At 37.0% G+C, this 139,601-nt stretch overlaps 14 protein-coding genes and 1 long non-coding RNA gene across 31 annotated transcripts; 4 read left to right on the plus strand and 11 right to left on the minus strand.

Moving 5' to 3' along the window:
• Positions 1–566: 566 nt before the first annotated feature.
• LOC111799181 (uncharacterized) lies at positions 567–5,608 on the minus strand. Its single transcript, XR_002815782.2, has 3 exons — positions 5,362–5,608; positions 5,109–5,176; positions 567–985 (listed from the first exon to the last, which is right to left on the minus strand). It is a non-coding gene; the product is annotated as an uncharacterized LOC111799181 (long non-coding RNA).
• A 1,171-nt stretch (positions 5,609–6,779) lies between these two features.
• Positions 6,780–12,628, minus strand: LOC111799033 (vesicle-associated protein 2-2). Of its 3 annotated transcripts, none has more exons than XM_023682418.2 (9): positions 12,339–12,628; positions 11,521–11,611; positions 11,370–11,440; positions 11,190–11,271; positions 10,530–10,645; positions 9,850–10,467; positions 9,386–9,577; positions 8,312–8,389; positions 6,780–7,207 (listed from the first exon to the last, which is right to left on the minus strand). In XM_023682418.2, exons 2-9 carry the CDS (start codon positions 11,567–11,569, stop codon positions 7,097–7,099), a joined length of 1,317 nt encoding a protein of 438 aa, XP_023538186.2. In that variant the 5' UTR covers positions 11,570–11,611; positions 12,339–12,628; the 3' UTR covers positions 6,780–7,096. The 3 variants fall into 3 exon arrangements, with proteins under 3 accessions (XP_023538186.2, XP_023538184.2, XP_086981841.1); XM_023682416.2 differs by having other exon boundaries at positions 11,521–11,640; XM_087125715.1 differs by lacking the exon at positions 12,339–12,628 and adding an exon at positions 11,935–12,313 and having other exon boundaries at positions 11,521–11,640.
• A 3,582-nt stretch (positions 12,629–16,210) lies between these two features.
• Positions 16,211–18,439, plus strand: LOC111798824 (acyl carrier protein 1, chloroplastic). The gene is made up of 4 exons (XM_023682158.2): positions 16,211–16,370; positions 17,087–17,188; positions 17,271–17,393; positions 18,157–18,439. The coding sequence occupies exons 1-4, from the start codon at positions 16,305–16,307 to the stop codon at positions 18,283–18,285; spliced, it is 420 nt and encodes a 139-aa protein (XP_023537926.2). The 5' UTR covers positions 16,211–16,304; the 3' UTR covers positions 18,286–18,439.
• Positions 18,440–20,798: 2,359 nt separating this feature from the next.
• LOC111798825 (coiled-coil domain-containing protein SCD2) lies at positions 20,799–35,167 on the plus strand. Of its 8 annotated transcripts, none has more exons than XM_023682162.2 (19): positions 20,818–21,061; positions 21,303–21,613; positions 22,524–23,113; positions 23,611–23,686; positions 24,145–24,186; positions 24,522–24,584; positions 25,234–25,283; positions 25,373–25,400; positions 27,874–27,951; positions 28,069–28,179; positions 28,264–28,324; positions 29,163–29,270; positions 29,379–29,494; positions 30,895–30,955; positions 31,345–31,386; positions 32,514–32,554; positions 32,839–32,962; positions 34,116–34,320; positions 34,924–35,167. In XM_023682162.2, the coding sequence occupies exons 2-18, from the start codon at positions 21,308–21,310 to the stop codon at positions 34,229–34,231; spliced, it is 2,013 nt and encodes a 670-aa protein (XP_023537930.1). In that variant the 5' UTR covers positions 20,818–21,061; positions 21,303–21,307; the 3' UTR covers positions 34,232–34,320; positions 34,924–35,167. The 8 variants fall into 8 exon arrangements, with proteins under 8 accessions (XP_086981288.1, XP_086981287.1, XP_086981286.1 ...); XM_023682159.2 differs by having other exon boundaries at positions 20,821–21,061; positions 29,376–29,494; XM_087125158.1 differs by lacking the exons at positions 34,116–34,320; positions 34,924–35,167 and having other exon boundaries at positions 20,805–21,061; positions 30,899–30,955; positions 32,839–32,894.
• A 952-nt stretch (positions 35,168–36,119) lies between these two features.
• Positions 36,120–41,408, minus strand: LOC111798826 (putative pre-mRNA-splicing factor ATP-dependent RNA helicase DEAH5). The gene is made up of 2 exons (XM_023682164.2): positions 37,902–41,408; positions 36,120–36,743 (listed from the first exon to the last, which is right to left on the minus strand). The coding sequence occupies exons 1-2, from the start codon at positions 41,201–41,203 to the stop codon at positions 36,350–36,352; spliced, it is 3,696 nt and encodes a 1,231-aa protein (XP_023537932.2). The 5' UTR covers positions 41,204–41,408; the 3' UTR covers positions 36,120–36,349.
• Positions 41,409–42,579: 1,171 nt separating this feature from the next.
• LOC111798827 (uncharacterized) lies at positions 42,580–53,572 on the plus strand. Its single transcript, XM_023682165.2, has 15 exons — positions 42,580–42,930; positions 43,378–43,608; positions 44,366–44,680; positions 45,176–45,283; positions 46,221–46,410; positions 47,239–47,501; positions 48,689–48,812; positions 49,411–49,484; positions 50,080–50,331; positions 50,411–50,487; positions 51,273–51,364; positions 52,518–52,600; positions 52,735–52,806; positions 53,017–53,142; positions 53,220–53,572. Exons 1-15 carry the CDS (start codon positions 42,796–42,798, stop codon positions 53,271–53,273), a joined length of 2,196 nt encoding a protein of 731 aa, XP_023537933.1. The 5' UTR covers positions 42,580–42,795; the 3' UTR covers positions 53,274–53,572.
• A 564-nt stretch (positions 53,573–54,136) lies between these two features.
• On the minus strand, positions 54,137–65,338 carry HST (ARM repeat superfamily protein). The gene is made up of 22 exons (XM_023681847.2): positions 65,047–65,338; positions 64,320–64,421; positions 63,498–63,641; positions 63,019–63,099; positions 62,799–62,868; positions 62,557–62,627; positions 62,320–62,483; positions 62,170–62,241; positions 61,848–62,088; positions 60,909–60,971; positions 60,511–60,801; positions 59,208–59,321; positions 58,985–59,111; positions 58,731–58,900; positions 58,554–58,655; positions 58,166–58,269; positions 57,515–57,803; positions 57,006–57,253; positions 55,374–55,877; positions 54,993–55,287; positions 54,727–54,910; positions 54,137–54,585 (listed from the first exon to the last, which is right to left on the minus strand). Exons 1-22 carry the CDS (start codon positions 65,149–65,151, stop codon positions 54,506–54,508), a joined length of 3,621 nt encoding a protein of 1,206 aa, XP_023537615.2. The 5' UTR covers positions 65,152–65,338; the 3' UTR covers positions 54,137–54,505.
• A 3,581-nt stretch (positions 65,339–68,919) lies between these two features.
• Positions 68,920–75,093, minus strand: LOC111798366 (putative serine/threonine-protein kinase At1g54610). Its single transcript, XM_087125410.1, has 8 exons — positions 74,946–75,093; positions 74,324–74,732; positions 73,453–73,737; positions 73,051–73,368; positions 72,303–72,530; positions 72,036–72,136; positions 71,074–71,191; positions 68,920–69,780 (listed from the first exon to the last, which is right to left on the minus strand). The coding sequence occupies exons 2-8, from the start codon at positions 74,663–74,665 to the stop codon at positions 69,478–69,480; spliced, it is 1,695 nt and encodes a 564-aa protein (XP_086981536.1). The 5' UTR covers positions 74,666–74,732; positions 74,946–75,093; the 3' UTR covers positions 68,920–69,477.
• Positions 75,094–76,991: 1,898 nt separating this feature from the next.
• Positions 76,992–80,605, minus strand: LOC111798365 (putative nucleolar protein 5-2). Its single transcript, XM_023681456.2, has 9 exons — positions 80,456–80,605; positions 79,967–80,066; positions 79,708–79,749; positions 79,322–79,501; positions 79,067–79,231; positions 78,745–78,945; positions 77,968–78,465; positions 77,755–77,889; positions 76,992–77,675 (listed from the first exon to the last, which is right to left on the minus strand). The coding sequence occupies exons 2-9, from the start codon at positions 80,042–80,044 to the stop codon at positions 77,241–77,243; spliced, it is 1,734 nt and encodes a 577-aa protein (XP_023537224.2). The 5' UTR covers positions 80,045–80,066; positions 80,456–80,605; the 3' UTR covers positions 76,992–77,240.
• A 1,817-nt stretch (positions 80,606–82,422) lies between these two features.
• Positions 82,423–95,662, minus strand: LOC111798315 (phytyl ester synthase 1, chloroplastic). 6 transcript variants are annotated; one of them, XM_087125740.1, is made up of 15 exons: positions 95,039–95,658; positions 94,338–94,722; positions 94,117–94,168; positions 93,335–93,390; positions 92,687–92,845; positions 92,479–92,583; positions 90,428–90,534; positions 90,136–90,257; positions 88,869–88,977; positions 88,586–88,719; positions 86,974–87,343; positions 85,687–85,800; positions 85,232–85,317; positions 83,181–85,087; positions 82,423–83,013 (listed from the first exon to the last, which is right to left on the minus strand). In XM_087125740.1, exons 2-14 carry the CDS (start codon positions 94,678–94,680, stop codon positions 84,787–84,789), a joined length of 2,058 nt encoding a protein of 685 aa, XP_086981866.1. In that variant the 5' UTR covers positions 94,681–94,722; positions 95,039–95,658; the 3' UTR covers positions 82,423–83,013; positions 83,181–84,786. The 6 variants fall into 6 exon arrangements, with proteins under 6 accessions (XP_086981866.1, XP_086981864.1, XP_086981865.1 ...); XM_087125738.1 differs by having other exon boundaries at positions 94,338–94,863; positions 95,039–95,657; XM_087125739.1 differs by lacking the exon at positions 95,039–95,658 and having other exon boundaries at positions 94,338–94,987.
• A 1,314-nt stretch (positions 95,663–96,976) lies between these two features.
• On the minus strand, positions 96,977–110,715 carry LOC111798694 (uncharacterized). 2 transcript variants are annotated; one of them, XM_023681999.2, is made up of 19 exons: positions 110,536–110,715; positions 109,829–109,938; positions 108,867–109,022; positions 108,529–108,594; positions 108,304–108,393; positions 107,829–108,134; positions 107,582–107,679; positions 106,895–106,930; positions 106,648–106,768; positions 106,315–106,551; positions 105,605–105,700; positions 105,418–105,483; positions 105,151–105,189; positions 104,933–105,067; positions 103,882–104,246; positions 102,275–102,368; positions 98,488–98,661; positions 98,278–98,389; positions 96,977–97,361 (listed from the first exon to the last, which is right to left on the minus strand). In XM_023681999.2, exons 2-18 carry the CDS (start codon positions 109,925–109,927, stop codon positions 98,291–98,293), a joined length of 2,277 nt encoding a protein of 758 aa, XP_023537767.2. In that variant the 5' UTR covers positions 109,928–109,938; positions 110,536–110,715; the 3' UTR covers positions 96,977–97,361; positions 98,278–98,290. The 2 variants fall into 2 exon arrangements, with proteins under 2 accessions (XP_023537767.2, XP_023537766.2); XM_023681998.2 differs by having other exon boundaries at positions 96,977–97,534.
• Positions 110,716–112,562: 1,847 nt separating this feature from the next.
• LOC111799105 (cysteine synthase) lies at positions 112,563–117,396 on the minus strand. Of its 2 annotated transcripts, none has more exons than XM_023682508.2 (11): positions 117,302–117,396; positions 116,601–116,656; positions 116,395–116,504; positions 115,880–115,937; positions 115,528–115,791; positions 115,313–115,450; positions 115,164–115,215; positions 114,701–114,780; positions 113,933–113,992; positions 113,687–113,767; positions 112,563–112,861 (listed from the first exon to the last, which is right to left on the minus strand). In XM_023682508.2, exons 2-11 carry the CDS (start codon positions 116,640–116,642, stop codon positions 112,769–112,771), a joined length of 978 nt encoding a protein of 325 aa, XP_023538276.1. In that variant the 5' UTR covers positions 116,643–116,656; positions 117,302–117,396; the 3' UTR covers positions 112,563–112,768. The 2 variants fall into 2 exon arrangements, with proteins under 2 accessions (XP_023538276.1, XP_023538275.1); XM_023682507.2 differs by lacking the exon at positions 117,302–117,396 and adding an exon at positions 117,138–117,295.
• Positions 117,397–119,688: 2,292 nt separating this feature from the next.
• LOC111798185 (putative transcription factor At3g04930) lies at positions 119,689–121,159 on the plus strand. The gene has a single exon (XM_023681191.2). The coding sequence runs from the start codon at positions 119,841–119,843 to the stop codon at positions 121,005–121,007; it is 1,167 nt and encodes a 388-aa protein (XP_023536959.2). The 5' UTR covers positions 119,689–119,840; the 3' UTR covers positions 121,008–121,159.
• A 918-nt stretch (positions 121,160–122,077) lies between these two features.
• Positions 122,078–123,763, minus strand: LOC111798000 (small ribosomal subunit protein eS24z). The gene is made up of 5 exons (XM_023680932.2): positions 123,584–123,763; positions 123,110–123,151; positions 122,576–122,746; positions 122,408–122,494; positions 122,078–122,322 (listed from the first exon to the last, which is right to left on the minus strand). The coding sequence occupies exons 1-5, from the start codon at positions 123,653–123,655 to the stop codon at positions 122,281–122,283; spliced, it is 414 nt and encodes a 137-aa protein (XP_023536700.1). The 5' UTR covers positions 123,656–123,763; the 3' UTR covers positions 122,078–122,280.
• Positions 123,764–129,589: 5,826 nt separating this feature from the next.
• Positions 129,590–133,503, minus strand: LOC111798577 (putative serine/threonine-protein kinase WNK9). The gene is made up of 7 exons (XM_023681817.2): positions 133,260–133,503; positions 133,142–133,179; positions 132,792–133,019; positions 132,459–132,679; positions 131,204–131,361; positions 130,697–131,111; positions 129,590–130,629 (listed from the first exon to the last, which is right to left on the minus strand). Exons 1-7 carry the CDS (start codon positions 133,332–133,334, stop codon positions 129,668–129,670), a joined length of 2,097 nt encoding a protein of 698 aa, XP_023537585.2. The 5' UTR covers positions 133,335–133,503; the 3' UTR covers positions 129,590–129,667.
• Positions 133,504–139,601: the final 6,098 nt, after the last annotated feature.

Genomic DNA, 139,601 nt, shown 5'->3' on the forward strand with positions numbered 1-139,601 from the left:
CGAAGGCATAGTCAAAAAGTGACTAAAGTATTGAACAAATGGTGTACTTTGTTCGAAGACTCCAAAACAAGAAGAAAAAAAGGAGTTTAGCCTTGATTAAGGAGAGATGTTGGATGAAAGTTTCACATCGACCAATTTCGGAATGATCATGGGTTTATAATCAAGGAATACTATCTTCATTGGTACGAGGCCTTTTGTGAAGCCCAAAGCAAAGCTATGAGAGCTTATGCTCAAAGTTGATATCATATCATTGTAGAGAGTCGTGTTCATCTAACATGGTATCAAAGTTATGCCCTAAACTTAGTCATGTCAATAGAATCCTCAAATGTCAAATAAAAGTATTGTAAGCCTCAAAGACATAGCATCTAACATGGTATTAAAGTTATGCCCTAAACTTAGTCATGCCAATAGAATCCTAAAATGTTGAACAAAAGTATTGTAAGCCTCAAAGACATAGTAAAAAATGACTAAGATTCCAGAAAAAAACAGAGTTGAGCCTCGATTAATGAGAGGCATGCTTTGTTCGAGGGGGAGGTGTTGGATGAAAATCCCACATCGATCATGGATTTATAATCAAATAATACTATCTTCATTGATATGAAGCTATGCTAAAAGTAAAGCTAAGAGAACTTAATACTCAGTGTAAAATATCATACAATCACCGAAAGTCGTGGTTCGTAACATTTCGATGGTTCGTGGTCAATTATTTTAATCAAAATGATCCCAAAGTGGCCGGCCACTATTTCAAAAGTGATGGCCATTATCAAAAGGAAATAAAAGCTTCATGAGAGTTGGAAGTGGAAGTAAAGCCTTGAAATCGGCGTGGCATTTCATTAAAGTGAAGGAAATGGAGTGGACCTTGGCAGAGAAACGGCGGAGAACGGAGGCGGAGCCGACATTTACCGGCGGCAGAGTAACGGAATGGAGTGTTGGACGAGCTGGGTTGCCCGGCTAAGATTGGAGACGCCGTCCGGCACCTGCTAGACTGAAATGAAGAAATTAAATTAAATTATCCATTATACCACAAATCTTTTAATTCAAAAAGATCTAAAATTTTATTTGGACATAGATCTAAAAATTAAATATACAAGTAAATAAAATTATAATAAATATATGTATGTGTAATTGTATTGTAAGCACAAAATATATATATATATATATATATATATGCCGACCATTACGTAAGCTAAAAGATAAGGACTACAAGCAAAACCGGAAGCCACTCACTTCTATTCTGGTTGGGATTGTCCATCGATGGGAATCTATAGATCGTAGTAATTCGCCAACCTCTCTAAACTGAAATACGATACAATTTCACTTCACGCCACGAAAAAAAACCAAAAGAGTGAAGCTCGCTGGGCCTTCTTACGATGACGAATGCCTCTTCAGTCTACGACAAACAAGTGGGAGAGGCAGGATTCGAACCTACGTAGAAAAACTTCAACAGATTTACAATATGTCGCTTTTGATCGCTCGGCCTTATTATATATATATTTTTATTTTTTTTTTTTTTATTTTTTTTATTTTTTTTTTTGGGTTCAGGGTACAATAAGGAAAGAAAGAAACACGAATTTCTGTGCTCTGGTGAAGAAACTGGAAAGAACAAGTTCCTTATTTATTGGGAGATGGAGCAAAAGCTTGGTTGAGATGAGAAATTTTATATTGTGAAATCCTACCTCGGGTAACGAAACATTCTTCGTAAGGGTGTGAAAACCTCTCCTTGGTCGACGTGTTTTAAAACCTTGAAAGAAAGCTTGGAAGAGAAAGCTTAAAGAGAACAATATCGGCTAGCGGTGGGCTTAAGCTGTTATAAATGGTATCAGAGTTCGACACCGGGTTGTGTGCCAGCGAAGATGTTGGGTCCCTGGGGGTGGATTGTGAAATCTCACATCAGTTGGAGAGGGAAACGAAACATTCCTCATAAGGGTGTGGAAACTTCTTCCCAGTGGACGCGTTTTAAAACTTTGAAGGGAAGTTCGGAAGGGAAAGCTCAAAGAGGACAATATCCGCTAACGGTGGGTTTGGGTTGTTACAAATGGATCAGAGCTAGACACCAGGAAGTGTGCTAACGAGGACGTTGGGCCCTCAAAGGGGTGGATTATAAGATCCCACATTGGTTGGAGAGGGAAACGAAGTATTTCTCATAAGCGTGTGGAAACCTCTCCCTAGTCGACGTGATTTAAAACCTCGAAGGAAGGCTCGGAAGAGAATGCTCAAAGAGGACAAAATAAGCAATCAGTGGGCTTCGGCCGTTACAAATGGTATCAGAGCCAACCATCGAGTGGTGTGCCAGTGAGGACACTTGGCCCCAAGAGGATCCCACATCAATTGGAGAGGGAAACGAACCATTCCTCGTAAGGGTGTAGAAACCTTTCACTAGTAGACGCATTTTAAAACCTTGAGAGGAAGCCCTCAAATGAAAAGCCTAAAAATGACAATATATGCTTACACTTCTACTATTACCTGGATAAAACAAATTTTCCACGTTAATGTCATAATCTTCAAGAAACACTGCTTCTTCATCTTCTACACGTTTGTAACTTAATTCAACAGAGGTATAAGCTCCTTTGCCCACCCCCCTTCGGTACTGCAGCAGGATTTTGTAGTTGTTTTAAGGCATCTCATGTAACAGCTCACTGCTAGCAGATATTATCCTCTTTAGGCCTTTAGACACTTCTTTTATAAAGAATGTTTCGTTCCCTCTCCAACCAATGTGGGATCTCACAATTCACCCCCTTCAGGGTCCAACGTCCTTGTTAGTACTCGTTCCCCTCTCCAATCATTATGGGACCCCCCAATTCACTCCCTTCAGGGCTCAGCCTTCTCGCTGGCACACCGCCCCGTGTCTGGCTCTGATACCATTTGTAACAGCTCAAGCCCACCGCTAGCAGATATTGTCTTCTCTGGGCTTTCCTTTCCGAGCTTCCCCTCAAGATTTTTAAAACGCGTCTTGGTTCGCCATTCCTAGGAATCAACTTCTATATCTTTAGCATTTCTAGAACTTTAAGATGGTATTCAATATCCTTCCTATTACTTTGGTTCAAATCAGAATGGTGCAACGAAAGCACGGTGGGCCAGTAACTCATAGGTCCTAGAATTAAAATGAGGGGTACAGTGGAAGTGTGTGGCCTTATAACCGACAAATCCTAGGATCAAAATTTGGCTCTAATTATATACAATGTCTTGTTTACTTGATATCCATCATTTTCTTCTTTTGAGCGTTTACGAAAGATTCATACAAAGCAAAATATTATCCACATTCAAATTAGAGTGGCGCCCTTATAACCCACAAGCCCTAGGATCGAAACGTGGCTCTAAGATATACAATGTCTTGTTTACTTGAAGTCCTTCCTTATTTTCTTTTCCGTTTTTACTAAAGATTCATAACAAGTAAAATATTATCACCAAAAATTAGAAAAGTGTAGTAGAAGCGTGGTGGACCCATAACCCATAACAGTGTCTTTGTTTATTTGATGTCCTTCATTTTTAGCTTCTAGCTTCTACGAAAGATACATAACAAGCAAAATACTATCACTATTTAAATCAGAGTTGTGTATCGTGAAAGGCTCATAACCCAGAAGTCTTTGGATTGAAATATACGTCTTGTTGACTTTAAAGTCTCTCATTTTCTTCGGTTAATCTTTTGTGAAAGATTCATACCAAGCAAAATATTATTGTCAATCAAATTAAAGTGGTATAGAGGAAGCATGGTGGACTCCGTAACCCGCAGGTCCCAAGATTGAAACTTGGTTTTGATATCCTTCATTTTTCTTTTTTCAACTTTTATGAAAGATTCATACCAAGTAAAATTTATCATCATTCATATTAGAGTGGCGTAGTGGAAGCATGGTACGTCTATAACCCACTAGTTACAGGATTGAAACCTGACTCTCTAACATAGACAATGTCCTATTTACTTGATAAATCGGACCCATAACCCATAGGTCCTAAGATTGAAACCTTATTTTGCTTGATGTCCTTCATTTTCTTCTTTATAGTCTTTTATCGAAGGATCCATACCAAGTCAAATATTATCTCCTTTCAAATCAGAGTGGCGCAGCGGAAGCGTGGTGGGCCCATAACCCACAGGTCCCAAGATCGAAACTTGGCTCTGATATATAATATTTTGTTTGCTTGATGTCCTTCATTTTCTTCTTTTTAATCTTTTATTGAAAGATTCATACAAATTAAATATTATTGCCATTCAAATCAGAGTGGCGCAGCGGAAGCGTGGTGGGCCCATAACCCACAGGTCCCAGGATCGAAACCTGGCTCTAATATCAAGTCTGGGATTGAAACTTTGCTTCAAATATTCTTTTTGGTCTTTTAGTGAAAGATTCATATCAATTCAAATCAGTGTGGTGCTATCTTGTTTGCTTGATGTCTTTCGGGTCAAAACGTTGCCCACAACCCATAGGTCCCAGGATTGAAACTAATTCATATCAATTCAAATCAGTGTGGTGCTATCTTGTTTGCTTGATGTCTTTCGGGTCAAAACGTTGCCCACAACCCATAGGTCCCAGGATTGAAACTAATACAATGGCTCGATGTCCCTCATTTTCTTCTTTTAATCCAAAATATTGTCACAAATAAGAGTAGTGCACCGTGGTGAGCATAAGCTTTCATGGATTTGCTTTGGGCTTCCCCAAAAAGTTTTGGTACGATATTGTCCACTTTGAGCTTACTCTCAATGGTACGATATTGTCCGCTTTGAACATAAGCTCTCATGACTTTGCTTTCGGCTTCCCCAAAAGGCCTCAAACCAATGGAGTTAGTATTCCTCACTTATAAACCCACTTAGGTGGGACTTCTATCATCCAACATATACTATACTGTCTAGCCCAACTAAACTACAGATTTTGTTGACTTACTGTTGTGCTTTATAGCCAATGACAGAAATAGCAGAAAATATGAAAAGAAATAAATTATCAATGAGCAAGTTCGTCCCCGTAGGCAACCAAAAGGCACAACCAGGAAAGAAATAAACACGAATTTCAATGATCTATGGATGAAATAGGATCAAATAGGATCAAATCATCCATCGTGCATAGAAATCGAAGCACAATGTAGCCTGAAACAGGATCAAATAACGGACAAGTTATGTGTACCTGGATTCAGAACACCGAAACTCGGGCAAAGAAATGATTCGTCGAGGATCATCTGAAAGTGAATCCTTCTGGAGTGATTAACGGAAATTATCAATGAACAAGTACGTCCTCGTAGGCAACCAAAAGGCACAACCAGGAAAGAAATAAACATGAATTTCAATGATCTATGGATGAAACAGGATCAAATTGTCTATCGTGCATACAAATCAAAGCACAATGTAGTCTGAAACAGTAACGGATAAGTTATGTGTACCTGGATTCAGACATCGCCGAAACTCGGGCAAAGAAATGATTCGTCAAGTATCATCTGAAAATGAATCCTTCTGGAGTGATTAATCTGCTGCAAATGGAAGAAGACGAAGAATCTGAGTTGAAGCAAAGAAAATGAAGAGGCTGCCATAGCTTTTGCAGAACACCGATCGGAGAGACAGATTTCAGAGTGAAAGCAAATCTGTAACTCGCTAGCAAGATGAAGAAGTTGAATGATAGAACAAACTTAAGGAAAAGTAGACGGTATTTTTCGAGCGAAAAATTAAAATTATTTTACTAGCAAACTTTTACTAATTTATTATCACATTTAAAAAAATATAAACTATTTTAAACTAATTAAAATTACTTATTAATTAATTTCTTATTTTTAAAGAAGAAAATATAAATAAACCCGATAAGCCTTGAAGCAAGAAAAACATCACGAAAAGGAAATGGTGGCGGGAAACGACGTTCCATTTGTCATCCCTCAAGATTTAACATCTAGAAGTTAGACGTTCCCTTTATCGTCATTTAGGATTTAACATCTAGAAGCTATCGAACTTTTTTATTCTTTCACCCACGGTAAACAAGGTGGCTTCGCTCCTCGCTTTAATCTGTTTATTCCCATTCTTTTTCATCAGGCCTAAGACATTCGACGAAAAAGAACTCGATGAAAAAAGAGGACTCGATGTTATGTCCTTTATCCTAAAAAAATAAAAATAAAACTCAAATCAAATGAATTTCCTACTCAAAAGTAGAATCAAATGAGAAAGAAAAGCACTTCTAATTTTTCTTTATTAAAAAAAAGTTAACATATATTTTTATTTATTTGGCAATAACTTCTAAAATCTTAAAACAATTTTTTAATATATATATATAGCAATATGGAGAGACTAAATTGTTTCAAGCATCAACACAACCGGAAAGCTAAAACAATTTTTTAATATATATATATATAGTAATATGGAAAGACTAAATTGTTTCAAGCACCAACACAACCTGAAGCGTCCCTTGTTTCAAAGAGTTCAAAGAGAAGACCGAGGAGGACGGGTTATTCACATTTCATTTGATGGTCCAAATTGAAAGTTAAATAGGGGTAATTATAAGGATTTCCGAAGGGAAAATTGAGATGTCTCCTACGTTACCCGTAATATGTAGAAGTCTCGAAGTAATTTCATAGAGTCATTCGGTTTGAATGCTACGTGAAGAACATAAGCCAGATGAAGGAACGGGAAGACCTAGGATGTAGAAGATTATAACACGAGTGATTCTTCGAATTTGGATTCCTATATATTATATATATTCAACATAATTTATTTTTAATAATAAATAAGATAAATTAAAAAAAAAAAACCGAGGTCAATAATAAAAATGTAAAGTTCGAGAATATATTTGTGAAGTTTAAAAACTCAAGGACCGAAATGCAACCGAACCGAGACTATTTCTTTTCCCTTAAAAAAAGAGTAATCTCACTTAGAAGACATCATCACCACTTATGTTACATTTATACCCAAAATCTGAAATGCATACTAAAAGCAGTAAACTTTAAGAAGCCATAATGAAAATGTGCATTCATTTGGTGTGTGTGTGTTGTGAACGAGGGGCTTTATTCTTATTGACAACACACAACAGCCCTATACCTACCATTCTATCTACATAAAGTAAGATAATTCCTTTACATGTTTTCTCCAATCTTTGTCGCTCTCTCTTCACCGCTCCCGATCAGCGCATTCGGTTCTTCAATAGCGCAAAAGGTATCCGAACACAATGCAAATAAGCGCCACCATACAGAGAAACAAAGGAGGAAAACCGACGCGGTTGCTCGCCCTGCCTCTCCTACTCATTCCCATCTGAGAAGATACAATATGAAACATCGAGTCACGAAATCTTGAATGCAAGTATGAAATTCGATCGTAGTACACAAAAACTGAGTATAATTCAATGGGCAGGATGAATGAGTTTCTAATAGTGCTTTTCTTTTTGGCTCCACTAAAAAGCTACCCCTATGAGGAGGAGAATGAAGTATTCTTTATAAGGGTGTGGAAACCTCTCTAGCAGACACCCCTCTGGATTGGAGAACGAAGCATTCTTTATAAGGGTGTGGAAACCTCTCTAGCAGACGCCCCTCTAGGGAGGAGAACGAAGCATTCTTTATAAGGGTGTGGAAACCTCTCTAGCAGACACCCCTTTGGGGAGGAGAATGAAGCATTCTTTATAAAAGTGTGGAAACTTCTCTAGCAAACACCTTTGAGAAAGGCTCGAAGGGAAGGCCGAAAGGAAAATCCCAAAGAGGACAATATCTGTTAGAGGTGGGCTTGGACTGTTACACCTTCCCTATATTTTGTGTTAAACAACAGGATTCAAACCTCTAACTTCTCAAACGAAACATTCTTTATAAGGGTGTGGAAACTTCTCTAGCAAACACCTTTGAAAAAGGCTCGAAGGGAAAGCCCAAAGAGGACAATATTTGCTAGCGGTGGACTTGGACTGTTACACCTTCCATATATTTTGTGTTAAACAACAGGATTCAAACCTCTAACTTCTCGAACGAGTGTATATATCCTAATCCTTTTGTTGTGTTCATAGCACACCACCAACAAATCTAGAAGACAACTTGATCCAAACTCCTATTATAATCATAGGAGACCTCAAAATCTTTAAGAAGACTTCATCGTCTCTGAAGTCGGTTTCACGAGACAACGGGGATTTTAAGAATTTCAAATTTTCAAACAAGGATCTCAGAGGCACCATTACAAACCTCTCAAATGCATACCACCAAGATAACATTGGGAACCTAAGGTAAATCTATCCTTCCCTTTGGAATCTAGCAAAAAGTCCCTAATCAAATGACCATGATTTGATTATTGTTTCATATACAGTTACAGGACAGTGACGAAACTCTAAACATGCAACAAGAACATCCACTAGCAGAATAATATGGTCGAAGAAGTTACCAAGTTCTCCTTCAAGTTTTTTACTTCTTGAGCACTAAATCTCCTCTCCTCGGACAGCCTTGAAATGGTATGTTGAGCCTATTAAACGATGTTACAAAAGATCATCATTACAATTGTATTGGACAGTCCATGAAAAGTAAGATAGAACAGCAAAATGAAGAAAGGAATACAGGAAAGTAGTTATTTCCATTTCCATCAACATTTTTATTCCTGGGTACTGAGATTATTGTAAAATGAAGTTTTACCTCTCTCTTCCTCTAATTATTACAAAAAAATTGAACTTTGAAGGAGTAATAATAAACACAGATCGATAACCAGCAACCGAAACCCAAGTTTTTATAAGAATCGATCTGTAGCACAAGACCGAGTTTCTATAAATGCAGTGAATAATCAAAACCGACCACAAAATTTGCATAATCGAATATCCAATCCAATAAGTCTTATAACCAACCTATGTCTGAAAGATAAAATGGAGTGATTTTCTTAATAGTTGTAATGCCCCAGATCCACCGCTAGCAAATATTGTCCTATTTGGGCTTTCCCTTTCGGGCTTCCCCTCAAGGCTTTAAAACGCGTCTGCTAGGGAAAGGTTTCCACACCCTTATAAAGGGTGATTTGTTCTCCTCCCCAACCAATGTGGGACATCACAATCCACCCCCCCTTTAGGGCCTAGCATCCTCGCTGGCGCTCGTTCCTTTCTCCAATCGATGTGGGTCTGCTAGCGGTAGATCTGGGTCGTTACAATATTCTACTTGGCTTTTGAGATTCTCCCTCTCTTCTGTATCTCTTGACTACAGAACGATATTCAGTTTTTTTTATCTCAAAACTGTTTGAGATCTTATTGTTGAATTACATACTCAGTACATAATTTCATAGAAAATAACTTGAATACATATCAACAAAGTAAATTTCAAACAGAGCCGTAATTCTTGATTGATTTGATGAGGACAAGCAATCTCAATGACCAGATTCTTAATTATAGCTTAAGACTCTTCGGTTTGTTATATTCATACGTGTAAAAGCTGCAAAAAAAAAAAAAAAGAAAAAAAATCGAGAAAGGCAATCGAAACTAACCTCTCCAAGCTTTAATTCAATTTCATTTAGCTTTGACTTCATCTCATCAATGTCCTTAACTAACTTGAGCTGTTTCGATTTTTTCACTTTCATTGGCTCCAATTCTGCTGCTTGCTTCATCTCAGCCGTCTTTCGTAATCTCAACGGGCTATTGTTTAGCTGCTTTAGGTTTTCATCCAGACCCTTAGGAATCTGATGCAACAGAGCAAAACTTCAATTTTCAAGAAGCTGAAAATCACAGAACGTATCAATTGGAGGAAAACAAAGGAAGATATAGCACCCTCCCTAGGAATGTGGAAGAGGTTAGAAATAGACATCCAACAAGTTCTTAGATCAACAGTAATTATAAGTAATAACATCAAATTTATTAAGAAAAATGTGGATCTGATCCCTCAGAAGCATTTTCAAAGAGAGAGAGAGTGAGTGAACTTTTAAGCTCTATAGATAAGAATGTTTTTCCTTACTTTTACTCCCACCGGTGAAGGTTGAATTACAACAATTTCTTGATCCTCCAGATGTGAAGTTCCAAAGGCGCGCCCCTCTGCTCCATTCTGAACTCTTCTTTTTGGAGCTTCAACACTAAACTCCTGCTCCATTAATGCTCCATTTTGATCTCTCGGTTTTAATGCTTCACGAGATAGTTCTTCCTTTGATGCTCCATTTTGATCCTTGTGTTCTGAAGTCCTATGAAGCAGAACCTCCTCCCTCAAAACTCCATTTTGATTAGATGGTTTTAAAGCTTCAATTGTCCGCCCCTCCTTCAATGATGCAAAAAAATCATTCTTTAACCCTGAAACGTCGTGGGCCGTCCTCCCATTTGATGGTCTAATTTGTTCTCTTAGTGTTGAAAACCCAGAAGGAAGCAGTTCATCTGATGCACCATTTCGATCTTTCAGCTTTGTAGTTTCATTGGTGGCCAGCCCATCACTTAGCGGTCCACTTTTCTCGTTCAGTTTCATAACTTCATCCATGATTTCGTCAATTGTTCCATCAACAGGTGAGGGTATTGGGGAATTCAGCGGACTAATGAGCGCTACTTTGAGCTTATCTTCTTCAATATATTTACCTCCATCTTTTGAAAACTGGAAAAAAGAACCAATTGAGAACTCGAGAATGAAAGCTGATTATATCCACAAAAACTTACCATACTAGCAGTGATGTCCTCTTCTGTTGTCCCTGATGGAACAATTGTGCTTTGAATTAAGAACTTGTCTTTACACAACATATCGGGAGGGACAATCCGTTGAGCTTGCATTATAACTACATTAAAATTAAGAAGAAATTAATTCTTAAAAAAAAAAAAAAAAACAATACGCAGTTCCAGGTTTAAAATTTAAAAAATAAACACAGGTATTGCAGGAATACAGTTAACCTTATTGCACTGTGCAGTGTGATGATCTCATGATATCTCATAAGTCGTCATTTCAACGGCACAAAAAAATCTTTAAGACTAAATACGGGCTTGATAAACAAATGCAGAACTGAATCATCTCATGATATTAGACATTCTTTGAGTTTTCAATTCTCAAAACAATGAATACTATGCTTTCAAATTTCCTTTTTAGAGTTTTCTAGGTAGCTCGATTGCCCTCACAATCGATTCAACACAAGAAAATACATTAAGCAGATCAGACATTGAAAATGTAAAGTAATACACAGAAGAAGTAATTCGCCAAAACTTAGAATTGTTAAAATTGAATGGCGACAGCAGTAACTTCATTACCAAGATCCCCAAACACTCTTTCTTGCTCGGGGTTGGGGACAGATGCCTGAATATGTTAGATGAAAATCGTACAGAACATACCTGAAAATTCACATGCTGATTTTGGAAAAACTATCCCAACATTGGGTCGAACACAGTATTTCTTAGGAGACGTGGTTTTAATCTGCCAAACGTTATAATATTATTACATATATCACATGAAAATTCACAAATTTTCCAAGAAATATAAGATAAACAAAACAAAACGAAGGCTGTTCATACTTTAAAGGCAACATGATGGTTGGTGTTATTGGCTAGCTGAACCGTGCACGTACTTTGTTTCCTCAATTCAACTGAAAGCAGCAAGGTAATCAATCACTTCAATTCTTTTTCAAGGACAAGCAATAAATAGTATTACTGATGAGGCACTTACATACGAATTGTAGTTCCTTGGGCTGGATATGCAAGAGTTTAGTACTCATGTCTCTTCGTCACAATACACCAAATTCAAAAGTAATAGCTCTCTGCATTCAAAGCTTAGGCAACGATTATTCTGCACCCAGAAAAGTAATCTTCTTATAATCGTTAAAAAACGATTCGAATTTGATTAAGAAGCAACTGAAGGAAAGAAAAGAAAAGAAAGAAACACAAAATCTCATCATATAGTTACAGATCAAAGAAGCTTAGAACCATGTGCATCCATCCACCCTGTTCTTAGCTAAAAGAATATAGTAATAATGTCCCCATGCCGCAATTTAAAAAGAAGAAAAGGGTTCCGGCTTGTATCAGTCGGTCAACCGCAAGAAAGTCAAACTAAACCCCTTTTCGGTGAGGATCATGAACTCACCGCTGAGCTAATTCCAAAACAGATCGTTCGAAACAAACTCGTCCCGAACTGTAAATCGTTAATCAACGAACAGAGTCGCTCTAACCATGAATCCGATTTCAAATCTCAATTCATTTCCCGACACGAACAAACCAAAAAGATAAACAAGATCAATCACCAATCAAACAAACAAACACCAAAATCACACTGAATTCCAAAACCAAAAAAACTCCAACAGCCAAGAAACCAGCAAAAATTCATCTAACACACACACGCACAGACTACGTTCTCAACATGCTAACTGAAATTTCGAACAGCAAGCACAACAAAACATTCAAACAAGACGATTCTTCCATTCTTCCGTTCTTCCATTCTTCCATTCTTCAACTCTTCAAACAAATGCACAAAAGAATTCAACAACTCACCTGTTCCGGAAGACAGAGAACAAAGAGCGAGTGGAGATGAATGAAAACTTCGCCGTGAAACTTCCGCTTTGAATAAATAAAACGCACCGGAGAATTGAAATTGAAAGAACGTCCAATGATTTGGTGGAATTTACAATCCCACAAGAAGAGAAAACCCCTGGAAATTTCTAGAGAGAGAGAGAGGAAGGTGTGATTGAATGATCTGTTTGGTGGTCTGATGAACTGATCAGTGAAAGCAGAGTAGAGAGAGAGAGAGAGAGACGTGTTCGTTGTACCGGCTGTGCGGTGATCGTGGCTTTGAGCCGGTGCCGCGGAATCCAATTCCCGGTTCAACTTTTTTTTCAAATAATTCTTTTTAATTTTATTTTATGTAATTCCACGTAATTTTCTAATTTTAAATATTTTTAAATACTTTTTTTTTTATAAATAAAATATATTTCTAATTTAAATAATGAATAAACAAGACTCTTATCTGTCCCACATTTCAAAGTCAACAAACTAATTATATATTTTATAAAAATGGATACTTAATTTTTCATAATTATTAATGTTTTAATTTTATATAATATTAAAATTATATTTAAATTAAGTTTATTTATTATTTTCCCTAAATCATTTGAGAATATTCAAATAATGAAATATTTTAAAATAGGAATAAATTTTTAGGTAATTAAGGTGTGATAAATGATATTTGATCGGGTCAACCTCACCAAAAATATTTATATTTAATATGCTTTTTTCCAGCTACCCGACAAATTTTGATATAAACTATGGTGGTCAACGGCAAAATGTACTTTTGCTCTAAAATAAAAACCAACAAAACATGTTCTATGGAATTGAGTCGGGTTGAAATATTTTTTAAATTTAATTAAATTGTTCCGATTCTAAATTTTTGTTAATAAAATAATCCTTATTAAAAGATATGTATCAACTCGTCCCACGAAATTGAGCTGAATTGATCGGTTCATTTATTTAAATTTTTATTAAAAAATAAAATAAAATACTAATATACAAAATATTTATTTAATTATTTTTAAATATTAAATTATAGTTTAAACTTAATTTCAATATATCTTTAAAAATATATTTAACCATGTTGGAGAATAAATAGTTAAATAGGTAATTATGAATTATATATATTAATTTATATATATATATATATAAATTTATATCGTAAAAAGTTTAAAAACATATGGTTGGAGAGTAAATAATTGAATTTATATATATAGAAAATTATATGGTAAAAAGTTTTAAAATATATTTAAGTAGGGTTGGAGAGTAAATAATTGAATCTATATATATATATAGAAAATTATATCGTAAAAATTTTAAAAACATATTTAACTATTATCGGAGAGTAAATAATTGAATATATATATATAGAAAATTATATCCTAAAAATTTTAAAAACATATTTAACCATTGTTGGAGAGTAAATAATTTAATAGATAATTATGAATTAAATAACGTATAATTGCATCATAAGTAAAAAAAAATATTTTTTAAATTAAAAATAAATTTTGGTGTTCGAGTCAGATAATTTTTTATTTATTTGAATCAAATTGAGATCGTATGAATTGAATTTTTTAGACAGTAAATTATAATTTTTTTATCTAAACATTAGAAAAGGACAATTTTTAGTAACACTATGCAATATTACTAAAAGTCCATTTCAAAGATACCGTAAAGGAAACCAAACTATTCAAATTATTAAAAGTAAGCATTTAATGCCAAAAAGAAATATTATTATACATTATTTTCGAGATAATTACAAAATTATAAATAAGTATAATTTTTTCTTTTATAATTTATGAGAAAATATCTATTTTATGAAGGAAAAAATAATAATTTTTAATTATCTAAATATTTATTTGAAGATAAATAATTATTCTTTTATGATACAACAAAGTAACTCACCTTTTGAATTAAACAAAGTAATTCTCACCACATTTTATTCCTTTTTTTAAATTTATTTCCATAGAAAAAAGTTTCTTTAAATAAATAAATAAATATATATATATATATATATATATATATATATATATATATATATATATATATATGTAAATAAGTGGTAACGCCGAGATCCATCCCTAATAGATATTGTTTTCTTTGGGCTTTCCTTTCCCCGCTTACTCTTAAAGCTTTAATACGAGTTTGCTAGGGGTGAGGTCCACACCCTTATAAAGGGGTGTTTTGTTCTCCTTCCCAACCCATACGGGACATCAATATCGGCTAGCGGTGGATCTGAGGCGTTACAAATGGTATCAGAGCCAGACATCGGGCGATGTGCCAGCAACGAGGCTGTTCCCTGAAGGGGGTAGACACGAGACGATGTGTCAGTAAGGACGCTGGGCCCCGAAGGGAGGTGGATGTGGTGGTGGTCCCACATCAATTGGAGAAAGAAACGAATGACAGCGAAGACGCTAGGTCTCGAAGGGGGTGGATTGTGATGTCCCACATTGGTTGGGGAGGAGAATAAAACACCCTTTACAAGGGTGTGAAAACCTTCCCCTAGTAGACACGTTTTAAAGCTTTGAGGGGAAGCTCCTCTTTGCCTAGAGTTCACCAAAAAGTTAGTTGAGAATTAAAAGAAACTTGCAAAAAAGGGAAGCTTTAGTATATAGAGGTAGAGAGAGGTGGTTGAGACTAATAAAAACCACTTTATTTATTATAAATTTGACGAAAGTGATGCACATCTAAATCTAATATCATTACTCTTATTACGACGTTCAAATTATCGAATTTCGAGTTTATCTAGAAATGTAACGCCTCGTAGTCAAGATTCAATACCTTTAAGACCCTGATATTTTATGCATCATCTACGACATTAAGAGTGAAGACTATCCTCAGAGACCAACACGAGTCATTCTAGCATGTTTTGTCCTCACTCACATGCATTCTAATAAAATTCATAGGGATGATCTACAGACCAACACGAGTCCTTCTAGCATGTTTAGTCCTCACTCGCATGCATCCGAATAAGATTTATAGGGATGACTCACAGACCGACACGAGTCCTTCTAGCATGTTTCGTCCTCACTCACATGCATCCCAATAAAATCTATAGAGATGACGCATAGACCAACACGAGTCCTTCTAGCATGTTTTGTCCTCACTCAGATGTATCCGAATAAAATTCATTGGGATGACCCACAGACCAACACGAGTCCTTCCAACATGTTTTGTCCTCACTTAGATGCATCCCAATAAGATCCATAGGGATGACTCACAGACCAACATGAATCATTCCAGCATGTTTCGTCTTTACTCACATGCATTCCAATAAGATTCATAGGGATGACCCACATACCAACACGAGTCCTTCCAGCATGTTTCGTCCTCACTCACATGCATCCCAATAAAATTCATAGGAGGTCACCCCAGCATAGAATTGCTCCAAATAAAGCACGTTTAATCGTGACGTTCTTATAATTGAGCCACCAAATAGAAAGGTGCACCTTGTTGATATATGTAGTAATTTTTATTTCCTTTTAACTCTTTCTTAGCCGTCATATTTTCAAGATGGGTCTGTACATGGGTCAAATTAAACAAAGTAGCAAGCCAGTCCAGTGCCGGAAGGTCAAGGAAGTTGGTGACCTGATGACAGGGGAGTCGGCGACCAAAGCTCCGGTGAACGGCGGCCGTAACTATAACGGTCCTAAGGTAGCGGAATTCTTTGTCGAGTAAGTTCCGACCCACACGAAAGGCCGTATGGGCCACTTTCAAAAAAAGCCCAAAACCTCAGCAGGCCCAAAAAACAAGGCCCAAAAGAGAACTTCATTGGATCATCCGATTGCGCATTTTGTCCGTATTGTTCCTTCATTTTTTCCTCCAAAAAATAAATAAAAAGAGCCCCAATCAAACCACCTATTTAAGCTCTTCAACGACTACCAACTTGCTCGCATTGATTTCTCCGTTCCATTTCCACTCTTCGCCACTCCAAATTCTCTCTATTTTTCATCGATGGCTTCTGTCTCAGCTTCATCATTCTGCGTGCGATCTGCAGCTCCTCGATCGCGCCAAATCTCTGTAAATTTTCGATTCCTCTTCTGTTTGTCACTTTATGTTTAAGGAACTGTTGAACGATTTCATTTTTGCTCTGTTCTCGTTCTTTCTGTATGATCAACTGCTTTGGAACTTGTTTTCTTGATTCCAATCCTTTTTATTCGATTTTTGCGTTGATTAGTGTCGTTAATTACGAAGTTTGAAGCATTTGTTTGAATCGGTGCTGTGGTTGTATTGCATGGCTGTGAAATGCATGGATGATGGACTTAGCGTTCCCTCTTTGTTTCGAAATGTTTTATATCTATTTCTTTTGGTGTTTTACCTTCATTTGTGTTATTTCAATACTGATTTGAATTTCTTGCCTAATTTTTCCGGCTATTTGGGACCTGTATGCTGAAGGGAATCGTTCTGAACCATGTTCAGAGAAATTAGCATTTTCTGTTAGAAAATTGAGTCCAGCTGACCTTAATTCTCTCTCGTTAATTGTGTCCTCAAAAATTTGAAGCGCAAAAGAAAACCATTAGTTACAAGCTGATCTTGAAATCCTTGCATGTATTTTGTTTACGGCTCTAGTTATGAGTCAACTTGAAGTCATTATGTCCTGAAATTCTGTGTGCGTCTATTAATTATAATTCTTCTATTGTTCTTTTTGAACTCTCTCTGTTAAGAACTTGTGTTATACTATCATATATGCTCTGCTGATCATTTTGGTGATGATCATGTTGTTTCTTGGTAAGCAGGAAACATCCAAGCTTTCTAGTTTGAAGAGGGTCTCGTTTTCTCACCATGGGAGAACTACATTCTCTTCCAGAAGATTACAGTCGCTTCAAATTTCATGTGCTGTAAGGCTATACTTCTTTTTACTGAGGCTGTCAGTGCAAACGCAAATTGCTGTTGTTTTATGATGTTAACTGTTTGGAACAGGCCAAACCAGAGACAGTTGAAAAGGTCAGCAAAATAGTGAAGAAGCAATTGGCATTGCCAGATGACTCCACTGTTAATGGAGAGTCCAAATTTTCAACGCTTGGAGCTGATTCTCTTGACACGGTAAACTCATACAATACCTTGCTCACCATGTTTCATAGAAGTTTTCCTTTGAACATCTTTACCATAATTAATTTGAAACTTTTTGAAATTCTAATTAAGACCCTCGATTAATTTGATTATGGGATATCTTATGGGATCATCTCCAACGTGTCTGTTCTTGTCTTCTTGCTTGTGAGCAATTTTGGTAAAACACGACCGCCATTTTTAACATTTGGGAAGATATGTATGAATAGCTGTTCTTGAAGTTGGTTTTTTCTTCCATTAATTTATTTTTACATATAACCCATATAAAAAGAAAATGATTGATAGTCATTTTACTTATGAATACTGATTTTTCTACCATCGTCATGTGTTGTCCTAATGATTAACAAAAACAAATGAACTTAGGGAATGGATTTAAACCATAGTGACTAATTACCTAAAACTTCTTTTTCATCTCTATCTTTGAGAAAAGAAAGATTCTCCCTTTTGTGATTCTTATTCTTTTGTTCTTCCCTTCATTACAAAAATGCCCATGATTTGATTATTGTTTCATATACTCAATTTTCCATGAAAAATAATTTAGGATGAGTAAAATCATGAAAATTTTAGTTCGAGCTAGATCTTAAATGTGATGTCCCACATTGGTTGGGGAGGAGGAGAACAAAACACCCCGTTTTAAAGCTTTGATGGGAAGCCGTTGCTAGCTACATTAAAGTTTTGAATACTGTATTTGACATGCAATGCAATGTATAACATATATGTGTATATATGTGAGATTCAGGTTGAAATCGTGATGGGACTCGAGGAAGAATTTGGGATAAGCGTGGAAGAAGAGAGCGCACAGAGCATCACAACCGTTCAAGAGGCTGCAGACATGATCGAGGATCTCATCCTCAAAAAGAGTGGTTAAAAATCTGATTGCCACGAGGGAGGGAGGGTGAGCAAAAAACTCAGTCTCCTTTTTGCTCCCAAGTCTTCTCTTTTTTGTCTAGATTTTAACGCTAATCAATGTATTAGGTCTTAAAATAATGATAATAATAAATTCACTACACTTTGTTTCCTAATCTTCTCTTTTCCAAAAATTTTCCGTTCCATACTTGGTAATTCTTTTGTTATCTATCACAGGGTCGTAGCGATGCCGAAGCTAGCTTTCGCGCGACGCCGAACGCTAGCTTCTAGCTTTCGCGCGACGCCGAACGCTAGCTTCTAGCTTTCGCGCGACGCCGAACGCTAGCTTTTGATTCTTTTGTTATCTATCACAGGGTCATAGCTAGCTTTTGCGCGAAGCTAGCTTCTAGCTTTCGCGCGACGCCGAACGCTAGCTTCTAGCTTTCGCGCGACGCCGAACGCTAGCTTTTGATTCTTTTGTTATCTATCACAGGGTCGTAGCTAGCTTTCGCGCGAAGCTAGCTTTTAGCTTTCGTGTGACGCCGAAGCTAGCTTTTAGCTTTCGTGTGACGCCGAACGCTAGCTTTTAGCTTTCGTGTGACGCCGAACGCTAGCTTTTAGCTTTCGTGTGACGCCGAATGCTAGCTTTTAGCTTTCGTGTGACGCCGAACGCTAGCTTTTAGCTTTCGTGTGACGCCGAACGCTAGCTTTTAGCTTTCGTGTGACGCCGAACGCTAGCTTTTAGCTTTCGTGTGACGCCGAACGCTAGCTTTTAGCTTTCGTGTGACGCCGAACGCTAGCTTTGGGCTTTATGAGGAGAAAAAATATTTTCCCTATTTGCAAATATAGCTTCATTTATATTTTTTAAAAAAAATATATGAAAAAAAAAAATTAACAAAAAATGTTTATTTATCTATTCCAATTTTGCCCTCCTTTTTTCTATTTACCTATGATAAGTATTAAGAATATCAGTAATATAATATAAATCAAGTGTATTTTCTGTAAACCAATAGTATAGACAAACATTCATGTTAGTATATATAGTAATGTAATATTCTATCGTGTTATGGTTCGTAATCTTTTGGTATATCGTTTAAAAGTTATAACCCGGTCTTTTATTGTATTGCCAATTTTCACTTTTGTTCCTTAATGTATGTGGTATACTGATTGATGATAATTAGTTATATGATTCAACAGGCACGTAATCGGTAACATAATTTTTCGGGTATCAATAATTTGTCATTTTAGGTAGAATTGAGCCTATGTCAACTATATATTAGATATGGGTTAATATAAGAATTAAATAGAGGTATACATGGTCCGAATTGGGTCGGAAGATTTTTTTTTACCCAATCCAGAAGTTGGGTTGGTAATCTAACCCAACCCGAAACTTTCACAACCCCAACTCAACCCAAAACTTTCACAACCCCAACTTTACCCAAAACTTTCACAACCCCAACTCAACCCGAAACTTTCACAATCCAACTCAACTTTCTATTCTCGGTTTGGATTGTCAAAAATCACAATCCAACCCAACTCTCTATCCTCGGATTGGATTGTCAACAAAATTTTCGGGTTGGGTTGTCAAATTTTTTTTTAAGTTTTATTTATCTACCCTCTAATTATTTCACAATCCAACCCAACTCTCTATTCTCGGATTGGATTGTCAAAAAAAATTTCGGGTTGGATTGTCAATTTTTTTTTAAAGTTCTATTTATCTACCTTTAATTATTTGGATACATAAAATATATTAAGAGTTCAGAAACAAACTCAAATCAATCTATAATTATTGACCAAAAATAAAAATAAAAAAATAAATTAATAAAAAAACAAATCCAAATCAATCTATAATTATTGACCAAAAATAAAAATAAAAAAATAAATTAATAAAAAATAAGGAGCAAAAATGGTAACATATTAACCTATTGTGATATAATAATGTTGCAATCAAGATTAGTAGAGAAAAAATTGTAACATATTAACATACATTTTTTATGATATAATAATGTTGCAACAAAAGACGGAAAGGAATTTAGAGTATAAGAAATTCAGAATAATGTTGCAACATTGTCAAAAAATTCGTGCGTGAGTGTTCCTGAACCGGTCTCATTACCACCGGCAAACTCATTAAAATGAAATGATTCTTAATATATTTTATATATTTTTATTTGGCTCGGGTCAACCCGAAAGTTTTGCTCATGAATCCGAAACCGAACCGTTCGAGTTCAAAAAAATGAATCCAACCCTACCCGAAATGTTAATCCAACCCAACCCTTATAGTTCGGGTTGAGTTGGTCCGGGTTGTCAGGTTGAATGTACACCCCCTAGAATTAAATTGACAATTTAATCACAAAATTTTGAAGGGAGGGGGAGGGACCTAAATGAAAATTGAGGAAGATGAGGGACTAAATGAAAATTGAGGAAAAGGGTTGGCGGGTGAAAATAAAATAGGGTGAGGGACCGAAATGAAAATTATGAAAAATTAACGAACTAACCGTTCCCAACCAAAAACCGCGGCACGCCCAAAAGAACAAACAGATTCGCATTGCGTTACTTGCTTCCGTCGTTTTCTCAACCTCCTCCGTGTTCGTGTTGGACTCTTTCCATTTCGTAACTTGCTTCGATTTCCAGCAACGACATTCGCAATCCATTTTCGTAATCATGGAGGTTTAATCCGGAGGAAGTTTTGTTTTTCCAATCTGTACGTCGAGATTCAATGTCGCTGAATATGAATTAGTTCGTGAGTCGATTGCAACGGACGATCTGATTTTCGAATCCACTGCTCAAAGATCACAAAGGTGAGCGAACTTGCGCGTTCTTTTTTCATTTTTTGATTGTTCGATTGTTCGGCTTTTCTCTGAAATTTGTGAAATCCTATTTCGATTTGGATTTTACAAATAATTTTCATCCGTATTGATTTGTGTTGGAATTTGGCTCAATATATGTAGCAGGTGTGTTTCTAATCGTATACTGCATGTATGTATAAACTTTTTCTTTAATCATAATCTCGTTGAGTACTTCGATTGTGGTGGATAACAGGAGCTATGGATCGGATTAAACCAGTATACACTCGACAGAAAAGTAACGCTGGCACTCCACTGGGACCAGCGTCGCCATTGGTACAACCGTATGGCCACCATGCGCGATCAGGTTCGGCTGGCGTGGCAAATTCGAAGAGAGGACAGAACAATGCAACGAAAGCTGCAGCGCAAAGGCTTGCAAAAGTGATGGCAAGTTCAGCTGACGACGAGGATGAAGAAGATGATCTTTCTTATGATTTGAGTTTGGCGAGTGGCACAGGGGGCATTGGATTAGCAGGTGGAAGATCAGTCAGATCCCGCTCTCCTATGGTAAAAATCGGTTTTAGTTACAATATATTTGTTCAGGTTTGCATGACATTCTGTTTCTTCATATAATTCATGCGTGTGATAGTTCATGCATGAAGGTTAGTGCTGTTTCTACTCGCTTCTTACTATTTGAATTTCTAGGTTACAGCTTATCGTTAAACATCCATTTTCTTAATCTTGACTGAGAACATGTTAGCTATTTAGCTTCGGCTTTCTCCTTTTCAAATAGAAGCTATTTTCCCTTGCCTTGCAATGGTGAAAGCACAGATATAGAGATCTTTTAGCTTGATAACATAGCCGTGAGAACGAAAAAGTGTCATCCGTTAGGAATCACGACTCTCCACAATGGTATGATATTGTCCACTTTGAGCATAAGCTCTCATGGCTTTGCTTTGGGCTTCCCTAAAAGGCCTCATACCAATGGAGATAGTATTCCTCGCTTATACACCTATGATCTTCCACTAAATTAACCAATGTGGGACTCACACCCAATAATACTCGACGCTATCTAATTCTTTATGCAAATTAGTATGCGATTCTTTTCGTCCAAATTGGAGCATATGAGACAATTAAATGTTAAATGGACATGTATTAGTTGAACTAAAAGAATCACCAAACTCCAAATTGATAAAGATGGATTGTGTCTCATCTTAATATGATCTCATTCTTGTTTTGTAGCATTTTGATTAGTCATAAACCCCATTATGAATTAATATTTTAGTTTTAAACGTCAACACAATCTAGAGATCTTCTTGAGCAGTTAGATTGTGCAGTTAGCCTTTGATTTTCTTTTACGTTAATTTCTCATTTGCATCATTATATAATCATTATAGCCATCTGTGTTATACTACTAATAAATGTTATTTTCATGTTTTACTTGCAAGTCTAATACGTGATTAAACTTTAAATATAGCCGTCTGCTCGTACTACTCAAGAACCTACTTCTGGACATGTGGGATTGGGGGGTCGAGCATCTCAAACTGTAAATCATATGGAGCAACCAATGTCGGCTCGTACAGCACTAGGACAACGACCATCTCGTTCTGATACTAATGCTGAACAAGCACCCATTACTCGCACTTCAACAGTTAGTCGACCATCCCAGCTTCCCAACTCCGTAGAGCAACCTACATCTACTCGTACAGCATCAGTTAGTCGTCCCAATTTAGGAGTCAAGACAGTTCCATTGGTACCCTCTTCTGTATCTATATCACTTAAACCAACATTGCCAGTAACTCCGAAGGAGAGTCAATCTGATTCTAGAACATCACTTAGACCAGCCTTGCCTGTAACTCCAAAAGAGAGTCAATCTGATACTAGAGCATCACTTAGATCAACCTTGCCTGTAACACCAAAGGATAGTCAATTTGATACCAAAATGTCACTTAGACCAACGTTGCCCGTAACTCCGAAAGAAGGTCAGTTTGATCCTAAAATATCACTTAGACCAAGCTTTCCAATAACTCCAAAAGAGGGCCAGTTTGACGCCAAAAGAGATAAGAGGTATTAGCCAATGTATTTCTTATATCATTATCATCAATATGTCCCTTTTGGCTACTATGCTAATTTTTCAGACAGAGAAACACCATTCTTATGTATAGCTATGTAATTACAACTTAATGTTAGATCACTGACCAAAACAGTTATCTTCTTGAAGGCTTGATAGTGCGAACATTTTGTGTTGATAGTATTTGTACTTAGAAAATCCTATGTTGATAACAGTCTGGGCATGGTGGTTCGGATACCATAAAATGCAGTCTTTGTTAGCAGTGTTTAGGATTTTATAGCTTTGTTAACGTGTTTTTTTTATTTTTTTTATTTTTTGTTATTTAAAAGAACTCTTATTTGGGAGTAAAGGCAATGCATCTTGTTGTTATCAAAGAACTTTGATTTCCACTACCTTTTCATAGCTTGCTAAATTTTCATATTGAGGTTTAATTCTTGTCGCTAATATTTGCTGCTCGAATGTCTATTCCATGATTGTGTTGGTCCTTGAACAGGCTGTCTTTGGATATGGGAAGCATAAACTTCAGAGACAATAACAACCAGCCTTCCAGTTCTGCTTTACAAGATGAGGTATAGGGTACCCTTACAGCCAATTAATAGTCAGAGTCGAGTCCCTTAAATTCATTAAAGATTAACACGTCAATTTACTGTCACTCACACAAATATCATCTCCATCTTCATTTTCTTTTCTTTCTTTTATTTTGCAACATCCATTCAGAAATAATGTCTTCATCTCACCCACAGTCATATATTTCTGCTGACCCAGCTAGCTGGCTTGAAGAATCCAAATAATGGACGATTTATCACACGAAATGTATCTGGCCATTTTAGAGGTCTACTGGTCTAGTCTTTCCAGAAAGGAATTACAACTTTATGTGCTTCTTGTGCTGAGTTTTTCTTTTTGTTATTTAAGATCAAGTTAACGTGCTTCGTTTCTACTTCCTTGTCTGAACTGAGATATTTAGAAGCATGTATAAAGATATTGGTCTTTCCAGATTCTGCTAATGATAATTATGATATTTGTGCAGCTTGATATGGTACAGGAGGAAAATGAAAGTTTAGTTGAAAAGGTGATGCCAACAACTTTTCCGGTTCTTCTTATGCGAGTGTTATTGGCTGTTTCTTGTATAATTAGTGTCATCAGTTCAACACGAACAATTTATACCTGAATGGAACAATCCTGTTTTCAAAATCACTGATTTAATTAAGAAAAAAAGGCTCTGTAATTGAAGAGCTCATTTGTTTTTTATATGAAAACTAGTTCAATGCCCAGACTTCTCCTAAACTACTTGGCTCAGTCTGACTAATCTAGTGCAAGCACAATACGTAACTCTAGATAATGTCCTAACATTGATAGGATTTTCATTTATTTCATTTGGCATGTATCTAATATGTGCCTCCCCAGCTTCGACTTGCAGAAGAAAGATGTGAGGAAGCAGAAGCTAGAGCCCGACAGCTTGAGAATCAGGTAAAAAAAAAAGCTGGCTTGTATCTTCTCCACTATTTGGAAGCATTATTTTCACTTAAAATACTCTGCTCATGCTATGGGAAAATACTAATTTTATATCTACAAAAACAACCTTTAAAATATCGTCCATTTATCCCTACCAGTTCACTGAATTATTCGCGTTGCCACTGGACAATCTATAGATTAATTCATGCCATCCCGTGAACGCAGTTCTCTTTTTCCTCTTCTTCTTCTGGTTTGTCTTCGTTAGTATTTATGGTGTTAGTCATTGGAATTATATTTGCATTCCATCTGATTTTGCTTCCCACTATTAGAGTGGAATTTTTTTTTTTTTTTTTAAATGATTTCTGGAACAAACAAGTCGTCTATCTAAATGTTTTTAACGAGTTTCTTTCTTCCAAGGCCCAGAAAGAAAATTCTTGGGTAGGGTATCTTTCTGATGAACTAACCCGCTTGGTTCCTTTTGTAACAACTCTGTTGCATACGTGTGGTATAGTCCATGTTGTGTTACACTTCATAGTTGTTGCATAACCGTTCGTTTACTGGTACAGAACTTAATCTATGGTATAATGATTGGAACATCCCAACATCGTCAAATAAATAATCTCATCCAATGTACACATTTTGAGTATTTAAATGTGATTTTTAGGTTTCTATGCTTGGAGAAGGTGTAACACTGGAAGCCCGTCTTTTGAGCAGGCTAGCTCCCGACCTTTCTATCCACTTCCAACTTGCAAGCCACTTCAGTTTTCATAATATCTAATAATTCATTACTGTTTTGCTTCCAGGAAGGAGGCAGCTCTGCAGCAGAGAGAGGTTTGTCCTACTAAAACTGGCAATATTATCAATTTCTTTTCTTCTGAATAATTTTGCACTGTATGAGTTAATATTCAGCTGCCTCCATGGAAAAGGACCATCAGGTTGAACTTTCCCAATATCCTTTAAAAGGACAGTGGAACCGGGAGATAAGTGTGTATTTACTATGCCAGTGTGATTCCTAAATTCCATGCTACACACTAAAAGTTGGATGTCCTAAAAGTCAAGGAATCATAATAGATCAAGGATCAATGACAATTGACAGTGTGGATGCATGCTTGTTTGCTGCTAATGCAGCGTATCCTTGAAACTGTTCGATAACTTCTTAAACTAGAAGATACCATTCATCTTCATGATTTTTTTTTTTTTTTTTTTTTTTTTTTTTGAATTTAACAATTGTGGGTGTGTGAGATCTAACAATTGACCTTCATAATTGTAATAGGTGTCCTTTCTATAGCTTATACAATGGAGAAGTATGTTAATAAGTGTCTCGCATAAAGTAACCACTCCACTGGCCCTCTGTTCAACCTAGTTTTGAAATCTAAAGATTTCTTCCGTGTACTTTTGAGAGCCTTCCCATCACCTAGAAACCAAATGCCCAGATTTTGAAGGAATCGTTGGAGGAATTTGAAACAAGTGCTACTACTTGAAACGACGTCGGTAATATAAACTGAAACAGCCATTCTATGTTATTAATGTCAACAGTTGAAAATATAAAAGAACAATTAAAAAATGGAAGTAATAAGAGCAATAACTTTAAAAAATAGTGCTCGTATTTAGTGTTCTTAATTGTGTGGATGAACCTTATTGTTTTTCTTGCTTGAAATGAGGACAAACGTTATAGAATTTGAGTAACTGTCTTACTTGTGGTAGTGTGTAACATGTGCTTGAATTCAGTTTCCTTATTATTCTACTTTTATAATCATGATGCAAATGACTTCTTAGGTTAAATTAAGTTTGCTTCTTGTATTAATAGGTACTTTCGAATTATTTCAATGTGTCTTTAGATATTGGGTCTATTTGATCTCTTTACTTTAGGAAGTGTGCACTCTTTAAATTTGAATGATGAGTTTAACAAGCCATCCATTGGCTCTCATGGTTGTGACCTCAAAAAAGTGGAAGTTCAATCTGAGCGAGCCCAAGGCACTTTTTGAACTTTGAACCACTTTGCTAATTGTGAATCCCTCTGGAACATTCAGTGTCTTGGCTTTCTGTTTGTTCCGTGACGGTCTTTTTCGGGGCGACCACGCCAGTGTTGTTAGATTGTCTTCAAACATCTTCTCGACTCCAGAAAGCTCTCGTTCTTTCGTCACTGCCTCGTAATTTAGGGGCTCCACTTCTTGAAAACAAATCATGAATCTTTCTAGGATATCCGCTTCCACTTGCTGTTGGCTGGATCAGACTCACTTCAGTTTGGATAAAACCACAATAATTATTCCCGACTTCAACACCCACATCAACCCAATCAAGAAGTAAGGAGCTTTTTTCCCCATACCCTTCAAAGCCACCAATTGCCTCAATCGCCTTCAGATTCTATAAATGCAGGGGAATGTTTTGAACTTTCTCCCAAACACCATAACAGGCGGCCACATTAATTCTATTGTGTTTGTTAGCAGATTATTTTGATTCTGTTGTGACCACCATAACAGGAGGCCACCAAACACCAAACACCATGCACAACCAGATTCTGCTATCCTCCCGAGTTAACCAATTTCGTGATTTCCAGAAAACTTGTTAGCAGATTATTTGGATTATTTGGATTCTATTGTTGCCACCATAGCAGGGGGACACCAAACACCATGCACAACCAGATTGTGCTTTCCTCCCGAGTTAACCACTTTTGTGATTGCCAGAAAACTCTCTTTTATTCCAGATTTTCTGAATCCATATAAAGCCATTCATGCAATCAGTTTTGTGGAAGAGTTTTTGGGAATTTGGGGAGAGGAAAAGGTCCCGAAGAGAAACAAGACTTAATTATACTTAATCCCTCGTCGGGGATGAAGGTTTATTTTGTTGTTTATTGAAGATTCTGTCAGATTGTTCTCCACCCAAGAAAAAAATGTAAGTCCCCCCACAATCTCTGTCCCCCCGACCTTTCTCCCTTCAGACGAAGATGCCGACGACAGCTCATCCCCTCTTTTTCCGAATGTGCCTGAATCTACTCTTTGTACACTTATAATGGCATCCTCTCTCTCGTGCACGGTTAAGATAGAATATAATTCCTCCTCGTGTAGATTTGATAAGACATTTAAAGGAACGGTCGTAAAAATCACAGAATCTCGTCTCAAGAAAAAGTTAGCCCATTCAGCTGACGAAGTCGCTTTAGTTTGGTTAACAGGCTCGAGATAGAAGAGTCTGGAACTATAATAATCTATCCTTCTCTTTTAATGTTTGGTCTATTTATATTTAACAAAGGATTATGTCCTTGATACGTGTGTTGTGTAAGTAAGGTGAATCCACCCCCTCCTTGCAGGCTGCTTTGAGAGTTGCATCACAATCTCAAGGGGGCAGAGGTACTCAGCATATTGCTGCACTTAAAACTGAAGCAGAGGTATGCAGAAGTTGAAATCTGTATAAAAGAAATTATTTCCTACTAGTATTGGCATTATTGGATGGGCATAAAATATGAATGATCTATTAACTTTCACTCATTGGTACTTTGACTCAGACTGCAAGGGATGAGGCAACATCTGCTTTGGAGCATTTGCACGAAGCCGAGGCTGAGTTGCAGTCGCTTAGGATTATGACCCATAGAATGAAACTGACTAAGGAAGAAATGGTCTGCAGTTCACGTTTCAGAGTACTTACTTCCTTTCTGGTCCTATCTTAGGCATACTTGTCTGAAATACTTCTTTAATGCTAGGAAGAGGTTGTTTTGAAGAGGTGTTGGCTTGCTCGATACTGGAGCTTATGCGTCCGTTACGGTGATTTTTTTTTCTTCTATGGAACTTGCATGGCGTACTCTTGTGTTCTTTCAAATTTCCCAGAATTACAATATCCAGATACCCTATTCTCTGCTGCAACAAACAGTCTGGTCCCAAGAGTGAGATCCGCACCATAGAATCCTTTGTCCACTTTGCTTTGAACTAGAGCTGCAAATGAAAAGATAGATATTGGGCCATTTTCCTTATCTTGGGACCTAGACAAAAAAATCTCATTTTTTTAATGTTCATTCTTAACTTGAATAGCAATGAAACAATAATATTAGCGAGTTGTAAATTTAAAATCAACGTGAAAATAGTGGAACATAACTAATATTTTGACGTAAAATGAATATCAGGCAGTTAATAAAGTTTAGAAGTCTTTACCAGGATCTTGTCTAAAAAACCTGTTATGATCTTGATTTGCATGACTATTAACAAATTCAGACGTTAATGGGCATTATGGGATGGTTATTCACAGGACATGCGTTATTCCCAGTTGGAATAAGCAGCTTCTATCCAATAAACTTGAAATAGTCCTTTGGGCATGTTGAAGTTTTGGATGTAGTCCACGCCATTGTATGTCAAAATTGTTTTTTCATTTTTCAAACACACTGGTTCCCATTCTTGTAGATCAAGTATAACTGTTAGCTTTTCTAACTATTCTTTCTGACTCGTACAATCATTGATAGAGTCATGGAGACAATTTCTCAGTTTTCTATGGAACAATGAATATCTTCTGTCATATGCCCTATGGTGGATTTCAACTACCTCTGGACTAACTCAGAGATACATAGGCTGATAATTTTTTTTTTTCTTTTTTTAACTAAATACTTGGCAGGTATTCATGCTGAGGTTGCTGGAGCAAGATCTGAATACTGGTCATCTTTTACTTCAAGTCCTGTTGATGATGTCTTGGAAGCTGGAAAGAAAGCAAAAGAGGAGACAGGTAAAAGAAACTCTTTGTCAAGTGATGGAAATGTTTAAGATCTCTCTCTCATTTTTCCTATGGTTCTTATTCATTGACGTTGTTACACTTTTCTATTACAATCAGAAGCCAATAATTTGGAGGGCAGAGAAAATCAACGAGACTTGAATGAACATTCTAGTGAGGCAAATGTCGAGAGCATGCTTGTAGTGGAGAGAGGTTTACGGGAGCTGGCTACATTGAAGGTTCCAGCTATATTTATACACTTGAAAGTCTTGCAAATTCACTGCTTTTTTTTAATATTTTAATTTAATCTTCTAGATTAATAGAACAAAGAAAAAATTTCCACGACAGGGAGTCTTCACTATTCAATGGACACCAGGAACTCATCCTTTTAGAAAAAGAAATAAAAAATAATTATCTATGGTACTTCAATAAATAAGCAACACGAGAGAATGTACCATTGAAGCTAAGCAAAAGAGAGAGAGAGGGGAGACTAAAAAAGGACACGCGGTGAGAACCTGGCCCACTAACAACCCTTGAAAAAACCCAGGAAGAGAGGGGGTAGGTTACAATAACTTGATGGTTACTCAGTACGAACGGCAAATAAAAATTGGAAAGGAGAGAGGAATGAAATACAAGACTCGAGGCAACAACAGAGTTTCTGTTTTGAGCTCCAGCAGCATCTATTTTTCTCTATTTTGCAAGGGATGAAATATAATATGCTTTTTCAAATTTGCATCTTCATTAAATTGAATGTTGCATGGCAGCATCTATTTTTCTCTATTTTGCAAGGGATGAAATATAATATGCTTTTTCAAATTTGCATCTTCATTAAATTTAATGTTGCATGAAATTCATTTATCTCTAAATCTTCACACCTGGAAGTAATGAAACATATTAGATTATACAAATATATTTTACGAAAATGTATTAACAGCAATGGAACATATTAAAAGATATTAGTATTTTTTTCGGAAAATGTATTAATTAGCGCATCCCTGTCACTTGTATTCAGGTTCTTAGATAATGGTGTTACTTTCCGCATATCATGCCTATAATTATATGCTTCTTCATTTAGTATAGCAAAAATGATATCTTGTGGAAAACGTTAAGGGAGAGATGCAATTCTCTTGGTTAGTATGTTTGTACCATGAAACTTACCATAATACAAGAATATCTGTTCAGTGAAATAGAGTTTCATATACTATCAAGGCTCTTTCATGACCAATCAGTTCAGTGAAAACGTTAAGGGAGAGATGCAATTCTCTTGGTTAGTATGTTTGTACCATGAAACTTACCATAATACAAGAATATCTGTTCAGTGAAATAGAGTTTCATATACTATCAAGGCTCTTTCATGACCAATCCATATCAGTAAACTGATCAGTCATATAATTATATCATATCTGGTCTTGAGCTATCTTTAAGTATTCACCTCTGCACTCACGTTTTTTAACTCTAAATATTTTACTATTTCAATTCAATTTTACATGAATATGAGTGGTAAAGATGTTTCCATGTCAAGTTGGAGTGTTTCAAAATCTAATCATGAATTTTTTCACTTCAACTTGTAGCTCAGTTATTAATATTTATTTTTTATTTATTTATGTGACTATAAGTTTCTAATGAAATTATTTTGAAGGTAGAGGACGCAGTGGCTCTTGCAATGGCTCGTGAGCGACGTGCAAATTTGCTAAAACCAGGTGAGAAATCATATAAAAGAAGTTCTATTGACTGTACCGATTGTCAAATTATGCATGAGATAAACATTGGAAGACAACAAAATATACCTTCTCCACTGGAATTTGAACTGCATTTTGGTTTACACGTTTGATATTGAACTTCCAATCCCATTTAGTTCTAGAATATTTTTGCCGAAGTTCTACACACTAACTTATTTTGTCCACGCTTAGTCTTTATTGGTACTGATTAGGAGCATCGGGAGTCTTCACTGATGCTGTTAGTTCCAATATAAATGAGACTACATAATTGTCCGATTTTCCATTAATTCTAGCTGTCATAGATTCAGGTAAGGGACGTGAGGGTTAATACGAGCATTCTAACTGTGTTTTCCGTTCTTGCTATTGCGTAGATGAGGCGAAGCTGCCAATAGAAGGACAATTCGAAGCCTTTGGTATGTTATCTGAAAACACTAAATACTCTTTTCGTTTCTACTTTTATGTGGTCTAAATTTGGTATTTATGTAAGACATGAGAAAGGTTTGTAGTATGACTTGAAGTACAACACATTTACTTGGGAGTAATTTATGATATACATGAGGTTTTAAAAATGGAAATCAATATATTAAGAGTCGTGCTAATAAGTTTTGCTCATTTCTTTTGCATACTACACTAGTTTTTGGACTGATGTTGAGGCCTCCAATTATTCGTACTTATTCTAGAAAAGGGTAAAGAGGGGATAGAGTGATGGAAACGGTTAGGGACGGGACCCTTTTGGATCGTGCGCAAACAGTAAAGAAGGAGTGTGGAAGTTATGTAGGGGTTTTTGGTTTACAGTGAGAAGGAATTTTTTGTGGACAACTATCTAGGAGAGAACCAAACTCTCTCGAAAAGCTGGGAGAAAAGCACTAATAACCCCACTCCCTGTTGAAGTACTCCCAATAGAGGGGTGTTGGTTTTCTATTGTTATCTTTATTGTGTTTGTTTTTATGTGATTAACACATTTATCTTAGTTGGATGCCTAACACGATATTTCTAAAAATAACTTTCCACTTGTGACCAAATCGAAGTTATTGATAACGTAATTCATTATGAGAAGTGTCTATCAATTGCCAACTAATAGAATCTTTCTATCCGTTACATGATTCATAATCATCGCAATCTTGAAAAGTAGTTGTTCAGAGCTTGCGTAGACGAATGAGAACATTTCTGTTATCTGTAAGGAGTCCAATGGTGAGGATTATTGAGAGTAGTCCCACGTTAGTTAATTAAGAGGAAGTTCATGGGTTTATAAGTAAGGAACACTTGGTATGAGGCCTTTTGGAAAAACCGAAAGTAAAGCCATGAGAGCTTATGCTCAAAATGGACAATATCATTAGTGGTTTTAGGCTCTCTGGTTTAGTTTTAGATCATAAACAGTGAGAGGCTAACGTTTAACTATTATTACTGAGTCTTGTGCATGCTATAAATTTATTATTGTTTTTCAAGTTTTTACTTTTAACTACCGAATTACAAATTAAGCGGACTCTCTTCAGTTCTTGTGAACCTTATACTAATTGTTTTAAATGAAATGCCCTTGCAGAATTAAGCCACGAGGAGGCAGAGGATGTATCTTTTAAGCAGGTATTTTGACTTCCTCTATTTAGTCAACTTGTTTATCCATGTGTGTGTGTGTTTACATGGATTGCGTTTGAAATCTATTTTTAAAAAACTCTCTTGAGCACTTATAATTTATAAATTGAAAGCTGAATCAAAAAATTAATAAGTCAAACGTTTTCAAACAGGATCTATAAAAAAATATTTTAATTGATTATCAAATTATCAAAATTAGAAAATCAATTGTATATACTATTTTATGGGCTTGTTTCCTTAGAGCCGCATAAAGATAATTTTTATTTATGATATAGGCTTGGCTCACTTATTTCTGGAGGAGAGCAAAAAATGAAGAACTCGAACCAGACATCGTTGGTGAACGCTTGGAGTTCTGGATCAACCACAGTAACAAACACTCTTCTCATGATGCCGTTGATGGTTCGTTCTCTTTCTCTTTCACGCCGCATTCTCTAAATCAATTTTGTGAGGAGAGAAATTTTCATCTCAATTCTTGGATGGATTTTACCCACCTGATAGTTAGCTACTTACTTTAGTCTAGAATCTAAATTTAGAATCGAAGAAAACTGCCTACATTTGTCAAGAGAGCCTCCAGTGAAGGCTGCTGATGAAAACCTTGAATGGGCTACCCATAGATAGTTTGCTTCTTATGAGTTATGACCAACCTAAAAGCGTATGGATATATTATAATTGAGCACGTTTGGTGTCATTGTGCCTTACCAAGATCAAGATCAAAATTAGCCTCCTCCCTCTTCTCCGTTGTTAATGTTTGCGAAAGGTTAGAAGTTTAACAAGTTTTTAAAAACTTGATTCTTGATTTTGGGAATGACCAACCTTCCTCCCTCATAGGATCAGGTCATTTCCATTTTTCATTCCCAAATTTTTTTACCTATTTTCTTTTCCAAAGACTTCCTTTTCACCTCGATCTTGCGACAAGTGGAAGTAAGATCGATCGAATTCACACAACCACAAACAGAAATTAAACAAAGAGACACAAAGATTTACATGGTTTGGAGAGAAGAAATTTCCCTACATCCACGGATAGGAACCAAACTCAATAATCCAAGTGTTTACAAAGTGTATATCTCACACTCTCACACTACAAAAACTCTCAACAAAGTTCCTCCCAAATGTCACTCAACAAATACAAGATCATACACAAACTCAAACTCTATACATCTCAACCATCTTAAACAACCCTTTATATAGGCATAGAAGCATTAATGTCATATGAATCAAGATGATTCATGTGTCAAAATGGAAGATGAATCAAATAAATGAGAGTTATGAACCAAATAAATGAGAGTTATGAACCAAAAAAATAAGAATATGAACCAAAAATAAATGAACTAAAGGAGAGTTATGAACCAAAATAAATGAAAATACATTAGGAGATACATACAAACTTTGTTTTCCTTTGATTTCGGATTTAATCTTCAAAAACACAATATTATAAATTGGATTCACACCTCATAATATATCTCGTTTCAAGTGATTTTCGGTATAAAAAATTTGTTTGATTGGCATATGGAGAGGTGTACAGCACCGATTATTTTAATGATATATGGAACAGTTGAGCGAGGGCTGATAGAGCTGAGGAAGCTAGGCATTGAAAACCAGCTATGGGAAATATCTCGCAGAGGGCTAGAGATGAACACTAACCGCAAACCTCGTCAATCTGACTTCTGAAGTTACGGTGAACTTCATTTCCATGAGAGTATTCATTCATATTCATCTCCTGAAGGCCTCCCTCTGCATCCACCTGCCAATTTAATAAGGTACAATTTATTTAATCATCAGGTCTATTACGCAACTAGCTAGACAGGAATGAACTAAGTTTAAACCCTAATTTCATAAATGTTAAGAATACAGTTTAAGAACTTTTAATAAAGCTTAAAATTGGTCTCTATTGTTGATTTTTCCAAGGAAAAAAAAAAAAAAAGACTAGTCTTGAAAAAAATTTGAAAATATGTTCATAGAGTGTCTTTTTCTAATGGAAATTATTATAGGGGTTAATTTTAGGATTTATTGAAGGCTTTACCGGGTGTTTGAAGGTGAAGGAAAAAACAGATTCGAGACTGGCCATTGTCCTGTTCAGTCGAATTATTAATTTTTCTTTACTCTTTATAGGAGAGTAAAAGAGTGAAAGAAAGGAGAAGATCAAGAAGTCAAGATTCAGTCGAATTAATCTTTCTTCTTTTACAGTAAAATCAGGGAGAGTAAATTCATTAGCGGTTTTCCCTAAAGTTAAAATAGTAATGTTTAAAGTTTAAGAACAAAAATCGAATGAAACTCAAACTAGGATCGGAGGTCTAAGTTTATTATTATTATTGTCGGGAAATAAATCTTTTTTTTTTTTTATTTTATGGTTTCTGGTGCAGATGGAAGATTCTCAGAGTTCATATTACACACTCGATTCCTCTATATTTCTCATCTGTTTCGTCATGAGAAGGTTGGTGTTCTTGAGGATCATCAGCTAATACTCTTCAATTTCTCATTTGTTTTATTTTTTAAGCTTACATGTGGTCTTGATTGTGACCCTAAGAACTATGTAATTTAATTATGATGCTCCTAAATTAAGTAATAAACGGCCTGCTCTTCCACTAGAGTTTCAATTTTGACTTATTTCAGAGCCTTTAGTCTAATTTATAAGATTAGGAATGTCATGTAATTATTAAATTTTTTAGAAAGTTGAAATTGTTAGAATCATGTTTTATAGTTTAATAGAACTCTAAGAAACAGCCCCTTTTATAGAATTGTATTAAAGATATGGATTATTTAAAGGATTTTATCAAATTACAAGTAGAAAATAATTTATTATTATTATTTTTTTAAATTATCAGAACCAAATTTATAATTTAAAGTTAAAAATTATTATTAATGAAACAGTCACTCTAGATTCCCGATTATATAGTGGTTAAATAGGATCATTTTCTGCTCGAGACCTTTTACTATTTTTTATCATGTGGGAGTTAGAATTAATTAGCTACCAAGTTTATTTTGTACACTCACATTCTTTACAAAGTCTTATTCATCTTATTATTATTGATTAAAAATATAAAGAAAAAAAAATACAATCAAATTTTTAAGATACTTATTTTAGATGAGCCGAGTTAATAGGATGAACTAAACGAGTTCTACATGTATCACACATATCAATTAGATGTGCTTTAGGAAAATGAAGAAATCTAATATGAAAAGAAGAAAAATCAAAATACATGAAAAGAGAATCGAATTCTATTCATATTGTATCGGAGATAAGTCTTGGCCATTCCCGCCTCCATTTCAGTTCAACGAGCTTAATTCTAATTATTTTGTTCCAAAGCAAACCACGGGACGGTTCGTCCTATTCAGATATTCACGACCAAGAAACACTAAATTCTCTTTCGAGTAGGCCCTGAAAGGAGAAGGAATGCTGAAATGTCACCATGCGTCTATTATTGAATTTACCCGACCCGATAGTACCCCATTTTTGGAACGTCCAATGCCAAAGTCACTAAATGGGTATGGACGACGGTATCTTTCCTCGTCCTTTCCAAAGAAAAAAGAAAAAAGCTTGTATCAAAGATTTCTTGCATAGGGGCAAAAGAATGATGAAATTAATAAAACTCAACGCTTCAGTGATAGCGGAAGATTTGACACCCAAGTTCCCTCTCCCACTCTCTCTTCAATTACCTCTAACTACAGCTAAAAGACCTCTCCCACTAATGGGAAGACCTCTTCTAATGCCTTTTTACCCTCAACAGCTTATACAACAGGATTTCTATATACAGTCAGTCAAATTCGGCATAGAACGAACCATGTTAATTAAGCTCGTCTCTTACTCAATCGCCAAGAGTTAGGTTCGTGATATCTGTCGTAGAGCGGTTCGATACGCTCTTGCCTCTTTCGCTTGCTCATCTTTGTTGGATCTGCAACTTTGAAGTATCTTGGAGCTAATTCAACGAGCCATTTGGGATCTATGACTGTTACTTCGCGCATGTATTCTTTTGTCGTCATGACCAGCTCGTGGTATATGACCCAGTCGGGCTGTCTTTGGAATAACGCACTGCTCGGATGGATATAAACTGGTTGGTTCTCGACTAGAGTCCGATAACCCTCTTGAGGATCCTTTCTGGCTGCATGGAAAAAGAATCCGGCTGTGATGGCCTTCCTTATCTGAGTGAAATTCTTGCCTGCACTCACTACGTCCAATTTATACCTGAAATTAGGAACAACGTGTTGGAGTTAGAAAGGGAAGGAAGAGACTCATAGGAACAGTAAGATGTTAGTATCTGGAGAATACAAGACAGTAAACCACCTACGCCTCAAAACCATTTTAACTCGAACTTTCATACAAACATTATTATGCATCTCGCCGAAACTTCATTCAGATGCCTTTTCCAAATTCTTCAACGTTTTGCTAGTATTCTTGTAACAACCCAAGCCTACCGCTAGCAAATATTGTCCTTTATGGGCTTTCCCTTTCGGGTTTCTCCTCAAGGTTTTAAAACGCGTCTACTAGGGAGAGGTTTCCACACCCTTATAAGGAATGCTTCGTTCCCCTCTCCTATCAATGTGGGATCTCACAATCCACCCCCCTTAGGTGCCAGCATCCTCGCTAGCTAGCACATCGTCTGGTGACTGGCTCTGATACCATTTGTAACAGCACATCGTCCGGTGACTGGCTCTGATACCATTTGTAACAGCCCAAGCCCACCACTAGCCGATATTGTCCGCTTTGGCTCGTTACATGTTGCCGTCAGCCTCACGGTTTTAAAACGCATCTACTAGGAAGAGGTTTCCACACCCTTATAAGAAATGTTTCGTTCCTCTCCAATCAATGTGAGATCTCACAATTCTTAACAGAATACATAGTTTGCTGGTTCAGCCTGAATCTATTCAGACCAAATATATTTATACTAGATAACATACCAGCGTGTAAACTACATGGTTTCTTTTGTGAAAGAAGCTAGAGAAAAATGAAGGAATATACACTATAAGCCCAACAAAAAGAGATCCCAACCTAAACTCCTGAAAGGAAAGGACTCCACTCCAATTTATATGACCTGTCTCATAATTACAAAAAGATCATATAACCAATGCCCACAAAGAGATGTTAAGCCTAACAACCTCTCAAACCTCTTCACACGATCTCCACCTCTTTAAAGCTCATGTTATTCCTTTCCCATAAAATAGAAATTTTAGAAGCACTCCCCCCCACAGAGCAGCCATCTCTACTCCGCACATGTAAACTTTATGTTCAAACAAAATAGTTAAAAGGCAAATGCATGCATGCAAGACAAGACAACAATAGACAATCGTAACTGAAGACAACAGTTCAACAAAGATGATATCATGAGGAGACAGAAGATCATACTTGTCCATAATCGAAAGAAGTTGTTTCCTCACGTCCTGCGCTCTCCTCAAGGACCGAGATTGAACAAAGTTCTCAAAACACCAGGGGCCTGAAAAGTTTTTGGCTTTCCACGCCTCATAAACTGCAAGCAAAGTCAGATGATCTCCCTCTGGCTGGAAAAATTTGGCCCTTTTCTGATCAGCCTGGGCTTGTTTTTCCCTTGGCCTGTAAAAGATATTTCCAGTCTGAATCATAGCAATTATTGTCAAGATCTCATCACTGCATCCAAGATCCACACTAGCTAGCAGCATTTTAGACAAAGGTGGATCTAACGGAAACTCGGCCATTTTTCTACCCAACTTAGTCAGAAGTCCTTCTTCGTCAAGTGCTCCTAGACTGTAAAGTTGTTCCATTGCTGAAATTAGAGCTTGGGGTGAAGGTGGATCCATAAAATCAAATGACAGAAGATCATTTATCCCCATTGCTTTCATAGTAAGAGTAGTATGACCAAGATTAATCCTCTGGATTTCTGGTATTGATGTAGGAGACATCTCATTGCGATAAGCACTCTCAGTATAGAGGCGGTAGCATTTTCCAGGTCCTGTTCGCCCTGCACGACCTGCACGCTGTTTGGCTGATGCTTGTGAGATTGGTGTAATAACAAGAGAATCAAGCCCTTGCTTTGGGTTATATACATTCTGTTTAGCGAATCCAGGATCAATAACATAAAAAATTCCATCTATTGTCAACGAGGCCTCGGCAATGTTCGTAGCCACTACAACTTTCCTTTTACCTGGAGGAGCCGGTTCAAATATCCTGGACTGCATTTCACTGGGTAAGGCACTGTAGACTGGTAGAATAATTAACTCGGGAACGTTTTTACCAAGTCCTTTCATTCTCTCGTAGAGCGACTGACATGCAAAATCAATCTCCTCCTGACCAGTCAAGAAAAGAAGTACGTCTCCTTCAGGTTCTGTCAAGTGGATCTGCAAGACAGTGATTAAGGCAGCATCAAGATAATCAGTTTCTGGCTGCTTGGTATAGAGGATCTCCACAGGGAAAGTTCTCCCAGGAATTGTAAAAATATTACAATTGAAGAAATATCCTGAAAATTTTTCAGCATCTAACGTAGCGGATGTGACGATCAGACGAAGATCGGGTCTCCTTTTCACAAGTTTCTTCAGCAACCCAAAAAGAACATCAGTGAAGATCGTTCTCTCGTGAGCTTCATCAAGCATAATTACGGAGTACTGAGACAAATTATCATCAATCAAAATCTCCCTAAGAAGCATACCATCAGTCATATACTTGATCACAGTATCAGGTCCAGTACAATCCTCGAAACGAATAGCATATCCAACTTCCTCTCCCAAGCGACATCCGAACTCTTCAGCAACCCTCTTTGCGACGGACATTGCAGCCACCCTACGTGGTTGAGTACATCCAATTTTACCAGATGTTGTGTACCCAGCTTCAGCAAGATACTGAGTTACTTGTGTTGTCTTACCTGAACCAGTCTCGCCAATGACAACAAGTACCTGATTATCATGAACAGCCTGAACAAGTTCTTTCTTCAGCTTGTAAATGGGTAAGCTCTGCCTCTGTTCCTGGATAGACAGCTTTGACTTCTGCCCAAAACTGATATCTTTTCCATAAGCATCCTTCTTCCACTCTGGCATATCATAGGCCGACAAGCCAACACCCCTGAGCTCCTGTGCAAGATGTCTCTCACCAGTCTCTGGCATAGGGTCTTCCCAAGGTCGATTAAGATCCTTTGGAATTGAATCGAGCATGGTCCTCTGCTGCTGCTCACGAACTTCTCTACGCTCCTTAATGAGTGCAGATTGAAGTGCAGCTGCTCGACTCAGTGACCCTTCCGGATTTTTAAAGATCTTAACTGGCGACATATCAATTGAGTATCTGCTCTGGCCTTGCAGAAATTCAGGCTCGTCCTCATTCAACTCAATCTCAAGCTCTTCTTCGGCAGCACCCTCTTCTTGGTATAATAACCCGTCTCCCTCGTCATCATAAGAAGGATACTCGCTTACACTTAAAACCCCAGAAGCCATCAGCTGCTTGGCTTCCCATCTCTCAGGTGAGCTCATGCGCTTCAAAGGTCTGCGTGAAGGGACAGTAACATCATCTTCCACAATTTTAATCCCAGAAAGGCCAGTCCTAACCACCGGCCCTTCATCCTTCAAATCTGAAGGATTCATTCTAGGACCATCGTCAGCATCTTTTTTCTTTAGCGGTAGTAAATCCTTACCAGAATGCTGATCGACATCCCTCATAGAAAGGCTCAACTTTTGCCCTGAAAATGAAATGACCTTGACATAGACCTCTTGATCGCGCTTTACAACATCCTTGGCATTGCTAATCCTTCGGGTGGCAATCTGAGAAACATGAACCAGACCCTCCTTGCCTCTAAAATCGCTCAGTTGGACAAAGCAACCCGTGTCCATCACTCTGGAAACTCTACCCTTGTAGACCTTGTACAATTCAGGTTCTTGGTCGACAGGGTGGTGTCGCCCATTTTGTGTATGCTTGTCCCTATCACCTCTCCAATTGCCATTACCAGCTTCTGCATCACCCCCATAACGCTCATCTTCTTCATATCCATTTTTCCTATTCCGATCCCTGGGCCTTCCGCTTCTCCGGTGATCATCATCACCATCATCGTCACGATCCCTGCCACCATGTCTCTCATCCCTTTCATATCTATCCCTGCGCCTATCTCTATCCCGATCCCGATCCCGGTAACTATCCCTATCCCTATCCCTATTTCTATCTCTATCTCTATCTCTATCCCTATCCCTATCCCTATCCCTATCCCTACCTCTGTCTCTGTCTCTGTCCCTCTCTCTGTCTTTTCCTCTGTCCCCGGCCCTCCCCTTGTATCGATCATCTTCTTCATCTCTGTCCCCACGCTTCTGGCGAAGCTCCAACTCAATTTCCTTCTCGAGCTCCTTCGCTCTCTCCCGATCATCATCGATCACCAATGCCCGAAACTTGCTCTTCTTCCCATCTGATTCCTTATCCTTCTTCAACTCCTTTTCGTTGTTCTTCTGCGGAGGAAGAATAAGGTGAATGATCCTCAGAAGCGAGCGAACAAAGTAATCAGGCATTTCCGCGCCATTCTCTTTCAATTTGGCATCGAACTCATCCACCGTCTCACAGCTCCGCCCCATCTCCGTTATGAACTCAGCAAGAACTTTATCTCCGAAACCTAAATGAGTTTCAAGCTCAGAACATACCTTGGAGACAAGGGATAAGTACTCGAGTTTCTTCAATCCATCGTCGCCATTAGCCGTGGAAACAACCATCGTGGAATTGGAGAGAAACAGCAAAATCAAACGAATGAAAACAATCTGAAGATGAAGAGATCGAGAGATTTTTAGGGTTTATCGTAGATAAAACTGATCATAGGATGAAATCGACTAAGCCCAATGTGCACATGTAGGCTTCCCTGATATTCCCTCTCCCGTCATTGCTCAATATATTTACACGCCTTTTCTTTTTATACGGTCTATTATACGTTCAATCTTCCCTCTATATATATATATATATATATATATAAACCCTAAAAAATAAATCAATTTTTTAAGACAAAAAAATATAATAAATTGTTCGATTTTTATTTTTATTTTTTTTAGTTTAAATTAATTATTTAACAGTTCTCTTATTTATTTTCGAAATCATGAGTTTATAATAAAAGAATACTAGTTCATTGGTACGAGGCATTTTGGGTAAGCCGAAAGCAAAGCCATGAGAGCTTATGCTCAAAGTGGACAATATTATATCATTGTGAAGAGTCATGTTCAACTAATATGGTATTAGAGTCATGCCCTAAAATTTAGCCATGTCAATAGAATCCTCAAATGTCGAACAAAGGACTCCAAGAGAAAAGGAGTCAGACCTCGATTAAGGGGAGGCGTACTTTGTTCGAGGGGAGGTGTTGGATGATAAAAGTCCCACATCGGCTAATTTAGGGAATGATCATGAGTTTATAATCAAGGAATACTATTTCTATTGGTTTGAGGCCTTCTAAGGAAGCTCAAAGCAAAACCATGAGAGCTTATGCTTAAAGAGGACAATATCATACCATTGTGGAGAGTCGTGTTCAACTAACATGGTATGAGTCATGCCCTAAAACTTAGTCATGTCAATAGAATACTCGAGTCGTGTTCAACTAACATGGTATCAGAGTCATGCCTTAAAACTTAGCCATGTCAATAGAATACTCAAATGTCAAACAAAGGAGTCGAGCCTCAATTAAGGGGAGACGTACTTTGTTCGAGGAGAGGTGTTGGTTGAAAGTCCCACATTGGCTAATTTAGGGAATGATAATCAGTTTATAATCAAATAATACTATCTCCATTGGTTGAGGCTTTTTAGGGACCACTTATGATCATACCATTGTGGAGAGTCGTGTTAATATAGTTTTTTTTTCAAATTGTTTTTATAAGATATTATTTTATAATTCATTAAAAGCACATAATAATTTTTTTCTCTAAATTTTTAATTTTTGTGTGTAATAAATTTAAGATATTTCATTAATAAATTATTAATGCATTCATTATTTTAAAAATTAATGAATTTGAATTTTTACTTAAAAAAAGAAAATTGTTTTTATTTTATTTTTATAATTCATATTATATATTTTATTGGAAAGTCATTACCTTTTTTAATTTATCAGAATATTTGCGAAGACGCCATTTGATACCATCTTCAAGGTCCGAGCTGAGATTCTCAGACTTTCGTCTTCTTCGTTCATTCCTTGAGGTTTTAATTAGGGTTTTTCCTGTTCATCAAATCGCCTCTCAATTCCATTCAATCGCCCATTCGAAGCTGCTATTGCTCTGCACATTAAACGTATTGAACAGTTGTTTTTCTTCTTCAACAAAGTGAAGAAGGAATGGTTGCTCAAAGGAAGGGAGCATCGCGGGTTTCCGAGGACCCCGAGGAGCTGGCAAGAGTTTCGTTGCAGGCTGTTCTTCTTGCTGATAGCTTTACCACTAAGTTTCATCCCATAACGCTTGAACGCCCGAAGGTAGCTTCCAAACAGTCTCATGATGTACATTTCTTACGGTGTGTTCATAATTGAGTCAGTAGTTTGATATTAGTTTGGAAATGTACAACCATTCATTCGAGGGCTGGTAAAAAAAAACCTCCTGTTGTAAGCTTTTTATTGGTAATAATAACAAGTCCTGTGCAATTCAAGTTGCTGCTTAGCTATCTATTTACTTGCTGCACAAGTTTTTGTATGCGAATTTCGTTACAACGTAAACTTAGAATCTTAGCTGTGAGAACTTTTGGGGTGTTTTCTGTGCAAATTATGTATACCATTGTCCCGTTTCATTTTTCACAAGCAATCTGCAGCAAGCAAGTTGCATAGGGATCATGTACGAAGGCCTTAATTGAGCTACAACGTTTTGAGGCATTAAAGTTTCTTATGGTGCTTGTTATTTATATTGCTTCTGTTTTTTAATCTCTGTAGGTATTATTGCCGTTGGTAAATGTCCCGATGATTAACTATACTTTATCTTGGCTCGAATCGGCTGGTGTTGAGGAGGTGTTTGTATTTTGCTGTGCTAATTCGAAGCAAGTAATTGATTATTTGGAGAACTCTGAGTGGGTATCCCTACCAGACTTTGCAGTCACAACCATAGAGTCGCACAACTCTGTTAGTGCTGGAGATGCTTTGCGTTTGATCTATGAAAGAAATGTGGTACGCATGTCTGAAACTGATATATGAGACTTATTTTAACTTATTTTTAATACAGGAATTCTTTATAAGAACTAAAATTTGACAAATGAAATAGATGTTGAGCTATTGATTCATTTTTATCCATTCTCAAATCCAAAATACCCACACATTTATGTAGTTATAGATTTTGAGCATTTGATGCATTTTGATACACTCTCAGATCCAAAATCATCACATTTATGTATTTGCTTGAGTAACTCAAATCCAAAGTTGTTAATATGGTTTTGTATAAAGTGATATACTCATCTTATTAGTGAATAGCAATTGTTACCCTTGAAACTTATTCCACTGAGCTATTTTGGTTATGGTATATTTCCTTAGATATCTGTATCATGAGGAGTGGTCCATTCAGTTTATGCTTGAACAGCATATGGCTTCAATTTGAAGTTTAAACTGACATTTTTAATGTACTCAAAGAAAGTTTTTGTGGGTGTATATAATGTTACGAAAGTGATGTGTATATGGTGGCACCTCTACTTTGATGCTGTGAAGATAATCAAGACGGCCTGTTTCTAAAGAGAAAAATCACCTTTCTACAGTCACTATTTCATTTACCACACTACTTTTGAAATTTTATTTTACAGTGTTTGCCATAAGAATTGTCATATTGAGACTTTGCACTTTCATAACCTTTGTGAACGATTCATTGTGCCATCCAGTTTTTATAGGCCACATCACTCAGGTGTCTTATAATACCTCTAAATTTCCCCTTTTGAAGATACATGGTGATTTTGTTCTTATCACTGGGGACACAATAAGCAACATGTCACTTAGGCGAGCTCTTCAAGAACACAAGGAAAGAAAGAAGAAAGATAGTAATGCTGTAATGACTATGGTTGTCAAACGTTCAAAGCCTTCTCCTATCACACACCAATCTCGGCTTGGCACTGATGAGCTATTTATGGCAATTGATCCTAATACTAAGCAGCTCGTGTACTATGAGGATAAGGCTGACAATTCAAAAGGAATTATACATCTTGACAAGTCACTGCTAATGGATAATCCTTCCATGTCACTTCGTAACGATATGCAGGTTATTGATTTAAGCTACAAGTGCCTTTCTTGTTTATTTTCAGTGTTAACATTACATCTTGATTAATAACTTTTTTTATTTTATTTTATTTTTTATAAGAAGCAAATTCATTGCAAACATGAAATGAATCATGAAGAGGACATGAGCTGGGGATGGGAAAATTACAAATTCTCAAATTAGTATTTTCTCGTGGACCTTTTGTTGTATTTTCTATTGAAAATTTTCAAGTGGGATTTCAATCCTGTGAGAGTTTTACAAGCATAGGGAAATTCGTGAGACTGTGTTGAAATCCCACTTGAAAAATCTGACACACATGGGACAGTGTCAAGACACTTATTTTCACGTTTGAGACAATGTTGGACAACCGACAGTCTACTAGAAATTGGAATAGTTGTGCAGCTGACTCCTACTTCTGTACATCTGTTAGTAAGGATAGATGCAGGGAGTGGCACCATGTCATTAAAAAAAAGACTAAATCATGTTTATGTATTGCAGGATTGTTACATAGACATATGCTCCCCAGAAGTACTCAGTCTGTTTACTGACAATTTTGATTACCAACATCTTCGTCGTCATTTTGTCAAGGGTTTGCTCTTAGACGATGTACGTATTTCTTATTATGGACCTCTTACCCTTTTCCTCTTTAGATCTCTTAAACTAAGCTTCTTTTATGTCACGACCAATGACAGCTTTGATGTATATGCTTGAATTTCGACTCTAACTACATAATGAAATAATTCAGTTTCTTTGTTTGCGTTTTTGTTAATTATTTATTTTATATTTATTTTTAAAATTATGTTGGTTGAAAAGCTTCTTAGCTGAAAACCTTATCCAAGAATGAGTAAGGTGGTTACTTCTATTACTATTGAAACACCTCATCTCACTTTAGATGGTAGGAATGAGGACTGCATTTAATTTTTTTTCTTGGGGGGGGATATCCATAATTCCCAGGGAAGATTGTGATTTTGTGATAGGAAGGTAGAGCAACAACAACGATAAATTCAAGAAACTATTAGAAGGCTTCCTATTTTGTTAAAAGTTCTCCCTCTAACTGCAAGCCCAATTAGGTTGCTAGAAAAAGCTAAATGCTAATTGAGATGGTAGATTTTCTTTTATTATTATTATTATTTTTTATAAGAAACAATTTCATTGATAAAAAGAAGGAGAAGTGCCGCAATCCTAATGAGTTAAAGTAAAAAGATAGAATTTAGGGCCAGTATATTTCAACGAAGGGATAGTTGAGGGATAAGTGTCCTTGAGTTCTGCCCCTTTCTTTTTGTACCTTATATGCTGATATTTCTTAGAAAATATATAATACTATTTTAGGGACAATGTCAATGAATATTTTGTCCAGTGTTCAACGTCTGTTCCTGGTGGTGTAATTTACTTGGCAGTTTGTGCATTTTATTTTTGGATGGTTAAAAAAACGAATTGACAAATTCTAAAATTTGAACATCTAATAAATACCGGTGTCATGTATTCTTAATGTTTAGTATTGTAAATGTCTACTGCTAATATAATTATGGACAATGTTTTTCAGATCATGGGTTACAAGATTTACACACATGAAATTTGCTCAAGCTATGCAGCTAGAATTGATAATTATCGAAGCTATGACACCGTTAGTAAGGACATAATACAGAGGTGGACATATCCACTAGTACCAGATGTTAAATTCTTTGGGAATTCTGCTTACAAACTTGAAAGGCAGGGAATGTATAGAGCATCAGGTAATGATTAAATGATTCATCATGTTGCTTAAGCGTAGGCAAGACTTACTGATGGTTCTCTTCGTGTTACTTAACGTCGTTACTGGAAAACAGTTTTTTTTTTTTTCTTACCCTGATACTATATTCATCAAGTTGCATTGCTTTATGACACTTGTATTATCTTATTTTTCCAGTGGCACTGATGTCCTTTTTGATTTTGTTCACATAATTGTTTGTCCATGGAAAAAAATTTAGCTTCCAACTATCTCGGACGAGCTTCTCTTGACCAGCTTACTGAATGATGTCATTGGTTTCTTTTGTATGGAGGATCATGTTATAAATATACAGTTTATTATTATCATTATTATTAGTTTAAGTGAAAACCAAGGAACGATATATTAAACAACAACTCGAGAACAACGTAGCGGCCTTAGGATGAGGAATCTCTAAGCTAAAAAGGAGAAATCAAAGAAATGGCTTTCAATCTAAGTTGACCAACGGTATAGGTATATTACAAAAGAATTTGTTAAGTACAAATAGATTAATATGTCCTCACTTCATGGGTCAAGATCAAGTTATGCACAAGTGATATTGTGTAGCTTATGAAGTTTTCGGCCTGTCTCGTGTGATTTCATCAATCCAAGATTATGGCGAGGATCACTGGCTCATTATTTATTCTGTTTCAGATCATTCTTCATTTTTGTGACATTTGGTTTGCTATATTACTTTCAATTTGGTCAATTGTTTTTATGGAACTCCTTTGCAGTTGGAGCTCTCCCCTTATGTAATCTATTTTTAAGAGATGACATTTCTTGAAAAAAAAAATTGTTGACGTTGGTTCTTCTTCAGAAATATTGCAGGCACGTTCTGCACAGGTTGGTCCGTTTACTGTTATTGGAGATAACAGCAAAATTGGTGGCAACACCAAAATTACAAATTCAATTATTGGGCAAGGTTGTAGTATTGGATCAAATGTTACAATTGAAGGCTCTTATATATGGGACAACGTCACCATTGAAGATGGCTGTAAACTTAGTCATGCTATCGTATGTGATGGAGTTATTATAAAATCAGGAGCAGAACTTGAACCTGGTGTAATTTTGTCTTTCAAGGTATTGTTCCTTCTTTTTTATGTTATCAATGCAGCCAATATATTTATTGACCGAAATCAATTAATCTCTAGCATTCACGCATAGAGAATACATATCTATTAGAGTTGGCCTCAGGAGTGTCAAATGGCTTTCAATAACGACAAATGCGTTCCTTAGTTTGAAATTTGACCTATAGCTGTTAAATACTGATGTCCTTGATGCTGGATTGTGCTATCCACTTCTACCTTATGTGCCCTTTTCTTTCCCCCTTTCCCTAATAGATTGAAGATTGCCTTCAAATTTTCATTTTGCTTTATCTCCCTAGCTTCACATTGATGGATGCCTTTTTGTGGCTTGGTTTCTATGCTTTCATTTTCTTAGTAAGAGATGAGTTTTTACAAAAAAAGGAACATTTTAGATGTTTCAACCTGCATTTCTTACCTGTCTAATAAATTAAAATCTTGTTTTTAAATTTTGTAATTATAAACTGACACCAACAGATTGTTTAGTCTTTAATGGTGTCTGCTACGTATTTGTGGGAAAAGTCCACTTTATAAGTTCAGAATTTCACACGTGCCCTCCATTTTTCTACTTGGTTCTTTGATGGTCAATGTGCGAATGACATGAATTATATGCCAAAAAGTCCTTACAGAATGCATTATTGGATTGACTTGCAGTTTATAAATTATTTTCATTTGAATGGGTTATTTAAAACGGATTGATGAAATCATATCTCGTATGTTTTCATCAACTCAGTATATAATGTTGGCTCTACCAGTCTAGAGTATCAAGGTGTTTTATAGCTATCCCCGTCCTTTGATTTTTTACTTAGTTTTTGGACAAGGACAATAAATTTCTGTGCATATGATAAAGGCTATATGAAATTGATTATTTTAAACATGGCTAGGATTGATCAAGTTTACAACTATGAACAAATATGTAATGTTGTTTAGGATAAAATGGATGTTGCATTGCTATCCGTATGGAGAATAAAGATAAAGAAACCATTTTGATAGAAGATTAAAAAAATCATTGGTTTTATGAGACAATTTGAACACGTGTATTCAATTAAATCGTAAAATAAGAAAGATCATGTTAATGTATGCTGTTTATGGGCTACTCTTAATGTATGAACTTATTAACGTCTCTTAATCCTTGTTTATTGTAGCTTTGAGGATTATTTATTTATTTATTTTGATATTACACAGGTTATTGTCGGGGATCAGTTTGTTGTTCCATCATATTCAAAGGTATCTTTGTTTCAGCAGCCGACCAATCAAGATAGCGATGAGGAGCTGGAATATGCAGACAATAGCAGTGGCATTGTAGAATGTAATATCTCAAGTACTTTAAGGCAAATATTTGCTATCTATTATAAACAAAATTTACTTTATTTAATGTTGTCTTGATGATAAGAAGCCATTCATTGGAAGTAATGAAATTGTGAAAGAGAGAGTAGGACTATGGAGAGGGTTATTAGGGGTTTGCCGAGTGGCAAGAGATTGAGAATGGATGAATGGATTTGAGGGTGGGTGGGAAGGTGAGACCAGAACTTTAGATATATAACAATGTAGTCCTTAAAACTATAGTTTATAACAATTTAGTTTTTGTACTTCAAAATTTGTTACATCTCACAAAACTAAGTGTCAAAAAATGCTATGTGGGCAAATCATTATGATTTGACAAAAAATTTCTTGATTCTTGGTGTAGTCTCTCAAAGAATTTATAAACTATTCTGCTATGGATATTTGGGGTGGAATGCCTTTGTGAATAAATTACTCTAAAATTGCTTGTGGATTGATATTTTGACTGAAAAATAATATTTTTGATCGTCTTGTTTCTCCTTTTGATTACAAACAAAACCATTTTGATTTAAGGCGCTCTCTCCGAAGAACTGTGGCTACTTCTTACATGGCTTTGGCACATGCAGTTGCAGGTACAACGGACAAGTCAAGTAGTGAACAGTCCAAATCGCTGGAAATGCAAGGCTGGCCTGCATCTGAGGTGGGCACTTTTTCAGATCATCTAACCTGATAAACAATTTAGCAAATATGTCAACAAACTCAAGTTGGTATGGAGAAGAAAATTTAATTTGTCACTCTTTGCATAGACGTGTCTATGATGTTACAAGTAATGAATGATCTATGGAATGTCAACCTAGAATTCTAGGTGATTACAGGGTCATGTTTTAAAGAGAGGAATTCGAAAGCCATCTTTAGGGGGTCATGTTTTAAAGAGAAGATGAAGGTGGATTGTGTTGTTAAGGCTGTAACTCGGTAGGTGTGGCTTAAGAAAATGGAAGATAGTAGAATTTAGACCAATTGTGTAATTATTATGATTTTTTTTCTGTAACAATGGTTATGCATGTTTAAACTTCTCTGTGATCTCTTTTTTAAGAACTAACACGAACAGGATAAATTTTTATTGGGTCAATAGTAATGCCTCCGGAATTTCTAGTCTAATATTGTCCTTAACTTTTTTTTTCTCCTTTAGAGGTATCATCCATAACTTTATTAACAAATAGGATAAAAAACTTTACCTTTTGGGTTTTGGTAGAAGATGTGCCTTCGACTCTGACATTCTCAACTATTATTCTCAGCTAGGTAATGGAGGTATAGGATATGTTTGGTCAATTTGTGAAGGAAGCGTTGAAGAAGAATGGAGGCACTCAGTTGCACCCATTCCTTCCAATAAACTTGAGAAGGCTCTGCAAGCGGCAGATGATGAGTTGGAGTTAACTCAAGATTCGAATGTTCTACCAACTTCAGGGGAGTTAAAGTCCGACTCAAATTTCTCAGATGGTGATGACAACGAAGACTCTAGAGATGACTCCATCCACTTTGAGAAAGAGGTTAGCAGTTATTGTATTTCTGATGTCTGGTGGCAGGGACATTCTTCTTGCTTAACTTCCACTATTTTCTTATTTGCAGGTCGAAGCAACGTTTCTGAGGGCTGTGCATGAAAACATTAAAGTAGACAATGTAATTTTGGAAGTGAATTCATTGCGGTATGCTTTCATCTTATCTGCTTTGATGGTGAATTCACGTCTTTTCTCCTTTTCCTTTTAAGTTTACTTTATATTGCTGTGTTCTGCCCTATTTCATTGTTGTTTTTTGTTTAATTGATTTTATTGTATATACAGTCACTGCTGTTGGAGTTATTTTTTCAATCTCATTTTTTTTTACTGAAAAGTGTTCTAAAACCTCCAATGGCCCGTTCTGGACTTCTAGATTTAGACATTTTGTTGAAAGCCTACATATGCAAGATATTTGCAAGGTTGTGTCATGTAAAAGAAAAAATGGTCTCCTTTTCTGGATAAACAAGGTTTTCTCTGTTGAAATAATTTACATGTGAAAGTGGATCACATTTACAAAATGTCTGCAATTTGTGTGTTCCGTGCAAGGCGCAAAAGAGATTAATGTTCTTTAAAGAGAAAAGGAGAGAGATTTTCTGTTGAGAACTTTTAGACATGTAAGCGACATTCTGGAGACTTGTTTCATATTTTGCAGAATATAATTTCTGGATGCTAGCTGTTCTCTTTCCCTCATTTTCACTTTCCTTATTGTTTGCTATGGCCGGCCTTCTTTTGGTTAAGCTTATTCATTAGAGAGGAAATACTAATACTATAAGAATATTTACCTTTTTTCTTTGTTTCATCTTTATTACAGTTAACTAATCTAATATAAGTTTGTTTTTCTTCTGCTTTTGTGATAATTCCTGGGATGCTTTAAGGATTTAAACTTGGGCTCAGGGTTGGTCTGCTGCTTGCTTAAATTAACTTTCTTGCGACAGGTTGTCATATAATAAGGTGGCTGCAGATTGTGCAGGAGCAATATTTTATTCATTGATGAAATTTGCCTACGATTCTCCACATGGTTCATCTAGTAAGTATTTTGAGCCATCCTGAGCTGTCTTTCTTTTTTGTTTGCTATTTTTTTTATATTTAATCAATATTTTTACCGGTGTAATGGAAAATTGCTGTTGAATTCAAGGAAACGTCTAACATGTTGGATGAAAATTTAGTACTCGGATCATAATTTTAAGTCTAGTAATACCGAACTCTTTAATATTCTTGTAATCCCGAGTGTATGAGTGCTGCATTAATACCATCCAGAGTGTTTGGTTCAGAATAGGGACTATTCTACTATGATTGAGGAGGTTCTCTCGGTTTTCCTTTTTGCAAAAAATTTGTGGTTTGCTAGCTTCTTTGCGATTTTTGGCGCATTTGGATGAAGAAAAATAATAGAAATTTTAGGGAGGTCGAGGGGCCTTGTGATGGAGTTTGGGAGTTGGCGAGGTTTAATGTCTCTTTGTGAGCGTTTGTCACTGGACCATTTTGTAATTACGAGCTTAGTTTGATTTCACAGGACTGGAGTTCCTTCGTGTAGTTCTTGGGATTTCCTTTGCATTGGGGTTGTTTTTGTATGACTTGTAGTTTCTTTCATTTTTCTCAAGGAAAACTTGGTTTCTTACCCAAGTTACTTGGATTAGAACTTGCCATACCATGCCACTCATTATCAATGTCTTGCTACCAACATTCATCTTGAAGCTGGGTTTGAACATTACCTATGTGATTTGAGAAAGGTGCCAAACTCTTTCCGAGGAATAACCTTGTGAAATTCATTGATTTAATGAACTTTTCATGTAAGAAATTCATTGGTTTAAATTCAATTTTTCATTCCTCCCCTAAATAATTTGTGATAATCCTACAACTTCCAAATATTATTTCCATCGGTATACCATGCGTCAAAAACTATTATACTTGAAAGTTCAGATGCCAAAATAGAAGAGTAAATTTGAAAGTTTTGGATAAGTTTTCTGCTTATATTGTAGAATCCTCTAGTGTTCTTATATTTAAAACTTGAGCATATTGTTATTTCTGGTTGTCACTATGATCAAGCCGTAAGGATATAACTTACTGTTTTGATAGGAAAACTTTCTTAGTAGCACCATGGTTGAGTTCCTTTCTTGTACTCTTATTTCCTTTCCTTTCCTTTTTTTTGTTTGAAACTGCCAAACTAATTCCATCGGTTTCAGGTGAATTACTGCAAAATACTACCAATATAATTACGAAATGGAAAAAGCTTTTGAAGTACTACCTTGCTGACATGGATGAAGAGGTACGGAAACTTTTTAACACTTTTAGCTGATGAACTTAATAAACATATTGTAGTTAGTGCTACATAACCGATCTGTTTCCTATGTGTTTACGTAACTGTAGTGAATAGTTAAACAAATCCTATATTCTCTGCAGATTGAAGTGATATTAAAATTCGAAGAGATATGCTTGGAATCTGCCAAGGAATTTACTCCACATTTTACCAAGGTATTTTTATTTTTTTCTAGGAAAATGCTAGTGGCAAGATGTTTGTTGGAGAACATGCATTCCTTGTCCTCAGAGTTATTACAATCAATATATTTCAACTTCTAGATGATATTAGAGAGTGAAAAATGATGGCGTATCGGAATGAGCATGCTTTCATAATCTTTTTTGCTAAAATGAGGCGATTTTTCATACGCTTTTCGTGTTTTATAGATCTTATGTCATCTATATGACCAAGAAATCATTCAAGAAGATGCTATTCTGAGGTGGGACGATGAGAAAAAAGAAGCAGATGATTCGGATAAACTCTTCGTCAAGCAGGCAGAGAAATTCATTGAAGTAAGAACACTTTATATTTTCTATTTTCGGTTTCATTTTCAGATAGAAAGAAACTTATATGCATGTTTGGTACACAGTGGTTAAGAGTTGCATCAGAAGAGGAAGAAGAAGAGGAAGAAGAGGAAGAATAGAAATAGTTGAATAACATCTGTAGATTAGCAAAGACCAACTGGGGAAGTCCTTTTTTGCTGAGTGTTTCATTTTTTAAACGTCAAATCTTCACAGTAGCTACCTGGTTTCCCAAATGTGAAAGGGAACTTGGTTTGTTCTTTTTCCCATCAATTTCTATGATTGTTCATTGTCCATGTCCTATCATAGAAACAACAATTTTGGAGGAAATGTTAAAATCTTATTTTGTTCATGAATTTTTGCCTCTTATGTATTTGAGTTATTGTATTTTTATACAATAAAGTCTTAGCCCTTGGCTTTATACTTTAAAGTTTGATATTAGGCTGTAGTTTAGTACACTCGTTTTCGTACAACTATGCAAAAGTTTGGTAGAGGTGTAGCCAACCCACCCTAATATGTCACCTTTTAACTCGACTTCTTTCGTCATTTTAAGTTTATAAGTTTAGTCTCTCTAAAATAGTCATAAAGAAGAAAAATGTTAGTTTGATCGTTAGATTTTAACTAATCTAGTTCAAGACCGTGCTTTGCCTTTTGTCTTTTCGATCATTTTATTTCTACAACCATGCTTATAGTACATACCAAATAGTGATGGTTTACTTTTCATTCTATAACGACTTTTTCGATCAACCCTGATATTATACTTAATATGACAATAACTTGCTTCAATTAAAGCTACAATAATTGAAAAAGATGACATTAAATTTCTCATAGGTTGTATTTACCTTCTAATTGATATTTGGGTCAGGAATATTAACCTCAAGGTATTGAATATCTTGTCAAAAAACCAATACTTAGTTCAAGAATATGTAAATCCGACACAAAAGGAACGAGAAATAATAATAGAGAGATAATTTTAAGGTCAAGATTCTATGAAAGCTCATCTCTTTAGTTTAAAAAATAGTATTTGCAGAATTTTTTTTTTTCAAATAACTCTAAAGCTAATATCTGTGGCTTCATAATTACCTTGATCTACCTATTTAAGTTATATTACAGGTAAACCCTGTGAGCAATGGGAACTCTTCAGATCTCATAAACATCTTCATCTTCAAACAGCAGCCAACGACAAACTTTCCGAGTACCAGAAAAGCGTAATGCGAATTCAGAATATGAACGGATACTTAGCAGAACTCCGGCGAAAACGACGCTGTTTTTGCTTACGATATGTCGGTTAGACTTGCGGTGAGTAAAAGCTCAATTTCCTGTACAACAGGTCTGCAAGGATGAATGGAGTGCATCACAATATTGCTGCCAAGCCAATAGAATCTCCTTCATCCAATCTGGTCTCTGGAGCACTGACTGAACCACGGGACTTAGCTGAAGGTAGGAAAAAGAATTTCAGTAGAGCTACAACGGAATTCGAAACGACGACGCAGAGTAAAATTTGGAGCAGTTGCTTCGTTTTTTGGAACAAGAAAGGAAAATTTTCATATCCCAAATGAGGTTTAGAGCAGTTACCTGATACATTTGTAATGGTATTTACACTTTTCTGAGCTGCTAATGCCTTTAATTGGTTTCCAGTTGCTAATATAAGCAAACTCTTCATATGCTGCTTTTGTTCTTTTGGACTAGATGTCTTTGCCAAAGCATCCTCAAAAGCAACCAAATCATGATGTTTAATGCAGGGGAGTGAGAGTAAGATCTAAGAATTTGTAAGAAACAGATGTTGTATTAGCACATTAATAATTAGAACTGGAATATGTTTCGTAGCGAATCAACCGAACCTGTCTAGGAGCTGGGTTACTGTCGGAGAGATAGAGAAATATTTCGCGACAAAGACCGACAAGATCAGAACTAATGAATGCATTTGACTCGAGAGTTAATCCTTGGATGATTGCTGAGAAAAGATCCCGGGAAACGAACTCATGAAGCTCCCCGTCTTTTGTTGAGATAGCTAAAAGAACTAATGTAGAACAGAAGGATGAAATTTTGGTCATGGCTTCACCATCTGTCCATGTAAACGCATCCAAGCATATCCGTAGTGCCGAAATGGCTAAGCCTTTGTGCTTTAATAAGAAGCTGAAGGGAAATGGAACAGAAAGAAAAAATATTAACAATCACATCAGAGATAAAAACTTCAATATGAGACAGGATACCATACTTACCCAACCATGCAGCTTGATGAGAACTCGTCCAAGTGTTTGGTAGACGATATAGCGACACGGTTCACGTGTCCAGATTGCTCCAGGGAAGGAAGGCCAGGATTAAGTGGTGATGAAGCCATAACCGCAAGGAGTAGACATACTTCTCGGGTTAAATCTCGAAGTAGCTTTTCTTCCATAACTTCGACTTTCAAATCAGTTTTCGGATGGATTCCAAGGACATCAGGGACGTTTGCTCTTCCTTCGTGTAGGAGACTGGACCACGAGGAGTTAAGACATTGCTGGGAATGTTGAATTAATGGCGTCAGGAGCTTCTCCAGCCAGACATCCCACAAATGTGGAGGACAAAACTTAACCAGGGGAATAATGACTGCATGAACTAGCTGCCTTAAGTGTCTGAATTCCATTGAGTGGATATTCTCCATTAGAGCAAGAGAGACAGAATCAATATCCAAGCAATTGAAAAATGAATCTCCAACAGTTGCTGATAAACCCAAGATGTTATACCTAAAATTATGCAAGACAAGTTAGCAGTTGGCACTAAATAAATAAAGTTATCAAATGACCTTGAATACATACTGTAGCAACATTTTTATATAGAAAACGAGAAATGAAGTGTACACAGGGCAAGCAATTAAAAGCCGAAGGATTGGGAGAAACTGCCCAAATGATTTCAATAAACGAAAAGGGATTATCACACATACTGTACGTTAAATCGTAATTACCAGATTATGTACGTGTTACTTTCTAAAACAGCCATTTGTCTAAAACTACAATTGTGAGATCCCATGTCAATTGGAGAGAGGAACGAGTGTCAGCGAGGACGCTGGGCCCCAAAGGGGAAGTGGATTTTGAGATCTCACATCAGTTGGAGAGGGGAACGAAACATTCCTTATAAGGATACAAAAACCTTGAGAGGAAGCCCGAAAGGGAAAGCTCAAAGAGGACAATATCTGCTAGCGGTGGGCTTGGGCTGTTACAAATGATATCAGAGCCAAACACCGGGCGGTGTGCCGACGCTAGGCCCTGAAGCGGGGTCGATTTTGAGATCCCACATCGATTGGAGAGAGGAACGAGTGCTAGCGAGGACGCTGGGTTCCGAAGGTGGGTGGATTGTGAGATCCCACATCGATTGGAGAGAGGAACGAGTGCCAGCGAGGACGCTGGATCTCGAAAGGGGGTGGATTGTGAGATCCCAAATTGGTTGGGGAGGAGAACGAAGTATTCTTTATAAGGGTGTGGAAACTTTCCCCTAGCAAACGCGTTTTAAAAACTTTGAGAGAAAGCCTAAAGAGGATAATATCTGCTAGCGGGAGCCTAGAGCTATTATAACAATACAGGTGTCTTTCATCAAAAACCCACCTTTCAATAAATCTAAATGAAAGTAAACAATCAAGTGTACTCAAAAGGCGAGAGAGAGTTCAAGAAGAAACCGAATATCAAAAAAAAAAAAAAAAGAAGCTCTCTTCTCTCTCCTCACAAATCGAGAGTGTTATGCTTGAAATGGTACACAAGTTTCTTATATGTTATCAAGACAAAACAAGACATAGGAAATCAGGAACCATAAGGAGTATGGAAAAACAATTACCAATTTCATAGCGAAGAACAGACCAAAGACAACGTATAGTTACTTACCCGCTATCTCTTATGCATTTAAACCAATTACGAATATCAGTTTCACTAGGTTCCGCATGCCCCCCTCCTTTGTTCATGTCAGAGTGAGGATCATCGGCGAAACTTAATGCACCTTTTGAAAGTTTAGGGTTCGCTTCACCGAGAAGACTGAATTTCTCAGTATCACTCAAAGTCATTGCAGCCTTGACCTCTCCAGGTAATGTCTGGGATACAGCAGGACACCATAGAGAGTGTAAAGAACGGAGCAACTGCATATCAAAGAGATGGTGATGGTTACCATTCCATGCATGCAGAAATGAAACAGAAATGAAAAGACAGGAATTGTTGATATCCATGTAGCCCCACCCCACTACTACGCGATGAGACTTCACACACCGAACACTAGCTCTCGGAGCCATCAAAAGTTTTTACTTGTTCATGTGTTGAGATCTTAGCGAACTTTTATCCGAACATAGAATTTCAAAATAAAAGGTAATATGGTAAGAAGTAATCATAGAATTGTACTTTACTTTTAACAGGGGCGGTAGCATCCATGACAAATGAGAAGCCATGGGGTGAGGAGAACTTGTGGTTGAGTAGTTCTGCAAATTTGGATTGGATTTTTTTGTTCCACTTCTCTTGAGTGCTCTTTCAAAAAATGTTATAGAGTGGAAAATTGACCACATTGTAGACGTCTCCGAACAAAGACGAACCAAACCCAGGGGTTCAGACAAGTAATTGTTTTGCCACTCGGGACGCGTCCACTGTTGGCTTAAAGGTTCTAGCAACCAAGCTAAGATTTCATGCTGCTGTTGAATTCTGCAACAGGTTTATAGAAGTGGAGTAATAGGTATGATGTTAGACAAAAATTATATAAAAGCAACCAGGCTACACTATTTCAATTGTTAAATAAATTTCCAGGATCATTTCCTAATAGTGAGTGTTAATTAACTTATAAAATAAGTGACTGAAATACTTTCAGAATAAAATGAAAAAAAATCTTATCCCTAACAGAAACCAAGCACATTTATGGATATCATAGATACAATGGATATGAAACATAAAACACGAGTATTTAGAACAGTCAGACGAGGTGAAACCTCTGAAATTCGACTCTATGACAGATCTGCACATGAACATATTATCAACCATAAGGTACAGTCAGTTCAGTTGCTAATTACCCAGCAGTAGAAGCCATAACAAGGAATGCTTCACCAAGAAGATTATGCTCACCACGAAGCAAACGTCCTTCTCCTTGTAAATATCCCATAGTGTCGGCGATACTCTACACAAGAAAAAAATGATACATGAATGATGATAATTCTATTTCGCATTATAAACAAAGCCTCTTGGTCATTTCAATTGATGCAGGTAAAAGTTGTCAACATTTTTTAACATAAACCATGTTCAGAGCATGCGGCAAGAAGATGAAGAGAAAACAAGGGTAGAAAAGAATACGGGGAAGGTAAATTCACTCTCATCAATGCAGTGAAATGCATGTATGCCTGTCCATAATTGTGTGCATATGAGCACATAAGTGATAAATAAGACAACAGAGGGTAAGGAAACCTTCATATGGGGCAGAATACTTCTATCAGCAGCTTTTGCTATACGAATAAAAGATGTACAAATCTGTAACCTTGCATATCGTGCACTACTTGTAGAAGGATCCTGCCAAAAAGACGTGTATTAAACAACTATCCAAGCATGCCCCTTTACACGTTCGAAGTATATGTTAATAAGAACCTTGATAGCAATGGGGAGCGATGTTAGGAGCTCAAATAACTTATTGATGACACTTGCAACAGCATCAGGAAAGTATTTCAGAAAGGGACCCAAAGCATCTAGATAGTGCCCAAGGACTACCACCAAGGCTGGCTCACTCCATTTTAATGAAAGAAGTTGCTGAATTAAACCTGGGGGGCAGGGATCCAGTCAACTCAGAAGTCCAAAATTATTCAAACGTGATGTGTTAATAGAATACCAGGTTAATGACAAACCTTCAAAAATTCCACGCAATTGCAATTGAATTTCGGAACTGCCTGTGCCAATTTCATTTGAACCGTCAAAAATAGTACACACAACATTTTCAAGAGTTAACTGCATGCTTTCCATCATAGATATGTCCTGCATCAGAACAAATCTAAACTTAGCAAAAGGGCAGTTGTAACACATATAAATGGCGCACTACAGAGGAACTAACTCCAAGTGATGTAATCAAACCTGACAAGGCATTTGTAAAGGCGAAAGGCTTGTGACGATTGTGATAATTCTTTCCGAAACTTTACCACTGACTATGATAGGCTTGTATGAAGCTAAAAACTTGATCAACTCCAACTGCATCGAGAATTTTTGCATCAATACAAGAAATAATATTGGAATATTCCAACAAGAAACTGAATCCAAATCCGAATGGATGAATTGTGAGCCATGAAAATAAATTCTAATCCATAAAATAGAAAATATCAACTTCGTTAAGTAAGCCCACCTCCTTGCATATATACAATTGGAAAGGGTCTAACATGCACAAATAAAATTGTTTGTGGTACGTGATGTAAGAGCGTATTTAGCCATTATAAGATTTCTCCACATGGCGATGCCATCATGGTAATATCTTCATATCCATTTGGCGAGGAGGGCTCTGTTCTTCTCCATCATCGAATATAGACAAAAACCTCCCTTGTCTAACGGAAGATTTATGGTATTCAATTAATAAATCTAAATCATAATCCCTAAATATTAGGTAACTAAATCTTAATAAATCCAAGATAAATTAGGGAGGTCAACTACTTCCTTTCAGATTATTTGGACTACACAAATATCATTTGACAATCAAGGATCTGCCGTCCCTTCACAAAAGCTATCTGCTACCTAGTGATCAGGAAAGGGAGAACCCTTTTGAGGCATTCCAATAAAGCACCTTTGCTATAATTTTGTATAGTCCGGTGATAAGGCCTATGGGACGAAAGTCAGCAACAAAACGGACATCCATCCATTTTCCATTTTCTTTGAGATCAAGCAAATATATGTTTCATTTAAGTTTCCATTGATAATTTCAATCTGAAAGAATCCTGGAATACTCTCATGATATCGGCTCTCAAAATGTTCCAACATTTTTTAAAGAACTCGGAGGTAAAACCATCTGGTCCCAGGGGTTAAAAGAACTATAACAAAAGAGAAAAGGTCCAAATGCTATTGAAGCCAAATGTGATTGTCCCTAATGGACGGGTTTAATCCCACTCTTTGAATGAAAAGACCAAAGAGAATATGGCTCTGAGTAGCTCATAATCAGACAGCCCTAGAATTAGAAGTATCGGTACTCAGTCCCCCAAAACGTAGGATGAAATCTTAAAAAATGGGAAAATTCTTTGAAAAGAAGTTGTTGAGAGTACAAAAGAGTTCACAGAGAGGCATATCTCCAGAACATAATACCAGATCCCATTTCCCAATAAAAGGGTAAAAAAGTCGAGAAAGGATCTTATAAAATACCACAATTATCATTAGAAACATTAAATCAAATACGTACCAGCTTAGCCCGATATTGGCTGAAATCACCTTTTCCATCAAAATCATCACTCCACAACTCCAATCCCCCCAGTAAGGGTGCTATGACAGGGGAAACCTTTTCTTTCTTGAGCAGTCGCTTGAAAGATATATCAAGAATTACAGTGCATACATCATCATTCATAAAACTTAAGATCGTTCTCCTGTCATTATCAGACGATGCAGAACTTGAGCCTTGATAACTAGATTTTGAAACATCTCCCGTTGAATGGGTTGAAACCTTCAACTTTGAAATCAAATCCTTCATTAAGGCCTATTGAGCATAAAAAATGTAGAAGCTGAAAAACCTTGTCTGCATAATATTTTAATATCAAGCATTTTAAGGGGAAAAAAAAAATAATGTAAAGACCTCATACATACCAGCCAAAAGTGCAGGGATTGAAAATGAAGAGCTAATTTATAATGTTGGAAAAAGCCCAGCATCTACAACAAGAAAAATATACATAGTTAAGAAAAGCATATTCCAATGTGTAAAACAATTATAAACCTTGAGATCCATTAAAAACACAATTATGTTTGTGCTATAGATAGCCTGACCCAAGGTTGAAAGGTAGCAAAAGGAAAAATATAATTAAGTTCTCATATATTAGCAGAAATTCAAAAGTGTATGCAGTATGTAGCTATCAAGTTACACAGGACGAAATGTAACTGTAAGTGTATGGAGGAATTTTGATGATCTCTCCAACAATGTAAGTGATTTGGGTTCTTCCATTTCCGAATTTTAATTCTGTCGAGGAAGTTCCTAATGACGTTTTTAGATATTATTGAAGGTCTTTCTCTTTTCTTTAATTTTGTATCAGAACTTGAGATTGCCCATGAAGAGGATAGAAAGTCGAGTAAATGAATGAGGATAGGAAGTTCCAGTTTAATATTAACATGTGAGGTGGAGATTCGTATAGCTAACTATTTGAACAGGAATATAATGTCTTAACCAATTGAGCGATGTTCAAATTGGCATAATTACAAGTTTTATTTGAGTTCTGTATTTTCTTCTTTTGTTTCTTTTCACTCCTTTTTGTTCATATCTCGTTAAAAGAAAATTATGTATATCTATATATCCAGCTATGTCTATCACAACAACCCGGAATTAATTAAGGTCAGATCTAGAAGCAAAGAACTGAAGAATGTTAATTTTAAATGTTTCTTAAAAATGAGACCACCTTGGGTTGCCTTGGGGGTCAAGTGTTTCACCTCATTAAGTCTGGGGTTCTAAGCTCAGGGAGCAACCAATCACAATATATATATATACAAATATGGACAGAACTCATTATTATTTAACATCTCAGTGATAAGCCTTACCTGTTGAAGATAAAGTGTAAGCAGAGTGCCGTCCCCAGATATACATTGCAAATTAGATGAACCCATGGATACGAGACTTTCACAAATGCATTCTATAAACTCAGATTCACTTTCATCAATCGAACCAGAACTAGGAGGGGCCGATTTGATCAAAAATTCTCTGGAGACATTCATCAAGATCTCAAAGACATTTCTCATGGCAGAGTCATATTCAGATGTAGTAGCATCGGTTGGTCTCTTCCTGCATATTACGCGCAAAATAGCATGGAAGTCAAGACATTAGCTCAGAATTGTGCAGAACATGCATAAAACTGCTGCATACCTTGCAGAGACGAGCTTGAAAAATTCACAGGCGTGAAGGCGAAAATCAGGAGAACAAAGTAAGAAGCCACACCTGTGGTGAGTGAGTTCAGAACAATATACGAACTACTCAAACTCAGGTTCTACAAAGAATAAGATGAAAATATCATACCCACGTATTATACCATATTTAGCAAGATCAGGTAATGGAGCCCATTCAGCATAAGCATTAATAGCATTTAAGGCAGCAGTAACTGCAGCTGCATGTTGTTTTGCAATATCCAGCCTTTGACTGCTTACTTCATTCAGTGCAGCTCCAAAGTGCCTCTCTAGTAACTATTTAACAAAAGGAAATATCATACTAAATCTCGAATGAGCAAGTCTGTGAATGTGAAGAGATGGGGCGTACCGTGTACAACAAAGTAAAAACTTCAGGCAAAGTTTGAGTAAGCCCACGCAACAAGATTCTGCGTCGATCACCTGAAAATTGTTTGCAACTATTGAACAACCACTTGAAAATGTAAACAAAGAAGATAAAGCTTCAGATGCAGAGACTTCGACTGGTACAAGTACATATTACCAAATGCGCAATGCTACATGTCATCCTATCAATAATAAGAACAATTACACTAATGGAAGTTCATGATGAACCTTCTAAATCTTCATTGTGAACTGTAATATCTTCAGGAAGCCACCTCAGCGTCATTGAGACCAACTCGGCCTAAGATTAAACGAAGAGAAGACTAATTAATTATACGAGCGTGATCGTTGGAATGAGGAAGAAAAACAATGTGCCAGAAGCAACAAAAAAAATTTGTGCTTTCTGATGGCTGATGCAGAAAGGCCTGTAGCAACAAATTACAGAACTTACATGTATAGGACCCTTACTGGATAGGGAAACCAAAGAAGGGAGCAATTCTTGCCATAAATTTAATCCCTCTCTTCTGACAATCTGTAAATTAGACAAAAAGAGCAAGAACTAGTGTTATGGATGCCCTTCTAACAAAATAAATAAATAAATGAACTTTGCATTCGTATGTGAAAAGTTACGAAACAAGTCGAGAGCTAAACTTAAAATGAAGTAAAACGAGAAAGCTAAAACTTAAACCGAGAGTATCTTACAAAAACTGATACACAGTTGACAGAATTCAATTATGATATTTAAAACTGTTGTTCAAAGAGATTTTCATTTTCATTTTTCAATTTTTATTTTTTTAGAATTGGATTCATAAAGATAATATAATGACTTTTAAATCCCAAAACAATGAATGATCTTCCTATATCTCTATACTGTCTTCTATTACACCATGAATGATAAATCGAGATCTTGTAGTTCCTAAAGTGACAAACCTCGGCTACAAGAGCAGCTGTCTGACTTTTCAAAGCCCATTCTTCACAAGGAGTCGTAATTTCGGTCATCAAATCAATGCAAACGTTTGCAAAATTTCTCTTCTCCATAGAATTCAATTCCTCCCACCGTAAACGAACCAAATGCTGCATAAAGGTACAAAAAAAATACAGCTTAAATCATTATTTTTTAGATAAAACCATCATTCAAATATGTGAAAGTTGAAACAATGATAGAAATCTGAAATGAGGAATTTGGAACTATGAATTAAATCATTGAAGCAACTTCAATCACAAAATCTTTACATTTAAATTCAACTTAGAGTTTTGCTTGCAGATCAAAAATACTTATGACCACAGAGAATAACAAAAATTGGAACTGAAAACACTTCCAAAAAAGGTTAATGGGGTTTGATGCTCGGTTTAACTCGATATAACTACAGCTTTAACCAATCCTTAAGCCTAGAAAAGGGTTCTCAGTATTACATTTACAGTTCAATACACAAAATTCAAACGCAGATGACCAAATAAATGTAAATTATCAATTGAAAAAAGCAAGCCAAGATGAAGCCGAAGGGTGTTGTTCATAAAATTACAAGCTAGGCATTAAAGACGGAATCACGAGAATATTTGCAAAAAAGACAGACCTACACACAACTTTTCGACAATGTTGTTTACCAAGCTATATCTTGGTGTAAATTGTCTAATATTTTTACTTCCTATAGTTATACCTCCCTCATAAACACCATGGATTATACATCCCTTTTGTAAATTTCAATCATCAATGAAATTGTTTTTTTTAAAAAAAAAGATGGAATCACGAACTTGTAGCATTTTATATGCATGAAGCCGGATCTCAGAAGACCACTTATTTGTAACTAGAGCGAGAGATGTGCTAGCCAGAACGCGTATGTCGCCAGTTTTAATCTGCAAAAGCGAAGAGAATGCTCAGAAAACACAGGAAATTAAACAAGATCATTGAGTAATTCAGTAAAAAATTGACCAAAGATTAGAACATAATTTACAACCAAACAGCAGTAGAAAAATAACATCGCGTTCTATTTGCTTTGACAATCTGTTCTTCTAATCAAAAGAAATAAAACTCACTTCAACTGCTCAAAATTTACCATCATGAGGGCACAAAAAGGGGATAAAAACATTTCAAAATGAATAGTATCCGACTCAAGAACGCTGAACTTCCATAATGATGAACAACTTTTGAAGATTCATCATAAATTTCCCCTAAATAAGCAAGTGATTTCATGAACCAGAAACCCAACCACTACCAACATCTTTCAGAACTATAACACAAAAATCATTCCAAACATAAACAACTTTTGAAGCTTCATCATAAATTTCCCCAACATAATCATACCCTTCCAAACAGCATCGCCAATCATCAATACCCTATTCCACTAACAAGAATTCCCCCTCATGCACCGAAAAACCCCCAAAAAAGAAAAAAAAAAAAATCACTAGCTTAATTTCCACGCACACATACACCACTAAACAAAAAAGAATTAAACAAACAACACAGCACGATAGAGCTTACAGATTCTAGATAGGAAAGAGCAGCTTTTCGAGCGTCGGGAGTGGAGCTCCAGTCGAGCGATACAGCAATGGCTTGGGCCACATTATTAGCCGTATTGTCGTCCATCGCTTCCTTCCCAGTAGCTTTTTCCGGCCGCCTGAGAGAGGATTGAAGGATTGTCGAAGGGACTGATGAAGAACAACTTCTGTGCAAGTCTCAATAGGTCGTCTTCTTCCCTCTGTGATTACAAAGAACCAACCTTTTCTCTTTCTTAATTCTTTCAGTTTTTCCTTTCAATTTCCCTCTGTGAATATTTTTCCAAAAATATAAATATAAATATATATATATATATATGTCGAACGAAACGTTAATGGTTCCGTACTATAATCTTTAAAATAATTGTCGATAGCGTGTGTTTAAGAAAATTATTCGACGTAAGATTCAAAGTGTTCGATAAATTTAGATTTTAAATATAAAAATATATAGGTCAGAAATTTTACCCTAGAATATTGAATGTAATAGTTAATGTGTTCGGGTTCTATTTGAAATTGCTATAATTTTTAGAATAATTGTCGATAGCTTGTGCTTTAAGGAAATTACTCGTCGTAAGATTCAAAGTGTTCGGTAAATTTAAATTTTAAATAAAAAATATATATAGGTCGGAAATTTATACAAAAATAGAAACGTTAGGCCTACAACGAATATTGAACGAAACGTTAATTTGTCGGGTTCTATTTGAGATTGCTGTAATTTTTAGAATAATTGTCTATAGCTTGTGCTTTAAGGAAATTAGTCGTCGTAAGATTCAAAGTGTTCGGTAAATTTAAATTTTAAATATAAAAAATATATAGGTCGGAAATTTATACAAAAATAGAAATGTTAGCCTACAACGAATATAGAATGAAAAGTTAATGTGTCGGGTTCTATTTGAGATTGCTATAATTTTCAGAATAATTGTCGGTAGCTTGTGCTTTAAGGAATTAGTCGTTGTAAGATTCAAAGTGTTCGGTAAATTTAAATTTAAATATATATATATATATATATATATATATATATATATATATATATATATATATATATATATATATATATATATAGGTCCGAAATTTATACAAAAATAGAAACGTTAAGCCTACAACTAATATTGAACGAAAAGTTAATTTGTCGGGTTCTATTTGAGATTCCTGTAATCTTTAGAATAATTGTCGATAGCGTGTGTTTTAAGAAAAATATTCGTCGTAAGATTCAGAGTGTTCGATAAATTTAGATTTTAAATATAAAAATATATAGGTCAGAAATTTTACCCTAGAATATTGAATGAAAAGTTAATAGATCGGGTTCTATTTAAGATTGCTGTAATCTTTAGAATAATTGTTGATAGCTTGTGCTTTAAGGAAATTAGTCGTCGTAAGATTCAACGTGTTTGGTAAATTTAAATTTTAAATATAAAAAAAATAAAGGTCGGAAATTTATACGAAAATAGAAACGTTAACCTACAACGAATATAGAATGAAAAGTTAATGTGTCGGGTTCTATTTGAGATTGCTATAATTTTTAGAATAATTGTCGATAGCTTGTACTTTAAGGAAATTAGTTGTCGTAAAATTCAGAGTGTTCGGTAAATTTAAATTTTAAATAAAAAAATATATAGGTCAGAAATTTTACCCTAGAATATTGAACGAAAAGTTAATGTATCGGGTTCTATTTGAAATTGCTATAATTTTAGAATAATTGTCGATAACTTGGGCTTTAAGGAAATTAGTCGTTGTAAGATTCAAAGTGTTCGGTAAATTTAAATTTTAAATATAAAAAAAAAATATAGGTCAGAAATTTGTAGGAAAATAGAAACGTTGGCCTACAACGAATATTGAATGAAAAGTTAATGTGTCGGGTTCTATTTGAGATTGCTATATTTTTTAGAATAATTGTCGATAGCTTGTACTTTAAGGAAATTAACCGTCGTAAGATTCAAAGTGTTCGGTAAATTTAAATTTTAAATATAAACAAAAAATATAGGTCAGAAATTCATAGGAAAATAGAAACGTTACCCTCCCGTGAATATTGAATGAAAAGTTAATGTGTCGGGTTCTATTTGAGATTACTGTGATTTTTAGAATAATTGTCGATAGCTTGTGTTTTGAAAAACTCGAGCATGATTACGTTTTTTCAAACTTAGTATTTTAGTCATTGTTATATCAATTCAAGTGATTTTTCGATTTCTCGTAAAATATTATAGCGAATTTTTATAACAATTTAAAAACGTGTACGTGAGATAGAAAGTAATGTTGCAACTGATACGAAATAATATAAGAGATTATACCATACATGTTTTCCGATCTTAAAATATTATTTTTAAGGTTTTAAAGTTTTAAGTTACGGTTTTTAAGGTTTCATTGCATATTCAAGCAGTAGATCGAGTTATCTTATAGATTGATTCGATTCACGAGTTTATAAATATTTTTTTTTTATTCTTGATATTTGATCATGAAGGTAATCCGTTCCAAAACTTTCGCTTGGGTTGATTTTGATCGTTTTTTCGGGTTCTTGGATAATTTAGATCAAAAGATCGTGTTCTTCAACAAAATTATTAGATCAAATCCCGAGAATTTTAAAACAACAATTTTTTAAAACGTAAACGCACCTTTTAAACTAACGAGCCCAATTTTTCTCGAATTAATAAATTTCTATGTGTTATGCTTCAACTCCGAGCAATGTCTAATGTTAGGCATTGACTTTAGACCAAGGAAAAAACATGTTAAAATTTTCAAAAATTCATGGATATATTATTAGGTCCTTTCAATGCGTGACCATGGCGAAATTTTATTCCTTTCATAACTACGAACTTAACATAAATGTTGACAAAAAGGTTGACAAAAAGGTCGAGATCTCGACGTTACAAACAAATTAATGAAAATATCAATAATCTTTAAAAAAAAAAAAAGACAACGTTTTTACCGATTTAAATGAATTATAAATCTTTATCGGTAAACATTAATATTTATATTTATAGTGAGTAGAAGTGTTCATATTATCAATAACTTGGATCAATCTCGACTATCCAGCCAAAACCATAAAGGTTTGGTTGATTTTTTTTTTTTTTTTTTTTTTCCGGTTTAGTTTGAGTTGAATTTTTTTAAAAATAAAAAATATGGGTCGGTTTGCAAGTTCGACATTTTTTGATCGAGCTAAAAAAAATAGGATTACAACCCAACTCAACCCTACTGTACTTTTAAGATTATACGAAAGTTAAGAATATTTGAAGTTTGTAACTAACATTAATAGTGCTCACTGACTTGACATGTACGGTGGATAGGTAGAATTTTTTTAAATAATAAAAAGAAAAACAATATGACAACCCAACTAAAAAATAAAGGGTCGCGTTGGGTTGTGAACACTAGTTACTCTAAAGGGTCGCGCTGGGTTGTGAACACTAGTTACTCAAGTTATTAACTCAACCAATTCGAAATTTTGAGTTGGTCCAAAAAATTTTCCCAACCCAACCCATGTACACCTGTAGTTATCTTCATTTTTTTAATCTATAATATCGATGGCGAGGCAATGTGTGAGACTCCACATCGGTTGGGGAGGAGAACGAAACATTCTTTATAAAGATATGGAAACTTCTCTCTTGCAGACAACGTTTTAAAAACCTTGAGGGGAAGCCTGAAAGGGAAAGTTCAAAGAGGACAATACCTGTTAGCGGTTGGGAAGGAGAACGAAACATTCTTTATAAGGGTGTGAAAACCTCTCCCTAGCAAACACGTTTTAAAAACCTTGAGGAGAAGCCCAAAAAAGAAAGCACAAAGACAATATCTGCTACAGGTAGACCGAGTCGTGATAACAAAAGCTCATATGAATGCAAATTATTCATCATTCACAGCATAATCATTATGGTCAACAAGAATGAAAATATTCATTGGATAACATAAAAGGTTCACAAAAGTTGTCATTATCATCCAAAAATAATAAATAAAGAACAATGAGAAGAAAAAAACAAACAATTTGACCACTTTCCTAAAGAATCTTTATTCAGAAAGTGTAGTTTAAAGCAGAAACTTCACAAGGAACTTCTCAAGAAAGTGGTCAGATTTGAATATTATCTAACAAAGTGGTAGCATTGGAGAGAACTCTTTCACCTTATGCAATGATCTACCTTATGTTGGGCAATGAATAGCATCACCATGGCCAAGAAGCTTTGTCGATATTATTTTCGAGCACTCTGCGAATGAACAACGAACGAGCACGAGCAGAAAGATCTAGCAAATTCGGGGAATCTATGGAAGAAAGAGAGACATTAGGATGTCCCATTTCAGATAACAAAAGAAAACCAGGTTATGTTCTTGCTGCAAGACACCAGGCTTGATGTCAAAGTTGGTCAGAACGTGGCATTTCTAAGTATATAAGAACTTGACCGGTTCTGGTGCATGATTCTTAACTTACTTGATGCGAAGTTCATGCTACCTTTTTCCCTTTAACTGAAGATTGGCTTGATTGTCGTTCTTTTGCATCGCCTCCCGGATACTTCTGCCTTTGAGCACCGATGTCGGAAGACTCGACCAATGGTCCGGACCAGGTTTCGTCGAACTTGTTGGGATAGCCGAATGATGTGGAACTGAATGCAACATCAGAAGGAACAGCAGCTGGATCAATATGACGTGAGTATCCCAATGTGAATCCGAGTGCCCCGTCCTGATGTGGAGGGGGGAACTTTTCGCTCTTGCTCTTTGCATTTGCGTGTGTAATTAAACGTCGTCTCTGTTTCAGAAGAAGAACAGACATGTCGTAAGTTAGATTCGGAACAAGAACAATCCTAGCTTTTTCATAGCTACAGCTTGAAACTGCCGATTAATTCACAACGAAAGTGTCCAAGATTAATTCACAAGGAAAACGTCCAAAAATTTCAATAAACGTTTGTCGACATGGTTAAGTCATGATATGCAGGCCATAGAAGATATTAAATCCTTGGAGGGCCACTACGACTTGAACTCATTCCGCCCCTTTATTATCTACCAGATCATTTTTTTATAACTAGGCCGACCCATGGTGGTTCATAGGTATGAGAGAAACTGAAAAATAGCCACCACCATACTTCAAATACATATAAACAAGCCCATGAAGATAAATGTACTAATTGTACAAAAGATTTGGACAGAGTGTTTTGGAAACGGTAAACCTATTTGTCAAGAGATGAAGGGTTACAAAAAGATGCTAGAAACCATAGGAGATATTGTCTGCTTTGGCTCGTTACGTATCGCCGTCAGTCTAACGGTTTTAAAACGCGTCTACTAGGGAGATGTTTCCACACCCTTATAAGGAATGTTTCGTTCCCATCTCCAACCGATGTAGGATCTCACAATCTACCCCCCTTGGGTGCCCAGCGTCCTCGCTAGCACACCGTTCGATATCTGGCTCTATCATTTGTAACAACTCGAGACCATTGCTAGTAGATATTGTCCGTTTTGGCCCGTTACATATCGCCGTCAGCCTTATGGTTTTAAAACGCGTCTACTAAGGAGATATTTCCACACCCTTATAAGGAATGTTTCGTTCCCATCTCCAACCGATATGAGATCTCACAGTAAGAAACGCTAGATCATCTTATTCTTCACTACCCTTTCGAGTCTATGGTATGCAATCATATTTTTGAGAAAAGGGGGATTTCCATTTGTCTCCCTCTCGATTGACTTCTTGAAGGCTTTAAATTATGGAATTTGAGGAGCAAAGCTAGGCTTTTGGGGAGTTATGCAACCAGAGCTCTTTAGTGGCACATATGAAAGGAAAGGAACAAGAGGTCTTTTAAAGCTAAGTCTTTACACTCTGATTCTTGTTGTATTTTTGTACAGAATACAGTTTCTTGGTGTTCTTTACCAGCAAAACTCTCTTTTGTGATTACAGCCTCTCGATGATTATCCAGTGATTAGAAGACGCTAATTATGTCGTTCTTAGACACGGTTGCTTTCTAACCCGGCCCTTTGGCTGTTCTTGTTTAATATTTCAATGTAAAAACACATCATAAATGTCAAATAGAACAAATGTAAATACACTTACGTCAATATTCGATTGGAGTTCTGCATTGGCTCCTTGAATAGGAATGGCCCTACCAGCACGGTTACGTGGGCGTGTCTTCTTCACATGATCGTTCTGCAGTTTACTTGCTGCTCTTTGTCTGTAAAACCATATGAATTGATGCAATATACTTAACAAAATGGGCACAAGTCACGTTAATAAACATAATCCACATAAGAGCAGTCCCAGGATGTAATTATCTATGGATCTTAGTATAACAACTCAAGCCCACCGCTAGCAGATATTAGCCAAAATCCTATAATACCCTCCCTGGTTTCTTAAATTGCATAAGGCTGCTTGGTTTCCCGCATTCAATGCTAGAATTTACAATATTGAGGAAATTGTATTGTGGGCATTGAAGCGGTTTTGAAATGGTAACAAAGTCTGACAACGGGCGATGTGTAAGCGAGGACGCTAGGCCTCGAAGAGGGATGGACACCGGGCAGTGTACCAACAGGACACTAGGCCCCGATGGGGAGGGGGATTGTGACGTCCCACATAGGTTGGAGAGGGGAATGAGTGCCAGCAAGGACGTTGGGCCCTGAAGGGGGTGGATTGTGAGATCCCATATCAATTAGAGAAGGGAACAAACCATTCTTCATAAGGGTGTGGAAACCTCTCCCTAGCATATGCATTTTGAAACTGAAAGAGAAAGCCCAAAAAATACCATATTTGCTAGCAGTGAGCTTGGTTTGTTGCACTTATTCTTTTGAATTGGACCCTTTTTTATCTTGCTAGGTCTTGTAAGTGTTGTTATGGCTCATTTCAGTAGTTTGTGGCTTTCGAGAGCCGTTTTGGTATTCTTTCATTTTTCATGATGAACACTTGTTTTTTATTAAAAAGATTAAAAAAATTATTCTAACACCAAGCATCAAGTATCAAGTCTTAATGAACTAATAAACACCAAAAAACCCGAGCAACATAGAAGTATTGAGATATCAAACCTTCGCGCTTCATCGTCCCGTCTTTTAGCATCCATCTCCTTACTAGGTGGATATTTGGGGAGGCTAGAAGGTTCACATGCATAAGGTTCTGTAACGAAAAACTGCAAAACAACGTGAAATAATAACATCAACAATTAGAATGTGCTGCCATTATCAACACAAACGAATACGAAGCTCAGAGAGAAGTGAAATATGAAAGGAGAAGCGACAATATTGTGCAAATATGATACCATCAATGAAAACAAATAACACAAACTTTGGCGTCACCTCGCTTTTCAATGCATCTCTAGCTGTCGTTCTCTCAGCGGGATCAATTGCAAGAAGTGTATCTATAAGAGAAAATGATGATGGTGGGAAATCTTTAAAGGTCTCTCTTATACATCTCTTATAAGGTTCTCTGGGCCTAAATAAGGCTGCATTGGGCAACTTCGCTCTCTTCAAATATTCATCTGAAGGTGAGCCACACAGCTTGAATATCTTATGCAGTTGTTCAACCTAGGGAGCAGTAAAGACATCAGATGCACTAATATCTACTAAGATGTAAATAGAAGAGAATGTCAGTTCCATATGTGTATTCATATATCAACATTGTAAATTATCGACACCGGGATGAATTGGAATAGATAGATACTGAGCAGCTCATACTGATTGTCTAAAGAATGAAGAATTTTAATCCTAAAGCTGTAAGTTCACTTAATAAGAAGTAAATGCCTATGTTCATGGAAACCAACTTTCATTAAGATGGAAGAACAACGAGTACGAAAACGTTTCCTCACTCACATACTCACATTACCCTACTTAACGCGCCAAGGTTCAATTCTTCAGAGATAGATAACCTACAATGTACAATTTCCTCTTAAAACAAAAATAAAAACACTGCTGTCCCAATGACTAAGATCTGGCACTCTTTTGAAAACCTGCCCAGGGCCGTAAACATAATAAAGCCAATCAGATCTAGTTGAAAGGTGACCTTGAAAAAGAGAATGTGGTCGAGTGAGCGAAATCAGATGATTACCTCTGTACGGCCAGGCATTATGGGCCTCCCAGCTAATAACTCTGCCAAAATACAACCTGCACTCCAAAGGTCGATGCCTACACCATAATGAGTTGCACCTAGTAGAAGCTCCGGAGATCGATACCATAATGTAACAACACGATTAGTCAAAGGGTGCTTGAGTTTTGGATCAAAGAAAGTAGCTAGTCCAAAGTCCGCAATCTTAAGCATCCCTTCACCATCAATAAGAAGATTCGAACCCTTAATATCACGATGAAGCACCCTGTGGTTGTGACAATGCTCGAGTCCTGATAGCAGTTGTTTCATGAAACACTTGACCTACAATATAACTCCCTCTCAAATGAAGAAAGATTACAATCTGCATCACTATTGAAAATTAAATGAAAATATGAACTAACCAACCTGAGCCTCTGTAAATTTGATGGATGGGTTTGCAGCAAGTCCAGCTAAATCATGCTCCATATACTCAAACACAAGGTACAAACTACATGACATCCTTGATGTAACCAAACCCTCTAACTTTACAACATTAGGATGATCTAGGCGCCGCAAAATGAGAATCTCTCTAGCCATAAATCTTACACTCTCTGGCTCTAAATTGTCAAATCGGACCTTCTTCAGTGCAACAACTTTACCGGTCAACGTGTCTTTTGCTTTGTACACATTACTGTATGTTCCTTGTCCAATCTGTGCTTAAGAAGATGTACATATAAAGGTTAGAATGTAAAAAAAATTCCCATCATGAAAAATTTGGTTCCACCCCTGCAGTCACCATCTCAAATGATATGGAAAATCACTTCCTAATCATCATGAACAGTTCTGTACACAAGTAAACTATAGCAGAGAAAAGTGATGGAATGAAGATCTTAGTAAACGGTGCTTTAGATGCAGTTTTCCTTGCGACGGTCCGGGACGAGGTGGTACTTGTGATGTTTCGGCTTGGGACACCTTTTATTTGGCCGTTTTTTGAATGTTAAATACCACTGGATGGGTTACTTTTTATTGGCACTGGAAGCACATCACATTATGGCCGGGTAACGTATTACAGTTTAATGAATCTTCCACTTATCTATGGTTAAACAACAACTTATCAATGGATATAATCCTTTTAGTATGAATAGTTTATCAGTCTAGGCATGGATGTTCTTATTTGGACATCTTGTTTGGGCTACTTAGAACACATAAGAAAAACACTTAGATAGCGAAAATTACACCATAATAGTATCAAAAACCACTTAGATAGCCAAATGATTCTCAAACAGAAACAACAAACCTTATCAATCTTCTCAAAGGTATCAGCCTTCCTCGGAATCCAACCACTGAGTGCCTCCCCACAGACGGCTGTGAGCCAAGAAGGCCATCCAGCCGCCACCTGCTCCCCCTGTGATTGCTTTGGCAAATTACTCAGTCTGGGGTTAGGTTTCGACTTTCTTCTCTGCTCTTTTGTCAAAGGCTGAGCCCCATGGCCATGCCCTTCCTTCTGAGTAACATCAACAACAGCCGCATCAGCTTCCTTCCTTTCCAAATCATCACCAAATTCAGAGCTCTTCTCCTTCTTATCCTCGGAATCTGCTAAGTTTCTGGAAGCCACCTCTCGGCTATTTATACATCCCATTGCTCAAAATCAAGCTCCATTTCTCTTCTCCATAGCAAATAACAAATCCCCCTTCTAAACCTGATATCTAAAAACCGAACAAACAAACACAACAACCTTACGCTACGCATCCAACATAAACTCATAAAACATCAACCGATTGTCAATAAAACAAACAAAAAGCAGCCAAATTACAAATAGAGCAGTAACTTTTCAGGGAGAGAAAGCTGTCTATAGTCAAATCGGAATCCACAACAACAATTATATTCAATTAGCTTTTGAAACAGAGATGGAGAAAGACCTTTTTCGAGATGAAACGAACTGTGTCGGGAATATAAACTGAGAAAAAGCTCGTGAAATCAGTAGAAACAGATCTTCCGCAAGTCCTCAACGATTCAAACCCACCGCCCCTCCGTATCTCTTCCTCCTCCTCCTCCTCCTCCTCCTCCTCCTCCTCCTCCTCCTCCTCCTCCTCCGGTGAAATGCGAGGTCGTTGGTGAATGAACAGAGAGCAAGTGTCCGGGTAAGAGTTAAGTGTACTGATTGTAATGAAATTGGCAGTTTTTTGGAATTTACTCATTTTGACATTTAACGAAGAAATGGTTCAAAATAATAATTTGTATTTATTTAATTATTTTAAATCGAAAAAATAAATTCTATTTTAATTTATATTTTAAATTATAGTTTAATTAATTACCAATGTTCTTTTGAAAAATAATTTTAAAAAATATTAATAATGTAAAACTGTCTTTATAGTTGAAGACAGAGGTTTTTAATATAATTAATATATGATTTTGTAATATTTGACTGCCTAAAAAAATCATAAATATTTAATTTTAATATAGCTTTTTTTTTAAAGCACATAGACCACGAGAACCTAAAAAAAAAAAGAAATTAATGAAATATAATTGATCATAATATTTTATTAATTTCTAATAATGTAAAATATTATTCTAATTTTCAATGCCCCAAAATGAAAATAAAATAATTTTTATTAAATTAATAAAAATACCTGTACTTTGACTTAAATATAATTTATAATTTTGAAGTTTTAAAAATTTGGATAATACTCTTGAAATTAAAATATATATATATATATATATATATATATATATATATATATATATATATATTTAAATTAAAAAAATGTCAAATTTTAAATTATTAAAGTTGTTGATATTTTTGTTGAAAACTATCTAATACTCTATTTTTATGGTAGTTTTAAACTTGTAATTTTGTATGTATAAGAGTAAACAATCCTTAATTGTCGGTACAAAAAAAATGGACTTAGTAGCCCGAGCTGCGGCAAGGTGTGGTGTCATAACACTAATAAGAGATGGCTCAGAGGGATGCTACCACAGAAACGAGACTTCGTAAGTTTCGGAACTTGAGAGCATAACCAAAGACAAGAGAACTCAACTATCTTTCGAAAAGATATGCCGCCACATTTAGAAGAGACAATTATTTCACTTGCAAACATATTTGGGCAAGATAAAATATACGACGTTACCCAATATTATATAAACATTGATCAACAACAACAAAAAATATCACGTCAATAATATATCATTTGTTTAGGAATGTAACAAGAAAATTTTAATTTTTTTATTTTTTAAAAAATGTAGTATTAATAAAAATTTATTCAAATATATTTCTAAAACAAAATATTAACCATTTTCACTATATTCAAATAACAAAATATAGGGATAATTTTATTACTTAATTTTAAAATATATTTAAAAAAAAAAAGATTTTTTTTTATTTAAAAATGTAGTATTAATGAAAATTTATTCAAATATATTTCTAAAACAAAATATTAACCATTTTCACCTAATTAATAAATAAATAACTATATATATATATATATATATATATATATATATATATATATATATATATATTAATTAAAATATAGGGATAATTTTATTAATTTAAATTTAAAATATAATGTAAAAAGAAATTTTTAAGATTTTTTTTTATATATATATTTTAAAAAATGTAGTATTAATAATTCAAATATATTTCTAGAACAAAATATTAACCATTTTCAACTAATTAATATATATATATATTATATTCAAATATAAAATTTTAATCTCTCATTTCTCAATTATTAGTCCAAGTCATTGCAATTTTTTTAATTTCAATTATTTCAATAATCGGCTGACCCTAAGGACATGAAAATTTGCAACAAGTCAATGAATTTTAAATCATTAACAATTCTGCCTAATGATCCACAAAATAATAATAATAATAATAATAATAATAATAATAATAATAATATTAGGTTTAAGAATAATAATAAAAAAAAAAAAAAAGACCCAAATTTAATTTAAGGGATAAAAAATTCAAGAAATAAGACAGGATAATTAATAATAGCAGCCTAAGAACATTTCAATCACAAATACCATATTCCCTGCCGGAGAGCGCCTTATTGAAGAAGCTCTTCCAACTAGAACAATATGAACCTGTAACAAATTGGAGAATACATTAGAGAGATTCTGATATAATAACTTAATTAAACATGCAAACACCAACAATCTAATTATACACCCCCTATGCTAACAAAACTGCCTCCTCCTTCCTTAACACACACTCAATCTTCACTTCTCTTCTTCTTCTTCTTTTCTTTCTTTTTGCTACCCTGCTCGCCCGCTTCCTCTTCTTCGTCTTCCCCGTGCTTTCGCTTCTTTTTCTTCTTCTTCTTCTCCTCCTCCTCCTCCTCCGCACCACCGCCGTCTTCTTCTACTTCGTCGGGTTCTTCCGTTCTCTTCTTCTTTTTCTTCTTCTTTTCCTTCTCCTCGCCACCGTTTTGTACTTCTTCGGCTTGTTTCTTCTTTTTCTTCTTCTTCTCGTCCTTTCCGACTTCAGGTTTCGAATCCTCCTCCTTTACCGTTTCCTCTTCGTCTGCTGCCCTCTTCTTTTTCGTCTTCTTTTCTTTCTTCCCTTCAACAGTTAGAGGGGCATTTGCTTCCTCCTCAGCAGCCTTCTCGAGTTTACCGATGATAGAATCCGCTGCGGTGTTGTATGTCTACATAAAACAGAAAAGTCAGTCGTCTATATAAACAAGTGGGCGAATAACAGATTGTGAAAAGAGATGACAATCAGACCTTGGCAGCAGTTATTAAGCCCCCGACACTCTTCTTCCGATCCTTGTCGTAGGCTTCGATCTTCGGTTTGCCTTTAGCCGAACCAGCAACATGTCCCAACTCTCTACCCTCGAGGTTTCTTAACCTTGCTTCCAGCTGAGTAAACAAACGGTCATGTTTCAGCAGACACTTCCATAGATCTTTAAAAGAAAAAGATACCAAGAAGAAGAGTACCTTAGCGCGGTTTTCAAGACCCATCGAGTTATCTTGGCCATCGCCCAGAGCATCGCACCTAATTGCCAACGCAGTTTTAGCAGCTAGAGACCGAGAGATCTTTCCTTTGAGCTTTGGAGCGGCCTGACCAATTAGGGATGCATGATAGATGAGACCATACTTGGGAGTTGCATGCTTTGTTTTGAGGGCTCTGAACAGAGCCTTCTCAGCTCCAAGAATCTGCACTGTGCTTCCAGGCTGCTTAGCAAGATTGAGTAAGCTTCCACCATGGGCGATTAGGCGGGCACCGACAAGCTCTCCGACGAGTGCAGTCAAGTTAGGAGCAATGGTGTTCATCCTGCTTTTTAGATAATCATACAGTTGGGCTCTGTATTCAGAAAGAGAAAGGACCTGATCACAGAGCTCTCTAATATTTATCAAATCAAGATCACTAACTTCAGTTCCCATTGATATCATACAGGCCTCCTTCAGCTCAGTCTCAACCTCCTCTGGCAATATCTAGAATGAAATATGCATAAAAAAAATCAACATTTGGAAATGTAAACAGCACAAGAATTTCTATAATGTTAAAGTAAAATTAATATGGCTCCATAGGGAAGGAAACCGACATCGCATTTTTATGCCACGAACACATTCAACTCCAAGAAGGTGGGTCAAACAGTTAGATAATAATCTAGTTCAAGACTTGCTTGAGTTGGAAGAATAGGTAGACATTAGCCATTGACATGAAACAAGCACACAAGCGACACTGGACTTTAACAAATACCATATATATACCTCGGAGAAATCAAGCTGAGCTGCATTATCACGGTTGCCCATTAATTTCACCGTCTTAGCATATTGTATGTTATCCTGAATAATTTTAGCAAGCTCTGGAAAATGCCAGCCATACCACTCCCTAACCCGCATTGCATAAGTGTTCAACTCCTTGTCAAGATCATCAAGCAATCCTATAGCTTGTATGATCATTGTATCCACCTGAAAATGGGATCAAACATGAGTTATATCATTTTGTTGAAAAAGTGCACTAACAATATCGACAATAAACGTTTATTGAATAGCCAACAGCCATCAATGCTAAATCTGAGAAAGAACAAACCTTATCAGCACTGAACTTCAGTTTATACCGAGACAAACTATGAGACAATCCCAAGCTCATTGGTGCCAAATCTTGAACAGCTAAACCCAATATGAGTTCATTCAATTGGTTTCTTAAACCTCGTATCAACTCCATAATAGAACTGTTGTGGACACAATCTATTTGCTGCATGAAAAGAAGTACATGACACTCAATAACATTGGATAACTTCATACGCAAACCAGTAAAAAATTATTTGTAGAACGAGCTGCATACCAGCTTCTCTTTGATTATATTTCCAAGCTTAGAATCAGCAACACCCAAGGTTTCACCATCACAGTTGGCTCGTAAAAATTTTCGCAATCCTTTGCTGGGTTTGCTGTCAATCAACAATGTGGTAGCTTCCAAAGCTTCTGACATGTTTTCAAACTTGGAAAAAGCCTTGAGCTTCACCACCTGATACAATGAAATCAAAATGTTAGGTCCTTGTTGCAAAAGAGAAGAAGGTGCATCAAGCACACAAAAACATCCACAGGAAAATGTACAAATTGACATTTTACATGCCCTAATACAGTACACTTCTTGAATGGAGAAATCCCATGTCAAGGAATGCCTGTAACATGGATGCAAATTGGCAGTGGCTGTAGATTAAGAGAGATTACCTGTCTAGCAGATTCTGCACTGGAAAAATCCTTCCATAAATCCTACATTCAAAGTAGTTTGAAAATCAAGATCCATATACATAGGAAGAAATCAGTACATATATGATATATATTTAATCAAGTGAACGACACATTCTCTACTTAACTTCTACTATTGCCAATGAACATTAGGCAACCATCAAACCATAAAAAATAGCTATTTTTACACATCCACCTTCAAACGAAATATACTCATAAACAATTTTCAAACAGCATCTACCTCAACTTTGTTGAGCTTTCCTTCGTCCAAAACTTTAAACAGGGCAAAGCCCGCCGATGTCTCGAACAAGACAAGCATCTTCACGACCTCCCCAATACACCTGAGAGATACAAAACCATTCCCAATGCACGTTAGTCAAACAATTCACTTAAAAATCCAAACTGAAAAGAAAAAATCTTCAGTTCCTCCCACATTAAAACCATATAAATAAACATACTTCAAGCATCACTAAGGCAACCGCAATATATCCTTTCTACAGGAAAAAAAATAGCATCTAATTCCAATAACCACATTAGATTATCCACTGAAGATCATGATTTCACTATGATACTTCAAAAGTTCCTCGAAACTACAAAACTGCTGCTCCCATGGCCGGTCAAGTAACAACCCACCAAACTTCATAGCTACGGCTACCGATCAAACTTGCTCATTATCGGAACTCAAAAGTAAGACGTCGAAGAATGATTGAGAGAGAGAAATTCGCATTACCTTAACGGAGTTCGGCGTCGGGAAAGAGGGGGAGGAAGCGAGAATTAGGGTTTAGCACCGAGAAGGGTTTGGGAGAAACGTAATTTACAAATTTATATAGCGGTGGTATAGAGAGGCTGAGAGGGTTTTGCAGGGCGACTCTGGTCGTCGGGGTACTTTCGGTATTTAGAAAATTAGTAGGGTTGTTAACGTCCATCCATGACAAATATATTAGGATTATATTTATTTTATAAAATTTCTGTTTATTTGGTTGACTGTGAAATTTAATTTAATTTTTAAGATTATATTATTATTAAAATAAAAAATAAAAAACTATAGTTTAAGAATTTATTAGACATTTTTTTAAAGTTGAGGGACTAAATAGACATAAACCTTAAAGTCGAGAGACTAAACTTGTAACTTAGCCTAAAAAACCTAATGAAGAGGCAGCTCACGTACGGTTCGGGAGCCGAGCCCCAGCACAGGGACTTAGGTCAACACTTATTTAATAGCCAGTCATCAATTGGAAGCGGGCACGATGGTGATGAATTGCGATTGGTCCAAACCTTCGACCAGCAAATTATTGCGACCCGCCCAGAATGGCCGTACATCCTAAGACCTTATTCACACAGTGAAGAAAGGCCGAATGGAAGGGGGCAATCAGCTGGCTGCTTCTTGGCCACGCCCACCCGCGATACGAGATACTTGATCTAAATTCTCAAATAGGAAATTGCATACCATTCGCCGATATACGTATAGATGGGTACATGATATAGAATGTCTTCCAGGTCAAACCACAAAGCTGGCTCGAGCCGCAGGAACTTTTGCTAAAATAGTGAAGGAACCTGCACCCCCTACGCTCTCTCTTAGGCTTGTGCGGCTGCCTTCGGATGTTGAAAAACTCATTGATTTCGCCGAGCTACTAAAGGAGGTAGAAGTTCGGCCCGTTTTTTTTGGTGTCGTAGGGGAGGGATTGACCTTTCTAAAGCATATTCAGTCGTACTGACATGGCCCACTGATTTTTTTTTTTCAATTTGAGCATCCCTCCGTTTTATGTAAAATATGTCTTTAATATATATATATAAATATATAGATATCGGCCCTTCAACAAGCTTATCTTTGTCCGGATCCACACCGCTAGCGACTATTGTCCTCTTTGAACTTTGCCCGGATCCACACCGCTAGCGGCTATTGTCCTCTTTGGACTTTGCCCGGATCCACACCGTTAGCGGCTATTGTCCTCTTTGGGGTTTGCCCGGATCCACACCGCTAGCGGCTATTGTCCTCTTTGGGCTTTGCCTGGATCCACACCGCTAGCGGCTATTGTCCTCTTTGGGCTTTGCCCGGATCCACACCGCTAGCAGCTATTGTCCTCTTTGGGCTTTGCCCGGATCCACACCGCTAGCAGCTATTGTCCTCTTTGGGCTTTGCCCAGATCCACACCGCTAGCAGCTATTGTCCTCTTTGGGCTTTCCCTTTTCCACACCGTTAGCAGCTATTGTCCTCTTTGGGCTTTCCCTTTTGGGCTTCCCCTCAAGGCTTTAAAACGCGTTAGGGAAAGGTTTCCATACTCTTATAAAGGGTGATTTGTTCTCGTCCCCAACCAATGCGGGACATCACATTTGTACTTTATTTATTGTTTTTAAATATTTTTTTCGATAAAAAATTGAAAACTTTGATCTATGTAAATTCAAACAAGTGCTTGATAAAACTAGACGTTATGCTACATTTAGATACTCGTGATTTGCACGACTTCATAAAATTTAGAGGTAAATTACTAAGGCCTCGTGATATGATTAGGGACCTTAGTCGAACTTTGACGATACAAACTTGCAAATGATGACAAATTACCATTGTCTCTTGGACACGTGCGATATCCAAGGCTATTTTAGACTCGTGGGTTGTCTGGAGGCATTATCAACCACGTGTTTGTATTTGTCTATTGTGTTTAGGTTTTTTTGTGCATCGACGAGATCTATCTCTGGGTCGAGTACAAAGCCGTCAGGTTCAATTTTTATGTCGTTAGTGTTAGAATCGCACAACAACAACACACACACGATCTAGATGAACACAAATGACAGGAGTGAGGAAATGCAAAGAGAAATATTAGCTAAAGTATGTACAATAAGAGAGAATACTATACACAGAAGGCTTATCTTCAAGCTCCACCGCTCATGCTAGAAGAAGAATAAGAACTAAACAATGAAAGAACCGAAGGCTATGCGATGTCCCTCTCCAATGCAACGAGGATGGTTGTCACTCCTCCCGTGCATCCCTGGAAGACCTTCGAATCTGGTTTTATAAGCTTTTGATTTGTATCGGCCCAAGCCCACTGTTAGCAAATATTGTCTTCCTTGGGCTTTCCCTTCCGGGCTTCCCCTCAAGGTTTTAAAAACACGTCTGCTAAGGAAAGGTTTCCACACCCTTATAATGAATGTTTCGTTCTCCTCCCCAACCAATGTGAGATTTCACATGGTTGGTCTCTTGTCATGGCTAACAATGTCCACCATTTTCTTACCTCAAATTGTTGTGAATCGTCCGTTCAAAGAGGCTAAGTCTTCCATACGTGTCTGAAAATTCTAGACAAGCATATAGAGAGTCAATAACCTAAGCTAGAAGTAGCTGAAATACCTTTTAACAAATAAACGACCCTAGTAAAAGAATTAAAGAATTGAGGGTGAATAAAACTTAAGAATAACTGGAAAGATAAATAATAAAACTTGTAAATGACAAGTTAGCTACTTACTATCAAGATTATTTTAACTTTTCTTTCCAAATAGAGGTGATGCAGAGCAATCGAGGTGATGAGGCAGCTGGTTTAGAGGCTTCAGGGCATCCTTTTCCGAGTCTGGTTTATGTACATGTACTTTTGTTGTTAAAAACTTATACCGGTTATTTTGAGTTGTAGATAGTACTTAGTTTTACGTTTACTGTTTATAAATAACATGATTCCCGGCTAGTTTTCAAAGCAAATTATCTGTGTCAGTAGTAACTCCTGTGATTCGAGCGGTCGATTAGCGGGTGTTACACTAAGAAACTAAGTTAGTGTGACGTCAAATAGGGTCTTTTCTTTTGGATCCTATGGCAAGATAGAAACAATCTAGTCTTCAATGATAAGGAATCTTAATCTGATGGTGTTATTGACATTATTCTCTTCGCTGCTTAAAGATTATAGTTTCACTACTATAACCACTAGCTGTCCGTCATTGGTGGCAGTACTGCTAACAGATATTATTCATTTTGGTCTGTTACGTATTGCCGTCAGTCGCATGGTTTTAAAACGCGTAACTGTTAAGAAGAAGTTTCCACACCCTTATAAAGAATGTTTCGTTCCCCTCTCCAACCGATGTGGGATCTCACAATCCACCCTCCTCAGGGGCCTAACATCCTCGGTGTGTGGGTTTGATACCATTTGTAACAGTCCAAGCCCACCACTAACAGATATTGCCCGCTTTGGCCAATTACGTATCGTCATCAGCCTCACGGTCTTAAAACGCGTAACTGCCAAGGAAAGGTTTCCACGCTCTTATAAAGAATGTTTCGTTCCCTACTCCAACTGATGTGGGATCTCACAATCCACCCTCCTTGGGGGGCCTAGCATCCTCGCCGGCACACCGCACAGTGTCTGGCTCTGATACCATTTGTAACAGTCCAAGCCTACCACTAACAGATATTGTCCGTTTTGGCCAATACGTATCGTCGTTAGCCTCATATTTTTAACACACGTAACTGTCAAGGAGAGGTTTTCCACACTCTTATAAAGAATGTTTCGTTCCCCTCTCCAACTGATGTGGGATCTCACGATCCACCCTCCTTAGGAGCCTAGCATCCTTGCTGGCACACCACCCAGTATCTGGCTCCCTAAGCCCACCACTAACAAATATTGTCCGCTTTGGCCTACTACGTATTGTCTTCAACCATACGGTTTTAAAACGCGTAACTGTTAGGGAGAGGTTTCCACACCCTTAGAAAGAATGCTTCGTTCCCCTCTCCAACTGACGTGGGATCTCACAGTTTTCTTCCATTAGTTTGTAAATCGATCCATCACGAAAGGATGATGGATCCATGAGATCGAGCATCAGATGTCTATTCAGAAACATGAACTCGCTCAGTAGCACCTGAAGTAAGCAACTTATAGGAGTTTCTAATATCAATCTTTATTGAACTTATCCAAGTCTATTCAAATCCACAAGACAGTCAAGCTTTCAATAGCTCTGTAATATATCAGAAACATGGGTAAAATATAAGCTAAAAATGACATCCTGTAAGCCATTTCTCTTAGGATTTTCTTTGTATTCTCAACTGTTTATAGTATAGGCATCTTCTTCTGGGATGGAAGAACAAAACCAAATTCAAGGGTCAAATGTAGGAACTTCATGTTGAGAGGAGTATATGGCTCTATACACCGTTCGGTCGATAAGGCTTCGATATGGATCCTCCTTTCGCTTCTTAATCAAGTAAGCTAAACTAAGTTCGACTTCGGATTTCACATGATTATACAGATCGTTAGCGTTTTTCTTGTCCTTCAGAAACTCCTCTCGCCCTTTAGTTACTATTGGCTTACCGAACAGGTAATATAAACGACCAGGTATCTTCGGAAAGAGCAAAGGGACGAAAAGAACCTGACTAGCAACCTCTCCGCTACCCACATCCCTGAAACCATGGTATATTCAACATCCAGAAAGAAGAATCGACTTCGATCGACATTTGTAATGCTTGTTTATTCAAAAAGGAACATGAGACAAGACATAAAGCAAGGTCCTAAAATGTTTTGTCATCATGATGAAGAACAGTTACCTCACTTTAGCAGAATTCTCATTTACTTCTCTGAGGCTGTCATTAAGTACAGGGATTTTCATGAAGTCGTTATAATCTAAAACCAGCTGCAAATACGAAATACGACGACGACGATGATGATAATAACCAGAAAGGTAGTGAACAAAAAGACAAGTTTGCACCATGAAAAATATGCACGTCTCTGAAAGGTGTCCATAGGTTTTCGGGCCCATATGGCTCCTTGTTTGAGGTGAGGGCGTCGAGCTATGATAGCCTAACCAAGTTTGGTTGATGGTTTTACGAGCTCAAGTTATTGGGTCGGTTAAATCGAGTCTTCCTAACTTCTCAAGGAGTCGGTTAGTAACGAGTGGTTCGAGTGGGGAGTGGTTAGGAATGGGGTCCTATCACAACTCCTTATGCTTGAGCTGCCAAATGGTAATTGAATATCATCAAATTGGATAGGGAATCAAACTTACTTGTGCCATATCATCTTCTCCAACAGCACCGAACGGTACAATTGTAGCGCCAAAACGAGCAGCCATCCTCACAAACTCCTGTTGATTCGGCCAGAACAGCTTATACTCTTCACCCTGTCAAGTTTTCAGAGGAAACAATGAATGAACATGAGAAACGTTAACCTCAACCATTAGATGAAAAAGTGGCAAGATAGGTCATTTTGTGTAACGGCCCAGACCCACCGGTAGCAGATATTGTTCTCTTTGGGCTTTCCCTTTTGGGCTTCCCCTCAAGGCTTTAAAACGCGTCTGCTAGGGAAAGATTTCCACACCCTTATAAAGGGTGTTTTGTTCTCCTTCCCAACCAATGTGGGATTGTGTCCCCAACTAATGTGGGATTCTCACATTTTGACTCGAAAAAACACCGCCATGAACTCTCGATGCCATGATAACGTGATGTTAAAAGTCTGATAACTCAAAAGCTGAATCATGCAAAAGTAAAGTACATGAAAAACTTTAAGCTTTTGCAACCTTGTGGTTACAGATGTCGAGGATTGTTTGGAGGAGTCCCACATTGGCTAATTTAGGGAATGATCCTCGGTTTATAAGGAATACATCTTCATTGGTATGAGGCATGAGAGCTTATGCTCAAAGTGGACAATATCATACCATTGTGGAGCACTGTAATTCCCAACATGGTATCAGAGCTATGCCCTTAATTTAGTCATGTCAATAAAATCCTCAAGTGTCGAACAAAGAAATTGCTAGCCTCGAAGGTGTAGTCAAAAGTGACTCATGTGTTGAACAAAGGGTGTACTTTGTTCAAGAGCGCCAAAGAAAGAAGTCGAGCCTCGATTAAGGGGAGGCTGTTCAAGGGTTACATAGACCTCAAATGGAGGCTCTATAGTGTACTTTGTTCGAGGGGAGTTTTGTTGGGAGGGAGTCCCATATTGGCAAATTTAGGGAATGATCATGGGTTTATAAGTAAGGAATACATCTTCATTAGTACGAGGCCTTTTGGGGAAACCCAAAACAAAACCACGAGAGCTTATGCTCAGAGTGGACAATATCATACCATTGTGGAGATCTGTAATTCCTAACAACAGATAAGTCCTTTCCAAATGTCATTTTATGCAAGAAGTTTAAGCTACTTAAATTCATTAGCTTAGCTGATTTATACGAACGGAAAGAGGAAATCAAGCTTAATTCGAGTTTACAGCTACATGGTGTTCTCTCTATCTCGACATCAGTTGTAGTCTATTAAACTGCAAATGTTTTGAGGTGATGGAAGTGAGGAACGTAAAGTACCTTGTAGTGAAGAGCCTCGCGCGCACCCCCGGGATAGAGGAGAACATGAGCTTTTTCTGACAACAATTTGTATAGATTGTTAGCAGTGACAGGTACTGCACCAAATACTTTCATCCAGTCAACCATAGAAGTTTCAGGAGATTCCGAGTCGAGTTTTCCCATGAACAACTCGGGATGTGCTATTCCACGAACCACAACATGCTTCTCTCTTATAAATCTTTCAACTAAAGGAGCAAGCTCTATTCCTAATAAATTGTGATAACCTACTAGCAACACAGGACCCTCATTAGGAACTCCAGAAAGACCTCTCACTATAGTTCCATCTCCCAAAGTTGAGAACATTGTAGAACCTGCGAGAAAATGAAATAATCTGCCACACATAATAACTTTCAGCCTACAGAAGTAAATCAGAGGAGAAATTTATAAAAAGGTTGGTTCATGCATAGGAGTAACAAGGCACTAATATAGACGGAACCTACGGTAGTAGCCCAGCCAATTATGTACTCTAACCAGTGTCGGTTGAGGATTGTTGGGAGGGAGTCCCACATTGGCTAATTTAGGGAATGAACATGAGTTTATAAGCCATGAGAGCTTATGCTCAAAGTGGACAATATCATACCATTGTGGAGATCTGTGATTCCTAACATGGTATCAGAGCCATGCCCTAAACTTAGCTATGTCAATAGAATCCTCAAATGTCGAACGAAGAATTGTGAGCCTCGAAGGTGTAGACAAAAGGGTGTACTTTGTTCGAGGGCTCCAAAGGAGTCGAGCCTCAATTAAGAAGAGGCTGTTCGAGGGCTCTATAGACCTCAGAGGCGACTCTATAGTGTGCTTTGTTTGAGGGGAGAATTGTTGAGGATTGTTGGGAGGGAGTCCTACATTGGCTAATTTAGGGAATGATCATGGGTTTATAAGTAAGGAATACATTTCCATTGGTATGAGGTCTTTTGGGGAATCCCAAAGCAAAGCCATGAGAGTTTATGCTCAAAGTGGACAATATCATAGTGGACAATATCATACCATTGTGGAGATCTGTGATTTCTAACATGGTATCAGAGTCATGTCCTAAACTTAGCCATGTCAATAGAATCCTCAAATGTCGAACAAAGGATTGAGCCTCGAAAGTGTAGTCAAAGGATGCACTTTGTTTGAGGGCTCCAAAAGGAGCCGAGCCTCAATTAATGGGAGGTTGTTCGAGGGCTCTATAGACCTCAGAGGAGGCTCTATGGTGTACTTTGTTCGAGGGGAGGATTGTAGGGAGGGATATCATACTATACCATTGTGGAGATCTGTGACTCCTAACAGTGTCCATCTAACATGTTATGTAAAACAAGAACATTTCGTTCATCGACGGTAAGCAACTTGCGAAAATTAAGATATCCATGAGGCCTCAGTTGATTTCATTAGTTCTTTTATGTACGATCCATGTGTGTTCTTTCGTTTTCTTAGGTTTATGCTCTACTTCGATTGAAGATCTGGGCCAAAGGACAAAACTCATCTTTCTTGAAAAACGGAAGGGAACAACATGACATCGCAATTTAAATTTGATCTCGATGAAACAATATATCAATGAAAAGTTAGTTCGATGAATAATTGATGTAAAAGTTACCCAGTCACTTGAGTAAAAGCGTAGTTGTACTCTCCTACACTGGGCGGAAGATAATCCGAAACAATATCGTGCTTTCTTGATCGTCGATACTTGTTAGTGCATTTGATTACTGTCATCAAACCAATACCATCTTCCTGTTACATGATATGATGGTGACAAGTCATATGATTTTACTTGAAAGATAGAAAGGAGAAGAGTGTTACAAGCATAGTGCAGCTCTCTACATTTTTCCAATCAGAAATTTTATAGGAATCATGGTGTTATCTACCATATTTTCGCGTACCAATAATAAGGCGTGCCCATTTTCGTTGAAATACCGAGCTCTACAGTTCGGTAATAATCTCCGTAGTCGTTGGGCTTCATCTCGACTTGGAACCATGTTATCCTTGCCACTAAAAGGCACAACAAATTGTAGTCACTTGTATGAACGTTGGACCAACTATGAAACAATCAAATTCTGATAATTGAGTAGGATGATTTGACAATTTAAAATAAAGAACTCTAACATAATCATTTTGGCGTAAGTGGTTCATGATAGACGAGAGATAGACTGTGAGATCCCCATCGGTTGGGGAGGAGAACGAAGCATTCTTTATAAGGGTGTGGATTTCCTAGCAGACACGTTTTAAAAATCTTGAAAGGAATTCCGAAAAAGAAAGCCCATAGAGGACAATATCTACTAGCGATGAGCTTGAGCTGTTACAAATAGTATCAGAGCCAGACATCGGGCGATGTGCCAGCGAGGAGGCTGAGCCCTGAAGGGGGTGGACATGAGGCGGTGTGCCAGTAAGGACGCTGGGCCCCAAATGGGGTGGATTGTGAGATCCCATATCGGTTGGGGAGGAGAACGAAGCATTTTTTATAAGGGTGTCGAAACCTCTCTAGTAGACGTTTGCTAGGGCTTCCCTCTTTGGGCTTTCCCTTTCGGGCTTCCCTCAAGGTTTTTAAAACACATTTGCTAGGGAGAGGTTTCCACACCCTTATAAAAAATGCTTCATTCCCCTGATGTGGGATCTCACAATCCACCCCCCTTCGGGGCCCAACGTTCACACTAGCACTCGTTCCTCTCTCCAATCGATGTGGGATCTCACAATCCTCCCCCCTTCGGGGCCCAGCGTCCTTGCTGGCACACCACCCGGTGTCTGGTTCTGATACCATTTATCATAGCCCAAGCCCACCGCTAGCAGATATTGTCCTCTTTAGGCTTTCCTTTTCGGGCTTCCCTAAGGTTTTTAAAACGCGTCTGCTAAAGAGTGGTTTCCACACCCTTATAAAGAATACTTCGTTCCCCTCTCCAACTGACGTGAGATCTCACAACCTTGAGTAAAGTTTGGTCCTATGTAAGTGTCCTAATGTTTGTCCATTGATCATGGTGGCAAAACCTTTTTGTAACTATTATCCTTTTAAGTTTTGTTTTACTTGATCATTTGTCTCTCTTTTTGTGAACTTTAGCTCTTGCATTCTTTCAATGTTTTTGCATTGAAATTCCAGTTATAAACACACAGACACCACTCACACCCATGAACACACACTAAGTTCTAGGTAAAAACCTGGCTAGCACAAGTACTTCGGCTTTAACAGCATGGAGACGAGAATTAGCGTAAGCAGCAGCTGACTCGAGCAGCTTCAGCTTCCAAAGAAAGGTATCCTTCGGTATAATGCTAACTAATTCCTGAAAAAAACTCATCTCGTATTAGCTAACCGTAACAAAAATCTTAACTTTTTTTTCAAAACGCGTCTGCTAGAGTGGTCGAAACTTTTCAATTTTTGAAATATGATCTAGATAACGATATCGACAACGAATAGAGATAGAACGAAAAGGCGACATTATATCCTCCTTACCGAGAGATATGGCAGTAGAGAAGTCAAGTTGAGTGACATTTTTTCTAATTGCTGCATTGGAGGAAGCTTTCTGTCAACATTGACTGTTGCTACTTTCAATGGTTCACCTGGTGTAGCAGTAGAAATAAACATGATTTTTACCTTTTAATCATAGCTACAAATCCAGGAATTCTTACACTGCACCATAAGTTAAGTGTAAATCTCATTCAAACAAAGATAACAAAGGAAAAAGGTTATGTGTAAAACAAAGAAACGTTTGGAAGTTTATATCTGAAAATGAAACTTGAAGAAGATAAGTTCTTAATGGTTAACCTTCCCAAGTAATTCTTTTGGCTTTGTGTTGGAGTAAGTTACCCGAAAAGGATATTCGTCACCCTTCATCTGTGAGATCCTACATCGGTTGGAGAGGGGAACGAAACATTCCTTATAAGAGTGTGGAGGAAGTCTCTCCCTAACAGACGTGTTTTACAACTGTGAGGCTGACGGGGATATCTAATGGGCTAAAGCGGACAATATCTGCTTGCGGTGAGCTTAGGCTGTTATTGGAGTAAGATACTGTAACAGCCTGTTGTCCTCTTTGGGCTTTCCCTTCCGGACTTCCCCTCAAGGTTTTAGAACGTGTCCACTAGGGAGAGTTTTCTACACCCTTATAAGTAATGTTTCGTTCCCTTCTCCAATCGATGTGGGATCTCACCATCCACCCCCTTGGGGGCCTAGTGTCCTCGCTGGCTCACCGCCCGGTGTCTGACACTGGTACCATTTGTAATAGCCCAAACCCTCCGCAAGCATATATTGTCCTCTTTGGGTTTTCCCTTTCGGGCTTCTCATCAATGTTTTAAAAAGTGTCTACTAGGGAGAGGTTTCCAACTCTAATAAGTAATGTTTTGTTTCCCTCTCCAACCGATGTGGGATCTCACAATTACCCATAAAGGACATTCATCGCCCTTCATCAGTCCATTCCCACCTTGAACCTAATAACCATGCTGACATGAACATTATGAATTTAACCAAGTAAATTATAGCCTTAATTTCAACATCTTCATTATCCTTCATTGAGACGTTTTGATCGATGGTGAAAGAAAAAGAAGAGGAAATAGGAAGCAAACAAAGTAGTCGAAATCTTAGATTGTTAAAATTTAATCCTTGCCATTCCTTATTGTTAAGGTTGTAAGAAGAAAAGGCACTCGTGAATGAAGCATCTCACAGACTAGCACTGCGTTTGTAAACAGCCCCCCACTACCCACTGCTAGCAGATATTGTCCTCTTTGGGTTTTCTCTTTCGGGCTTCCCCTCAATCCATGCCTCTTGGGGGCTAGCGTCTTTACTAGCACACCACTCAATATCAGGCTCTGATACCATTTGTAACAACCCAAGCCCACCGCTAGCAGATATTGTCCTCTTTGGCTTTCCCTTTCGAGTTTTCCCTCAAGGTTTTTAAAACGCGTGTGTTAAGAAGAGGTTTCCACACCCTTATGAAGAATAGTTCGTTCCCCTCTCCAACCAAGGTGGAACCTCACCGCCTTTTTCTACCATTCTATTACTATTTATCTCAATACTTGGTGAGACCAATGGTATGCCAGAAGCAGCCCCTTTTCCTTAGTGAATATCCAAATTGCCCATATATAAGCCACCAAACCTCCATTATTACCATTTCACTGTCATCCCAGAAAACAGTGATCATGAATCTAATCTTCAACAAAAGTATGAGTGGCAGGATGGATGGAAAACAAAAGACAGGAATTTATCCTCCTTTGTCACGTAAGCGCATTTGTCAAACCCATTAGATTCAGGATGTTATCGCTCTCAGGAAACCAAGAGAACGCTTCGCCTTTTCTTGCTCGTTTTTCTACTAGATTTCCTATTATGATCCTATATACCTAAAGCGTAATGACCCAAATCCACCGCTAGCAGATATTGTCCTCTTTAGGCTTTCCCTTGAGGGGAAGGCTTCCCCTCAAGGCTTTAAAACGCGTCCGCTAGGGGAAGGTTTCCACACCAAGGTGGGACATCACATAAAGAAAGAAACAGACAATTAGTAGCAGTCTACTTACCCACAACAAAGCTAAGAAGGTAGAGAACGGTTTCGTGCAGTGCATCAGGCATAGCTCCTAACAACGGTAACAAGGGTTGTAATTGAGACCTGCCAAAAGATGTAGCTGATGGAGGGCCAAAAAACTGTCAAGACACTAAAAATCTCATGACCAAACCATATCATGTGATTAAATGAACTTGAAGCTAAACTGCAAATATGGAACCAACCTGGATTTGTTAAGATCAGAACAAGGTCAATTTCAGGATTACGTGATGCAACTGCAAGTGCTAAGCATCCTCCAAATGAGTCCCCGACTAAATAAATCGGTTTGTTCGGAGAAGAAGCATGCTCTGACCTGATAGTTTCTTCAACGAGTTTCACGAGTCCTTCAGATAACACAAGTTTGGTTCATCAGCAGTACATAAACACTTCTAGTTAATGAACAATCAACAACAATGTAGACCTTGTTAGGTTATGGAGTCTCCTCCTTTTTCAAAGAAAAATGGTCCTATATAGTAAGCGACTATTTATAGTAAGACCAGTAGAGCTATAAACTATTTATAGTAAAAGACCAGTAGAGCTATAAATGGTAGATAGTTATAAATAGTAGATGGTTATATCCGATAAAGCTATATATAGTAAACCGAACCATATATATACCCCTTAGACCGTGTTTTGAAAATTTACTTTCTGTATTCTCTCTACAGTTCTTTGTGTTCATCTAGATCGAGTGTGTGCATTATTGTGCGATCCCAACAGACCTCACCAACTTAAAGTTTTAAGTGCATCAACAAATCTGGTGAAAGTTGACTCACGAAGCACTCATAAAAATCGTATCCTTGAAAATATTCTAGGCATAAAGAAAACGTTTAAACCTTCAAATGGCGTTCTATCTTGAACAGGAATATGTAGGCACCGAACTTCGAAAGCCCTGCATCAGTAGATTGTTGCTTTAATCGACGCTAAATCGACATACAAGCAAAAGAAATGTCACCAATTCAAGCATATTTATTATCCAAATTACATCCATATTTCTACAAGAATCATCTCCGTTCCACATTTTAAAAAAGAAACTTCCATGCCCTGTCCGGAATCCTTTTAACAAAACCAGTTTACAGTGATAGAATGTTCCACAATTCATCAAAAACAACCACATCAAGAGATAAGGATACATGTAACAGCCTAGGCACACCGCTAGCAGGTATTGTCCTCTTTGGACTTTTCCTTTCGGGCTTCCTCTCAAGGCTTTAAAACGCGTATGCTAGGGAAAGGTTTCCACACCCTTATAAAGGGTGTTTCGTTCTCCTCCCCAACCAATGTGGGATTGTAGGATGTCACAATACATGTTTCAGTTCTGAAGTGTCCTCTTTGGACTTTCCCTTTCGGGCTTCCCCTCAAAGCTTTAAAACGCGTATGCTAGGGAAAGGTTTCCACACCCTTATAAAGGGAGAACGATGCTAGCAGATATTGTCCTCTTTGGGCTTTCCCTTTCGGGCTTCCTCTCAAGGCTTTAAAACGCGTATGCTAGGGAAAGGTTTCCACACCCTTATAAAGGGTGTTTCGTTCTCCTCCCCAACCAATGTGGGATTGTAGGATGTCACAATACATGTTTCAGTTCCGAGTATCAATTCAACAGCATGAGAAGTGAATGGCTTACTTCCCAAGAGCTTGATGATGCATAATGAGGCCACATCCAGTGCCATCCGCTCCTAAAGAGTACAAAACCAATACTACCAAATTAGAACAATTCATTCAAAGCTAGAAAAACATGATATGTGTTAAAAGATTAAGCATACTATCAAAACTTGTGTCTCAACCATTCCATGTTTATAAATTTGATATCAGTTTTGAACTTATCAGCTGGTGCAAAATCATTACCAGGTAAGAACAAAAGAATTGGAGAACCCTTTAATGGACATCCAGATGCAACAGGGCAAAACCAGCGCGGCGGACCGCCATCACGATGCCGAGTAAACTCCTTAACAGCAGCAAAGTAGTCTTTCAATGTCATAGTTCCATACCCATCATCCCAAAATGGCTCCAACTTCTCTGGAACATCATTTCTCAGCTTGATCTTCTTCTCTTCACCTTTAGATTTCAACCTTCCATTGCCCTTGCCTATTGAAGAACAACTCCTCTCCCTCTCCCTAACTAAAGAAGCTCTATTCCGTTGAACTGAAGCTCCAAACAATGACACCCCAACGCCTAAACAAGATGCCATGTCTTATTGCAAGCAATGAGATAAGCTAGACACGTTCTTCAGCTTCCAAAAATCAAAACAATTTCAAGATTCAGTGCTAATCACTTTCAAGAACAGCTTAAATAAACCGCATTCATATTACAGAGAGAGAATCCCATTGAATTGTCGAAGAAAAACAACCCAACCAACACGTTCTGCGTTGAGCTGACAACAAAATGAACAATTCAGCAACAAAAAGGGGTAAATTAAAACAAACCCGTAAAGCTAATGTAGCCATTCCAGCTAATCTGGAAGTTCAAATTCCTTATGGAACACGCATCAAAACACTGTTCGGAACAGGACAAAGCAGGAAAATAAAGTGGACTAATCAGATATATACCTACACATTGTCCGATGAGCCTGACAGAGATTTCGTCGCCTCATGTGGGTCCGAGAGGGAGAACGAGGGATAATCGGCGGCGGATGGCGGTTATCTTTGTTAGACGAACACGACTCTCCACAATGGTATGATATTGTCCACTTTGAGCATAAGCTCTCATGGCTTTGCTTTGGGCTTCCCCAAAAGGCCTCATAACAATGGAGTTAGTATTCCTCACTTATAAACCCATGATCATTCCCTAAATTAGTCGATGTGGGACTTCCATCATCCAACACCTCCCCTCGAACAAAGTGCGCCTCCCCTTAATCGAGGCTCGACTCCTTTGGAGTCTTAGTCATTTTTGACTGCCTTCGAGGAGGGGCTTGGCTCCTTTTCTTTAGGAGTTCTTTGTTCGATATTTGAGGATTTGAGGATTTATCAATCTATTGGCACGACTAAGTTTAGGGCATGGCTCTGATACCATGTTAGACGAACACGACTCTCCACAATGGTATGATATTGTCCACTTTGAGCATAAGCTCTCATGGCTTTGCTTTGGGCTTCCCCAAAAGGCCTCATACCAATGGAGTTAGTATTCATCACTTATAAACCCATGATCATTCCCTAAATTAGTCGATGTGGGACTTCCATCATCCAACAATCTTTACATTAAACATGAAATAGTATGCTTTAATTGATTAAAAATCTAGTGACCACATTTTCCACACTTGCCATTTCCAACGTAATACTAATAATAATAATAAATAAATAAATAAATAAATAAAGCAAATTAAGCCTTTTATCATAATTTTAAACTTATATATATATATATATATGTATATATTATATTTCGTCTTAAATATAAAATATATCTTTTTAATCTATTTAAAAGTTTAAAGATATTTTTTAAAATGAAATTTAATATTGATTCGTAAAAATGATTTTTTTTTATAGTTTCTACACATATTTGAAACATATTTTAAAATTTGTGAGTGTTTTTAATAATTTAAATAGTTTTATTTATAGTCTGTTTAAATGATTCGCCTCAAAAAAAAAAAAAAAAAAAATCAAAATTTGAATTTATGTTAAATATATTTAAAATGAGAGGTGACTTTCCCTATTTTCTTTTGGCTTTTCTTTTTAGGCTTTCCTATGAGATTTTTAGAACGAGAGGTTTTCACACTTTGTTCAAAAATCAACAAAAAAAAAAAAAAAAAAAAAAAAAAAAAAAAAAAAAACTTTTTCGAGGATTCACCATGGGCCCTGTGGCCTAAGTGAGCTATCCTGTGACACGTACGTGTGTCACAGCGTGGGCGAGCCGAAACGAGTGTCTCGGGCGACTTCCTTTGAAATGAGTTTTTCAAGGGCAGCCGAAACGAGTGTCTCGGGCGACTTCCTTTGAAATGAGTTTTTCAAGGGCAATACCAGACAGCACAAGTGTGCCGGTATTGCGCCCCAGCCCACGTGTTAGAGGTTGCTACATACACCCGCTATCCGACACGATATCCGTAATCGACATGACATGGGCACAAGAGGGCCAATGCCTCTACAGAACCCTAAACCCTAAACCCAAAATCTACTCCCTTTTGAGGTTCAACGTCCTTATTGACACACTGCTTGGTATTTGACTTTGATACCATTTGTAACAGTTTAAGCCCACCGCTAACCAATATTGTCTCCCTTGGCTAGTTACATATCATTATAAGCCTCCCAGTTACTTGTTTCAAATAATTTTTAAATGTGTAGTTTCCATTTTCCAATATAATTTCTATTGAAAACTCTAAAACATCCTAATAAACACAATATTATTATTGTAACGTTCACCATAACTTCTAAAAACTCAAATTTTAATACGAAGAATAGTCTTCCACACTTTCATATATATAACTAAAGGGGCAAAGGCAGGAACGATAACAGAGATTATAATTCTCGTCCCCGACCCATCCCATCCATCTCATCTGTCAGTCTCCAACAATGTTTCCATTATTTGACATTTCATCCAAAAGGGTACAGAGTTAGTCAGGTCAGAATAGGGCGCAAAATTTTGAAATGAAAATAAGAGAGCTCTGCATTCAACGGTAGAGCACAAAGAGAGGCCTTTTATTTAAGAATAAATAAATAAAAACAAAAAAGAACCTTTCACGACTTGGTTTTCTAAGACTGAAGTATGTAAGCAAGCAGCAGCCACCATTCAAATCTACATAGCTTTCCACACCATTCAAATCTCCAACCAAGCCTTGCTCAACACTGACTCCTCCTCCTCCTCTATTGCAGTATCTTACAAAAGTTACACCTTGCAGGCCAAAGACGACGATCGAAAAATCTATAGCGCCTGCCGTTTCATCTTCAAAATGATAGCCAGAAAATTCTTGGTAAGTTCGAGTAGGTAGCAACACGGAATAGTGAAATGGGTTGATGATGTTCATTCAGATTTGCAATGTAATGCCTGGATAAAATGGTTTCAAGCACTCCCAAGAAGAAACAACATTCCCAGTTTCCTCAGCAAAAGAAACTCACCTATAACATGACAATAAGAAAAGCTCAAGAAGGTTACCCACAGTGATGCATTATGGATTTTCTTTTCCCTCTTTTCAGGTCTCTTCACCCTCATCGAGACAACACTCTTTCTTTTCAAAAGTTGCATACCTTTCATCTTTTATACAAGTTTCAAAAATACCTCTAAAATAGAAAGCATTCTTTATAAGGGTGTAAAAATTTCTCCCTAGTAGACGCGTTTTAAAAATTTTGGGGGAAGCTTGAAAGGAAAAGCCCAATGAGGACAACATCTACTAGCCGTGGGTTTGGGACATTACAAATGGTATTAGAGCCAGACACTAGGCGATGTGCCAGCGAGGAGGCTGGACCCCGAAGGGGGTGGACACCATGCGGTTTGCTGTGCCAGTGGGGAAACATCTCCCTAGCAAACGCATTTTAGAAACCTTGAGGGGAAGTCCAAGAGGGAAAGCCCAAAGAGGAAAATATCTGCTAGTCATGGGCTCAAACTGTTACAAGAATGTTTATTTGGATTAAATTTAAAAGAACCATATTCAACACATGGACTTTTCATTCTAACATTCTAACTTTTTTGTACTCAAGGATAGTTTTGATAAATTTTTTGATAAATTTTTGAAACACAATGAAAATATTGCAACTTTTGAAAGTTAAAAGAGTTAAAAAGTTACAAGGTAATTTTTATAATTTAGCCTTCCTTGACAAACTTTCATGAAGAAGAGGGAACTTCATGCACAATTGCAACATACCTGATGCATGCGATCATCTGCCTTGAAGCATTCTGTAATTGAGGACCAAGTCCTCGGGCTTCTTCCAGATGTAATTCCTAACTGTAGCTAAACTCATATCAGGGGACAAGACCTGTAATGTCACCAAAAAAAAAGAAAAGTAAAAAGAGCTGCAGAATACAACACCAAAAGATATCAGATCATTGCATAAACTAATATCAGGGACAAGACCTGATTATTGCATAAGATTTCTATAGAAGGTTTAAGCTTTTGCCAAGGCTTTAATCCAGACCGAAACGATCCGTCTCCAACGGTTGAAGAGAGTCCAGGACCAAAAGAAATGTCCGGATTTACATTATCCAATGGCTTGTCAAGAACCATCTTCTCTACGACATAATTTACAACCTGTTGAATAGCAAAGGGAAATGGGTTATATCAAATCATACTCAATCAGAATGAAATTATAACATAAATTTATCATATATAAAGTTCTTACACAAACGTAAACTAAATTTCAGCTGCCAACTAATTATGTGAGTACCCACATTGGTTAGAGAGGAGAACGAATCATTCTTTATAAGGGTATGGAAACCTCTCCATAGCAGACGCGTTTTAAAAACCTTGACAGGAAGTCCAAAAGGAAAAGCCCAAAGAAGACAATATCTGTTAGTGGTGGGCTTGAGCTGTTACAAATGGCATCGGAGCTAGACATCGGGTGATGTGCCAGCGAGGAGGCTGAGCCTCGAAGGGGGTGGACACGAGGCGATGTGTCAATAAGGACACTGGGCCCCAAAGGGGGTTGTGGATGGGGGGTCCCACATCAATTGGAGAAGGGAACAATTGCTAGCGAGGACGCTGAGTCCCGAAGGGGGATGGATAAATTAAATCCACCAAAAATTACAAGTTATCTCCCAGTGACGGGATGTGACAGTGTTGATAATCCTGTAAAAACATTAAATCTATACTACAAAAACATTCAATGTTTTTGCTTTTGGTTCCCCTTATAGTAAATCATTCTCTCTCTTATCCTAGCCCTTGGCTCTTTGAAGGGGTCGAAGAAGTGTACATTAAAGCACTTGGGGTTAGAATATAAATAGAAGGTAGTTTGTCAAATTAATCTAGATACTATATTTTATGACTGAATTTCAAAGTCATTCTTATCATGTGGTGGATACAGTTCCAAGACATTCAATAAAGGATAGGATAAAGAAACAGACAAGAAAATTTATATAGCATGGTTCTATGTTGCATAAGACGTCTCTTCCGGCGCTAAGGCATTACATGGCACACAATAGGTCTTTTTAAAATAGAATACCAAACTTTAATAGAGAGAAAACGAAAGAACATACAGGGAATACACAAAAATCAATCCCAAACAAAAGGATCAAACTATGGCCCCATTTCATATTGCATTTGTAAGTCTAAAACTCAATTATAGGACAATCTTGACTGCCTAGGTTGTTTGGCAAAACAAAATTATGTATTGTCGAAGGATTAGCCTTAAATAGGAGATATTTGTGTAATTCATGAGTTAGTATATATTTGTGTAATCCCTAATTTATCCTGTTGGATTTATTTAGATTTAGTTACCCGTACTAGAGATTATTATTTAGATTATCTATCAATTTAGATTTAGTCAGTCTTTCCCTACCTTTAATTCTCTGAAAATAAATAAGAACAAAAACAGCAGTTTAATTTAGACTTGCAACATGTATCAAATCCTAAAATTGAACCCTAACTCGAAGCCTTCATAGCCACCAATCATCTGTGATCAAGTTTTATTTGGAAGTCTTCAAGTGTGACCAAGCTGCCTAACATCCACCACCCAATCGCAAGCTAATTCGGCAAGACACTGCCCAGAAAATTTCATTCAGCAAGCCACCCGCAGTTTTTCAAATTGAATAAATAGGTTTCCCCACTGTTCTTCGAACCCACTGCGTTCAAGGAGGGATTTTTCAGTCGTGACTTGAATAAATTTTGCTCCATACTAAATTTCCCTCCGAACTAAGACTCATCAATTCATTACGTTAGAAAAATACTTCCAATCATCATCATCAAGTATCAAATTCCGAGATTCAGGTTTGAAGTATTCAATAATGAACGGAACCAAAGGCGTCGTAGGAAGAAAAGAAGACTACAAAACTAAGATGTCTAAATCCATCCAGGACTCCAATTTCAATTCTCGAATGGAAGAATTGGACGCTACCTTAAGAAAGGCGACTATAGAAAGCCTAGTTCGTAGATTATGAGTCCCCTACTGTGGCAAAGTTACCAACTGAACTAGACACTCCAAGAGGAGTGAGCAGGAGAGAGGCAAGCAAGGCCTGTGGGAGTGCTCCAAGGGGATAGTATGGATGAGTTATGTGCTCTCACGACTTCAACCGACGGATGTGCTGACATAGCTACTGTTGACAAATTTATTGAGAGCCTTCATAGTTACTGTAGCCTTCGTAGCTACCGTTGACAAATTTATTCAGAGCCTTCGTAACTACCATTGACAAATTTACTGAGAGCCTTCATAGCTATCATTGACAAATTTATCCGAAGCCATCATAGGTACTGATCATCCACTTGGACCAAATTTATTTGGAGCTTCATAGCTATCATTGAAGTCGTGCCTTGATGTTGAAGTCATGACATCGAAGTCATGCGATCAATATTACACATAAACCTATCAAGTACAAGTACAAGCTGAGTAATAGATACTCATTCTCAACTTAAGAGGGAGTGCCAAAGGATTAGCCTTAATTTGGAGATATTTTTGTAACTCATGAGCTAGTATCCAAGCTCAGAATAATAATATCTATTACTAAGCTTGATGGAGAGTGTCGAATCATATATGTGTAATCTCATTACATTAAATTTACTTGATACCTAGGGATTATTATTACCAATATTGGATTACTATTTAGATTATCTATCAATTTAGATTTAGGCAGTTAATTCTTTAAATAAATAAATAAGAAAAATAAAACGACAGTCTAATAATTAGACTTGATCTATGAAGAATCACTTTCTCAATCTACACTTCCTCAATCTACTCTGACCTGAAAAAGCTGAAAGATACAAACCTCAAATTTTTCCTTCCATATACATACAATTCCACATCTATTCTCTTTTATATCAACAAAATTTTTATTGATTCAATTTTTTTTTATAATAATTATTTTCATTATACTTTTAACAAATAATTTAGATCAAACAAAATGCAATCTGAACCATATAAATTTTAAAATAATTGAAATAATAAGCCTACTTCGGTCATTATAACTAAACCACAACAATTTAGTTCAAAGTTACTTCGTCAAAAAGCCTAAAACAAAAACAACTTCAAGCAGGCAAAATGAGACCTAAAACGTAATTATAAAAATAATAACCAAAAAAGCCTAAAGAAAGATAGAGAACATAAACAAAGGTGGAGGGCCCACTCATTATCCATTCCTCCTTGGGTCTCTCCAACCTTCTAAACAATTTGCTGTTCCTCTCTAACCAAATAATGGCAACAAACCACGATGGGTTTTTAATTCTACAGCCAAAAGCAACGTCCTTTGTCTTTGAGGTCTCATCTTCTTTGGGTCAAAGTGGCAAAGCTTTGATTTCTGATTTAAAGTTGTGAGAAATCAAAGGATTTTTTTAGTCAACCGATATGAGCATCCCATCACAAAGCCTCTCTTTGGTGTTCTGTGAGATCCCATATCGGTTGGAGAGGACAACAAAACACTCTTTAAGAGTGTGGAAACTTCTCCCTAGCAGACGCGCTTTAAAAACCTTGAGATGATGCCCGAAATGGAAAGCCCAAAAATGACAATATCTGCTAGCGGTGGGCCTGGGCTATTACATGTTCTGGTATTTCTTTGCATTTCTTTGCAGGACATTTGTTTAGATTGGAATGCTTTTATTTCTCCTTTATAATTTTTTCTATTTCTTTTTCATTCCTATTGAAGTTCGTGCTCTTGCCATTTCTTTAATGAAATGTTTTTATCTCTAGTAAAAAAAAGTAACAAAATAGAAAACTGACCTTATTCACTCTCAAGATACGAGGAGCACTTAGTTTTCCTTGTGTTAGGATCTGAATGGATGAGCCTTCACTAGGATGAAGATAAAAGCTACACCTGCAGAGAGTATTGTCCATTAGAACACGTGCAAGGAAACAGAGGATGGATTTATTAGCAAGAGAAAATAAATATTCCATTATGTCTTTACTCCCTCTAGCTTTATTAATAAGCTCAAAAACCAGCCCCAGTATATGCCAGGCAAGAAAAGAAGTCCCACAAGAAGGGAGTTCAAAGAACTATAAGAAAGTACATCAATCTAAAAGAATAAACCTATTGATAATTACATAAAAAACATTAGCCACTTTAAACCTAATAACCTCCCACGACTCTCACTCGGATCTCTCTCCACCACTAAAAATCCTGCAATTTCTCTCAAGCAAGCCTACCATAGCATTAGAGGGGTGGGGGGAGAGGAGCAAAACTTCCTCTATCCAGCCCTACCATTCCTCTCAAGCAAGCATACCATAGAATTAGAGGCCCTTCACCATCATAGTACTACAATCCCTGCTCCAAGCCAACAAGACTCCAAAAGCATCTAGAGCCTGGACCATATAAACCAAGTATAACAACAACTTTAGAGAATATAGTCCAGATTCTCCAATGCATCTCTACAAAGGGGAGACCCCAAAAAGAAGAAAAAGGGCTTCTACATGCAATCTTAAGTGATTCATTTTTCCATCCAGGATCTAACAGGCAAAGAACTTAATCTTCTTGGGAACCTAAATCTTCCAAAGTGAAGAAAATGAAGGGGCAACAGAAGAAAGAAACGTAGCCCTTTGAAGAAAGCAAGGACAATAGGAAGAAAAACCTACCTTAGGAGGAAGAGGGGACTAGATACAAGAATCTCTCCTTGAACAACAAAGGGGTTGCTCAAAAAACTAGGGTAGAGAGGCAACCTCCCTGTCAGTAAGACGATGATGAAATCCCAAAATTAAAGACAAAAGAGAATGGAGCCCACCTAAAAAATAGACGCCAAAAACTTTATCTTCATATCCAAAAGATGATACAAAAGGGGGAAAGAAAGACAGAGACGTTTATCCCAAAAATAGATATCCGGAGTCATCCCCAACAAAACACTCGAGGAGGAACTGAGAAACAATATCTTTCTATAAGTCTTCAAGCAATCTCAAAGGCCTACAACCAAAAACCTACTCACAAGAACTTTGTGCCACAAAGTTCTAAGCTCCATCTAAAGAGGCGCCAACACCACATGGTTAACATGACCTTATTCCACTGTCTCAGGCTACAAATACCCAAATCCCCAAACTCCAACGGTCTAGATACCATCTCCCAACTAATCAACATCCCCCATTGACTCCCTCCCACAAGAAATCCCTCATAAACAGATTGTTGAATCTCAATATCCAAACAAATTTGAGAAAGAGTTACAAGTAAAGAGGGATAAAAATGGAAGTATCTCACTCCCCAGTTTTGGTCATAAATAATAATAATTGACTGGGTGTCATACAGGTTTTAAGCATGCACTATATCTGTTTTAAAAATAAGAAAATTTTCTTTGAACTTTTAAAGTCCATAACCAGGAAGGTGGGTACTGAATTTAGAATATTACTTTGTATTTTCTCTTGGAGGGAGACGATTGTTCAACACGCAGTCCAAACACCACCATGGAAAATCTTTTTCATCTTCTGTTCCATCAAATTCAGTAATATTTCTTCTCCAAGGACCACCTTGAGAACCCTCAGTAATGATTGAAGGAGGAGAAACTGTTGAAAATTCAAATGGAGAATAGACCATGGAATCATTTTCAGCATTGCCATCAACTGCTTCAAGCCTTGAATGGGAAAGACTTCTTGCACTAATATCCTTGCTGGAAAGAACTTCTCCATTAGCTGAAGCTTGTGATCCAAATCTTTGTTTTCTTTTGGCTAACCAATGAGCCATAAGTCCTTTAAGGGTTTCTCGAGCTAGATTAACCTGAAAAAAAAAAATACAAATACAAAATTCAATACTCAATGATAATTGACTAATAACTTATGGAAAGATAAGAACGTCCAAGCTATCAATTGATTAGTTCTTCCATCAATCATGATTCTAACCCAAACAGTTTGTTTTAGTCACCGTTCATAGTCAGCAAGCATATTTTAGCACCTTTGACGTGATGAGATAATCATGAAACTAAGTAATATCACTACCTCAGGTAAGAGGATTGAAGGTATTAAATACATAACCTCTTAATAAATTCCAAAGATTCTTAGGATACAGCCCATGGTTTGATCTTCATTTATTATCATTATTATTATTATTATTATTATTATTATTATTATTCCAAAAACAAGAAACACAACATCATTGTATAACTGAAACTACAAAGGGAAAGCTCTAAAGGAGTATAAAAAACCTCACCAAAAAGTAAAAATCAATGATAAACTATAATTGCTAATAGAAGTCTTATGAAGAGAGCTCCAAGGAATCAAAAAGAAGACAAAAAAAAGGTGAGAAACCAAAACAAAGCAGGAGTCCAAACCAAAACAAAGCAGAAACAGACTTCAATCCAAAAAAAAAAAAAAAAAAAAAACCAAGCTGATAGGAAAGAAGGAAAAAAAAAAAAAAAAAAAAGACAGGCCCTAAACATAACTAAAAAAAGAAAATAATGATTTAACCTTATCGTCCTCCGGTTTTCCTGTAATATTAAGGTCTGCTGAATACATCTCTGCAGAAAAGCACTGGGGAGTGTCCAGATGAACTGACAAACTCCCAAGCCTGGTATCCACAGTAAACCATGCAGGAATGCTGACCTGAAGTCATGTCAAAATCGACGTGTCACTGTCCATCCAGCAGAAATAGTAAAACTATAAGTAATGTATAAAAGAAATCTTACCATCTCAAATAACTCTTCCTTTTTCTCTTCATATGAGACCTAAAATGTTTGCATTGAAACCAAAAAAAGCTATGTTATAAAAATGGAGCATTTTACTAAAGCATATTAGATGACACTTAGTTCCACAAAGGAATTTAATATCTTCCATGCGTCCATCAAGCTATCCCCCCCCTTTTAACGTCCCCGTCAAGCATTGAAATGTGTTTTCAGCAATTCAATCATTTTTTGCAGAGAGTATTATAACAAAAAAAGAATGACGAGTGCAACCTTTCCATAATCCTCAATTACAATGCCCCTGGTAACTTCCCATAGCTTCACAGAACCTGCAGCATCCTGTGACGGAAGATCACACATCACTGAGGAGGAAAAAAAAAATCATAGAAATAGCACAAAAAAGCCATATGCCGGTAGAGAGTTCATCATAGTTAGTTCACCATTTAAGCAATACAATTACCTTTGTCAGGATATGTCTCCTATTATTTAAAATTTCATGCTGCACAATGGCTGGAGCTCCAGAAATAGTAAATGTTGGTTCTTTATACACGGGAACCTATAAAACAGTAAAAAAAAAAAACAATTTACCACAATAAACCAGTATAGAAATCAAGTTTCCTAAATCCAAGAATCAACATAAAAAAATCTAGTATTGATTAAACCTAAACCCCTTTTCCATAAAAGACACTACGGAGTTTGATGCAAAGATGGTGGAAAACCAGAATATGCAAGGAATTTAACGAACAATTTAGGAAAATCATTTTACCGAAACAAACAAGAAGAAGAATAAAGTTTCCTAAATCTAAGAATCAGTATAAAAAAAATCTAGTCTTGATGAAACCTTTTGCCTTTGATTTTTTAACATATTAAAAACGCATGCAACAAAAACAAATCGTGAATTAGTGGAAGGATGGTGGAAATACCAGAACATGTGCAATCTTTTCTTCACAACAAACAAAATGGAAAAGTAGGCAAGAAGCCCACAAAAGCCAGAGAAATTACAAAAGGACTGTCCAACTGACAACCATAAAAGACAAGTTGTTTCTAAGAAAATAACCAAAGAACAGCCTGAAAAGAAATATGTACATATGCAACTTAGTCAAGGGGGAAAATGAGAGTAAAATCTAAACTAATATGATCAAGAAATTTTAAACTAGATGATTTACTCACAGGAGTAGATCCTTCTAAGGAAGCCCTTGCCCTAGAAAATGACAGATTTCCAACTACAAATGAACCACCTCTTTCGAAAGCCTTATGAGGGTTACGCCCTTCAGCAGGCCATCTATGGACTGAAGAATCTGTAGTCGCGACCCATATATTCTCATCATGTATTGCTAATTGTTGAATGGGATACTCCCCTGTACAAAGCAAAAGACTCTCTCTTGTCGACAAGTCTGTTACATACAGCTGAATATAAAAAGAAATAGGCATTAAAAGATAAAACTAAGCATTAAAACCAAATCAAACAGAAAAATGATTTTCTAACATCAAAAAGGGACTTACCGAGAGATCTCTACCACCACTGTAAACATAACTAAATGATGGCGTACTTGCTAGTGCCCAAACAGAATCAGTATGTACTGCATAGGAATGCACACATCGTTGTTGACCAAGATCCCACAGTCTGCAAGGAGAGAATTACAGACTTCCAAATTATAATACTTAAAATAATTTTGTGACAAAAGGAAGCAAAAACATTGAAGCAAGTTACATAAAAACTACAGAAAATGAAATGGTAAGACTCATCTACCTGATCATGGAATCAGAAGATCCGGATAGGCAGAACCTGCAGCCATGTAAATAGAATCTTATTATAATTACTAAAATGAAAAATAAAACAGACAAAGCAATGAGACCAATTCCAAAAGATAGCCCTGAGAGGAGAGAGAGAGTAAGGCTGTTTAGCAAATGGCTTTCTATAACTCATTTTCAGAAGTCATCAAGTGACTAGTAAATATTTAGACTCCAAATCACTATATTTTAAAAGGTATGTGCCCACCCTAAGGCCAAGACCCTGCAGACATCAAAATTCAAGGGTTTTTCACATTAAGCTCAACCAAAGCTCCAGACACGTGACCTTTGCTAGGTGTTACTCAGACTTTGCAGACATCAACATTCAAGGGTTTTTCACATTAAGCTCACCAAAGCTTAAAAATTGCGACCTTGTTACTCAGAGACATGGGTCTTATCCAATGGACCGCCCCTTGGACGCGTCCTTATAATCACTATTTAATAGGAGCCTCTGATTTATATATTAAAAAAGATTAAAAAAATTATAACAAAAAAGAAAAACTTTCATCTGTCTTTTAAAACAAATTTTTAACTTAACTCCCAAAAAACCACTTTCAAGAAACTTATTGTCATGATAACTAGGTTTTAGTGTAACACCTGAAAAAAAAAACGTCCAAACAGATAAGAAAGAATCCCTCTAACTAACCTGCCAGTCGAGTCCAAAAGCAGAGCCCTAATATTATCTGTATGTCCTCTTAACTTCATGGTCTTTGAACCAGTTCTTGGGTCCCAAACACGAACAACCTAGAGGAAGTGAGAAGAAACAACTAATTTAACAACCTAGAGGAAGTGAGAGAAGAAACAACTAATTTTAACTACCTGAAAATAGACTCCTAAGCTTGAGATAATTAAATATGTCAATCAAACAAGGGTGTGTAGGAGTCGGAATATACCTTTTCAGTTCCGCCAGAAACAAGAAGCGTCCCACTATCATTCATTGCTAATGCATAAACTGATTCCTTATGGCCTTTTGCAGCAATTGGAACATAACCATGAGAATGGTTTGAGTGTGTAGAAATGTTGTTACTGGAGCTGATAGCATGTAAACTTGTAACTGGAAGTGAATTTCCTGAAGCAATGATACCATTTGAACACTCATCGCCGGTTGCATCGCTCGACTTTGAACTTGGTGCATATGCAGCCTCCAGATCCCATATGAAAACCTCCCCACCAAGACCTCCAGATGCAACAACATTGCTCTATTATGCATGATACTACGATAGGATCAGAAGACAACCCACATAAAATAAAATACTAGTCCCAGAAAACATAACAAAATCCAACAAACTCACTACAGGTTTTCACAATCAGCAATCTTTTCATCAGGGCATACCACAAGGTTTACACAAAGTTTGGCAAAGAAATTACATTTTTTTCTGCTGCAGCAAGACAAGTCACATAGTCAGAATGCTGACGCAGAGTCTTAGTGCAACCCCCATCAGTTAAGCAGTTCCATGTCTAGCATAGGTCAAAAGAGTAGATCAACATAATTAAAATAAGTCAATCAAACCATATAACAATAAAGAGAATTGGATGGAAAAGAAAATAAAGAGAAGTTGATGGGAAAAAAAAAGAATATAAAAAACAAATAACCTTCACAGTGCCATCTGAAGAACAAGAAATAAGCCTATTATTGCCTACAAGGACCGCATCATTAACCTGAAAAGTAGAAAAGTGATGTTGATGAGTTAACCTTTTACATTTAATACCTCCTCGTATGCTGTTCCATTATTCACTTTTTAGCTTGAATTACTATTTACAGTATCACTAACAGTTGCCTTCTCGATAGGATAATACTTACTCCTATTCAAGAAAATTTCAAATATTTCTTATTAGAAACCAAAAGAGGCATGAAAGCACAATGAATCTATAATATAACTACTATTAAGAGCATAAATTATATGGGGAAAGGAGAAGGTAAATAGAAATACCCAGTCCACGTGAGACTCAAAGGTAGCAGAGCAGGAAGCTGCATCTTCATCTAGTGACCATCTTTTCAGTGTACCATCACGGCTCCCAGTAAAAAGGTAATTGTAGCCATCAATAGAAGACTTTGGCACAGCCAAGCAATTTATACCGGCAGAATGCTACATGAATCGAAAGATGTAAAAGCATTCAAATACAATTGTGCGAGGCATTCATATTTTATTTTACGTTTGTAAAGACTCAAAAGAGCCTAAACAAATGCAAATAGCATATTCAAAGGAAAATTGAATTACGAACCATGAAAAAACTAAGGTTTACCCTATTAACATATCTAACTTATAGCTCAATTTAGTTACCTCACCCTTCGTTGTATGTATCTGGAAAAGAATTTTTAAAAAAACGTTCTCTAAACAAATATAATCAAATCCTTGGCGTGATAGATCTCTCATAAGGTCCTTCTTAGATTAAAAGTGCATAAACAGATGTAAACTACTAGCACATATATAACTGTAAATTCTGAAGAAGACACATAATACAAAATTGGAAGCCTTCGTGGGATATAATTAAAGCATTGAAAAACAAGGTCGTATTTCCCTCAGTTTCCAAGCCATACTTTTCAAATTTACAAGAAGGATTGCATGAGAAGTTTCAGCTTATTCACGGACTCATGTCAATTGCAAAAGATGTTTATTAGGTAGCATAAAGAAAATAACATGGATAAAGGCTTGATACTCCACAAGAACATATATTTTTCAAATTTTGGTACTGTGTATGCATACAAAAGCATGGCAATCAATAAATATACACGACAGCTTCCCGGATATACGTCCAATTAAAAGTACATTTATTCAAATAATGATCCTTATCATGACAGTGACAAAAGCAGGAAATCAATCAGTTTAACCAAAATAAAACACAATTATAATAACATAATTATTTTTTAGAAAAAAAAGGGGGAAAACATTACCTTACTATCATTGGCATCACTCAAAACATATGTCAACCTTTTCTCTTTGCGAGGGCGAGAAGAATTGGATGTATTCCCCGCACTACCCACTCGGTGCATTGCAGAGCTCACTAGAAACACATGAAACTAGCAATAACTAGTAAGCCAGAACTTAAAATGTGTGGTCTCGCGAGAAAAATCCTACTCAGTACTCTGAACTTACTTGAGCTTCAACACATTCTTGATATGATGAATCATAAATGAACAATAATCGCTTCCATTGCCAAAGATTATACGGCAGCGGGCATCTCAAATAGATTTGCAATTAACATCCCGAACTAACCAAGAACTATCTTAAATTTCAATACCACGCCAAAAGTTACACAATAAATTACTAATCCTACCCCATTAGAGCTCTCAAACACCCAAAAAAATGCCTAGGGGGAAAAACTAAAATGGAAAAGGAAGAAGCACTGATCTTCGCCAAACACACCAATCAGATCACAGAAGTGAAATTTAAAGCCTACGACGAACTAAATTCAAACTAAGTCCACAATCCAGAATTCGAAAAACAAAAATCAAACCGAAACAAATGTACGTATCATATCGACGAACACCCGCCAAAATTAAAAAAAAAAAAAAAAAAAAAAAAAAAAAAAAAAAAAAAAGACAAAACAAAATCAGAGTTGAAAACACCTAAATTACGATAGATGAAATGAAAGCCTAACCTTCAGGATTGAATTTGAAGCTGTATTCAACGATTTTATGTATCGTCCTTCTTGTTCCACTACGGAAGTTGCAAAAATATTTCTAGAAAGAGAAAATCCCGTTGTGAGAGAGAGAGAGGACTCTGAACTGGGCTCTCTCTGTTTCGATTTTGTTGTGGCCAACTCTTTGACTCGGTTTTTGGGATTTGATCGAGGGTAAAATTGTTGCACAAAAACACATGAAACTGTGCAGAATCGACGCGCTCGAGAGTATGTAAATATTTTGTACTCGCGATCTTAGCCCTAGATAGAGCCGGGATCTCGTAAAGAATCGACGGCTGTGGAATACCGTACACTGAACCAAGGCGAAACTACTAATTTACCCCTAACGCTGTAGAAATATATCTAATAATGTTTGTATTATTTCTTAAATGATATTCGTAGCATTTGAAGTTTTATTTATTATTACTACTAGAGAATGAATAGGGTTAAGCATCTCCCTCTAAACCTTCTATAGTCTTTACTCTCCTCGTAAAGTTTCGGTAGTCTGGGTGACCTTCTCGAGGCCTCACTCTTTTCGTAAAGTCTTGTTAGCTTAAATGACCTTCTCGAGACTTCACTCTCCTCGTAGAGTCTCGTTAGTATGAACGGATGTGAAAATGAAGAATAAGGATGTAACGGTCTAGATCCACCTAGCAAATATTGTTCTCTTTAGGCTTTCCCTTTCAGACTTTAAAACGTGTCTGTTAGAGGAAGGTTTCCTTATCCAACCAATGTGGGACATCACAATCCACCCCATTCGAGCCCCGCCGTCCTCGTTCTCCTCCCCAACCAATGTGGGACATCACAATCCATCCCCCTTCTGGGCTCAGTGTCCTTACTGTGGCACACCGTCTCATGTCTACTCCCTTTGGGGAACAACCTCCTCGCTGACACATAGTCCACATCACAATCCACCCCATTCGGGGCCCGCCGTCCCTCGTTCTCTTCCCCAACCAATGTGAGACATCACAATCCATCCCATTCGAGGCCCGCCGTCCTCGTTCTCCTCGCCAACTAATGTGGGACATCACTATCCATCCCCCTTCTGGGCCCAGTGTCCTTACTGTGGCACACCCGTGTCTACTCCCTTTGGGGGACAGCCTCCTCGCTGACACATAGTCCGGTGTCTGGCTCTGATTCCATTTGTAACGCCCCAGATCCACCGCCAGTAGATATTGTCCTCTTTGAGCTTTCCCTTTTAGATTTCCCCTCAAGGCTTTAAAACGCGTCTAGGGTAAGGTTTCCATACGCTTGTAAATGGTGTTTTGTTCTCCTCCCCAACCAATGTGGGACATTACAAAGGATTAAACCCCTTTAGCTCTCTCTATCAGGGACGAGACATGAGTGAGCTTCAACTGAAAAATATAAAGACTTTTGAGAACAAATATTGAATCTGAATAAAAAATAAGATAAAGTCGAGTCTAGTAAATTAAAATATTTTTTATAAAATAAAAAAGATAACAATGTTCTTATTATTTTATTTTTATGGTTTTAATTATTTAAAATTGATATAGTTCATTTTAGCCTACTTTAAAAATGATCATTTTATTTTTTATTATTTAAATCAAAACATTTAAAATATCCGATGACTCGGAATTTATTCTTATAAAAAAAACGACATAACTATATATACATATATTTATTATAATTTTATTTAATTTCATAATTATTTTTTGATTATTTATTTTCTATCAAATATATATTGAAAATAAATTGCCAATCTTAATTATCCGTTTGAAATAAATAAACATATATCGTATAAAAAAAAAATTTAAAAACATAACCCAAAACCCAATTCATGTTTTATAGTTGACTTCGGTTCATTAATTAATAAGGGTTCGAATAATTATGTTTGGGTCAGAAAAAAATGTCGAAACGAGACTCAACCCGAGCCAAGAACTCTCTTGCATGTTTTATTGCAAATCCGTTCTAATAAAATTTATCGAAAGTATATAGACCAAAATGTTAATAAAATCACAGTCAGTGAAAGGTTGAACGGTTCGAAATTCTCCAAAAGCCAATTTCTTATTTTCTCACATAAAACTAAATCAATTATACTCATTCGATACATATAAGCCAAGTTCTTATTCTCAGTAGCATCTATTTGTTCATTCACTAAAACTAAGAAACCAGAAAGGAAGAACAAGTCTGAGACTCGGGAAACGTTCAATTGGCTGGCTCCGTTTGAAGCAACGATACATTGCGTAAACTCTCATGGCTCGAAAACCATATTCTCGGTCTCTTGTTTCACAGACTCGAACAACACAGTCGAGAGGTATCGTTCTCCAAAGCTCGGGAAGATCACCTGTTCAAATTTCCAAAACTAAGATTAGTTAGACGGTCTATAACGCCCCAGATCCACCGCTAGTAGATATTGTCCTCTTTGGGCTTTCCCTTTCGGGCTTCCCCTCAAGGCTTTAAAACCGCTAGGGAAAGGTTTCCACACCCTTATAAAGGGTGGTTTGTTCTCCTCCCCAACCAACGTGGGACATCACAATCCACCCCTTCAGGGCCCAGCGTTCTCGCTAGCACTCTTACCTTCCTCCAATCGACGTGGGACCACCCCTAAATCCACCCCCTTTGGGGCCCAACATTCTTACTGGCACACTGCCTCGTGTCTACCCCCCTTCGGGGAACAGCGAGAAGGCTGGCACATCGCCGATGTCTGGCTCTGATACCATTTGTAACGCCCCAGATCCACCGCTAGCAGATATTGTCCTATTTGGGCTTTCCCTTTCGGGCTTCCCCTCAAGGCTTTAAAACACGTCTGCTAGGGGAAGGTTTCCACATCCTTATAAATGGTGGTTTGTTCTCCTCCCCAACCAATGTGGGACATCACACGGTCGTTCTTACTTCTTGTAAGTTATAGGTTCAAATTCTCGTTCCTAGGTACAATGTTATATTCACTCGGTGAGTCTATTTTCCATCGCTGAAGTTTCCCGAGCTCCCTAGAACTCACTCTTGTTCGTTTTTGTGTTGAAAAAAATCCTTAAAAGCTATTTCAATTGTTAAAACATATGTAGTTTTTTTTGTTCTTCAGCACATCAATATCTATCATAGAAGAATTAATGTATGGAAACAAGCTAAAGCAGTGTAATGCTACAATATGAGAAAGAAAAGGAACGCTTACAACAATAAGCTTTCCAGCATTTTCTGGTCTCTTTGCAACCTTAATTGCAGCGGCCGCGGCAGCACCAGATGATATACCGACCTACACGTAGACGACATTGTCATATCATAGCATAGCATAACGAACCAAAAGTGTTAACAATCAGATCTCGAGCCTGATTGGCTCGAATGATTGTGATGAAAAGAGAATCAAATAGCATTGGAAAATGTTTTTTTGATGCCTTATCTTCATTATGTTGCAACCTACCAGTAGACCTTCTTTCAATGCAAGCTGCTTTGCAGTTTCGATGGCTTCTTCACTTGATACCTGCAAACTATTCAAGTCAGGGATGCTTTAAGGTTAGACCAATTATTGGACCAAGCAGATATTGTCCGCTTTGACCCAATACGTAACGCCATCACCTCATAATTTTAAAACGCGTCTACTAGGGAGAGGTTTCCACACCCTAATAAGGAATGTTTCGTTCCCCTCTCCAGCCGATGTGGGATCTCACAATGCACCCCACCCCTCGGGGGCCCAATGTCCTCGCTAGCATACCGCCCGGTGTCTGGCTCTGATACCATTTGTAACAGCCCACCGCTAGCAGACATTGTCTGATTTGGCTCGTTACGTATCGTCATCAGTCTTACGGTTTTAAAACGCGTCTACTAGAGAGAAGTTTCCACACCCTTGTAAGCAATGCTTTTATTTCCCTCTCCAACTGATGAGGAATCTCACAATCCAACTCTCTTGGGGGCCAGCGTCCTCACTGGCACACCATTCGGAACCTAGCTCTGATACCATTCGAGATTGTGAGATCCCGCATCGATTGTGGAGGAGAACGAAGCATTCATTATAAGGGTGTGGAAACCTCTCCCTAACAGACACGTTTTAGAAACCTTTAGGGGAATCCCGAAAGGGAAAATCCAAAGAAGACAATATCTAGTAGCGGTGGGCTCGGGCCGTTACAAAGATAGTCACTCACTTCACTTCCAATATCTATTGAAAGAAATCTAATAAAAGCTTGATCCTTACTTGAACAACTTCATCCAGCAGAGGGACATCCAAAACTCCAGGGATGAAGCCTGCCCCTATTCCTTGGATTTTATGTGGGCCTGAAAGTTGAAACAAGTTTTCTTTTATCAGAAAAAATGTGGGAAAACAAAATAAGCTCATCCAGAATTTCCAATAGGCCTAATATTCACAGAACCGTAACAGCCCAAGCCCACCACTAGTAAATATTGTCCTCTTTGGGCTTTCTCTTTCGGGCTTCCCTTCAAGGTTTTTAAAACGTGTTTGCTAGGGAGAGGTTTCCACACCCTTATAAAGGGTGTTTCGTTCTCCTCTCCAACCGATGTGGGATCTAACAATAACACTTGCAACTGCAAGATTATAAAGCAAATAAATTCTAGAAACAAGCCAAACGAGATATCATATCGCCGAAAATATATTATCATTTTCCCGGGGGGGGGGGGAGAGAAAGGATCTCACGACTCACCGGGCTTTCCTCCAGACAGAATTGCACTTTCAACTGGTTCTACGCCATATAACTAACCATAAAAGGGAAGAAATCACATCAGCAACCGTGTACGGTTGTCTCAGATAACAGCAGCAATGCAAGAGTTCAGATGATTAGAAATAACAAACCTTAATAGAAGGATTTTGTTCTTTGAGATACCTCCCTGCACCGGTTACTGTACCTCCGGTTCCTATACCAGAGACGAGTGCATCGACCTTCCCACCCGAACCACTCCAGATTTCTGGACCAGTAGTCTCATAATGGATCTGAAAAAACATGAAAATATTACATCAATCTCTTAAACGTAAAATGATGTTTCACGTTGAATCGACTCGGAGGATACCTTTGGGTTAGCAGGGTTTTCAAATTGCTGAAGGATGTATGAATCTGGCGTCTTTGCTTTTATTTCTTCGGCCTTCTGAACGGCTCCTTTCATCCCTCGAGCTGGATCTGTGAGAATCAGTTCAGCTCCAAAAGCTCGAAGAATGATTCTTCTTTCGAGACTCATTGAGGCAGGCATGGTGATTATAAGTTTGTAACCCTTGGCAGCAGCAATGAAAGCCAAGCCTATACCAGTATTACCACTGGTAGGTTCAATCAAGACACTCTATGAAATGAAAAAGAAAAGTGAATAAACCAACAAAAATATAACGCCGTTTTGTTTAGATTTCGAAAAGACGATTCTAAATTGTAACCTTTCCCGGAGTGATAAGACCATTTTCCTCTGCATCTGATATCATGCTATAGCCAATCCTGAAAGGAAAGAAAGATCTTTCTCATCACAATTTATCAAAATTACTGTAACGACCCAGGCCCACCGCTAGCAGATATTGTCCTCTTTGGGCTTTCCCTTTCGGGCTTCCCCTCAAGGCTTTAAAACGCGTCTGCTAGGGAAAAGTTTCCACACACTTATAAAGGGTGTTTTGTTCTACTCCCCAACCAATGTGGGACATCACAATTACATTCTAAAAGTACAAATCCAATTACAAAGAAACAACAAGAAGCATATGAACAAGTAAATAAATAGATGTGTTCTTTCATTTTCTTAATGAAAGATGGTTTTCCAAAAGAAAGGAAATAATAAAGAACACGAGTAAATAAATGAACACACTGACACGGTGCTTCCATGTTCGTTTGTGGCAAGAAAATGCTCGTTACCCAAATTTTAAGGCCAAATTTTGGATCATTATAATTTTAAAACAAAAACTACCTATCTTTGACACTGGAGCAAGGCTCCATCATCTCCAACTTGGCAGCAACCCGGGCCACGCAGCCATCAACAACACGGTTGAGATAAACAAGCGGTGTTTTACCGATCAGCTGTAAGTTTTAAGATACGAAACATGTATGAAATGAGTTAAATCAATCATTCAATGCACAGGAGAAAAAAGAGGGAAAGGAAGGCTAGTGGCTTACTTCAGTAACATCTTTAGCTATTGAAGATTTTGCATCAACCATTTTGAGCAACAAACCTACAGATGAAAACATAATCAGAAATCAGCAAATCAAAGCAAATATATTTCAATCAAACAACATGTTTCAGTATCATTACAGTTCTTGGCACAAAATTAAAAGAAATGAACTCCCCACTTCTCTAAACTGTTGAATAATTGAGATTCAGAGAACAGAACATAAAAACACAATTCAAATGATTTTGATCTTCCTAATATGGTATGTTCCAATCAGATCACACAATCCATACTCCAATAAGTATGAAGAAACTCGTTTTAGAGCCTCAAAACGAGTAAAAAGTTCAACCAAATTCCAAAACGAACAGAGATTCTTTCAATCAGCCAATCCATTCACAAATTCATAGAACAAAACAGGTTCGAGGAAAATATAAAGCAGAAAAACAAGGTGATCCAAGAAATCCGACCCAAAAACCATGGAAATTACATAAGAAATCCATAATGAAAACAGAAAACAGAGAAATCCATCAGAAATAAAACCAACCGAGAGAGATTTTTCACAAGAACAGTCGAGATGTTGATGATTTCCACAGTAAAATGATGATCCAATTCCCAGAAGTTGCTCGAAAACAACAATAATGATGAAAATGGAAAGAAACCGATGAAAAGAATATGAAAATGACAGGTAATCGAGCTCGAAACTCTCACCAGTAGACGAAAATGCCAAATGGGGTTTGATTTTTCTCGATTTACACACAAACGGATGAACAGCACAGCGAAGAAATGCCGGGCCGAAGGTGCATACGAGGGGAAAAGGCTAAAAAATAACATAAAACAAAAAAACAAAAAAAAAAAAAACAAAAAAACAAAAAAACAAAAAAAAACAAAAAAAACAAAAAAGGATAATAATAAATTATTCGATTCTCTAAATTAATTATCTTTAAAATATTCCTAATTCTCAATAATATTCTTAAATTAAACAAAAAAATAAAAAATAAAAAATACCCTTAAATTAAAAAACTCTAAAATATTTTTAGACTTAAAAAATAAAAAATAATTAAAAAAAAGACCATTTAACTTTTCAAATACCTCTAATAAAATACTTTAATTTTGTTTAAAAAAATTAAAATAACTTTACAATTGAGATCGACTACAAAATATTCATAAATTTAAAAGAATGACTAATATTTTTAAAAATTTAAAGAATTTTATATAATATTAAAAAAATTAAAATTATATATATATTTTTTATTACGGTATTAATATTAATTTTCAAAATTAGTGCCTGATATTAATTATAAAAATATTTTTTATTTTTTTTAATTAAAGAATATTAATGAAATTTTTTAAAATTTAATGGTATTTTTTAAAAAATACTAAGTTTCCATAGAAAAGTTTAGTAATATTTTTATTAATTTAGCCTAACAAACATCCTTTAGTTAGAGAAATCCTATAATAAAATTATATTTATAAAAAAGTTGGAAATAAATTTATAATGAATTAAATATGACTAAAATACGGTTGTGTATTACGACCACACACGTCAATACTGGATGACCTGGTTGCCTACCATAATTGTATGATCGCGCATAATACACGATCGTGCAATTATAGCATGTGATCACACGAGCGATGCAACTATAGTGAACAGTCATACTTTGGTATATTTTTTTCGATATATAATTTATTTTATATATACAATCACTAATTGATTTTTTTTTTTTTTTTCTATTCATGCTTATAAACTCTTGAGAAATTTTTTTAACTAAATCTATACCGAAAAAAGGTATGTACGTTTCACTAAATTACTTAATTTCTCAATGTCAACTCTTTTGTCCCGAACCATTTTAGTTGCAACTCAACACGAGCATGGATTCGGGTTTGTTATTTCAACTGCATGCTAGCACGAAAGTTCTCGACACTAATCTCCGTCACCAGTGTAGGACTCCTCTTCTAACAATCCTCAACAGTATGCCAGTTTCGTACGCCCACGTGCATTAATCCGACTACAAAATCTATATCTTCATATGATAAAAGGAGAGCAAAGTTTTTTTTTTTTTTTTTTTTTTTAATAAGAGCAGGGATGCAATAAAATGATTACAACTCGACAATTAGACAAATCTAGCATTCCAACTCGCTGACTAGCAAATATGGCTGCCTTGAAAAAATGCCTGAAAAAAAAAGAACATATTAATTCGTTTGTATAGGTAATGAGAGCTACATAAACTCGTGTTACATAATCTTAGATTCACGAAACATTTTATATAAACCAATTTGAGCATAACTCAATTTGAGTTTCATATAGGAATTTGTTCTATAAGGCATACTGGACTCAATGGAGCTATTTTACAAATAATCTCTCATAGATTTATTGGCACTGCGCTCCTTTTCATGGCAGGAACAAGTTATGATAGAATACGTCTTGTTTATGTCGATGAAATGGGCGGAATGACTATTCCAATTCCAAAAATATTCACGACTTTTAGTATCTTATCGATGGCTTCCCTTGCATTGCCGGGTATGAACGGTTTTGTTGCAGAATTAATAGTCTTTTTTGGAGGTGTTGGATAAAAATCTCACGTCCGCTAACAATCAAGGAACAATATCTCCATTGATACGAGGCCTCTTGGGAAGCCCAAAGCAAAACCATGAAAGTTTATGCTCAAAGTGGAGCATATCATACAATTGTGGAGAGTCGTGTTCATCTAAAAGTTGCTTAGGTCACCAACTCGAAATTTCTAATTTGTCCAAAACGGTCCAAAACGTTCTTCTAATCAAACCCGTGCACGCCCTAATAATAATAAAATTAAAAACCTATGTTTGGGAAGATTTCAAATAAGAACAATAATAAAAAAAAAAAAAAAAAAAAAAAAAAGGTAGAATTTATGAGGATTTGCAGCTAAAATTGGCGTAATTCCAATCACAATATAATGATGTATTTCCATTGGGAGGTTTTTCTTTATCAGTTAAATTTTCTATTAAATTGCACAATTTCAAACAGAAAATAAGAACAATAATCAAACACTTGTACAATACCTAACCATTTGTGACCAGCAATATAGGAACTATTCATATCCTTAAATTCTATCCCAAAAATCCTCAAAATCAATTGAAATCAATGAAAAGAAATGAGAGAATTTGATGATTACCTCTAGAACCAGGCGAAAAACTCGATCAATTGTTCTTCTGCAGATTACAAAACCCGGAATTGAACCCCAATCTTCCATTTGTTTGAAAAAATTTCATCATGACATGGCCGCTTTCTGGTTGGATTTTCTCTTCTTCTTCCTCCTCCTCCATGGAAGAAGACCAAAATTCTCAACCCTCCGATGAACATGGAGTCTCTGATGATGAACCTGGAACGCCGCTGAATGAGGAGGACGAGGAATTCCAGGCAGATTCTTACCGAGAAGATGCACAAAACGATGGAGAAAACGCCGAGGTTTCGGATGGCGTTTCCGATGAAACAGACGCCGCGGATTTACGTCAATCTAAAACCAATAGTTTCTCTCCGATTGACGATCGTATTCCGTCTGTGATCGCTATCCCTGCCAATGCACCGAACAATATCGTTACCGTTGCTGTTCCGCCACGGCGGAGAGTCACTGTCTGGACCAATGAAGATGAAATCCAGCTCTTGCGTGGTTTTCTTGAGTTTGCGTCGGAGAATCGAATATCTCCCCATCGTCTTCAGCAGCAAGATGCCGCTGCGTTCTATCGTAGAATCAAACCGAAAATTCAGCTTTGTTGCGGTAAGAATCAATTACTCGACAAGCTTCGGAGATTGAGAAGGAAGTACCAAATCACTTCGAATAAGATCGATTGCGGCGAGAAACCGGCCTTCAAAAGCCTCCACGAGCGATCGACCTTCGACATTTCGAGAAAAATTTGGGGCCGAAATTCCGGCAAAAAGCAAACGTCGGTAGAAGATAGCATTCTAGACGAAGTCCTCGCGGACATTAATCCTAACTTCATCGAAATCCAGGTGAAAACAGAGAACCTCGAAGAAGACGAATCCGAAGAGCGAGAAGATTATCAGCAATTAACAAAACGGCGACGCACGGCATATCTCCCTGGTGAAGCGAGCAATTCGAACGAGATTCCGGCAAGGACGAACAGTATAGTCGACGATATCGGAAAAATTTCAGGATTGGTTGAGGAGGTGGCGAGGGGATGCCTGTCGCCGTTATTCAAGGAGTTGATTAGTAACGGATGGCCGCCGGTTGGACTCGCCGGGAGGATTCCAAATTGCGGCGGGGGAGAGGCCGGGGAGGAGCGATGGCGGAAGCAGCAAGAGTTGGAAATGGAGGTTTATTTGAAGAGATTGGAATTGGTGCAGGAAGAAATTAGGGTTTCATTAGAACAGTTGAGATCAAAGGAAGAAGAAAGTAAAAATAACGATAATAATGGCTAAATTACAATGTTTTAACAATGTAATTTACAATCTTAACCTTATAACTTGTACAGTACATGTGTTTATATATTCATTGGACATAATTTGGATAATTGGATACGAAGAACAATGAACGTATTTGAGTGCAATGCAATTTCGGGTTGGATTCAATTGGTGTCCCAAGTAACTTCGTAATCCAACTCAATCTCGTACCTCTTCAAAGTCGTGATATTGACACAATCAGCATTAAAGAAACTCAAACCCCATATTCACTTTTAGCCCAACTTTATGGTTTCGGGTTGGATTCAATTGGTGTCCCAAGTAACTTTGTAATCTAACTCAATCTCATATATCTTCAAAGTCGTGATATTGACACAATCAGCATTAAAGAAACTCAAACCCCATATTCACTTTTAGCCCAACTTTATGGTTTCGGGTTGGATTTAATTGGTGTCCCAAGTAACTTCGTAATCTAACTCAATCTCGTATATCTTCAAAGTCGTGATATTAACACCATCAGCATTAACAAAACTCACACCCCGTATTCACTTCTAGCCCAACTTCGTGGTTTCGAGTTGGATTCAATCGGTGTCCCAAGTAACTTAATCCAACTCAATCTTGTACCTCTTTAAAGTCGTGATATTGACATGATCAACATTAAAGAAACCCAAATCCCATATTCACTTTTAACCCAACTTTATGGTTTCATAAAACCTCAACAAGGTTTGCCTTCGTCAACCAAATATCGCTCGTGCGAAATCCAAACTTGTTCGACCATACACATCGAGACACAACATCACATTTCATTGTCATTTTGATCCCCAACAGATGTGTTCGCGTCATTCTCTTTTTGATCCAACAGATGTGTCCAAGTCATTTTCATTTTGATCCCCAACAGAAGTGTCCTTTCTAAAAGTAAGATAGAGTTGAGTCGTAAGCCTATTTTGAAATCGGTTGGATTGACATAACCAATTGAATAATCTATCCTGAGCCAACCTTTATGATTTAAATTTTGAAGACATGAAATATCCCACAAACAATTTTTCATAATCTACCAACTATGAACAACCTCAAATGTGTCAGCCAAGAGATGGAAAAACAAGGAAATATATTAACTGTAACGTCAAAAATGTTGAACAAGTTTTGATATCACTAGTCACCAACAACCAAATCACTGATTAACAAAATAACTTCATTTAGGAGTAATAAAACGAAAACTAAAAGAGACTATTAAAAAGAAAGCAACCCAATTCTGCATACGATCCTTGGTGATAAGCACAAAACTCCAGCATCCTCATTTCTTCTTTCCTGCCTTGGCAGCATCTGAAGCCTTGGTCTGTTAAAAAGACATCAACCAGTGGTAAATAGTAATGTTCCATCATTCGAGATCTCGTCGACTAGCTATGAATGTTTTTACTTACCTTCTTAACTCCACGGATTTTCTTGGCCCTGTTCTTCCTTTCCTTCATTTGCTTTCTTGACTTCTCTACCTTGGTGTCAAGTCCGTTCTGAAACGAGAAAAACGGTTGAGTTTGAGTAATGTCGAGTTTAATTATTGAATTTTGGTTTAGAGGGAGAATGTAAATTACCCTGATCAGCCTGTACTTTGGCTCATACTTCTTGGCATTCTCAACAGAATCATAGATCAAACCGAACCCGGTAGATTTTCCACCACCAAAGTGAGTTCTGAACTTGAAAACAAAGATGGCATTTGGGTCTTTCACGTCGTAGATTCTGCCCAACTTCTCCTTCAGCTCAGCCTTGAGAGCGAGATATAGAAACATATCACATGATGAGCAACATATGTCAAAATGCAAAATAATTACGCATCATGAATGCCAGAACAATACGCCTTAATTTCATAAGCTTTACAGAAAAGTTTAGATGTCACCATTTCAATGAAACTTCGGAAATTACCAAAAGGAGCATGAAGTAAGCAACGAGTGTATAAAAATTAGTATTAGTTATAATGTTCAAGACAAGAAGAGGTACCCGATGGAAATAATTGATGAGATTCATGTTGTATTCTAAAGAATTTTGCACATATGAAAGCCAATTACTGAAGTAAAATAACATAAATTCGACCAAAAAGCAAAAGGAAATTGAATCGAAAAATGATTTACCTTTGAGACATTGGGTCTGCCTGGGTGAAGAACATCAATAACCTGAAATAAACATGGAACAAACAGGTTATAAACGACTTCAAAATCTATTCCAACCCCCATCAAAATGTTAAACAAATAGGAGTCTCTGAGCTACCAAGGAACAAAAATCACCAGCCCTAAAGCAACCACGGTCGTCAAAGTGGCAAGCACTAAATACCCTAAGCTCCAAGTAATTAAGAAACGAAAAACTTCAGATTCAATTAAACATAAGAGAACCCTTTACAGCGTCAAACAAATGCAACTCATCCACTTCAGTACCACACCAGAATCCACGAACTAACAAACTCCAAACTCAAAAACCAAAAACGAAATAAAAAAACAGGTTAACATCACCACACAAGAATTAAACGCCACGGGATCACCCAAAATCAAAGCCTAACAGAACTGGAATGCGGAAAGCAAAAACGAAAATGTGCGATCTGATAAACTTACGAATTGCTTCCTGGAGAGGAGCCTGTTGGTCATGAACTTCCTGGTCCGGATAGTGACTGCCTTGTCCGCCATGACTGAATGTGCCCCGAAGAGGATGGAAAGCTTGAAGCTCTTGGAAGGGCGAAGGCGCAGAGAAACGGCAGCTCTTAACCTGAGTCGGGATGATAAAAAGACGGGATGTCAAAACCCTAGCTGGTTAATAAAGTCATTGGTGGGTTAGGGTTTTGGGCTTTTTAAGCTATTGGGCCTGGTTTTTGGTATTCTATATGGGCCAAAAAGTTGTTGAATTTATTTTGGGCTTTTCATAGTGTCTTTGGGCTTCGGCATTTTGAAGCGCTTAGGCCACGTTTGCTTTGTTCTAATTGGGCCTAAACGTTGTTCGACCTAATTTGGGCTTTTCTATTTGATATGGGCTTTTCATAAATAGTTAGGGCTTTGGGCTTTTTAAGCTATTGGGCCTGAATTTTAGTGTTCTAATTGGGCCCAAAAATTGTTGGATCTTATTTTGGGCTTTTCTTTTTGCTATGGGCTTTTCAGAATGGGTTTGGGCTTTTGGATTTTATAACTTTTGGGCCTCGTTTTCATTGATCTAAATAGACCCAAAAGTTATTGGACCTAATATTTTTGGGCTTTTTATTTCCTATGGGCTTTTAAAAATGGGTTTGGGCTCTTGGATTTTGAAGCTTTCGGGCCTCGTTTCCATTGATCTAATTGGGACCAAAAGTTATTGGACCTTATATTTTTGGGACTTTTATTTTCAATGGGCGTTCCAAAATGGGTTTCGGCTTTTTGGTTTAGAAGCTTTCGGGCCTCGTTTCCATTGATCTAATTGGGCCCAAAAGTTATTGGACCTTATATTTTTGGGTTTTTATTTTCAATGGGCTTTATAAAATGGGTTTGGGCTTTCTGATTTTGAAGCTTTTGGGCCTGGTTTTCATTGATCTAATTGGGCCCAAAAGTTATTGGACCTCATATTTTTGGGCTTTTTATTTTCATGGGCTTTTCAGAATGGGTTTGGGCTTTTGAAATTTGAAGCTTTGGGCCTGGTTTTGATTGATCTAATTGGGCCCAAATATTATTGGACCTCTTGGTTTTGGGCTTTTATTTTCGATGGGCTTTTCTAAATGGGTTTGGGCTTTTTGGTTTTGAAGATTTTGGGCCTCGTTTTGATTGATCTAATTGAGCCCAAATGTTATTGGACCTCATGTTTTTTGGGCTTTTTATTTTTCAATGGGCTTTTCTAAATGGGTTTGGGCTTTTTTGTTTTGAAGCTTTTGGGCCTCGTTTCCATTGATCTAATTGGGCTCGAAAGTTATTGGACCTTTTAGTTTTGGGCTTTTTATTTCCTATGGGCTTTTCTAAATGGGTTTGGTATTTTGGATTTGAAAGCCTTTGGGTCTCGTATTTTTGGGCTTTTTATTTTCTATTCACTTTCCATAATTTTTTTGTGGTAATATGTAAAAAATTATTTACAACTGGAAAATAAAAAACTGAATTATATATTTTTTTGAGAGGAGAGTGAATAGTTATTTATTTTTTTCATCTCTGTAGGTCCACCTACCCTCTAACAGAGAGGTCGTTCTCTACTCCAACCCCTTCAGGGCCAGCATTCTTGTTGACACTCGTTCTTTTCTCCAATCGATGTGGGACCCCCACCAAATTCATTCTGCTTCGGGGCCAACGTCCTAACTGGCACACCCCTCGTGTCTACACCATTTCGGGGAACAACCTTCTCGCTGGCACATCGCACCAAATCCACCTCCCATCGGGGGCAACGTCCTTACTGGCACACCACCTCGTGTCTACCCCCCTTTAGAGAATAGATTCCTCATTGGCACATCACCCGGTGTTTGGCTCTGATACCATTTTTTAACAACCTAAGCCTACCGCTAGCAGATATATTTCTTTTGTGCTTTCCCTTTCGGGCTTCGCCTCAATGCTTTAAAACGAGTCTGCTAAGGTTCCCACACCCTTATAAAAAATATCTCCTTTTATCTCTTTTATTTACCTGTTTTTTAATCATAAATTCATCTCAAAAACCCTAAAAACGATGTTCGAGTAAATTGAAGGAAAATAAACCTAAGCCACAATGAGAAAGAAATTGAGGCAATATAATAACTTAAAATCAATAGCACTTCGTTATAATAGGTATATTATAATTACACGTCAATAATTCCATCACATCAAAAGGGAGGAATTGAAGCAATTCTAAGATCATATGGCACATCACAAAGTCAACATCCTCGTGATTCTCGGTCTGAAAATTCTCATCTAGCCTACTCTCTTTTTACATAGCCAACCAATTGGTATACTCTTCCACGACGCTGACCCGATAGAAGTCAAGTCCATTATCTAAAAAAGAATGGTCACGATTTTTCTTTCTTAAGTAATTAATAATTATCGTCAATCACAACTAAATTTCTTTTTGAAAAGATTATTAAGTAGATAAGTACGTGATGTAATATTTAATACTATTAATAACGTTTTTTTTTATAATAGTAACGGAATATTGAAAGAATGAATATTTTTGGAGTTTATCTTAATAATAATTATTATTATACAAAATTACCAAAAAAAAAATAAATTTTTTTAATACATGATATAATTATTAAAATTAAAAATAATTATAATCGAAGAGAGTTGTAAGGAATATAAAAGAATATTATTTTTCTTTTGGAAAGGTATAAAGTAAAAGAATTTTAAAGGTAATCCACCTCTCAAAATTAAATTAAATTAAATTAAATAATAAATAAAATAAATCCACTATTTTGACCCAATCTTCTTATTCAAATATTATATACTATTTTAATTATAAAAATATATTACAATGGTTTTAGTTAAGGTCACAATCCCACTTTGATGCAGCGGACTTGCGATTGTGCGACACTCAATTCCCAGCAACAAGTGAGGGAAGCCTATTCGTTCTTGCATCGCCTACAGCCAAGCGACGTATGCTCGAGCCTCTGACCTCGGTTTAAGAAAAGAGTTTTAGAAAACGGGGGCAGAGAGATTATGATTCAAGAACTCGACTAACCTGAACTATAAATATTGGGATTGGTTAGATTTTTTTCTGTTTGGGTTAGGTTAAATTTTTTAAAAACTAAAAATTCGAGTCGGTTTACGGGTTAACATTTTTTTTGTTTGGTCAACTTGACCCACCCGAAAATTAGTTTACAACCCAACCTGCCCTGTCATACTTTTAAATTAAAAAAACTTGACAACTCAACCGAATAGAGTCGAGTATCTTTGGGCGTTTGACAGCGATGCGGTGGTGGAACGTGCATGGTGGGGTAGAGTCGAGTGCGTTCAAGCGTGCAACATGAGCCACGTTGAGCACGAAATGTTATAACGTTGCCTCCTAATTTGGGCTGGCTTAAGGGTGGATGATGGCTGGGTACGATGACGAAACCTTGTTGAGTACAGGACGTTGTGGTGTTGCCTTCGAGTGTTGGGTTGGGTTGGATTATGAACTCTATTAAGCTGCTCGTTTCACCGACCTAACTAACTCAATTTTTTTTTTTTTTTTTTGGCGAATAATAAAAGGAAAAAGAACCAAAAATGGTCAATGATAAAAGTCCAACGCTGAGAAGAATAATTTTTAATTAAATTATTTTAAAATGAGATTTTTTCCATTATAATAATTTTTTTTGGCGTGTAATAAAAGAAAAAAAAATTACATTTTTTAAAATAAAATGGTCAAATAAACTAAATTAAAAATAAGGTAATTGGGTCAAATTTATTAATTACTTAATAATTATAAAAAGTATTCTTTTTTATTTTTTAAATAATTTAATTAATGGCTTGAAAAGTTAAAGGTATTATTTAATTAAGATTTGATCTAAAGTACATGATTATTATCTTTAATCAATAATTAATTTAGATATTGAACCTTCCCCATGGCTTCCTTTTTAAAGTTATATGATATGGTCCTTATTATAAAATAAAGTTAATATCATATTATTATAAATATTTATTTTTTATGTGACAATAAGCCAAGTAAACTAGCAAGCTAGCGTGTAAAGCCGACACTAAATTTCCGTACAGCTAACGACATAATCAAAGTTATCACGATCACGTCTCTTTTTTAAACCACAATTATAATTTGGGACGATATGCTTTTTTTTAATGATTGAAATATAAAATCAGTAACGTTTATAGGATGAATGGACGACTATTTTCACAGTTGTGATATTTCTATGACTCGTATCACGAGACAACTTTTGGTATCAAAAAATAAATACAACGTGTAACGGCCCAAGCCCACCACTAGCAGATATTGTCCTCTCTGGATTTTCTCTCAAGGTTATTAAAATGGGTCTGCCACGAAAAGCTTGAATACCCTTACAAAGAACGTTTCGTTCTCCTCCCCAACTGATGTGGGATCTCATGACCCAACGTCCTCGCTGGCACTCGTTCCTCTCTCAAATTGATGTGGGATCTCACAATCCACCTCATTTTGGGGCTCAGCGTCCTCGCTGGCACACCACCTGGTGTCTACCTCCCTTCAGGGTTCAGCCTCCTCGCTGGCACATTGCCCGGTATTTGGCTTTGATACCATTTGTAACAGTCTAAGCCCACCGCTAATGGATATTGTCTTTTTAAGGTTTTTCCTTTCAGGGTTCCCCTCAAAGTTTTTAAAACGCGTCTGTTAGTGAGAGATTTCCACACCTATGTAAAAAAAATGTTTTGTTCTCCTCTCCGGCTGATGTGAGATCACATACAATGCATATACAATATATCATGAACGAGTGGAACGGGTAATTATCATTTACAATTTTGAGCTCACGATTTTGAAAGCGGCTCGTGAGACCGTGAGGATAGCTTGTCGTGATTGTCATCGTCAATCGACTTTATGTTTCTTTATGAATTAGGATTCTTATCATCATGTGGGAGAGAGGTAATGCAAAGTGCTCCAAAGTGTAAATGAGGTCATTGTGTGGACCATACACAAAAGGTGGAATGATCTTGTAAAGTGATGTGGATAAACGTTGGGAGGAGAAAAGTGTGTGCATGGCCACATAAAAAAAGGAAGCAATACAAAAGCATACCCTTTTTTAACCTAAAACGAAACACAATTTCAACTGAAACACTAAAACCGAACACGATTTCAGCTTTGACTTGTGAGATCCCACGTCGGTTGGAGATGGAAATGAAGCATTCTTTATAAGGGTGTGGAAACCTCTCTCTAGTAGACGCGTTTTAAAACCGTGTGATTGACAGTGATACGTAACGGGTCAAAGTGGACAATATCGACTAACGGTAGAGTTGGGTTGTTGCAAATAGTATCAGAGGCAGACACTGGGCGGTGTGCCAGCAAGGACGTTGACCCCTAAAGAGGGTGGATTGTAAGATCCCATATCGGTTAAATAAGGGAACAAAACATTGCTTATAAGGGTGTGGAAACCTCTCCTTAGTAGACACGTTTTAAAACCGTGAGGCTGACGGCGATAAGTAACGGGCCAAAACAGACAATATCTGCTAGCAGTGGGCTTGAGCTATTATGTAGTTTCAGAGTCGGGTTTCGAACAGTGCGCCAACGAGGACGCTGGCCCCTCAAAGGGGGTGGATTGTGAGATTCCACATTCATTGGTAAGAAAAACGAAACATTCCTTATAAGGGTGTGGAAACGTCTCCCTAGTAGACGCGTTTTAAAACCGTGAAATTGACGGCAATACATAACATATCAAAGGAGACAATATCTACTAGTGATGGGCTTAGCTGTTACATGATTTGTAGGACCAAATCAATCGACAAGCTCTCGAAACTTTTCCTTTCAGGTAAAATCCAAGGGGGGAAAGCGGTAAAGCTCGAGCGTTTTCAAACCAACACAACCCATTAATTCATTCAAGTATATTTACATTGTACGATCGAAAATGTCTCGTAAAAGAACGTTTAGCTCACGATTTTACTCGAGAACATACTCCACTTCACAACTCTTACCCGTGAGGCCCGACGTTCTTGCCTCACGACACTCTTTTCCCTACCCTTTCGGTTTCGTTCAAGAAATGGCGAATGTGATATATTTATTTGACTTGTTTTAGTGTATAGAATCCATAAAAGAATACAAGGAGGGACCTTACATTGTTACATATGAACAGCATCAACTGGTAGAGAGATTGCTCTATGAAGAGAGCTTGGAAGCAATGAACCATTACAGGCATTTTTAGCCGTGACAACCTTCTCCACGACAGGCGATTCCACAACCTTCCGAGCGTCTGAACCGTAACAGCTATTACTGATATAAACACGGCTCTCGGTACTATTTCGGTTCGTATCTCGATCGGACCTGTCGAGGGTATGGTCGTGGCTTACCAGTGTCCCATTCTCCATTTTTTGTTCTTTGAGCTTGTTTAATTCCATTTGGTACTTTGCCTTAATCCATCTCAGTTCTTGCTGGGCATCATTTTCATCGATATCTCGAGGTTCATATAACGAAGGCGTTTCCGAGAAAGAAAGGGAATTCATCAGGTCCCTAAGCGACGTTCTCGTATTAGGAGCGGTTTTACTTTCCATGATCGTTTCTTTAGCATCCGTGACTGTACTTGGTCGATCTGTTTTCTCGTAATCTTCATCCGAGTGGCTATGTCGTGAGCTCATTGAGCTAAGTTCACGGCTTTCGTGACGTCCCCATATTTCAGGATAATTCAAGCTTGATATATTCGGTGCACCCTCTACTGGATGATGCTCGGATTCATCAGCTTGATACATTATCTCCTCGAAACGACCGTGTATCGAAGCATATCGATGTCCACAACATTGAGCTACGTCCGAGTTTTTTCCGCCAGGATTCCTCAATGAAAGACCATTTGATGAAGCATTGTTGTAAGAAGTAGTAGCACAATTATGACAAGCAAAACGAGGCGTTTCCTCAATTCCCGGACCTGGTCTCCATTCGGGCACCAAGGAAGCGATTTCTCCGTCGATCATATCAGCAATTCTCGTCACGTCTTGATCTGTAATATCTAGTTCCGCTACCATTTCTGTTGCAACGCTTAATGCTGTATCCGTCTCGACATCGAACGGAAAGTAAATGTTCCTAATAAGTCCTGTAAACGAACCGGTTTAGATTCATCATCGGATCGTAACCAAAGTTTTCGAGGAAGAAATTTCTACCTTCTTTATCAGTAATTCTGAGTCTTAAGAAGATGCTACCATCATCTCTCATCTTCCCTTTGATGCTAATATCAACATCTTCAGAATGTTCACCTTCATAATACTCGAAAAGCTCGATTCCATTGGTTTCGTGATCAATCGGATGGTAACCCGATTCACTTGAAGCTTCGAAACTATAGTCATATGGATATACGTTACAAAAGGAGCTGTCACGTCTTATAAGAGGGCATACATCGTCGAATCCTCTCCCGTAATCGACAGGTCTAAGATCATATTCGCCACTATCGACTTGAAGGAAAGGATCATTCAAAAGCTCCACTGCCGAGAGTCGAAATGAAACCGATGCTAAACACTTATCGATGAACTGTCGCACTTCGGGATCTTTCACTTTGTACAAGGCATCTGGTTTTTTCCCCTGAAAACGCACAACATAACGCATTAATCTCGAGCATATGAACACGAACGCGAACACGAGCATCCAAAACACGTTTAGAGAGAGATTCTTACGGATACGACTTTCTTGTAGATCTGAGCAGGATGAGTGCATTCGCTGTATGGATATTCGAACGTTATCATCTCGAGAACGCACATCCCGAATGAGTAAATATCGACTAATTCGTTATATGCTTCTGCATACACTTCTGGAGCCATAAACTCTGGTGTTCCTGTGAATTTATAACACACTATGAAAACCTCTTACAATTTTACCTACTTTCAAAATAAGAATCATATCTTACGGTCCACCCCCTTGGGCCCAGCGTTCTCGTTGGAACGGTGGCACACTGTCTAGTGTCTGGCTCTGATACCATTTGTAACAGCCAAAACCCACCGCTAGCAGATATTGTCCTCTTTGGACTTTCCCTTCCGAGCTTCCCCTCAAGATTTTAAAACGCGTTTGTCAGGGAGAGGTTTCCACACCCTTATAAGGAATGTTTCGTTCTCCTCTCCAACCGATGTGGGATCTCACAATCCACCCCCTTGGGGCCCAACGTCCTCCCGGCACACCGCCCAATGCCTGACTTTGATACCATTTGTAACAGTCTAAGTCCACCGCTAGCAGATATTGTCCTCTTTGGGCTTTCCCTCCCGGGCTTCCCCTCAAGGTTTTAAAACGCGTCTATTAGAAAGAGGTTTCCACACCCTTATAAGGAATGTTTCGTTCTCCTATAGTCTCGACTTTCCCTTCCAGGCTTCCCCTCAAGGTTTTAAAACAGGTTTGTTCGAGAGAGGTTTCCACACCTTTATAAGAAATGTTTCGTTCCCCTCTCCAACCGATGTGGGATCTCACAATCCACCCCCCTTGGAGGCCAGCGTCCTCGTTGGCACACTGCCCAATGCCGGGCTCTGATACCATTAGTAACAGCTCAAACCCACCGCAGATATTGTCCTCTTTGGGCTTTCCCTTTCAGGCTATACCCCTCAAGGTTTTAAAACGCGTCTATTAGAGAAAGGTTTCCAGACCCTTATAAGGAATGCTTCGTTCCCCTCTCCAACCAATACGCGATCTCACAAGTGGTACTAGAAGCACAAATTCACGTAGGACGTGGGGTTAACAAACCAATAGTTCGAGATAAGCAAACCCACATAACTCACGCTAAACAAATCCAACCCGTAAGCCAAACAACCCCCGAAATGAACAGAGTTTCAAGGGGGACGATAGAGATCGTTCGACACCACAATCACAAGCTACACAAACCCAACTCCAAGACCGAACAATACCGAAACAAACAAAGTTTTCAAAAGCCGAAATCCAAAACCATACCTACACAATGATCAGCATGAGATTTCCTAAGAATAGCAGCAAGTCCAAGATCACCAATCTTAACCTCCCCTTGATTACCATTAACAAAGATATTATCACACTTGAGATCTCTATGGATGATAGGAGGCTCATGGCTATGCAAATAATGAAGCCCCTTCAAAATCTGCCTACACCAATGCTTCACAGCTCTAATATTAACTCGTTTATGCTTCAATCTATACCTAAAGAACAAAACCCCACCAAAATATGCCAAAAATCAGTCAAAAAAACAACACCCAGATACCAAAATGACCAGAAATGACTGAAAATCATCCAAGTTCATCAGATACTTACTGTCTAAGAGTACCAGAAGTGAACATTTCAGTAACAAAATTGATGTTTCTATTAGCAATATCAACCCAAGAAGTGTAGAATTTCATGATATTTCTATGTTTCAATGTCTTCAAAAGATGAATCTCACAGTAAAGTCGTTCCAGATCTTCAGGACTTTGCAAGAAATCATAGAGTTTCACTTGATTCCAAGCTACTTCAATTCCATCATACTCATCAAAAGCTCTGTAACTACAAAAACCCAAATGAAGAACAAACGAACAAAAACCCATCAATAATCTTCAAAAGAAGAACAGATTTCCAGAAATTAATGTAATGGGAAGCTCATAAAATGCAAGAAATCATGTTCTTACACTGTTTTTGAAGCCCCTTTTCCTAAAATTTCATTATACTGCAACGAACAACAAAACCCAAAATCATAAAAGGGGAAAAACATGAACACAATACAGAGAAAGAGATAAGGAGACGTACTCTGCCATATCGGCCAGTGGGATCAATTTCAACGAATTCAGAGCAATCGGGCTCAAGATCTGAGAAACCATCCATTGTTTTCTTGTGTTCATACAAATTTTTTCAACATCAGAGCTGTTGAATCTTGTTTAATAAGATGGAAATCGAAAAGGGTTGTTCATTAGCTCATGAACACGCGCTACAAGGAGGAGAGAGAGAGAGAAGGGGGATTTTATAAATTTTGCATAACCCTCTTCGAGTGACTGAGCGGAGAAGATGAAGATTGAAAAAGAAAATTAATTAATTATATAATAATTAATTCAATTAAGAGAGAGAGAGAGAGAGAGAGAGAGAGGGAGAGAGAAAGCACGTTAATCCACTGGCAGGAACAGTGGCGCCCTTTGAAAGTAGGAAGAAAGAGCCAGCCAGCCAACCACCACTTCCAACAATGTGACAATTATACAAAAATAAATAAATAAAATAAATAAATATTTGTGAAATTACGAATTTAGCCTTTAAATGTAAGTTTTATAATTTTATGTCATTAAAGAGTGGAGACTTGGTTGTTACAAATGGTATTTGAGCTAGATATCGAGCGATGTGCTAGCGAGGAGACTGAGCCTCGAAGGGAGTAGACATTAAGCGGTGTGTTAGTAAGAGTGCCTTGAATATCTATGAGTCGTTATAAAATTGAGAACGTTCGAGGCGGTGTGCCAGCAAGAACGCTGGATTTCGAAGGGGTGGATTGTGAGATCCCATATTGGTTGGGGAGGAGAACAAAACACCCTATGAAACACCCTTTATAAAGATTTCCACGTTCGAGGCGTAGACACGAGGCAGTGTGCTAGTAAGGACGCTGAACCTCAAAAGGGGTGGATTGTGAGATCCCACATCGGTTGGGGAGGAGAATGAAAACACCCTACGAAACACCCTTTATAAGGATTTCTACGTTCGAGACGAAGACATGAGGCGGTGTGCCAGCAAAGATGCTGGACCTCAAAAGGGGTGGATTGTGAAATCCCACATCGGATGGGGAGAAGAATGAAAACACCCTTTATAAGGACTTCCACGTTCGAGGCGTAGACATGAGGCGGTGTGCCAGCAAGGACGCTGGACCTCAAAGGGGTGGATTGTGAGATCCCACATCAGATGGAGATGAAATACCCTTTATAAGGATTTCCACGTTCGAGGCGTAAACACGAGGCGGTGTGCCAACAAGGACACTGGACCTTGAAGGAGGTAGATTGTGAGATCTCACATTGATTAGGGAGGAGAACAAAACACCTTTTATAAGAGTCTGGAAACCTCTGCGACGTACAAGACATTATCTACTAGAGGTGGGTTTGGGCCGTTACATTAATTATTTAATTTAGTTATTAGTTAATGTTAATTTTGGAAAAAAAAGTTTGTCAACAAAAATAAATTTTAAAATTTCTTCCAATTTTTTAAAATTTAGTGTATTAATATAAAATTTATCGTTAATCAATCTTAATATCCACCGATCGTGAAAGATATAATTTAAATATTTTAAGTCGTAAAGAATAAATCGAAAAAATTCTAAAAATGAATAAAAACTATGATACCACCGAAGCACCAAAGCTGATTTTCATCCGGGTTTCTACACGTTTATAAAGGATGTTTTGATCTCCTCCCAACCAATGTGGGATATCACAATCGACCTCCTTCGGGACCCACCGTCCTTATCCACACGTTTATAAAGGATGTTTCGTTCTCCTCCCCAACCAATGTGGGATATCACAATCCACCTCCCTTCGAGATACAGCGTCCTTATTAGCACACCGCCTCGTGTCTACCCCATTCGGGGAACAACCTCCTCGTTCGCACATAATCCGATGTCTAGCTCTGATATCATTTGTAACGCCCCAAGTCCACCGTTAGCCGATATTGTCCTCTTTGGGCTTCCCCTCAAAACTTTAAAACGCGTATGCTAGGAAAAGGTTTCTACACCCTTGTAAAGGGTATTTCGTTCTCCTTCCAACCAATGTGGGATATCATAATCAACCCCCTTCAGGACCCAGCGTCCTTATTAGCACACCATCTCGTGTCTACCCCCTTTGGGGAACAACCTCCTTTTTGGCACATAATCCGATGTCTGGCTCTGATACCATTTGTAACGCCCCAAGTCCACCGCTAGCAGATATTGTCCTCTTTGGGCTTTCCCTCAAAACTTTAAAACGCGTCTGCAAGGAAAAGGTTTCTACACCCTTATAAAGGGTGTTTAGTTCTCCTCCCAACCAATATGGGATATCATAATCAACCCCCTTCGAGACCCAGCGTCCTTATCCACACACTTATAAAGGATGTTTCGTTCTCCTCCCCAACCAATGTGGGATATCACAATCCACCCCTCTTCGTGATTCAGCGTCCTTACTAGCACACCGCCTTGTGTCTACCTCCTCCGGGGAACAACCTCCTCATTGGCACATAGTCCGGTGTCTGGCTCTGATACTATTTGTAACGGCCCAGATCCACCACTAGTAAATATTGTCTTCTTTAAGCTTTCCCGGAAAAATCTAATTATATTTGAAATTATTCCTTTGAATAATAATTTTTTTTTTATAGATTCTTTAAAATTTCCTTTTTTTTATTGAGTCATGATGATTGAAGTCTCAATTATTGCAAGGAATTATTTTTTTATTATTATTATTAAAGATATGACTAAGAAAAAAGTGTAAACAAAAAGAAAATTAAATACTTTTCAATAAATTTGAAGTCTTTACTTTTTTTATGGCCAAAAAACAATTATTGGCCTATAAATTAACAAAAAGCAAAACTTCCCTTCACTTCCTCGTAAAAAAAAGGGTTGACGTGACCTAATTTTGACCTAGTTCGTTGAATTTTTATTAGTCGAGTTGCTCGTATTTGACAACTTTGATCGTTAATTTCAATTGGTATAAATAGATACGAAAGATTTGAATTCGTAATAGACTCGACCCGTTGAACTTGGTCGGTTGAGTTGAAGTTACCGAAAGAATTCCATATACAGTAAAAGTTGTATTGAAATATCTTAGCCTAGAAAATTTATAATTAATATCTCGATGTCTATATATACCATAGATTGTGCTTCATTTCTTAGATATTAGAGGTGTACACGTGTTGGGTTGGGCTAGAATTGTTTTTGTTTACCAACCTGATTGGGGTTGGTTAGGTTGTTGACCCGAGCAACTCGAATAGAGTTCACAACCCAACCCAACCCAACCGTCTATTTTCGAGCTGGGTTGTCGAATTATTTTAAAAAATCATACCTATCCACAATACATATCATATTAATAACTAAAATCTTATAAACTTCAAATATCTAACATTTCTAAGTCACAATGCATGGCCTTCAACAAGCCTATCTTTGTCCCTTTTGTCTTTTTGATGTCTCTGTCTTGCTTATGTCTCAACTTATCTTCAATGCCCACTTCGTGGTGTGTTGGATAATGCACTGTCCTCCTCAATCGCATCATGACACTCTTCTATATTGGCCCGCATGTGGTCGGATGGGCATCTCTTGACTTTGCTTGTCATGACATGAGGATCACAACTTACTCTTTTCATAGTATGGTTATGACATTCTTCTGTCGCTACAAATATTAAATATTCTTAATCTTTTAAAAAGTATGGTGGGGTTCGATTCTAACCCTATTTTCAGATTTGTTGAGTTGACCCAATAAAAAAAAAAAATCAACTTGCAAACCGTAAAGTTCAAATATCAAACATTTATAAGTCGCAAGCATCACGTCCCGGGCCTTCAACAAGCCTATCTTTGTCCCTCTTGTCTATCTAATGTCTCTGTCTTGCTTATGTCTCAACTTGTCTTCAATGCCCATTTTGTGTGGTGGTGTGTTGGATGATGCACCATTCTCCTCGATCGCATCATGGCACTCTTCTATATTGAGGGACGCCGTTTTGCTTGTCATGACGTGAGGGTCACAACCTACTTTCTTCATAGTATGGTTGTGACATTCTCCCCCACTTAACTTAGTTATCGTCGCTACAAACATTAAATATTCTTAATTTTTTTAAAAGTATGGTGGGGTTCGGTTCTAACCCTATTTTCAGATTTATTGAGTTGACCCAACAAAAAAAAAAAAAAATCAACTTACAAACCCGATCGAATTTTTTATTTTCAAAAATTTTAACTCACCCCAAACTAAATAAATAAAAAAAAATCTAGCCCTGGGTTGAGTTGGGTAGTCTGAATTGATCGAATTATCGAACCATATGAACATCCGTATTAGATTGATAGGGACAAAAAGGGAAAGGATTCAAAAGTTTTGAATGCAAATTAAACCATGAAATATTGTAATATGAAAAATGGCCCTACAAATAATTAAATTTTTAAAAATGTCCCCAAAAAACCAACAAATTTCCCAAACAGCACGAGTGACCCCTTGTTTGGATAGGAGGTTAGGGTACACTCAAGTAATCCTTATTTGTACAATCCCCACCTTTTCCCCTCATTCCATTGTCTCACCCAAATATTCAAAAATAATTAATTAATTTCTTTTTATTATTTGCGCCATTTAATAATATATTTTTAAATATTATTTTAATATATATAATATAATCTTTTGAAAATATTTCATATTCATCGGTATACACGAAATAATACTATCTAAAGTATATATGTAACAGCTCAAACTCACCGCTAGCGGATATTGTCCTCTCAGGATTTCCCCTCAAATTTTTTAAAACGCGTCTACTAGGAAGAGGTTTCTGTATTCTTATAAAAGATATTTCGTTTTCCTCTCCAACCGATGTGGGATCTCACAGTATAGCATTTAGGGTCATTTACAGATCTCAAACTTTACAGAATCCTGTTAGATTACTCGAAACAAAATCCTCGATTTTAATCGAAGAAAAAAATGAAATATTTTAAATATTAAACTCTGCTTATATTGATTTTATTATGATTTATACCTAGTGAGAAAAAATAATCATTTTATTATTTATTATATATTATTAATTAAAAATTACAAAAATACCCTTAATCTCGTACCATTGTTTATTATAAGAATTAAAAACGAAATATATTCGAGTTATAATTTAAAACAATAAAATAAAAAATATTTTAATTTACATTTTCATTAAAAAAAAAATCAAATTATCATTGGATTCCCATTTCAAATTTGGTTTTTCTTAATTAATAAAGGTCAGAAAAGGGATTATTTTAATGTGATATTAAAAATAAAAAAAAATGGATTAACTTGAATTTTTTATATAATTTAAAAAATAATTATAAGATAAATATGAACATGATGCAAAGTGGTCAACGTTTCAAAATTCGAAGTTTGACTCATTTACTTTGATTCCGTAAACGCCGTACGGACAAATAACATGTCTCGGAATTGACAACTCTACCCCTTTCCTATTTTGCCCTTCTCTCAAATTAATTTATTATTTTAGACTTAATTAATAATTGAAATCTATTTATTTATTTTCAAACGTTTAATAAAAATTTAAATATATATTTTTAAAAATTTAACATTATTTAAAAAATTTATGGGAGATAATTAATTAATTAATTAATTAATTAATTAATTAATTAATAGATATAATTGTACGTTAAAACAAAAATAAAATATAAATTATATAGATATAATTGAAAACTTGTATCTAGCAGACGCGTAATGGGGAAGCCCGGAAGTGAAAGTCCAAAGAGGACAGTATCTGGATGAATACTGATTCCATTGTGTACCACTGGAAGCCTTGAAGGGAAGCTCGAAAGGGAAAGCCGAGACAATATCTGCTTAATTTAAATGTAACAAAACATAAGTACTAAAGTAGTATTTTAATCTTAAATTATTTTTGTGATGTCTGACATTGGTTGGGGAGGAGAACAAACCACCATTTATAAGGGCGTGGAAACATTCCCCTAACAGACGCGTTTTAAAGCCTTGAGGGGAAGCCCGAAAGGAAAAGCCCAAACCACCATTTATAAGGGTGTGGAAACCTTCGCCTAGCAGACGCGTTTTTCTGCGCCGTTACAAATGGTATCAGAGCCAGATGTCACGGTCATGCCTGTCCAGGGCCTGTTGCCCATGGCCGCATGCCCATGACAAGCCAAACCCTTGTCATGTCTTTTCATTCTAGTGTTTTTCCCTTTGTAATTCTAGAGCGTATGACACCTCAAGAAAATCATGTCTAGGCCTGCCAGAACTAAAATGGCCCAGAATGTACTATAGGGGGATATGACTAGTCGTCAACTTCTCCCTACCCAAGGTTATATATGCTAAGCCGTTGTTATCTTTCTCTTGCTTGCTTATATAACGTCTCTTTCTAAAATCTCTCTTTCAAAAATCTCTCTCTCTCCTCGTTTTCTAAAACCTTCTTTTAAAACCGAGGCTAGAGGCT

This window comes from Cucurbita pepo, chromosome 7 (genome assembly GCF_057944985.1).
Source record: "Cucurbita pepo subsp. pepo isolate OVF chromosome 7, ASM5794498v1, whole genome shotgun sequence".
Taxonomy (NCBI): Eukaryota; Viridiplantae; Streptophyta; class Magnoliopsida; order Cucurbitales; family Cucurbitaceae; genus Cucurbita; species Cucurbita pepo.

Bases quoted from the DNA above. Each gene is read 5' to 3' on its own strand.
- LOC111798315 (XM_087125740.1), bottom strand. From the start codon at position 94,680: ATGGCATCTTGTTTAGGCGTTGGGGTGTCATTGTTTGGAGCTTCAGTT. The intron at 94,169-94,337 runs GTAATGATTTTG...TGTACTCTTTAG, and splicing joins AATTCTTTTGTTCTTACCTG to GAGCGGATGGCACTGGATGT. The intron at 88,720-88,868 runs GTACGCGAAAAT...ATCATGTAACAG, and splicing joins ATGGGCACGCCTTATTATTG to GAAGATGGTATTGGTTTGAT.
- LOC111798827 (XM_023682165.2), top strand. From the start codon at position 42,796: ATGGTTGCTCAAAGGAAGGGAGCATCGCGGGTTTCCGAGGACCCCGAG. The intron at 46,411-47,238 runs GTAATGATTAAA...GTTCTTCTTCAG, and splicing joins GGGAATGTATAGAGCATCAG to AAATATTGCAGGCACGTTCT. The intron at 48,813-49,410 runs GTAATATCTCAA...TGGCACATGCAG, and splicing joins TAGCAGTGGCATTGTAGAAT to TTGCAGGTACAACGGACAAG.
- LOC111798825 (XM_023682159.2), top strand. From the start codon at position 21,308: ATGGATCGGATTAAACCAGTATACACTCGACAGAAAAGTAACGCTGGC. The intron at 23,114-23,610 runs GTATTAGCCAAT...GTCCTTGAACAG, and splicing joins GACGCCAAAAGAGATAAGAG to GCTGTCTTTGGATATGGGAA. The intron at 30,956-31,344 runs GTGAGAAATCAT...GCTATTGCGTAG, and splicing joins TGCAAATTTGCTAAAACCAG to ATGAGGCGAAGCTGCCAATA.
- LOC111798185 (XM_023681191.2), top strand. From the start codon at position 119,841: ATGACATGGCCGCTTTCTGGTTGGATTTTCTCTTCTTCTTCCTCCTCC.
- LOC111798000 (XM_023680932.2), bottom strand. From the start codon at position 123,655: ATGGCGGACAAGGCAGTCACTATCCGGACCAGGAAGTTCATGACCAAC. The intron at 122,747-123,109 runs GTAAATCATTTT...CTCGCTCTCAAG, and splicing joins GCAGACCCAATGTCTCAAAG to GCTGAGCTGAAGGAGAAGTT. The intron at 122,495-122,575 runs GTAATTTACATT...TTCTCGTTTCAG, and splicing joins CAAAGTACAGGCTGATCAGG to AACGGACTTGACACCAAGGT.
- LOC111799105 (XM_023682508.2), bottom strand. From the start codon at position 116,642: ATGGTTGATGCAAAATCTTCAATAGCTAAAGATGTTACTGAA. The intron at 116,505-116,600 runs GTAAGCCACTAG...TAAAACTTACAG, and splicing joins TAGCTAAAGATGTTACTGAA to CTGATCGGTAAAACACCGCT. The intron at 115,938-116,394 runs GTAGTTTTTGTT...CTTTCCTTTCAG, and splicing joins TGCTCCAGTGTCAAAGATAG to GATTGGCTATAGCATGATAT.
- LOC111799033 (XM_023682418.2), bottom strand. From the start codon at position 11,569: ATGAGTACTAAACTCTTGCATATCCAGCCCAAGGAACTACAATTCGTA. The intron at 10,468-10,529 runs GTAAGTTTTTGT...TCTTTTTTCCAG, and splicing joins AGGACATCACTGCTAGTATG to TTTTCAAAAGATGGAGGTAA. The intron at 7,208-8,311 runs GTAACTTCTTCG...GTATCTTCTCAG, and splicing joins AAAACTTGAAGGAGAACTTG to ATGGGAATGAGTAGGAGAGG.
- LOC111798365 (XM_023681456.2), bottom strand. From the start codon at position 80,044: ATGCTTGTCTTGTTCGAGACATCGGCGGGCTTTGCCCTGTTTAAAGTT. The intron at 78,946-79,066 runs GTTTGTTCTTTC...TCCCATTTTCAG, and splicing joins TGAAGTTCAGTGCTGATAAG to GTGGATACAATGATCATACA. The intron at 78,466-78,744 runs GTATATATATGG...ATTTCATTCTAG, and splicing joins CTCAGCTTGATTTCTCCGAG to ATATTGCCAGAGGAGGTTGA.
- HST (XM_023681847.2), bottom strand. From the start codon at position 65,151: ATGGACGACAATACGGCTAATAATGTGGCCCAAGCCATTGCTGTATCG. The intron at 62,628-62,798 runs GTTCATCATGAA...AACAATTTTCAG, and splicing joins TCACAATGAAGATTTAGAAG to GTGATCGACGCAGAATCTTG. The intron at 62,242-62,319 runs GTATGATATTTT...CACTCACCACAG, and splicing joins AAATATGGTATAATACGTGG to GTGTGGCTTCTTACTTTGTT.
- LOC111798577 (XM_023681817.2), bottom strand. From the start codon at position 133,334: ATGGATGGTTTCTCAGATCTTGAGCCCGATTGCTCTGAATTCGTTGAA. The intron at 133,180-133,259 runs GTACGTCTCCTT...TGTTCGTTGCAG, and splicing joins CCACTGGCCGATATGGCAGA to TATAATGAAATTTTAGGAAA. The intron at 131,362-132,458 runs GTATGGTTTTGG...ATAAATTCACAG, and splicing joins TCATGCTGATCATTGTGTAG to GAACACCAGAGTTTATGGCT.
- LOC111798824 (XM_023682158.2), top strand. From the start codon at position 16,305: ATGGCTTCTGTCTCAGCTTCATCATTCTGCGTGCGATCTGCAGCTCCT. The intron at 16,371-17,086 runs GTAAATTTTCGA...CTTGGTAAGCAG, and splicing joins CTCGATCGCGCCAAATCTCT to GAAACATCCAAGCTTTCTAG. The intron at 17,394-18,156 runs GTAAACTCATAC...TGTGAGATTCAG, and splicing joins GAGCTGATTCTCTTGACACG to GTTGAAATCGTGATGGGACT.
- LOC111798366 (XM_087125410.1), bottom strand. From the start codon at position 74,665: ATGGGATGTATAAATAGCCGAGAGGTGGCTTCCAGAAACTTAGCAGAT. The intron at 72,531-73,050 runs GTAATCATCTGA...ACTGCTCCCTAG, and splicing joins TAATGCCTGGCCGTACAGAG to GTTGAACAACTGCATAAGAT. The intron at 69,781-71,073 runs GTAAGTGTATTT...CTTCTGAAACAG, and splicing joins AACTCCAATCGAATATTGAC to AGACGACGTTTAATTACACA.
- LOC111798826 (XM_023682164.2), bottom strand. From the start codon at position 41,203: ATGGTTGTTTCCACGGCTAATGGCGACGATGGATTGAAGAAACTCGAG. The intron at 36,744-37,901 runs GTATGATCTTCT...TCCTAATTTCAG, and splicing joins CTTCTTTCGATTATGGACAA to GTATAAATTGGACGTAGTGA.
- LOC111798694 (XM_023681999.2), bottom strand. From the start codon at position 109,927: ATGCACCGAGTGGGTAGTGCGGGGAATACATCCAATTCTTCTCGCCCT. The intron at 107,680-107,828 runs GTATATTCCGAC...CACTTCCTCTAG, and splicing joins TTTCTGGCGGAACTGAAAAG to GTTGTTCGTGTTTGGGACCC. The intron at 105,484-105,604 runs GTAATTGTATTG...CTTCCGTCACAG, and splicing joins GGAGACATATCCTGACAAAG to GATGCTGCAGGTTCTGTGAA.